Below are 144,179 nucleotides of genomic sequence, written 5' to 3' on the forward strand. Positions count from 1 at the left end.
CTATGGTTAACTACTTTATTGTTCTTTAGTGTTGATATTTCTAAAAACAATTAATAAAATGAATATTTATAAATAAATAAACAAATGTTGCTTTTATAATCATATCACTAGAACAATCATTATCTATGAATTGGGAATAATCAATATATTGATCAGCATTATTTTCAAATCTGTTTTACATCCTGATCCGATATGTTGTTTAGTAAAACAGGATATTTATTTGGAAGAAGAACAGAGCATAACTTGTTTTGGGTATTTGATTAAGTGATCTCTGTATGACAGGCATGAAACATAAAAGAGACCTTTTGTAACACAAAGCAAACATTTTTATTCAATGTGACTAAATGAAGGCCTGACCTTGACCTCAGATGATTTGGTGCGACCCCGAACCACACCAGTTCAAATAGCGCAGACAGTCACTCGTAAATGTCTACAGCTGCATATTGCCAAGCCTGAAAGTGATACAAAATGAACATTCTCAAACGAACAAAGGTTTATTTGTGTATAAATGCCAGTACACACTGTGAGATACTGAAAATGATGAGTTTGTTTTTATCACACAAAAACTAAAGATCGGCATTCAAAACCTCTGAGTACTTGCCATTTCTGCAAGTCACTTGTGATTCGACCTATTCGAAAATCTACAAGTGCCAGATCATTTTGTCTATCCCAAAACCAGCAGCAGTTACTGCCTGTGCTGTGGGAATCAATAGTAGATCTGCAGATGTGGGATAAAAACCTCAAACAAGAAACCAAGGTACTTTTCCTTAATGGCTTTCAGAGAAAATAACTTTCAAAACTGTCACGCAAAGCCTTGGGATGCTCGGGGAAAACCAATAGGTTCATATGCAATAAGAAAACCTAAAAGAACCTGATGCTAGATTAAATCTTTCCTGAGAAAGTGTGTATGTGGTCTGGCATGCATACCTTCAGGAGCTGTTGTACTGTGTAAAAACTTGCAGGACCTCCGCCCACAATACACACTCTTGGACCGGATGTTGAAGGCAAGGCAAGGCAAGGCAAGGCAAGGCAAGGCAAGTTTATTTATATAGCACATTTCGTACACAATGGTAATTCATAATTGAAACATGACAGAAACAATAATTCAGTACATGACTCGTCCTAAATTATATTACATTACACAACAGGGACTGACAGAGCATTCACTTTAAACCACACGCAGTAAATCCTTCCAGACACTGCGAATGGTATTTTTATCAGATGAGCACAGGATGTTTGTCAGGGCTGGATTGGTAATTGGGCATACCGGGTATTTTTCCAGTGGGCCGTTTTTTTGGGCAGGGGACCATCACACAGGGACAGTGAGCAGCCAGTGGCCATTGGTTTGTCTCATTTATTGACAGCGTAAACATCCAATCACAATGCGCTATAGACGGAGCGATGAAGTATTTTGCTCCACCTTTATAAAGATTGCTTCACCCCAACTTCTCACTCAATTGCTTTTCCCACGATTTCACGGCAGCTTTATCAAGAACATGCTTGTTTTGTGGTGAGTGATGCAGGCCAAAAAGGCAAGGAGGAGAAAAGGAAAGTAGTTGAATCTGTAAAGTGCTTGATAGGGACTCGGAACGGAGGAAGGCATCTAACCCATCCTAATGTGTGCTATGAGTGGAGAATACATAAATACTTTTTTAATAAAACGTAAATTCAACCCCCGTGATTTTTTGGCCAAGTCAAGTGTGTTCATAGAGGTTTCCATGGGCCAATGAGAATAAAGCTAGATTTAAATTAAATAAGACCTGATATTTTATTCTTATCCAGAACAAGATGTGATATGAGTGTGATACATAGTCTACATACATACACTACCAGCCAAAATTATTTTTAACAGTAAGAAAGATCCAATAGAAAGATCCAAAGATCAGCAAAAGCTAATAAAAAGCTTTTGTAATATTATACACTATTCCATTTTTTTTTTTTTGGGTTGGGAGGGGGGGTTTGGGGCTTTAATACATTTATTTAGCAAGGATGCTTTAAATTAATCAAAAGTGACAATAAAGACATTTACAATGTTACAAAAAAAATATAAATTCTATTCAGCTTTTTTCAACATAATAATAAATGTTTTTTGAGCAGCAAATCAGAATATTTGAATGATTTCTGAAGGATCATGTGACTGGAGTAGTGATGCAAAAAAATGCAGCTTTGAAATCACAGGAATAAATTACATTTTAAAATATTTTCAAATAGAAAACAGTTATTCTAAATGGTAAAAAATATTTCACAATATTACTGCTTTTGTTTTATTTTGGATCAAATAAATGCAGGCTGGGTGAACAGAAGAGAATTCTTTAAAAAAACATAAAAAATCTTACTGTTCAAAAACTTTATATATATATATATATATATATATATATATATATATATATATATATATATATAATATATATATATATATATATATATATATATATATATATATATATTATATCACATAGGTTTTTATATATATATATATATATATAGAAGTGGAGGTGGGACTCCTTGACCAAAAAATGCCAGGGCTGATTTTTTGTCCCAGTCCAGCCCCGTCTATCAGTCTGTCTATTTATGCAACCAACTATGCTGATTGCATCTGAACCTATTGGTTCTCCCAGAGCCTCCCGAGGCTTTGCATGGCTATTTGAAAAGTTTTTTTTTTTTTTTTTTTTTTATCCATCTAGGCAAATTACAAATTACAGAAATTACACATTTAGGAACAGAAAGTCTAAAATTGTGGTTATTTTATTGCACTTTTATTTGGCTTTTGAATTTCCTGGAGACTGTTAATACAAGTTACATAATCCTCAAAAGCCAAATAACCATCCATCAATACAACACTATGGGATTATGTGTTTATGAGAAATCTTTGATTTGATCCTCAAAAATACTTTGAACCCCACTAATTCCCACCATCACAGGAGCGCTAACACACACACACACACACACACACACACACACACACACACACACACACACACACACACACACACACACACACACACACACACACACACACACACACACGTGTGCACGCATAGTTAAACATCTAAACTTTTACGGCTGTGCTAGACAGAGAAAGTATGTCAGATAGAGATGCAAAACTGTAATGAGTAATGAAAACTTCTTTTGAGGTCTGGTCTGTTTTACAAGAGATGTCTGGGAAGATGTCTGCAAAGAACTGTGTCACAGCGTCAGACAGTAGGTGAAGATTTTCCAGGGTATTTTGCTATATCGGTCTGACAAGACTGAGCAGGATATTCGTGAACTCTTCTACAGTTCATTCTCTAAGGATATTCCAGGGTTTTTTGCAACATTGGCCTGGTGAGTTTGCGCAGGATTTGCCATCAGCTTTAAAGCAATGTAAATTGTCTATATATCACATAGGTTTTTACCAGCTCTTAATAACATAAATAGACCAAAGAAAGGTGTTTTAACACAGATGTGTTGTACTTCTAAATCAAACCACTAAAAATAATTTATGCAAGAATGGTGTGAAACTACTGTTTTATGTTTAAAATAATAAAGGTAACAAATTATCTAACCACTACATATAACAATAATAACTTAAAATCAAAAAAATACACTCCATTCAAACAAAATCCTACTTTAAGAACTTTGTTTTAAAACAATTCACTCTATGCATTTTTGTTCCTCCTCAGTGAATATAGTTATTTTTGTGATTAGAATACTTATATAATATATGCACGATAACGCACAGTGGTGAAGAGTTTACAGCTGAAGGTGTTGATACTGTAATGTGGAGCTATCAAAATTTGCCAAGTTTATAGTAATTTCTTCTATTCTTATATAGTGTTGGAGTATTTTACCAGCATCAGTCTAGCCCCCAAAATCATCCTTCAGGCATGCAGACTCATTTGTACATATGATCAGGAACTAAAACAAAGGTAGTTATTTAATCCTAAGAGGTTGTCAAAAATTTTAAACCATTGCATTAAACCTTACCACAAGCAAGAATGTCTTTTTTCTTCACCAGTTCAATCAGCTGGAGAATTCAAATAACGTCAGCTTTACCCATTTAAAAAGCATTACATCTACAACACAATGAGTCAGAATGATCAGGAAAGATCATAGATATATAAACTTGTAATTCTAACTCAATTCTGACATGCAGTTGCAAGTTATGAAGTCAGAATAAAACTTATAAAAGAATAAAAAAGAATCCCAAATCTGACTTTTAATCCACAATTCTTTTTTCTTTTTTTTTCAGAATTGTGAGATATAAATTTTTATATATTTTAATATTATTAGTGAAATGTGCTCATTTATTTTAAGTTGATTCTCAAAAGTCTGTGATTTTAAGTAAAGCCTGTTTGTATTTGTTTTTGAGTTCATTAAAAAACTGTATACAGCCAAATAGCTCAGATAGGAACAAACTTTACTACACCAGTATTAGCAAACTACTGTTGATTGAATAAAGCATCATGTCTCAAAGTAGTAGTACATGCAATTATCCATAACCATAAGCTTCTGCACAATGGTAACGATATGAACTTCAACGTAACGAAAAATCTTTCAAATGTCAAACATATCTGAACATTAAACATTAATCGATGTTTGCCTTTACTCAAAAACACTTAAAGTAGCACTTAATTTTAAGCTTCATTCATGAATTCTTCATTCATTCCTTGTGTGAATAACAGTCACCGTCAAAATAAAACTGAATGTTTTAAAATGGAGCCAATTCTTCATTCATTCATTCATTCACTTCATTCATTCCAACGAATACTCCGATTAAACGTTCATCCTTTGTGCAACTTTCCACTGTCATTGATCCCTTCATGCTCATCTCAGTGTTTTTATCAGTTTAGCTTTGACTGAAGGCAGTTATATTACACACAGCGACAGGGTCACAAGCGACAAGCCTTTTCGCTATTCTAGTCTTTGTAGCAATCACTAAAAACTCTTAATAAGGAAAAGGTTCAGTTTCATCATTACTCAGTGCTAAAAAAATAAATTTAAAAAATACAATTTGCAAAGCTGGGCTAACCTGATCAAATATATAGATGTTTGTCTTGTGTGGCATGTATACATAGCCATTAAAGGAATTTGACTCGGCGACAAGAGCTTCCAGTGCAGAAGAAAGTGAAAACAAACATGATAGTGCAGACATACATAGAATTACACAGTAAAGATAAAAATAACACTAATATAAGAAAAACTAATATAATATAAAAAAATATTAAATATAAAATATAAAAAAAATATATAAAATATATAAAAAAAAATATAAAAAATAAATAATGCCCTATTTATAGAAATAGAAATATAGAGAAAAACATATAATTTACAGATATGTTATTTACAAGTGTACTGTTTATGTAGTTTACAATATACAGTTTCCAGATACTATGTATAAAAGTGTGAGTTGTGATAAACAGAGTGTACCTTTTAATTTTTTAATTGTTCAGGCTGAGTAGCCTGCATGAAAAAAACTGTGATTATGTCTGGCTGTTCTGGTGGTCTGTGCTCTGTAGCGCCGACCAGAAGGCAACAGTTCAAAGAGAGAGTTGGCTGGGTGTGTGTCGTCCAGAGTGATTTTCTTAGCCCTTTTCCTCAATCTGGAAGTGTAAAGATCTTGGAGTTTGGGCGGGGGAACTAATAATCCTCTCAGCAGGCCTGACTGTCCGTTGTAGTCTCTTGATGTCTGATTTGGCAGCTGAGCTAAACCAGCCAGTTATGGATGTACACAGGACAGACTCAATGGCCAAGTATAACTGTGTGAGCAGCTCCTGTGGCAGGTTGAACTTCCTCAGCTGGCAAAGGAAATACAGCATCCGCTGGGCCTTTTTAACAGTGGAGTCTATGTGAGTATCCCACTTCAGATCCTGTAAGATAGTGGTGCACAGGAACCTGAATGACTCCACTGCAGTCACAGTGCTGTTCATTATGGTGAGTGTGTGTTTTGAGTGTGTTGAGATCCAGGTTGTTAAGACTGCACCAGACAACCAGCTTTTTAACCTCCGGTCTATAATCAGACTCGTCTCCATTGTGGATGAGGTCGATGATGGTTGTGAAATCTGCAGACTTCAGGAGCTTGACAGAGGGGTCTTTTGAGGGGCAGTCATTTATATACAGGGAGAAGAGTAGTGGGGAGACCACACATCCCTGGGGGCACCAGTTCTGATAGTGAGAGTCTTGGATGTGAGTTTGCCCGGCCTCAGCAGCTGCTGCCTGTCTGTCATGAAAATAGTGATCCACTGACAGATGGAGGTGGGCACAGAGAGCTGAGTCATTTTGGCATGATGGTATTGAAGGGCAAACGTAAGTCCACAAATAAGATCCTTGCATAATTCCTAGGTCTGTTGAGATGTTGCAGAATAAAATGTAGTCCCATGTTGACTACATCATCAACAGACCTGTTTGCTCTGTAGGCAAACCGAAGAGGATCCAGCAAGGGTCCAGTGATGCCTTTCAGGTAGGCCAAGACCAGTCTCTCAAATGATTACATAACCACAGACGTGAGAGCAACAGGTCTGTACTCGTTAAGTCCAGTGATGTTGTTTTTTTGGGGACTGGAATGATAGTGGAGCAGCAGGGTACTTCACACAGCTCTAGTGATCTGTTGAAGATCTGTGTAAAGAGTGGGGCCAGTTGGTCAGCAGAGACTTTTATACAGGCAGGTGAAACACCGTCAGGGCCTAAAGCTTCCTTAGGAGCCATTTACATGACAATGTTTTCAGCCAAAAATGGGAAACTTTTTATGCGTTTTGACTGTTCATTTACATGACAACAGCATTTTGGGGACTTTAAAATGCCACTGTTATTGTTTCCTTGTAAACACCAAATAGGGGAATCTTTGAAAATGGCATGTCATGCACGTGCGTAGTACATGTTAGGTATGTAGACAAACATACTCAATAATGGCGGAGTACATGGTACTGTTGTTGATGCTCAAGAGTTTGCTAACGCTTCTTCAGCAAAGTCTGGATTTATCTCACCAATATTACAACCAACAGCGGAGATGCTTTATGCATCATATAATCGTCACTTCCCTACAGGTACTGTTTACTAACACGGTGACAGCTCCAACTACTGAGCCACTCTGATCTTTTTTGTCAGTCTATTTCTGGCCTGGTTGTACAAGATTTTATCCCCACTTCTATAAGCATCCTTTTTGGCATGACAAAGCTGTTTGAGTTTTCCAGTAAACCATGGTTTGTCATTACTGAATGATAAGAATGATCTGGTGGGATGCACATATCCTCACAGAAACTGATTATATGAAGATACAGTCTCTGTGAGCTTGTCCAGTTCGGTGGCAGTAGCTTCAAAAACACTCCAGTCAATACAGTCAAAGCAGGCTTGTAAATCCCACTCTGCTTCATTAGTCCATCTTTTAACAGTCCTTACTACAGCTTTAGCTGATTTCAGTTTCTGCCTGTAGGTCAGTATAAGATGAACCAGGCAGTGATCAGAGAGCAAGTGATATGCATCCTTTATTGTGGTGTAACAGTGATCCAATATATTACTGTCTCTGGTGGGACATGTAATGTGATGTTTATATTTTGGCAGTTCGCGGGAAAGATTTGCTTTGTTAAATATTAGAATTTTACTTTTGGATATTAGAAAAACTGTTCATTACTTCAAAAAAGTCAGAATTGTGCGATTAAAAAAGTCACCTTTTTAACTTTTTGTTTGCTATCCCAAAATATTTTTACTCCATAATTTCATGTAAACTAAATGTGTGGCTTAATGTGGCTTAAATTATATAAAAAATGTTTTCATTAATGCAACTAACAACCCAATCAATCATGCTCACCCATGTTTAACCTTCCTTTTTTTAGCAAATGGAATTTAGTTTATAAATACTGCAAGGCAACAGTTTAACAAAAATAGACAGGTCAGAATTTCCCCCAATCTTTATCATTCCAAACCTGCATAACCTGCATCTCCAGTAGATCTAAAAAGGAGAAGTTCTGGAGAATGTTGCTTTTCCTGTCTATTATGAAAGTCGATGGTGACCAGGGACTTTCAGGTTTCTAAAATAAAAAAATAAAAAAACTGCATAAACAGCATAAAAGTAGTAGGCCTAGACCATACAAGTCACTCCAAGTCTTCTTAAGCCATATGAGGCTTTATGTAGGGAAAAAAAAGTATAGTTACTACCTTGCATCAAGGCAAATTCCATGTATGTGTACACCCACAGTACTTGGCAATAAAGTCAATTCTGTTTCTTTTACAATTCTAAAGACACATGCATTCAGTTAAAGGAGAGACTGATACTTTTCCTGTTCTGGAGTAATGTCTGGTTTAAATGAAGTTTGAGAAAGTCACTGTTTACACAGGAAAGACTGTTGTGGATCCATGTGCATGTGATTTAGAGAAGTTACCTTTTGAATGATTCATATTGTGGCTCAGCACTGATGAGGGGGCAGCTGAGGAAACGAAAGGTAAAAAAAAATGTGTTCTGAGTGAATGACTCTACTAAAAGGTAGGCTGCTTAGCAAATACAGATGGCAGAGTAGCTATCGAATAAAACAAAAAAGCGTAGGCAACAAATTCGAAAATCTGACATCCAGGAAATAATGGCAGCAGTTTTACCACAAATACAGACAAGTGATAGGCTACCACCACAACCACCAATGAAACACAAGCTTATTGCGACAGATTCCCTGACATAACAACACATTCATTGCGACCCATGATGCATCATTTTAAGTTAGAACTTGAACAGCAACAGACAAAAACAATACAGCAAAATAATAAGCTAACTACGACCATCTAGCCCTCTATTAAACATTAAATAATTATTTCACCTTACCTTTAGCTTACTCAGTAGTGCTGCATTCTTAGTTGAACCGCTTGCGCGGAAAGTTTGTGTGTCAGATCAGATGTAACAATTCATAATGCTTTGTGAAACGGACAGTCCTAAATTGTTGCTATAGTAGCATCATATTAATACTAAAACGCCTATGCATTTGGCAACTGGATTTTTTTTTAAATAAACCATTATATTTAATAAATAAAATCAATTTTCACACTCATCTTGAGTGAGGGTGTGGGATGGTCCGAGTGAGGGGGCACTAGCCCTGGGTTTGGGTTAAAACATTAGAACTCTGTTCTTAATCAGACAGCTGTTTTAGTAGACTTAGCTGGGATTTGCTGGCCTTGTCTCAAGATCTGCATCTCAGATGGCCTTGTCTTTCTCTTCTGCAAATGCTCTATATATATATATACAGTATATGCAGCACCATGCACTTTTATTCTAACATATGCAATCACACACTGCACACACGCTAAATAAATATTCAAACATTACTTCACTGACAAGAAAATGGTGTTGTATTTACTTTAAAACAACTTTCACTCAGGGATTGCTGGTAAATAATTAAAAAGAAACTGCAAGTATCTTCAATATCTATCTTGATTGTCATGCTCTACATTCACCTTTGTTGTATAAACAAGAGTAGGTTAGTCACAACTAGATGAGAAAAGTTTGTGAACAAACTTTGAAGTTGGCTTGAAAGAGCCTAGCCTGAAAATTTGAAGCAGTTGTAAAAGCTTGAAGTTTGAAAGATTCGATAGATAAGATGTTGGTAGCATGTTGCTAGTATGATTTAGCACATTGCTAAAATAATTTAACATGTTCCTAACATGTTTTCGCATGATAATATGTTACTAGCATGCTTAGCATGTTGCTATCATGTTGCCAGCATGTTTTAGTACATTGCTAGATTGATTTAGCATGTTGGATAGTCATTAAACTTTGCTAGTGATTGACAGCTTAAACACTCTCTTATTGTACAAAATTGTTGACCCCCTCAATGAAAGTCTATGGGACTTTTCATAGTTTTGATCATCAGTTTAAAGAAAATCACAAGTCCGATCAGTTAGCAAAGATACAGCAATGAGTAAACAATGAGAAATGAGAATATGCATTATCGCCACTGATAATTTTGGGATTTCAGAAACAAAAAAAGCATATGAACAGCTGAAAATCCGCCTCGTTTCAACTAGAAATGCAACATTATTATTGTCTGACTTCCGTTGGAGAGTGACGCAAATACCTGCATGATTGTTTGTTCATCTTTAATTAGTATGTCAATCAAACAAAAGCAATTAAACTGTTGCACGAGACAGAGTCTCTGACTAATGATTTCCCCCAGTTTAAAAAAAAACAATTGAACTACTTTAAATAAAGACTGAGACACTAAATGCCACTGTTTTCTTGTAATATTTAAAAGCGATCAATTATGCTTCAGTAAAAACTGACAGTGGACTCAAACAAACCGAGCAGCTCTGTGCATTATTAACTGGTTTCACCTGCATTTCTGTTGTCTTTATCTAGTGCACTGCAAACATGCATATGTGATGTGAGAATATAATAAGTTGTGTTTGTAATGTAGAGAAGTTGCACTAATATTTATAAATGCTCTACTTCTTGAAATGCTTTTACTTTCCAAATGAGGGCATTTTTCCATCACGTGAACATGTCTGAACCTGTTCAGATAAGCCTGCATCTGCTGCACCTTTAACCTCACCCTGGTATTTGTTCATTATTGTTATTATTGTTTTGAAGTGGATTTAACTGCTCAATTCCAGATTTTATTTTTAAACGGACAATAAATGTTTTATTTAGGGCGTCTCATTCAAAGAAACTCAATGCAAACTCACTCACATGGCAGACAAACAAAGCAGACACATGCCGACATAACGTCCTCAAAAGACATGAGGTTAGATAAACAAATTTCCCTATTGAGTCTAGGTCATGCTTTTATTTTTATATAATGTTGAACTTATGCAGTTGATGGTCATTTTAAAGCATAGATTGCCACTTCATTTCACTTCAATGTAAAGGGTTCACAAGCAAGATTGGCTTATATCAACCAGGTTAAACAATGACTTCAAGATTTGCCTACAAAACACTTCTAAACAAACAATCACTACAAATACACAAAGACTGAGCATGTTTCAGCTTGTTTATGTAGACTGTGTGGGCTATATGTTGAGAAAATACTCAAAAATCATCGAAATATATCTATCACCATGACTCCTAACGGGCTCAGTACATAAAAACACAGTAACAATTATTTTGAAATATGATGATAATGCAATATAAAACAGAATTAAAAAAAAATATATGATTAATTATATTAAATTGTAAATATTTTAAATATGGTGTATTTTACTTATATTTCATTCAATTATTTTTTAATTGTGGAAACTTTTTCTGTGAACACAGGACACTAACATCATTCTTTTTGGGTCTGTTTTTCACACAAAGCAGTTGTTTGACCCAGAAGACTTGGAGTCTTTGTAATTAATAAATTATTCACATACTGTTATGTGTTTTAAATGTGCTGTATGTAATTATTTTGTGAAATAAAATACAAATAATACAATAATATGATTGCATATATTTAGTAAACATGCCAGGTTCACATATTTATTTCTCAGAAAAACAAGGCTACAGCCATTTAATCTACATTTGAAAAATGTGTTCTTTGTCAGAATGTCTGTTTTTGTTTAGGTCTGTGTGACTCACTGCCAATGTACACAATAGGATTTCGACACCCCGGGTTGCCAGTTGGCAGAAACACAGCATATTGCAGTCAAGGAATGCAGCAGACGAACTGGGTCAAAGATTGCAGATTCTGCCCAACCTCGGCATCCATCTAAAATGCTCTAAGACCAGAGGAACATTAAAATACAGTAAATCAACTCATCAACTTACGGTGCATGGCTCATCAGGTACACTAAATCATAAAACACGCTCAAGAAACAATTCACAAAAACAAACAAAAAAAAAAAAGACTCTCGACAATATTTTCAATATTTTCACCGCTAGCTGACAATATTACATCCTGCACCTTTAAAATTAACAAAATATCCAAATATTTTGTATCAAACCAGATGATAAAAAAAGTTGTCAAACATTCATCTTTACAGAGTATGAAAAGTCCCTAATAATTTGTATTATTTTAAAAACTGACAAACAAAATAACATCATGTGTACAAAAATAGTTTGAAGATACAAAAAATGAAAAAAAACACAACAAATCATGAAAATTCCTGAGGTCTGTCAATACATGTTTACACACTGTAGCAGTACAGTACCCTTTCAAAAGGTAATAATATGTACCAGTTAAGTACTAATATGTACACTTTAGGTATTAATATGAAAGCTACTAATATGCAACAAGTAGGTGTAAATAAGGTACCGCCACAGTGACAGCTTGTACCTTTTTCTGAGAGTGCACAAGTTCATTTAATATAAAGCATTTTGATCAAATCAATAGCATTGTGTTTTTACACAGAAATCAATATGAAACAGAACATACAGCTTAAGATAAGAGCACACTCAGTATAGGCCCAGTAACATAGATAGTTATGAGTCCTCTGTAAACACTTTTAACAACACTGCTGTTGGCGACCAGTGCAACAATAAACGTATTCAAAGCCTTGTGACCTGCACTGGATGTGAAACACAACTGCTACACAGTCCTGCGATGTTGTTTAGATGCTCTTTCTGACTATTTACTGTTCTCATCATCTTTTGTGGCAGAATCAGCTATTTTAAAGTCTAAGAGACATATAGACAAAGGTTTGTGGGATTGTAATTCCTATAAATGATTAACATGATGATGAAGATGATTATGGCACCAGCGGTGACAGTGATCTCAGATGTAGTCAGCTTTGCTTCACCTTTGATGAAAAAATAAATAAAAAATAATCTGTAATATCTATAAGAGAATTCTGACTTTTTTATGGCATGGTTGAAATCATAAAAAAACAACATCAGACTCATATATTCATTTTATACTGTATATTTCTACTACAGATAAGATAGAATATGTGTATTAATATCATGATCTATGTACTTTGACTCATGAAATCATTTATGATATGGAGTTAACAAATATGGTGACAAAAGGTTGAAGAGCAGCTTCATGTGTTCCTGTAAGCAATCTGTAACAGTAAACAATAGTAAAATTATAGAATGTGAATATAAGCAATACCTTTCTTAACAGTGTCCACAGTTTTATCTCCACCAGACTCTATAAACAGATTTTCAAAGATCATGAGGTAAAAAAAAAACCCTTTAGTCTGTATAGAAATAATATGATGCATAATAAATACCAGCACCTTGTACGTTCAGAGTGTGGCCTACCTGTTACATTAACAACAACTTAAACAAAGTTTTCCTGTCACAGTTTGCTTGGAAAAAGAATTTAAATTTTGCAGTCATGATTGCAGTTGGATTGTAAACATATGGTCTCTCGTTCACAGGTCTTGTTAGGAAACTCATTTTTGTAGATTATTGTGGTGTTACCCTTAAATATGTAGGATTTAATGCAGCAGTGATCATCTTCCTTACTGTAGTTCAACAAGATGCTGCAAGTGAGAGTTAATTCTTCATGCACAGTTCCAGTCACATCAGCGCAGTTTATGAAGGTACATAAATCTGAAAGATCACAGTTTATCTATTTAATACAGCAGCTACATAACCGTCTAATAATTCATTAAGAATTAAGATATTTGCTGCATCCCAATGTGCCTGCTTATACAACACCATTAAAGTATGTAGTCGCTTAGTGAAGAAAAAATACACTTTTGTTTTTAGTGGAAATACATTTTCCACTGGGCACTGGGAAAAAGCGGGCCTGCCAAAATGGCTAACATGTGACTGTCTGGTGCCAGTTCTAATTGGAGCAGATTGCAGCCCAGCTGAAACAATATTTTAGAGAAAGTGCTCCTGATCTAAAAATTTCCAAAATATTCCTACCATCAGTGGCTTCACAGACAAATGCATATGCCCAAACCAGTACGATCATGTTCACAGCATTTACATCGTCCATGGTTTTGCTTCTACAACAGAAGAATGACATCAATTCTCAAACTTCTTCATTTAATTTAAAAGGCATGAAGACAATAATGCGCTCACCACAAGAACAGCAGAACAGAACTGAAACAATCTGAATTTTAATATTCATTAGATTGGATTAAAAAGCATAATGACACTGCAAAAAATAAATAAATAAATAAAAAAAAATATTCATAATAACAACAACAACAATAAAAGAAAGAAAACAAAGCTAGGAAAATACTGAATTTAAATATAATTAATTCAATAATGAAAAGTATTTAAGATTTATAAAAAAAAAAGAATTGAAAAGTATATTTACATGTATTGTATATCTTGCTTGCTTAACCAAATCTATTAAAAATCAAATGGTAATAAATATAATAATACAAAATGACGAAACTGCTGGTTTGATACGAACTCAAACAATGATAAAACCCTTGTTTTTATTTAACTTTATGTTTTAACTGAGCTGTCAATGATGTGCCACAAAACACACGCAGCATCTTTAGCCTCAGACTAGAGGAAGTGCTCAATATTGCGTCAGGCTTACATATGGTTTCAGTTTTCTTCCATTCTGCTCTTGATCTACTACAGAGGTCTGCCATTAACACATTTAAATGTGTTAATGGTATTTCACATACAACAAAACACTGTGTTCATTTTTACAGTTTTAAAGCATTTTCAGTATGTGAACTGCAACTATGGCAAGAATAATATGGTTAGTACATAAAAAAAATTTTTTTTTATCTCCTATAATGCATGTGCATAAGTCACAAAGGTTAAAATCAGGTGTCTATTGGAAGTGGTTAAAGATTAGTGTATGTAATAAAGGTTACTGTCATGTTGTTAATGTTTAATATAAAAGAATCATTGTGCACTTAACAGATGTACGTCTTCTCTTTGAGCATGTTTTACTCCACACTAATTTCCTAATGTGTGACAGAAGGACATAAACTTAAACTGCTAATCTTTGACTTTCATTTTCCAAATGAAAGCAGGTTCTGTAATTTGGAGAGATTCTCTCTGCACTCCACAACATAATTTCTGATTTATAAAGAGCAGGTGAGCCAGAAGTGAAGTGCAAAACCTGGTAACACTTTAAAACATTGTGGCGGGGTGAAGGAGGACACGACTCGAGGATGAAGGGTAAGTTCCCCGAAGGGTGGATTTTATTAGAGGTCCGGGTAGTGAAATGGCGTTGGCGTGAGGTGGCTTGGTGCTCGGTGCTCGGCTTCCTCGTAAAAGGGGTGCGCTGGTGCAGTGTGGGTCCGTGCTTTCCCCGTGGGTGTTGGGGCTGGCGGTCACACGCTGCTCTCTGCGGGCACAATGAAAGAAAGGGTTAGCCGAGTCTTGCGGAGACATCTCTCCCCTCTGTGTTCGCTTGCCGGGTTTATGAGAGCAGCGTTTGATGGGGCGCAGGTGTGGCCGCTCAGCCCGTGATGAGCAGGTGCAGGTGTGCCTGCTCAGTTTCCAGGGCGACGCTGATGAGAGCTCGGGACACGCGTCACACTCCCCCCCCCTAAGCGTCGTCCTGTTCCTATGGAGAAGCGGGGAGATCTGGGGAGGGTGGGGAGTGGAACCTGACAGACCTGCGAAAGCTGACCATAGCCGGGAGAGTCCGTCAGCGTTGGCGTTGGACGTCCCCGCTCGGTGTTGTACGGTGAAGTTGAAGTCCTGGAGCGCGAGGAACCACCGTGTCACCCTGGCATTCGTCTCCTTGGCTCGGGCCATCCACTGTAGGGGAGCGTGATCTGTTACCAGGGTGAAGTGGCGGCCGAGGAGGTAATACCTGAGCTCCAGGACTGCCCACTTGACGGCCAACGCTTCCCTCTCTACCGTGGCGTATCGTTGTCCCGCAGGGGTCAGCTTTCGGCTTATGAACATCACCGGGTGTTCCTCACCGTCGTGGCCCTGCGATAGGACGGCTCCCAACCCGGTGTCGGATGCATCCGTCTGCAGCAGGAAGGGGCAGTTGAAGTCGGGGGCTCGGAGGACTGGTTCCGTCGTGAGGGCCGCCTTTATCCGGTGGAACGCCGCTTCCGTCTCGGGGGTCCACGGGACCTTCTCCGGCTGCCCCTTCCTGGTCAGGTCTGTCAGGGGAGAAGCTAAGGAGGAGAAGTTAGGGATAAAGCAGCGGTAGTACCCCGCCAACCCCAAAAAGGCCCGTACCTGTGTCTTGGAGGTGGGCCGCGACGCAGAGAGGATAGCTGCCACCTTCTTCTTTTGAGGTTTAATGAGGCCGTGACCCACCTGGCACCCCAAGTACTTCGCTTCGGCGAGGGCCAGATGACACTTCCGGGGGTTGGCGGTCAGGCCAGCCTGGGGTAGTTCCGTCAGCACCCTCCGCAGCCGATCTAGATGGTCCTCCCAAGTCTCCGAATGAATGACGACATCATCGAGGTAGGCCGCCGCATATGCCTGATGCGGCCGAAGGAGGACGTCCATCAAGCGTTGGAAGGTGGCCGGGGCCCCGTGTAGGCCGAAGGGAAGGACCCGGTACTGCCAGTGGCCACTTGGGGTAGAGAAGGCCGTCTTGGGTTTGGTCTGCTCCGTTAAGGGGACCTGCCAGTAGCCCTTGGTAAGGTCGAGAGTGGAGATGAACCGAGCCCTTCCCAAACGGTCCAACAACTCGTCCACACGGGGCATTGGGTACCCGTCAAATTCGGAGACTTCGTTTAGGCGGCGGAAGTCGTTACAGAAGCAGATGGGTGCCGTCGGGCTTCGGAACCATGACGATGGGGCTGGACCATGGGCTGCGCGATGGTTCAATTACCCCTAACCTCAGCATCTCCTGTACCTCGTTCTCGATGGCGTGTCGCCGAGCCTCCGGGACACGGTAGGGCCGCTGCCAGACGATGGTCCCCGGTGGTGTGCGGACGTCGTGTTCTACAACGTGGGTCCGCCCAGGCTGGGGGGAGAACACATCCGGAAACTGACTGACCAGGTGCTGCAGCTCCGACTTCTGGGCGGCGGAGAGTTGAGGATCCATATCAACAACCACGGGAGTCGAGCTGGTGTAGGCCGAGAGGGGGCCCGGTCCCGACCCAGCGCTTCAGCAGATTGACATGGTAAAGCTGATCCTCCTTCCTTCTCCCTGGTTGCCGTACACGGTACGTGACGGGACCGACCTTCTCCGTGACTGTGTAGGGCCCTTGCCAGGTGGCCAAGAACATACAGGCGGCCGTGGGAACCAGCACCAGGACATGGTCTCCTCGCTGGAACTCCCGTGGTTGGGCCGCCCGGTTGTAATGCCGTTGCTGCACCTGTTGTGCCTTGACGAGGTGCTCCCGGACGATGGGCATGACTCTATCGATCCGCTCCCTCATCTCACGCACATGTTCGATGGTGGTCCGGTGTACCGCCGGTTGTTGTTCCCAGGCCTCTCGGGCCACATCGAGCAGACCGCGGGGTCCTCGGCCGAAGAGCAGCTCGAACGGGGTAAAGCCAGTGGAGGCCTGAGGGATCTCCCTAATCCCGAAGAGCACGTAGGGGAGCATCTGGTCCCAGTCCCGCTTATCTTCGGCCGCCACTCGGCGCAACATCTGTTTGAGGGTCTGGTTAAAAGCGCTCGATGAGCCCGTCGGTCGGTCTGGGGGTGGTACACCGTGGTGCGGAGCTGTCGGATCTTCAGGAGGTTACAGACCTCGGCCATCATCCGGGACATGAACGGGGTGCCCTGGTCAGTCAGGATCTGGGAGGGGATGCCGACCCGGCTGAAGAGGAGGAACAGCTCCTGGGCTATGGCCTTCATGGTGGCTTTACGTAGGGGAATGGCCTCAGGGTAGCGGGTGGCATAAACCACGATGACTAGGATGTGTTCATGCCCCCCGGGCGGACTTCGGCAGCGGCCCCACCAAATCCATCCCAATCCGCTCGAAGGGCACCTCTATGATGGGCAGCGGTATCAGTGGGCTGGGGGGAGGGGTCCGAGGCGACGTCTGTTGGCACGTTGGGCAGGCCTGGCAGAATCGTCGGACTTCGGCCTCTAGGCCCGGCCAGTGGAAACGGTCGCGGAGGCACTGGATCTTATTTTGGGCCCCCAGGTGGCCTGCCATCGGATGGCCGTGGGCGATCTCGATTACTGCCTCCGTTTTGCTGTGCGGGACCACCAGCAGGGTTTTTTCCTCCCCCCTCCGCTGGGCGACACAGTAAAGCAGGCCATTGTCCACGATAAAGTGGGGCGTTGGGTGGGGTGCCGGCTGAAGTTCCTTTCCCTCCGCAACCCTCACCCGAGCCCAACAGTGCTTGAGGCGATCGTCCTCGTGCTGCTCCTTGGAGAAACCCCCGGCCCCAGTCACCTGTTGGAACAAATCAAAGTAGAGGTTATGAGAGGGACGGGGTGACTCACCACCCCTGGGGCTGTCGGAGGGCAGCAGCACGGGACGTCGTCGGGCTTTCCTGCCGGGCTTCCGGGTTGGGCGGTTCCCGGCAAGGCTGGCAGGCTGAGTGACGGCGGCGAGTAGGCGGTCGAACCCTGGCCAGTCCCTTCCAAGGAGGACCGGCACTGGCAGATCCCTGACTAGCCCGACGTCTACTGGCCAGGCACCGGTTGGCGCAGCGATGGTAACCCGCCGCGCTGGCACTTCTCGGGTGTCGCCGTGCACACAGGTAATGGGGTCTAGTCTTGGCTTCGGCCCGCGGGGGGTAGGATCGACGTCTTTGACCAGGCTGACGCTGCCAGAGTCCAGAAGAGCGAGAAACGGGCGGCCATTTATTTTCACTTCCGCCCGCGGCGCGTTCTCCGTGTGCACGGCGCAGCCTGCCAGCCAAGGTCGTCCAGGAGAGCGGGGTGCTTCGGTGGGCATGGGCTCATCCTGTGGGCCAGGAACCGCCGGCCTGCTCACCGGTCGCTGGGTGCCCTCCGGCGCGCGCCGCTCCTGGACCACCCTTCGGGGAAACGGCGGCGCTCTCTCCCCTACCTCCCGGTGTTGGGTGGCCTCCGCCAGCTCTATGGCCTCGACGAGTTCATCCACGTTGGCCAGATTCCACATACCGGCTGCCTGACGTAGCGGGCGGGGAAGGGCCCGCAGGAGTCGGTCGACCACAACGCGCTCCGCTACCTGGTGTACGGTGGGACCCCCGGCCAGCAACCAGTGCTGGGCCAGACGGGAGAGGCTAGCGGCTTGAGCCCGGGCCGGCTGCCGCGGGTCGAAGGTCCACTCGTTGAATAGCTGGGCAGCGCTGATCGGAGACAGCCCCATTCGGCCCAGGATCTCCTTCCGTAAGACCTCGTAGGAGGTGCTTTGTTCCGGGGGAAGCGCGAAGTACGCTCGCTGAGCCTCTCCCGTGAGCAGTGGGGCCACAATGCGGGCCCATTCCTCCTCGGGCCACGCCTCCCGCGTGGCCACGGTCTCAAACATCTGGAGATACATCGTTACGTCATCGTGTGTTGTCATCCTGGGTAGTAGCTGCGTTGCCTGGACACGGGGGTCAGGTAGCGGAGTTCGCGGGGCTGTGGCGAAACGGAGCGCGGCCAGCTCACGTTCGGTTTCCCCCTGCCGGGAGGCCATGTGCTCCATGATTTGCTGCTGGCGGATGCTCACCTCGGTGAGGTGCTTCAACAGCTCTTCCATCGTTGGGGGAGGAGCGCCACCTGGGGAACCAGAGAAAATACGTGAGGCAAGGAGCGTGGGAAAAAAAAACAAAACAACAATCCAAACCAGTCCAGTCGTCGAACGCCGTGTGAGGAGGGGTCGTCGGTGTCCTCTTCACTGTCCTGCCCGCATTCTCCACCAGTGTGGCGGGGTGAAGGAGGACACGACTCGAGGATGAAGGGTAAGTTCCCCGAAGGGTGGATTTTATTAGAGGTCCGGGTAGTGAAATGGCGTTGGCGTGAGGTGGCTTGGTGCTCGGTGCTCGGCTTCCTCGTAAAAGGGGTGCGCTGGTGCAGTGTGGGTCCGTGCTTTCCCGTGGGTGTTGGGGCTGGCGGTCACACGCTGCTCTCTGCGGGCACAATGAAAGAAAGGGTTAGCCGAGTCTTGCAGAGACATCTATCCCCTCTGTGTTCGCTTGCCGGGTTTATGAGAGCAGCGTTTGATGGGGCGCAGGTGTGGCCGCTCAGCCCGTGATGAGCAGGTGCAGGTGCACCATCTCAATCTTATCTATATCAGACAAAAGGATACAGCAATACCGAATCAACACAAAACAAATTCAATCAAAAGTGAAAGTTCTGCTATTAATTTTGCCATGAAACAACAGGATACAGCTATACAGCATCTGCACAGTTCATAGTGAATCAGAACAAACAGCATGAAAACACCATAAAGACTTATTTATATGATTCATTTCATTCACGTATATCATCATGGTTTCTCCAGCCCACACACCACACCTATCTGCCAGCACTCTGTCATTCGTTTTATTGTTGTTGCATGAATGGATGATGATGAAATGATGAAACATAACAGAAAAGAGGAAACAGAAGCTCTGCAGCAGTTCAGAGAAATGAAAGAAATGAAGCTAGATCTGAAAAACTAAAAATGAAACTCATTACACAGTTACTGAATCAAATTGAATCAATGAATTGATTTGAACTGAGTCACCATTGTTTACTGTTGTCTTTAAGAGCTGCTTTACAACAGATATGATCTCTGTTTGCATCACTGATTCATTGTTTCCCTGTTTATTATTATTACTATTATTATTATTATTATTATCATCCTTTATTTTACCAGTAATTATCCCATTGAGATATAAATCTCTTCTACCAGGAAGTCCTGGTCAAAATGGCAGCACAGAAAGTTTCAAATACAGATTAGACACACATAAAACAAAAAAATAATAAAAAATATCATCCAACATCATATTAAAAAATTACATACAACACTTGCACAAGTTTCTTCCAGGTAGAACTCCAAAAGATTTCTAAAAATATTTAGAGATGGAATTGTTTCTAACATCATAACACTCTGCATTTCATTCCATAGTCTAGGACCAAAGGAGAAAAAGGCAGGTTTGCCAAACTCAGAGCATACTCTAGGAACAGATAAATGTCATTTGTAAGAGTTTCTAGTGATTTAATTACAAGTATAATATGATGATAAAAGATTACAAATACAAGTTGGCAGTTTACCTTATAATGCTTTGGCAGTAAATAATAACATATGCATTTTTCTCCTTTGGTACAAGGATTACCAACCAACTATTTTGTACAAAGTACAGTGATGGGAACATGAAGATGTATTTGTCACAAATCATATTGCAGCATGATATTTACTATCCAACTTCCTCAGTAAAGACAAGTTTGCATGCATATAAACCACATCACCATAGTCCAACACTGAAAGGAAACAACTTTGGATATTTTTTTTGCTTCAAAAGGAAAGCACTTCTTAATACGAAAAGAAAACCCAATTTAGGTCTGAGCTTTTTTAGAAGATTTTCGATATGAATATTAAAACCCAACCGCTCATCAAGCCATAAACCCAAATATTTATATTTACTCTTTCAATACAGTTCCCTTCCAAGGTTAGAATAGGTGGAACTGTTATTTGGTACGACTATGAGTAAAGACCATATATTTAGTTTTGTTAGCATTTAAAACCAATATCAGTTTTAACAATGGAAATTGCAGAGAAATAAAACAATCCAACAACAAATAAAAATCTAAATAAATACTTCACAACCATAAAAAACAGTGTCAACATCATAAAAAATAATTCATTCCGTGTTTATCTTTTGCCTATAGGTAATTTATATAAAGTGAAAATAAAACAGGAGCTAAAATAGATCCCTGTGGGACTCCTTTATTTATTTTAAATTCTGTAGAAATTACATTTTCAGCTGAGACACACTGCATTCTTTCTGTCAGATAATTATTGAACCAATTTAGACTCATTTACTAAAACCCAAGCAACTGAGTCTCTGCAATAAGATTTTGTGATCTACAGAATCAAATGCTTTAGATAGATCAACAAATAGAGCAGCACAGTACTGTTTATTATCTAGGCATGTAATAATAACATTTGTAGTCAACATAGCAGCCGTAATAGCACTATGACCTGAGCGGAAACCTGATTGAAGTTCATTATATAAAATATATTATTTTCCATTAAAAACTGTTTTACTTGGTCATTAACAGGAATTCAAATACTTTCACAATAACTGATAGCCTTGAAACAGGTCTGGGGGAAGTTGTGGCCTGGTGGTTAGAGAGTTTGACTCTTAACCCTAAGGTTGTGGGTTTGAGTCTCGGGCCGGTAATACCACGACAGAGGTGCCCTTGAGCAAGGCACCAAACCCCCAACTGCTCCCCGGGCACCGCAGCATAAATGGCTGCCCACTGCTCCGGGTGTGTGTTCACAGTGTGTGTGTGTTCACAGTGTGTGTGTGTTCACTGCTGTGTGTGTGTACTTTGGATGAGTTAAATGCAGAGCACGAATTCTGAGTATGGGTCACCATACTTGGTTGTATGTCACGTCACTGTCACTGTAATTGTCTAATTCAAAAGGGTCACCCTCTTTTAACAAAGGGAGAACCATAGCTGATTTTCATGCATGTGGAATTATATTTGAAGTTAAACTTAAATTAAACATAGCAGCAATTGGTTCCGCTACGAAATCTGCCACAACTTTTAAAAAATAAGGCTCTATATGATCTGGCCCTGCTGATTTTTTGTTGTGCTACTAAAATAGGAGTAAAAGTAAAAAGCTGAGTAGGATTACATAAATCAACACTAATTTTTGTTTTATGTTCTGCTAAATTACTAGCATCAGAAGTTAAACCAGCAGTAACAAAATGACTATTAAAGGCATTAACAATATTTTCTTTTCCCTTTATAATTCTTCCCTTAACCTTTAAATATTCAGGCAAACTAGCAGAAGATTTTAGCCCAGAGACTGATTTGGTCAATTTCCAAAATTTATGTTTAAAACATAATCACATTTAGAGTTCTTCACTAATTTTGTACAATTATTTCTTAATGTCCTATAACGTAACCAATCCAAATGGTTATTTGTTTTTTTTGCTGTGGCCCATGCAGCATCTCGCTCTTTAGAAGTGTTTAACTCATTAAACCAGGGATTATCTCTGTCTCTTATGACAGTAAAACTGATAAAACAATCTGTAATGCATAAAGTGCTATAGAAATAAAGATGACTTGACCTGATTCAAACAAACACCTGACCATCATCTCTTTGACTCAAATGGCACAGCAGTGATCGAAAGATTACATTAATGATGGCTTGACTGCATGGCAAAACTATATTTATTTATTATAAAATTATTTTAATTGATCATTTATTTAAATATACTTTAATTGTGCTCATATTTCTTCTTTTGCATATAATATTTATGTGTATTGTTTTTTTTTTATTTTGTTGTTTATATGGTAGTCCTATATTTTCAGTATGGAGGTTTTTTTTAATTTTGTTTATAAATCCTATTTGCCATTATGAAATCATATCATATTATGTTTGCATCAGCCACCTTGCAGTATATTAATTAGCAGGTGCTGAAAAAACTCATATTGATCAGTAAATGCACAATAAACATTTGCAATAAAGTGAAATGAAAATGTCTTTGTTGTGAAATCAGTCCGTGGTTCCTCTGCTATGTTTACACTCGTGGAGGATTTTTGTGGTCTCATATTTCAGAAAACAAATCTCAAAGTTGATTTAAACTGTACAGGTTTACACTAAAATCATTCTACCTCCAAATCTCTTATATATATATATATATATATATATATATATATATATATATATATATATATATATATATATATATATATATATATATATATATATACCTTATAACCCCAAATATCTAAAGATTTCCGGCAGAATAAGATAACTAATGCATACATACATTTGACTCGTTTATCTGCTAGAACTTACCCATAAACAGAGAATCCAGACATTCATCTTTAGAGAGTATCACAAGTCTTTATTCATTTCAATGTTCTTTTTAAAAAAAAATAAGATACTGTACAAAACCACACTGTTCACACTATTATACAATATATAAAAATGGCATTCATGTTAGACATTCCTTGAAAGTCAAAAAAGACAGTTTGAGTTTCGCTGTTTCCTCTTAAAGTTCACAAAGGTTTTTGAGTTCATTAAAGTCATATACTCTGATCAAACAGATCAATAATATGCTGTTATTTCACAGAAATCAATATAAAACAGAAACAACTGTTTAAAACCTACAGCCAGAATTATATATTCAGTAGTCTGAGATATAAGATAGTGTAGAGTTTAGTGGAGTTCAAATAAAGCTTGTGTTTCATGAGCACCACATGAAAAGTCAAAAAAAAAAAAACTTGATGCGATTATATCTCATTTCCTGGACGATTGTTGTCCTCATCATGTCTGACTCTCAAAAACATCCAGTTCTGGCCTCTGCAAAGTTTGGTGAAGTTTGGTTTTGTTCTGCAAATGATCGCCGTCATGATGAGGATGATGATGAAACCAACCACAACCACAGTGAAGACAGTCTCCTTGGATCCAAGACCTGCTGTCTCTGGTGGAGAGGTTCCTGATGCTGTCTCTGGTGGAGAGGTTCCTGATGTTGTCTGTTCACGTCTTGATGAAACTGAAGAAATAATCAATAATTGTATTAGAATATATTAACTTTCTTACCAAGAGTTTTACTATTATTTTCAGGTTTAATGGTCTTTGTTAACAGGTTTAAAACCACTGTTAGTAGAATGAACATAAATGTACATTTGCAAAGATTTACTAAATTATAAGCAAAAATGTAACAGTATGCAGTACCTGCTTCAAGAGTGAAGATTTCAGCTTTTCCCACTCCACAATTTGTTTGCACAAAGAATCTGAATTGTTTTGTCATCGCTGTAGTTGGAGTGTAGCTGCATGTGAAACTGTTTCTCTGTTCACAGGAGTTCACAGGAACATCTCGACGACAGATTGCGGAGTCATTAAAGATCTCAGGGTATTGAAACTTATACTTTGTAATGCAGCATTCAGTAATCTGCAGAGAGACGCTGCAATTGAGAATTACTTCTTTCCCCACAGATCCAGTCACATTCTGACAGCTTACTATGATATCTGAAAAATAACAATGAATATCATAAAATAGAGCAAATGAAAATCTGATTTTAACATATGTCTGCCCATGACAGTCATACAATAAATATACAGTCTTTCATCAGAGAACCTATTCATAAATAAAATCACTGCATTATGTATTTTGTATGTTAGATTTAGAATTTTATCTAGCCATGGGAAAGTCAGATATTTTATAATTAATAATATAATTAATAATACAGCAATCTCTGCAAGCAGCCTCATCCTGAATGTTTCTTTCAATCATGTGCAGCAGATATAATCAGTGCAGAAAACACAAGATCCTGTAGTCATGACTGAAAATGAGAATTTGCACTTATCTGTATGAACACATTGTTTTACTTAAGAGAGCACATTAATGGGCAGGTTTTTTTTTACTGCTCTCTGACCATAAATTGTTCAAACAGTAAATCAGTATTTTAAATCATACTAAGAGTCAAAAGCTCTTAAACTGGGTATTTTTAAGTTTTTAATATTTATGAATGAGATTTGACCATGTTTTCATCATCTCAGATTTCGTCCCTCCTCTAAATTCTCACACACTTTCTATGGAAAAGTTTATTCTCTTACCTTTATCAGCTTGACAGACAGCAGTAAAGATCCAAACCAGAATGAACAGCTGCACAGCAATTACAGCATTCATGGTTGATTCTGCAGTAGGAAAAAATGACAGCCATTTATATCAGAACTGAAACATTCTGACAGTCATACGTCATTTCATGAAGACAGACGCAACATGACACTGTCATTATTTTTACGCCCGGTAGAGGGCACTAAACTTTAAAACGTATATGTATATACTACAAGTCAGAGCTTTACTTCTTCAGTATACCACACTTAAATAATTTGAAAGGTTTCACCCAACATAATAAATCATGCTTTAATTTGGAAGCGCTGAAGGAACACGTGAGTGCAAAATACAACCGCGAACCCACAAGATTTATTACAGTAAAGCACTGAGAGCACACACTAAAGAAACACGTCCATTCATTAAAAATATATCCTACATATATATTAATATATCCTAAAAAATATATAATCTACAGAGCCACTACAGAAATCAAACACCATGATTTATTTTACTTATTTTATTTTATTATTATTTTTTTTTTTCTGTTGCATTATCTTCACTGGCAGAACGCAAATAAATAAATAAATAAATAAATAATTCCGATGAAAACACTGCAACACTAATCAGAAAAAGTCATTAAAAAATAATTCTATATTTATATGAATTTTGAAATATAAAATGTGTAATGAGTGTAGACTTACTTGAAGATTTGCCCGTAGTTGGTTATGGATTATTAAAGGAGATTATTTCCCATTCAGAGAGTTATTGCTCACCCGAGCTCTGTGTGTCTTCACAGTCTGAGTTCACTCCTCTCTGACTTTCTCTGCTGCTCACAAGAGTCTAAATACTGAACCTCTAAACTTTCACTTTCGACATAACACAAAGCTGCTCAGACAGACGCGGTTTGGCAATCGAGAGAAACGGGAGAACTCCGACTTGCAGCAGATTTGGCCCGTTGCTCTGTTCTTTTTTTTTTTTTTTTTTTTGACTTCGCCAAGTATTAAACTGCCAGCACCTGTTAGCAGCAGCACACTACTCATCACTCAAAACACTGTATGCTAAACGACATCATTATTATGTTACATTATCATTATATATGTTACAGTAGTAATTAAACAGACAAATTCACATCATTTTATAATAGGTTTAGAGGGAGTTAGGGCAGACAACAAAACCATTACAAAAAAGTTAATTTTCATAACAACATGTTCAGTATGATTTTAATATAAAGATATTGTAGTGATGTAATCGTTAATGTAGCTAATAATTTTGACATTTAGGCAATTTAGAAAATATCAGGAGAAATGAAGAGACTGAAACAGGGGTGGTTCTAGTATTTCACAAAGATACAAATCACCTTAACAGTGCTTGAAAACTCGATAAAAACTCTATAACTCTATGAAGTAAATATACACGAATACCCAATTAATATACAGAAGTTGCTTCTCTATTTTTCTTTTGTTGTTTGATTAACATTATTAACATAAGAAATGCATATTAAGATATTTCAAATAAAAATGAAATGAAAATATTGAAATGTTGTGGAAACACTTCTTAAAATTGAAATGATTTTTGTAAAACCAGTAGTCAAATGCTGTGTGGCCTCTTAATTTTCTGTGAAATTATAGCCACCTGACTGTGTGAATGTCCATGAATATAAACGGTCAGAGCAGGGGTCAGAAAGTAAAAGTCCTGTCATATGTTTCTTTCACCCATAATCTGAGACAGCTGAGTTCACCAGAGGATTAGTCTTGTGTAGCCAGACTGCGACTGAAGGTCTAGAATTCATAGCAGCTTTCTTTGGCCAAGGCCCGCCCATGAGGCCATTTGACCGACATTAACATTAAGTTTAAATATTTCACATACTTTTGAACCTCCAGTGTTTAGTTGACCCTGATAAGTGCTCATCATCACAGCTGTAAATACTACGGCTTTCTTCTTTCTTGAGGGGGTTTGGCATTACGGCATCTTTGTTCCCGGTGTTCTGAAATACAGTATTCGGTGTCTGAGATTTTCGGTGACGCTGGGCGGAGCATACATGAATATTCATGAGTTTCCTGTTTCGCGTTAAAGTGCCACTGAAAATATTGACTCTTTGGATCACACACGATCGGCAGATTACACACAAACTGTTTTCAGAATAAGCATTATGGTTCAAAGTGTGATGAGATTCCGCAGGTATTTAGGCTACTGTTAATTTGGGCACAATAGTTTGTAGATTGTGTCGTGTGTTATGTTTAATTCAATTATTACAGCTATTAATTTGTTGATGTGCCTGAGGATACTCTTCAACATATGATCCAACAAACATTTTTGTTCATGTACCTAATTTATTTTGACAATCTTGTGTCAAAATGTATCTTTGGTGTTGGTGGCATAATAAAGTTTCAGCTGTGATCATTCTGTGGTGTTTCTTATTGTTTGCTCAGTTGGTAGCCTACATAACATCAACACAACTTTAGTAATAAATTAATGTGACCTTTTTTGTAATATATTTAAATTGTAAACATTCTTAACACAGTGATAAAGACAGCAGGTAAACATGGTGATATGGTAAAAGATAAAGTCATTATGTTGCTATTTTGCATTTTATGAATACAATAAAGACAGCAGGTAATGTTGGTGTTAGTTTTAATCGTAAATGTGTGTATGGAGAAGACATAACATAACTGGCAAAAGGCATATACAGCACACAGTGTTGTGATCATTCATGGGCTATTTATGTACACAACAGTTAATAACTTTTTTTATCATTTTGTTGACCTTTGTTGACCTACATTAAACTCTCAACCTTCATTCAAAATGAAGTAACAGTGATCATAAGATAAATTGTATTTTTATCATTCAGATTGAAAAACAAAATCTATCTAATACCATGGTTACCATATTTATAGATAATAAAATAACATAAAGTCCAATCAGTGTAAATGGTTCAATGGCTAGATGACAGAAACCAGTGGTGCACAATTACATGTAATCACCAATTCAATATAAGACTCATTTATTAGATTTTGCACTATGTTAAAGATAGATGAGGCTAAAATCAAAGCACTGACAGACTTTAAAAGACTTGGAAAGACACCTCAGGGTCTTTCCAGACAAGAAGGACTTAAAGCTTTGTTTTTGAAAGTAAGTAATGTAAAATATATACCTGGATTTAGTGGTTTCACTGGTTGTTTATAATGATTTTTATACTTTTTAGATGAAGCTTTTTACTATATTTAAAAAAAAGAAGGTACTTTGGCAAAAGCGGTCAGCCCAAGAAATTTTTGAAGAGCTCCACAGCAGCCCAATAGGCATTCAAAAAACCCTGGATGCCATAAGTAAGCGCTTTTATTGGCCTGGTATGTCTGTGATTATAAAAAAAAAATGGGTGAGTTTAATATGTGAATCCTTATTCATTTCTATTAGTTCATCAAAACTGATTTTGATAATACATTTTAGGTCAAACACTGTGCCGCTTGTCAGAAAAAGCAATGTTCTCTGAAGAACCCAACATAAAAACATGGTAATTCATGTTTTTATGAAAAACACAAGGAATATTTTATAACCGCAATTTTATATTAAACATTAATGTTTATTAGGTGGCACAGCCTTGGGATATTGTGGGGATGGATTTAGTTGGAAAGCTCAAACCAACAAAAGAAGGCTACCAGTACATCTCTGTCATGATAGATTACTTTACAAAGTGGTGTGAGGCTTTCCCACTGAAAACCAAAAGCGCAGAGGAGGTAACGGCCTGCATAATAAAATTGTTCTACAAATTTGGTGCCCCTAAAAGGCTCCTAACAGATCAAGGCACTGAATTTGTAAATAAGGTTAGTGCTTTGCTTTTTATTTGTCTTTTATTCCATTCATTGTTCTTCATTATTCTCACTAATTTGTACAGTAAATGAGATTTGTGTTGATCTGTACACAGATCAATCTGGGTGTGTGCCAAACTCTGGGCATTAAGAGAAGTCTATGTGCGCCATACCATCCACAAACAAATGGACTGGTTGAGAGACTCAATGGCACAATTCAGAGGTAACACACAGTCCATATTTTTAAAATGAGACCATTTGTATATGGCAATATAATCTTATTAATTTATTAATTTATTTATTTTTCGCTATATAGATGTTTGAGCAAGTTGATAGGAAACAGGCCAAGCTCGGTGGCTGATTATTTGGAGGCCACAATGTTTGGTCTGCGAACCAAAAAGCAGATAACAAACAAATTTTCCCCATACTTTCTGCTATTTGGTCGTGAGGCTAGGTACCCATGTGAGGTACCAGACACCTATGAGGTAGGCACTATAAATTTTCTATAGCAGTATTTTTTTTCCAATGTGTAAGCACAATTTTCTTCTATACTGTAGATCAATGAAAGTGTGGAGGAAATGATTGCAGAGGAGTGCATTTCTGAATGTTTAAACGGCAGGACAGGTTGTACCAAATTGTTCAGGAGAATATTGCACAGGTGCAAAAAAAAATAAGAAAGAGGAAACTTGATCAAGGAGAGGCTGTTGTCATGCAGGTTGAGGACAGAGTCCTGAGGCAAAACAAAAGAAGTCATCAGAAATTAAGAACCCTCATCAGGTAATGGTTTATAAGTTTTATACAAATTTTTCTTTCTTCAATAAAAGGGATTTCATGGATACAAAGGGTTTCAAGGGTGCCACATGGAAGTGTGTCAAATTACCTCACAGCCTACAACCAGATGCCACTTCATGTGGGGTGTTTGTGTGTAAGGTAAGCAGTTGTTTTTTGCAGAAGCACTTCTTCTCGGGGGAGACTTGACCTTCTCATGTGCAGACGCAAACATTGCACAGATGCGTGAAGACCTGAGTCTATGCCTTTTGAATGAATCAGATTTTTCTTCATTATTTTAAAAAGGGATGATGTATTACGCATGGATAAAGAATATAATGTCACCTTGATTACCTTCCACAGAACCTCTGGATAACCTGTGCCTGGCTTGTGGAGAAGAATATCCCCACACACCAGACCAGATAGACACTTGGGTATGTTAGATTATTTATACCCATATATATATATATATATATATATATATATATACGTTTGTGTGTATATGTATGTATGTATGTACAGTACAGGTCAAAAGTTTGGAAACATTACTATGTATGTATGTATGTACAGTACAGGTCAAAAGTTTGGAAACATTACTATTTTTAATGTTTTTGAAACAAGTTTCTTCTGCTCATCAAGCCTGCATTTATTTGATCAAAAATACAGAAAAAAAATGTAATATTGTGATTTATTATTACAACTTAAAATAATTGTTTTATAAATTTATTTTACTTTAAATTATCATTTATTTCTGTGATGCAAAGCTGAATTTTTTAGGATCATTATCACATGATCCTTTAGAAATCATTCTAATATGATGATTCATTATCAAAGTTGAAAACAGTTCTGCTGCTTAATATTTTTTCAGAACATGTGATACTTTTTTAGGATACTTTGATGAATAAAAAGTAAAAAAAAAAAAAAAAAAAAAGCTATGTTTTTAAAATATAAATATTTTGTAATAACAATATACACTACTGGTCAGTAATTTGGGGTCAGTAATTTTTTCTCTTTCTTTTTTTAAAATAAAATCAATACTTTTATTCAGCAAGGATGTGTTAAATTGATAAAAAGTGATAGTAAAGAAAATATATTATTAGAATATATATTATTAGAATTTTTTTTTATTTTGAATAAATGCAGTTCTGTTTAACCTTTTATTCATCAAATATATTAGACAGCAGAAGTGTTTCCAACACTCATAATAAATCAGAATATTAGAATGATTTCTAAATGATCATGTGATAGACTGGATGTTACATGTGACACTGAAGGCTGGAGTAATGATGCTGAAAATTCAGCTTTGCATCACAGGAATATTATTTTTTTAAAGTAATATTCAAATAGAAAACTATTATTTTAAGTTGTAATAATATTTCACAATATTACTGTTTTTTCTGTATTTTTGATCAAATAAATGCAGGCTTGATGAGCATAAGAAACTTTCAAAAACATTAAAAATAGTAATGTTTCCAAACTTTTGGCCTGTACTGTATCTGTGTGTATGTGTGTGTGTGTGTGTCTGTGTATAAAACAGTACATGTGTATTTTAAAGTTGCACTACCATATTCATTCATTCAAATCTGAATTTGTTAAGATTGCATGTGACTCTTGCAATGGCTGGTACCACTGGGACTGCATAACCAGGCCAAGTTTGGAGGCACATTTTATTTGTTTATATGTCAAGGCCCTATTTAAAGTGTTTTACCCCCCACCCCCACCAATATGTCTTGTCCACATACACTTATGTAAAATAAAAACTTAACACCAAATCATTTGATGTCTTTAATGTATTCAACATTATACTTAATTTCTTTACAGTAGTAACTGTGCAAATTATTGTGACCCTGGAGCAAAAAAAGCAGTCTTAAATCGCTGGGGTATATTTTTAGCAAGAGCCACAAAAAAGTGTATGGGTCAAAACAATTTTTTCATTTATGCCAAATCATTAGGAAATTAAGTAAAGATCATGTTCCATAAGATATTTAGCTGTTTATGACAACATGCATTGTTAAAAGCAGTATATAAAGAAAACTGAATTTATTGTATAGACACTTATCGACCCACGAAAGAACCTGCCATTACAAAATCTCTCCTTCATCAAAGGTAAAAAGGTTTTTAATGGATTGCATCACCTCTAAATGCAGTCATTAAACCACGTGTCAAGATATGAATGCAGTTTGCAAAAAAATTCCATCACATTGAACAATACAAGCCTCCACCGTTGAGCCTAGAGGGAGATGTTTCCATGTAGCTTTAGGCTCTGGACTTTCCCTCTAAATAGTTTTGGAATCATTGCTTTGTAATGTGGCAGTAAAAGTACCACTGTTTCTTGTCAACATTTTTCCATTTCATCACCCCATTAGGCTCCAACTCTCTGTGTCATGTGACAGAGAAGCAGTCCAATAGGCTCTATGCACGCGTACTTCAGCGCTTGACACAAGGCTGCTCTTCTGTTTCCAGCTGGAGAGGTTTGAAGCAGAGCAAAACGTGATTTTGACAGAGTCGTCAAATTTTACTCATATATATATATATATATGTATATATATATATATATATATATATATATATATATATATATGTTTATTTTAATATAATAAAGCAAAAAAGGATCAACAATATGAGTGGAGGCTGTTTTGTCTGTTTTTGTGACTAACATTCCTGTAGTATAGCCAAAGAGTATAGAAGACAATATAAGTTATTAGGTATAGCATAGCACTCTACAATCGGCGGAAGTAATCCAGCATCCTTAGATTTCACCGGAAGAACGTCATTTACCGCCATGCATACAGCCTATTAATCAGAGTCAGTGTGGCTTGTTATAGTCTTGAGGCAAACAGGAAAATCTCTGTCCCTGTAAATTGCTTAAACTCTGACGTGGAGGCATGATCTGTGGCGCCAGTGCAGTGCATGAAGTAAATGCCCTGAAAATGACCTACAGTATAGCTAACCATTTAAAAAGTGGTTTGATATTATTCACACAATGCAGAAACATGGGAAGCATAACTGACAAATGAAAGATTTTTAGTTGATTGTATTATTAGGCTAAATTAGGCTTTCTTCTTCCAAATTCAAAACTTAATATGAAATAAATGTAACTACTGCTGTTTTATTAAAATACAATCATTAACTTAACATGGGAAATTTGACATGTTTCATTATAAAAGAAAAAGAGAGGCTGTGCAAACACGGTCCGTGCAGAACATTTTACAAGTGAACCACATATGAAAGACGAGGAGCAAAGTGAAAGAATAAAGAAACTTCAAAGAAACAAAAAGTGAACAAAACACTATTGTTTCTTTCACTTTCAGTTCATAGCATTATATCAGTTTTATCTTCATTTAGAATGACAAACAAGCAGCAATCCTGCACCAAGAGTCATCAAACGACACTCAGTCAACAATAAGATGATATATTCACCTCAGAACAAGACAGATATAATTTCATGTGATCTATATATGATATTCATATTGTTCAAAGTCAGCTGATTTCAACAGGAGCTGCTCTCTGCTGGTAGATGAATGCATTGCTGCAGTTGTATTATATTCAAGACAGGTGAGCAGAGAATGGCTTTTAACATTTCCCACAAATAAACAAATTGTATTCAAAATGGTTTCATTAGCAGCATAAGAATTGCTCATAATAAATACAAATAACAAAATTTGGTTTATTTTCAGACTGAAATTAGACTTTAACAGATTTCCTGATGTGACCCCACTGAATCCCACTGTATGTGTGAATGTTGTGGTTTAGGCATCATGTTTCAAATTATTAATTAATTACAGTGGTAATATCCCGGGAAATTCGGTGTCATCAGGGAAAGAGATCTGCCATTAAATCAGTCCATTTCCTGCCAGAGCAACAGGCTTTCACAGATAAATCTACATCATGTTTAAACAGGAAGGTCTTGTTGACGTCAGCGCTGATCTCCGCTTCTGCCAGGAACGGACTGGGAGTGAAAAACGGCCCTGGATCTTCTCCCAAATAGGCCCACCAAAACTACAAACAGTCACTAGTAACTCACAATATTACAGCATATTATTTCGCAATTATAGCAAATATCATCACAAAACCCATGGTGACCCTGCTGACAAAAACAATAGAAACCATCACAGAAATTATAATGATTTCCACTACAAATACCACTGCAAACCATCAACTTTTAACCATTAAAACCATTAAATAATGGTATAATCTAGTGTGTTTTTTGGGATTAGGATTTAATGGTTTTAACAAAAGCCACCAACAGAAGGCCACCAATTACCAGTAGAGACCAACAGGCACCATTACAGTTTCCATTAGAACCAATACAATTTCATTATAACCAGTAAAACCATTACAAATTATGTAATGGTTTCTATTTTTTTTAGTATATTATTGTATAAACTTAAATATTTAAAATCGATAGAAAAAGAGCAAAATGCAAATTGTATAATATGACAATAATAAGCATAAACCTAGAATCTAGAAACCTGAAACAACAGAATTCTTCAATTTGAGTATTCACATCTCTCTCTCTCTCTCTCTCTCTCTCTGTGTGTGTGTGTGTGTGTCATGTTAATCAGACTCATCTTATAGGCGATTTCATTTACTCTATTAACTCAATAGGCCTATCTCTCGAATGTAACCCATTGTAGAATCGCTGCTGTCTCTTTATGAATTAATGGAAAATTCATGTCAGACAATGCAAAGTAATAAATAGCAGTGACCGTTCGGACTAGGGCTGTCCTGGGATTTTAATATAGTGCTCAGAGGCCATATGCTTTATAGCAGGGATGGGCAACTTTGATAGTGACGAGGGCCTTTAAACCAAGGGACCAGATTACTAATCCACATTCACACAATTTTTACATCGTTTTACTCAATTTCCTTTTTATTGAAGAAAATGAAAGTATGTATGTACAGTTAAGCTAATTCAGAAGGAAAACTTTGTTGTCAGTTGACAGTAATATCACTACAACACATAAACATCTCAATTGCATTGTCTGTAAATTTGCAACAAACAAATGTACAGAGGTCCTATTTTATATTAATGAACATTCTCAAAACAACATAAGAGGACGGTTAAAAAGGGCTTATTAAAAATAAATAAACAGTTATTCCAAATGGTACCATAAAATAACCGGTTAACTGCAGGATCTTTAAAATAAAATTTAAGAGCTTTAAAGACCTTTTAAGACCTGCATTTCACATTTCAGCCTTTAAACAAATTTAAAGAAAAGGGAAGAGTCAAAATAATCAATTACTATATTAAGTTAAACAATTAGGCAATTATTAGTCATTTATTATATTAAATTACATAAATATATCTTAGTGTCTTAATTGTTTAGATTTTTATAATACATTGGCTTAAAACGATTTAACTGAAGACATTTTAAGGACCCACGGAAACCCTAATAACATAGTGCAGTGCATGCATTTGGCAAAAAGCTTTTGTTGACAATGCATTTTACCTTTGGAATTTGAGGCAAGTGCAACTCTGGCGTCCCCGTAGTTTGTGCATGGTGATGTGAAGACGATTTAAATAATAGATTTCCAAACACTCCAAACATATAAGTATCCCCTTGAACTTGGTAAAAATATTATCTGTTTAACATCTTGACTGGAAAATGCTGTTTTCATGGTCAATTTATTATTTGCTAATTTTAGTGAATGTTTACATTAGTGTGCACGTCCTACTACATTGAAATGAATACAGGGAGCGGCTGGAAACTAGCGACCTCTCCTTGTTGGAGATAGTATTAAACTGAAAGCAATCTTTACGTGACTTACATTTAAAATATTTTGAAATTGATCATCCGAGTCTAAAATCATCCAGCGGGCCGTACTAAAAGACATCGCAGTTTCGGTTTCTTACAAGCAAAATATAGATTTAATTTGCGTCCCCTTTTGTCGGCTGTCAACGTCACTTTATGTGACACTTTTTCTTTGATGATGTATCAGCAGGCCGACGGCCGTTTGGACTTCTCCAGAACGTCCAGATGGCCAGTCCGCCCCTGGCTCCTGCCCAGGGTCAGTAGTTTCCCCCACATTCCAGTCTAGACAATAATAGTAGGGTCATGATAATATGTTATATTAAACAATTCTGAGTCAATATTCACCCTATTATTGGAAAGTCCCCAGGAATTAATGGCATCACAGTAGAACTCTATAAACATTTAATTCGTCAGGGAATTCGTCAGGGATGCCCTGTCTCACCATTACGTTTTAATCTTGCATTTGAATTTATGGCTTTATTCTTTAAAAAAAAATTGAAAATAATATAGGCATAGACATTCTTGGTAGAACCTTTAGTATAAGCCAATTTGCAGATGACACTCTTTTATTTCTTAAAAATAAAGAGGTACTTCCATTAGTTATTGAAAAAAAATCTGTTTTCTCAAAGGCATCAGGTCTGAAGAAAACTTAAAAAAATGTGAATTAATGGCGACCCATAATTGTGACTTAGACGATATAGAGGGCATTCCAGTGAAAAAGGAGGTTAAGTATTTAGGGGTCATGATTACTAAAAATGTTGTTAATAGAGAACACTCAAATTTTAACTCTAAAATAGAAAGTATGAAAAAAATCCTTAAATCATTGGTTATCTCGAGACCTATCTATATTGGGTAGAATTCTCTTGACTAAAACTGAGGGAATATCCAAACTTATTTATTTATCTCAAGCTTTGTATACTGCCCCAAGAGTAGTTAAATCGGTGAATTCAATCTTATTTAAATTCATATGGAAAAATAAAACACATTATTTACGTAAATTCCATATGGTGAAAGAGTATGAACATGGAGGTTTGAGAGCCATTGATTTTGAATCTCTTCTTGGTACATTCAGAATAAAATGGCTGAAAGAGTGTTTAACAAAGTCACACTCAATATGGTACCATATTCCTAACCACATTTTTAAAAATATTGGCGGCCTTGATTTTGTGTTGAGATGTGATCTTTTTGGAAAATATCATTTTCCAAAATGTCTATTTTGGAAAATGATATTTACCCATAATTTCCCCCCTCACAACTCCACTCTTTGGAATAATAGGGTTGTAATTATTGATAGAAAATCTCTGTTTGAAAGTGATTGGTATAGCCAAGGTATTATATTTTTGTTTCATGATTTATTAGATGATTATGGCTTTTTCTTATCTTATAATGATTTAATGAATAAATACAGAGTTAGAATTACAATAAAGGGTTATAATAAGGTATGCAATGCTATACCCACTGGATTGTTAAGAATAATCCAAAGAATAATCAGAAAATCTAAAGCAGTTTTTCTGATCTTGAGATGTTGAAACCTCAGTAAAGGACAAAGCTTTTACCCATTATATGGTTTACCCAGTTGCTCCAAAGGTCAAGGAGACTCATTATAAAATTATGTTTAGGCTTTATGTTTAGTGACTTTATACAAAAACAATTTAATTTCGAGGTGGATCCTTGTGGTTTCTGCTCTTCATTTCCTGAAACACTTGATCACCTTTTCTTTTACTGTGAGGTTTCTTCTGAATTTTGGTTTGATATACATAGCTGGTTGTCAGTAAAATTGGAGACCATTCTTCCTATAACCCAACAAGATGTGCTCTTTTTTTTTTTAATGTGATTTAAATTCATCCTTCTCTGATGCTGTAAATTTTGTTTTGTTGATGGGTAAATATCATATCCATACTTGTAAATGGAAAAATGTCAACCCTCCTTAAATATATTTTTATGTGTGTTTGCTAAAATGTTTCAGAGCTTCAAAAAATTTAATAGAAAATCTGAAAAGTTATGCTTCTCTTTGTCAAAACATCTATTATTTAATTTTTTTTTCTCTTTATAATGTATTCATCGACTACAACTTTGGTTTCATCCTTGCTCCTTGTTGTTTTTCTTTTTCTTTTTTTTTCTTTAATGTAAACTCTGTGTTGGTCTCAATGGAAGTGTCTTACATTGTTGGTTACCCTCCTTTTCACACAAATTAAGCAATAAAAAAAAAAAAAAACCTATTATTACAAATAAATAAATAAATAAAATAAGTTGTATACAGTACTTGTCAAAAGATCGATTTTTAAAATGTTTTAAAGTCTCTTTTGCTCACAAATGTTGCTTTTTGATAAAAATACAGAAAAAAATAATATTCTGAAATATTATTACAATTTAAAATACCTGTTATATGTGAATATATTTTAAAATGTAATTTAATGCATATTTGCTGAATAAAATCATTAACATATTATTATTTTTTTTTTACAACATAAAGGAAACAGTTATTTTAATTTGCAATCAAATTTTGAAATTTTACTGTTTTTTTTTTTTTTTTTTTTTTTTTTTTTGGTCACATAAATGCAGCCTTAAAGAGACTTTGTTAAAAACATTTAAAAATCACACATAACCAAAAACTTAAATATTTTTAGAAAACATTACATAAAAAAAAAAAAATTACATATAATAAAGAGAATTTTTGATATAAAAATAATAAAACAATAAGAAAAAAATATAAAAATAGTTTTTTATTCTAAAAATAGGCTTTAACAGGCTTTTTTGAAAATGTTTTTAATGTACAATGTAATTCATCTCTTTGATTTTGTGGGGTGAAATTTGACGTGAACATGTTCCTGACAGGTTTTCTGAGATCCACCCAATGCTTGTTTAATTTCCTTCAACAAACTATTAGTTGCATTTGGAATCAGTTTATTTGCAATGTCGCATTAGTCAGATGCATACCTCAATGAGGACGTGTCATCTGCTCTGGGTGTTCATGGTGTGTGTGTGTTCACTGCTGTGTGTGTGCACTTTGGATGGGTTAAATGCAGAGCACGAATTCTGAGTATTGGTCACCATACTTGGCTGTATGTCACGTCACTTTCACTTCACTTTCATCTAGAAAATAAACCATTACATTACACAAAATGTATGAAACACAAAATCCGAAATGAAACACAGCTTTTCTTTGTTTTTGTACTACTCAGAAAACCCACAGAAAGACCCTTCAGTTTGCATAACATTGCAAAAATAGTATAAAGCAAAGCCATTGTTTTGCAGAAATCAGTTTTCTGTCTTACACTCACATCCACACCTACAATCAAAAAAAACAAACCTACCGAACATTAGACTTCTACAGGAAGCACCAGGATACAATTACTGTTGATACATTAAGTGAGTAATGTATAGACATGAAAGAGCAATTGATTTTCCAGAAGATCTATTCACTAAGGTTTTTTTTAGACAAACACTTACACCAACCATCACTTCCAAAAACATACCCAAATAAATCAACCAGTGGCGCAAAAAGTGGGTATGCGCTATATGCGGCGCATAGGGGCGCCGCACCATGGGGGGCGCCAAAGCGATGGTTAAATTTTTTTTTTTAAATAATAAAAGTTATAAATAAAAAATTTTATATAAATTTTAGAGGACTAACAGGCTAGAGTAGGCGCCGGTGCCCTCATAAGATTCCATCAGAATTTAGACATAGAAGGGTAATATCGCGAGTGGGCGGGGCGCCGTGAGCAGCAGTAACTTTAGTGAGTTGTCGTTGAAACTCGAAAAAGACGGATAAAGCAAAAAAGCTATCGGGGGCTAAAAATAGAAAAAGAAAGAGGGAAAAGGAGATGGCATGTCAGGGGATGCAACAGCAGCTAAATAAGTGGATGGTAAAAAGGCAACAGGTAGGATTTAAAATGTGACGTCTATGTTTGGAGGCTTGCAAATACGTTATTCATGTTAACAGACTAGCTAGCGTTTGCTAAAACTGGGAATGTAGCAGACAGAATATGTAGCTAGCTTAGAATATGCAAAACCGAGGTTGCTGAGCTGAAAACTGAAAAATATGTCTGAAATACGATGGGATCATCGCTCTCACCTCAATGGCTGGGTAAAGTCCCAGCTGCCTATTTGAGGTGATGGCCAACACTCGTACATTACAAGTCCAACCTACTGAGCTTTGTGGTGTGGGCCCAATATAAGGTAGCATTTACAATAAATGACAAGAATCTGGAAAACAACTTTAATATCTCTGGTTTACCGTGGAATCATGCATAGATTTGCTACCAAACTTGGAGGCTTGCAAATATTAATGTTGACTGACAAGTGTTTACTAACTTACTGTAAAATAATGTTGCTGATATCCACATTTAGATTTTGGTTAAACCCTATGGTACCAATCCATTGCATGACATATCTCAATTTTATTAAAGTAAAATAACAACTAGTGAATATAAGGTAGCATGCACAATACATGACTAGAAGCTGGAAAACATTACTTATGCAATAAGGCTGATTTATCATGGAAACAAATAGATTTATTTATTTATTTATTTTTACCATTAGCTGCTCATGTTAGCTCAGCTGTGCTGTCAGACATACAATCAACATCAACATAAACATCTTTAAAGATCTGTGCTATATATATATATAATAATAATAATAATAATAATACACTATATATATATATATGTGTGTTTATGTGTATATATGTGTGTATATGTATGTGTGTGTGTGTGTGTGTGTGTATTATATTATAGGCTTACAGTGGCTGTCTGATATACTTTAAAATAAACATTCATTATTTTAAGTCCATACATGATGATGTATGGACTTAAAAGATAAAATCGCTCCAATCACCACCTCTCTCCTATTAGATACGGGACATATATATAGGTGGCACTACGGCTCGGTAAGTATGCTCAAAAACGGCTCGCAACCCTCCCTCCCTCCCCATTATAAGCATGAGCACATTACTGTGCACCTTCTGGCTGTCGTTTTCTATGTTTCAGATCACTAAGGCTTCCAAATCTTAGCTGGTATGGACCTCACCACTGCGAGTAATGAATGTGAATACTTTGGACACCAGTGGGTATTTATTAAACACTGTACAACTGAAACAGCAGGGCTTTTGTTTGTCCATACATGATGATGTCCATACATGATGATGTCCGGCACACTTATTTATTTAAAAGTGGAGGGGGAGGGGGGGGGGGGGGGTGCGCCAAAATTTTTTGCTGCATACCCCCCATGACATCTGGCTTAAAACTCAGAATATTAACATCAGGTCCAAATACATTGAGTAATGAGTCATGACATCTGGTTTAAAACTCAGATGCTCTGTATAAAAATGAATGGTCGGTGTTTGAGTACGTCAGACCTCCAGTGTATTACCCTCCGCAGAAGAAATACCCTCACGGACAGCCTCTCAGATATCTGGACCACTACAGAGATGGAGCCCAAAACACCTATGGCATTTACAGAGGTGTCAAGTAACGAAGTACAAATACTTTGTTACCTTACTTAAGTCAAAATTTTGGGTATATCGAGCGCAGCGTTAGTTCAGACAGGCCATGGAGGCAAGGCTGTGAACAGCTGATGCGGTCAGCTGTCAAATCGCTCCAATCACCACCTCTCTCCTATTAGATACGGGACATATATATAGGTGGCACTACGGCTCGGTAAGTATGCTCAAAAACGGCTCGCAACCCCTCCCTCCCTCCCCATTATAAGCATGAGCACATTACTGTGCACCTTCTGGCTGTCGTTTTCTATGTTTCAGATCACTAAGGCTTCCAAATCTTAGCTGGTATGGACCTCACCACTGCGAGACACCCATCTTCATAACCAGGCTACAGGTAGACGTATCACTTCCACATCCACATGATTATCATGTTTGTTTTAAAGACTTAATTGTTAGGAATTTCTAAATTCATGGTTCCGGGGGGTTAATGTTAAAGCTCTTGTATGTCAATTATTCTGGGAGTAAGAACCCCCATAAGGAACCATACCGCCAAAGATAAATTGTGTTTAATAAACTCTAGTAAACTTGCCAAAGTGGTTCCTGTCTGAACTATACTTTACTGGAGTAATTACTTTCAGCCGACTTTTTACTTCAACTCCTTACATTTTCATGCAATTATCTGTATTTTCTACTCCTTACATTTTAAAAATAGGTTCGTTACTGCTATTTCATTTCGCCTTGTTTTCATTCCGGCTTGTCATCATTAAAAAAAAAAAAAAAAAAAAAAAAAACAAATAATAAAAAAAAAACCTATCCAGATAAATCGCGCCATCCGGATGTGGTTTGTACACGATCCATCCCACCTGTACACACTGAAAAAAATTATTCATTGAATTTACTACTTAATTTTTTTATGGTAAGTGGTTGCAATCAATTTATTTTAGCTTTATTTAAATAATCTAATTTAGTTGATTAACTTTCAGAAAAATTTTTTATTTTTTTTTTACAATAAAATACACATAAATACCCAGACTTTTGAACGGTAATATACAAACAACAAAAAATAAACTATTTCAGTGCATGACACAAATCACATCACACTCCAGCAAGGACATAGCCAGTGTTGGGTTCGTTTATCAAAATATATATTTCTTAACAGTTATTATTTCTCACTTCTGGCTCATTTATCAAATGGGTGCTTTCTCTTCTTCCTCCGAAAATTAAGCTACTGTAGGTAGTTCGGTAGCGAGACGTTTGAATAAATTAGCGTTTGCGATTGACAATGTTGTGATAAGTAGGCTATACCAACTTTGTAACTCATTTTTTTCCCCTTACATTAGTTTTACTTTTATACTTTAAGTAGTTTTGAAACCAGTACTTTTACACTTTTACTTGAGTAAAAAGCTTGAGTTGATACTTAACTTCTACAAAAGTCTTTTTAAACCCTAGTATCTATACTTCTACTTGAGTAATGAATGTGAATACTTTGGACACCAGTGGGTATTTATTAAACACTGTACAACTGAAACAGCAGGGCTTTTGTTTGTAATAAACTAAAAGTTATCAGCTGTGGTGGTCATCTGTCTTTAAAATTACTTTAGCAAAATTGTGTGGCCAAAAAAGGTCTGTTGTCAGTAGGGAAGTGATGTGTGAAGAACAGCATCAGGAAATCTTTCACCTTCATATGAAATCTTGTTTACACCGAAAAAAAAAAAAAAAAAAAAAAAAAAACTGTAATTGCGAATTTTTTCTTCTCACAATTCAGATTTTTTTTTTCTCTTGGAATTCTGACTTTACACCTTGAAATTCATTTTTTTCTCTCTTTTTTCCCTCTTTTTTCGCAATGGGAAAAAAGGATAATTTCGACCTTTTCCTCACAATTTTGAGTTTTTTTTTTCTTTCTTGCAATTCTGAAAAAAAAAAAAAAAAACTATGAACTTAGATTTAAACTCAGAATGATAAAACTTTAACTTAGAGTTTTTTTCACAATTCCAATTTTAAATAATAATACATTTTATTTATAACGCACTTTTCATCAGAGATCTCAAAGTCCTACAGGTTAAAGAAAAGCTTTGCTAAAAAGAGATGTCTTAAGGCTGCATAAGTATTGTTCATGCTTAGTTCATGTTAACTAATACAGTTAATACAGTTAATTACTGTTACCTAATAAACCTTATTATAAAGTGTTACCATTTTTTATTTCAATCACGACACATTAAAAAAGTTGCGAGGCGCGATGGTCAAAGATTTCCATCCAGCGTCATGTTTACATAGAAAAGCTATTAAAAAAGCTTTGGAAACACATGATCTCTTGACGTAATTTACCAGTGAAGATTGTGAAAGGGGCTGAACTCTTCCTCTGTATATGCGATGAGTTTGGGTTGCTTAATTAACGTTCATCTGGGAAAACTCACTTGATTTTAAATGTAAATCATTTATACCTATAATATAATACATCAACATTTTTCTAAATATGCGATTTATTGTGCATCGCGATTTCATAATTAAAGTTTCTGACTTTGCATGTGGCCAAATATTACAATTAAATGGATTTAAACGTCGTTGGATCACATGAACCATCACCAGGCCATTGGCGCCCTCTGCAGGTATCTGTTATAATACAGGCATATTACATGATGTATTTAATAAAACCATGTACTTGGTTTTGATACTTTATTTGAGGCTAATTATAATTGCCTCATCGTTACTTTATATATAAATATAGTCATATTAAAGCCTTTCTATCCACATAACTAAAAATGAAAAACAAAAAATATCAGACTACTCACTTGTCAAAATAATCAGATTACTTGATTAGCAAAATAATCAATAGTTTAAACCTAGATTAGTTAAAATGTTTCAAAATACAACTGCATTGTTTTACTTTTTGTGATAAGAAGACAAATATTTTGTAATTAGAAAATTTCTTAAATTATTAAAACATTGTCTCATTCTAGTGAACCAAGTATCTGCATTTTGTCTCACCTTGCGTGCTAAGTGTATTGTTACACCTCTAGTGTCTATGAACATGAAAAAACTCCACGTGTATGACATAGCTTTCATTCTTGAGGTCAATCATATATTCATTATAAAAAGAATCAGTTTGAATAAGGAAAGCGATAACTATGCTATAGTATCCTTTCAAATGCTAAAGTTGCCGCAGTCATTGCATTCTTTGCATGTGCTGCACTTTATTTGTACCATTTTGTTTTATTAGTTTGCTAGAATTTGAAAGATAATAACAATACTGATTAATAAGTGAGATATGATTTTAGTCCTTGAAAACCAAAAAAGCAGTGCAAGTCCTTGAAAGTCCTGGAATTTTATTTTGCAGTATCTGTACAAACCCTGTTTAAGTTACCAGTTCTTGGACCATTTTAATGTTTTTGTTGTTGTTTGAACTGAACTGTAGTTTTCTGTTGTAAACTGTCTTTGTATATTTCCTATTTTATATTTAATTTACCATTATTTCTTTTGAGCAAAACAATTTTAGAAATTTCATGTTTTAGATTGTAGGTCAGCTTGTAACCTGTCATAGACAAAGCTAACCAGCAAAACTTGATATCAAAAGTATCCTAAATGTTCCATGTGTTTGCACAATATTGTAGTGAGTAACCTTTCTTGGTATTGCTGTTTCAAATATAATGACAATGGCAGATACGTGACTAGTTAGTTTCGAGGAAAATCATTTCCTTTTTTTGTTTGCCAAATAACCCTGTGTATGTGTCCGCCCCCGCAACTCTCAAGCCCGGAAAGGCTCAGGCTATTTTTTGTTGCTTTAACTGTTAATGCTTTGGTTTCTTCTTGAGGGTAAATGAAAACATTATGGTTTTGAACAACAACAAAAATGCAGATGGAGCGGAAGGGAAAGTCTGCTGCAGCCAGGTTACAGGACAAGTGAGATGCTGCAAAGAAGAGTAACCACATTCCCATGCAGAGCCAGACTGACTGGTACAGAAGACTTCCAACAACAGCACACACATCTGAGCTCAACTATGAGTGCTGAGTCCTAAGAATCTGGAACAAATGTTTCTTTCATAGGGCTTGTATAAGGCAATATTCCACTAGCAAAACACAGCTGGGATTCATTCTGGGGGGCTTTAAATTTCAATAATGGATATCCCAAGTCTAAATTCTTAACACGCTCGAAGTAATGAAGTTTTCAGTTCTGTGTATGTGCAAAACCTGTAGAGCTAAATGCTCTAGCTTACCGTAAGGTGCATTCTGATTGGTTGTCAATGTTTTATAGCTCATCAATTGAAAAAAACAAACAAAAAAAAAACATTTTCTAAAAGTGATTCCAAAGATATCTGCATCCCGCTTATAATAATAATAAGAACGGTGTAGTAATTATCATAGGACAGGTATCTTAAAGTTATTGTCCTTGGTGTGAAAGTAGGCTACTTAATTGTATGAGGGTCCACACATTGCTGGATAGTGTCTTTTAATAGCTGAGGAACAATTAAAATATTGACAGGCAATCGGAATACATCCTACTTTTGATGGACCAGACTTGATAGCGACACCGAAATGTCTGGCTAAGTGAGACAATAAACCCCTTTATTACTCTTCCAGACCTCAAAGAGAAGCTGTCGACCCGCTCCTATGTTATAAAACCTTTCTGGCTCTCTGGAATTGATAGAAGTTTTGATCGAGGACCTTCGTTGTGCCATCTGTTCTGTTAGAAATTGTTCAACTTCTGCTTTATCCTCGGCGTCTTTTGATTCCAAGTCTTTTTCTCTTCTGCTGAAGTATCCTGCTCTCCATGCTATGGGCGGCTCACACAATCTTGGCTGTAATGGCCGGTTATTTTCCGGCTGGAGTTACTCCTCATCACCTACAACCAGATATCTGAGATTATTTTATCATTCCTTTTGTCCGCTTTTGATTCAGTGACTTCAATAGGGCTGTGCACATCTCATTCAATCATAACGTGCTTGAAAATGCCCATGCTTTAGCCCTTAGGTCTGTTCAGACCATTTCTGCAGGTCTGGTGTAAACCACGGTAAAAGGTTTTAGTGGTAAGTTTTACTGTTTCATATTTCAATTATCATTTAAACTGTATTTGATTAGAAAAACTGTTTTCTTCATGATAAAGCACATGAGTGCTGAATCCAGCGGTTTTGTGTATCACTGCACATCACCCTTGGCAAGATAAACAATAATTAATATAATAAAATTTATAAATAAATCAAATAAAGTAAATCAAATAATCAGTATGGCATCATATGCTGCAAATCAGTCTTTTTAAAACTAAAACACAGAAAACAGATGCTGAGAGGTGAGCAGATGTAGGCCTGTGTGTGAGAAAATTTCATATATGGTGTTAAAAAAATAAATGACACAGCGGATGAGAACAGTTCCTATTCTCTGTTTTTATTTGAGCTCCATAAGATGAGGCATGTTACACTGGAACATTCAATTCCCATTTACTGTCACTGTCAGGAACTATTTATTAGTGGAAGGATGGCATTAAATTAATTTACTTCAAAGAGGTAACATATCAATACATACATTGATGGTTGTAATATTTGTATTGTGTGATAACTCTTTTATTACTCGAGGCGTGCTGCATTGTGACTTGTCTACCCCCTTCAGCCATGACTTGTTCACAATGCAGCACGGGAAGCAGACTGAGAGAAATTATATGAAAGAATGTATGAATGAATGAATTCCATGAATGCACAAGGTCTTCAGAAAAGCCTAATAAAACAGTTTATGAGCACCTGCATTGTTTCCAGTGGTTACCATGGAAACTGCTCTATTTCTGCGGTTCCATAAGTAGATACAGGTTTGGAGTTCAGGCGAGTGACTGATGCAGCTGGTGTCTGTGTTCGGCTCAATGGGCTCCATTCACTCAGAGCCAGGCTGGAAGAGAGGAGACTGAAGCGTCTGCTTTCTCTCTCGGGGTTCACAGGAACCTCTAGGGGCCTGAACTTCCTGTCAAAGTCTCTCTCACACACGGGTCGTCTAACGCTGCTCTGATCCTCTTTGTGTGTCTCCCTTCCTCTCTTCCTCTCTCTGTTTAGTCTCCTTCCTTCAGCTCTGATCTGAAACCTAGTGAGCTGCACAACAGAAGAATGTTTTTGGGCATCATGTGCACATGAAAGCTACAAACAATTGACAGTGAAATTATTCTGCCTTATACCTTGTTTAAATAAATCAAAAAAAAAAAAATTAAAATAAAATAAAAATAAAATAAAATAAAACAAATTAAATTAAATTAAATTAAATTAAATTAAATTAAATTAAATTAAATTAAATTAAATTAAATTAAATTAAATTAATTTCATCCCTAAGTTGCCAGGAATGATTATTGATTGCTCAATTGGTTATCTCAGTGTCATCAAGAAGGTAGTATTCATTTAATTTTATATATATTTTTTTTAAAAATATATAAAAACCCTGTACTTGCAAGGTGTATCTAATAAAGTGGCCAGTGAGTGTACACACACACACACACACACACACACACATATATATATGCAGCACGCCAGGGTATATTTATTATGTAATATATAAATACACACACATAAATTATATATTTAGAAAATATTTACATGTATATACATTTATATATTTCTATTCTTATATTTTATATTATATATAAATATATTTAATATATAAAACATAACATATTCTTCTTAAATATATACATGCATGTGTGTGTATTTAATTAAACACGCGATTAATCGTTTGACAACACACATATATTATATTATGTAAACAAAACTATTATACATACATACATACATACATATATATATATATATATATATATATATATATATATATATATATATATATATATATATATATATATATATATATATATACATCATGTAATTAATTTAATTAATTAATTTAATAAAAAAAAAAACATTTTACAGCAGGCCTAATGTAATAAAATGTAGAACAATACAATGTAATAAAATGTAGAAATATATATACACACACACACACACACACACACACACACACACACACACACACACACATATACACATACATATTAAATGTCTTATAGATTACAATACAAATCAAATTAAGACCACAAACTTGTGTCAGTTGTATGAATCCAATGAAGCCTGCAGTAATCATTTCCGTGCAATTAGAAAACACTTTTCCTCAATCAGACAGAACATCTGATAACATCATCATTCTTCTCTATGAGGCATATCTGGACTTTCCAGATTTAAGATGGAGACAAAAATAGAGATCATTGCACAACAAGACTGAAAGAACCATAAAGATCTCCAAAAACATTTGGGCTCAAATTACTAAAACAACTGTGTGTAGCAGAGCCAGTCATAGTTTACTTCACATTCATTATATTCACATTTAACAATGTGTTTAAGAAACATATACATCCAAACAGACCAAAAAATAAAAATAAATAAATAAAAATGTTTATTGGTTAGAGATTTGTTTAGGATCTGCAAATTTTTTCAGATCAACAGTGTTTGAGTCCCAATACAGATAATTTCAAGTCCAGTCCAGACCAGCTGGTCTAAGTAAAATACCTTTTGCAAATAGTTTAATTAAAGGGTCATATGATGCGATTTCAAATTTTCCTTTCTCTTTGGAGTGTTACATGCTCTTGGTGAATAAAGATCTGTGAAGTTGCAAAGACTAAAGTCTCAAATCCAAAGAAATATTCTTTATAAAAGTTAACACTCGTCCACGCCCCCCTGAAACGACTCGTTCTAACACGCCCCCACATATCTACATCAGTATGTGAGAAGATTTGCATAACGCCACCCAGATGTTCACACAAAGAAAGAAGGCGTACCTTTTATTCTCGTTGTAGTATTGTTGTTGCCGCCACCACCATGTCGTATAGACGCTGTGTGTTTCACTGTGAAAGCAAAACTACTTTGTTTGGCCTTCCAAAAGAGGACGATATCCGCTTCGCCATGACTGGGGCTGATCCGTGCTGGTCACTGAGGAAATAAAACTTTGCGCTGTGGATCGCCAAATCGGCTTTCACCGTGGACAAAGTGGATTCCAGGCCGGGGTCGTCACAAGTGGTTGCTGCAAGACCAACGGACGCTCCTTTGTAGGATCTGCCTGCCGCAACGTTCTCAAGCTGCCCACCTCTGCTCACTCAAGCCGACCGTGGTTCACTCTAGACCACGCTCACTCTAGGCCTCCGGCCTCTGCTCACTCAAGGCCGGTGTGTGTTATGCTGTTTCGTTGAGAAAGCAAAACTACTTTGTTTTTGCTTTCCAAAAGAAAACACTACTAGAAATCATGTTTATATCACTTTTATAATGGGTTTTATGTTTATGTCTCGTCGCTCCGGCCGGACAGGGCATCACAATATGTTAAGAGGCATAACATTTCCATCTCATGCTCGAGGCATTCAGCCAATCACAACGCGCTGGATAGCTGGCCAATCACAGCACACCTTGCTTTTCAGAGCGATGAGTCCTTGTGAAAATTGACACGTTTCAGAAGACGGGGCATAGAGGAGAAACAATAATGTACAGTATGTGCAAAACACATTTCATTACACCAAATAAACAAAATACTGTTCTTTTTAGCAGCAACATATGACCCCTTTAATGCAAATCAGAAACTGAATATGACACCAGCGCTTTTTTTTTTCATCTGGAATATGTTTTGATCTCTAAGACACTTAAAATAAATAATGTGGTTTAACTGCTCACATTAAGACAATACCTGATTTAGCAACATATAAACTTAACAAATGTTGACAGAGCCACTTATTCGTAAATTGTGGTCCGTATTCTGTTTAGCACATTTACCTCAAGCTTATTAAGAGCCAATCAGAATGCAGCAGCTCTTTTCCCATCAGCCCCTGCAAAAACCTCCACAGGACTGCGAAAGAAGTTAAAGCCCCAGCATTTCTCAACTTTCTCCTCTCCGCCTTCCTTTACAGTTTTCATCACTAACTCAAAAGACTAGACTGTCAGTCTTTTTCTTGTTCTGTGAAAGTCTAATAAACACACACACACACACACACACACACACACACACACACACACACACACACACACACACACACAAACAAACACTTCAACACCACACACAGACGTGTCAAGGAATTTGGCTAAAGTTGTTGTATTCCTCTTGTTAAGCCACTCCTGAACCACAGACAATGTCAGAGGCGCCTTACCAGTTGCATCTCAATAAAATAGAATGTCGTAAAAAGTTCATTTATTTCAGTACATTTATTTGCACTACTCTACACCAGCGGTTCTCAATTCCAGTCCTCTCACCCCCCCCCCCCCCCCCCCAGCTCTGCATATTTTGGACGTCTCTCTTGGTTAACACACCTGATTCAGATAATCAGCTCATTAGAAGTGAGCTCTGTAAATTGTATTCCCACTGACATGGTCCCTACACAGTGTTCACTGCTCCCTACTCCCCAAGCAGGGGAAATCTGTTGAAGTTTACTTCATTTTGGAACATTCATTCTCGGATTTGTTCTGTGCAATGTCTTCACACATGGACAAGTGACTACATCATATACCTCTGTAAATAAATACAATTTAAATTCATGTCTCGCACACTTCAATGCACTTTGAATGAAACATGTACATTCGCTTCGAACTGGAATCATGGCTGAATATCCTGTAATGTCCACTTTCGCAGAGCACTTACGTTTGATTAGAACAAACGTATGAAGCGATAAGAGAAACATACAAAACGTGCAGAGCAGGGGGCACGAGCACTGGAATTGACAACTGCTGCTCTACACTGTTTAAAACTCACGTTTGAATCATCAGTGGCAATTCCTTTACATATGTAAACGTACTTACAGACTGTGAGTAAGAACAGCCGGCATTGTATTCTTCTCTCCCAGGATCAGGAAACAGTCCTCCATTAAATGTGCTGCACACTAAATATTTGTGTTGATCTGTTCTGGAACAGTGTTGTAAATACAACTTAACCACTTTCTTTTTTTTTTCTAGTTGTGTCCTCTTTTGGAAGGCCAAACAAATTATTTTTGCTTTCACAACAAAACAGCATCTCTACAACATGGCGCCAGCGGCAACAGCAAGAATAACAGTTACACTTTCTTTCTTTGTGTGAACATTTGACTTGTTAGTCTCTTCTGTTCACTGAGGCTGAATTTATTTGATCACAAATACAGTAAAACTGAAATATTGTGAAACAATGCAAATTAAAATAACTTATCTATTTGAATCTATTTTTAAAATGTAATTTATTCCTGTGAGGCAAAGTCAGGCTATCAGCTCTCACACCACAAGTTTCTTTTTTCTCATGCAGTGAAGGATAAACATTGCAGAGCAAACATGCCGATAGATAACATACAGCAAGTTCTTCAGACCAATCAGAAAAATAAACTATTTTTCTCACGCCTGCTTGTAAGCTCTCTGGTTTCATGATAAAATCACAGTACAAATGGCTGGAAATGCTCAGTAGTTAAAGGGGTAGTTGATTGGGATTTCACTTTTTTAACGTTAGTTAGTATGTAATGTTGCATAAACAATATCTGCAAAGTTGCAGCCCTGAAAGTTCAATGCAAATGGAGATATCGTCTTTTAAAATTCTCTACTGTAAGGCTGAAGTCGAACTGTCTGGACTGAGGGACTACTTCTCCCTACGAGAACAAAGGACTTTCCTGATAATTAACATTTGAACACTCTCTTGAACACCCTCCTGCATAAGTAACAGTGCCATCAGAGACGCACCAAACCTAGCAGTTCACACCTCACCATCACACTCCCTCCTCACACTATGTTCCCCATCCTTTCTCCCTCACCCATCCTCCCTCCACTTGGTTTCACTCAGACTGGTCAATAATATAATTTTCTACATTAATGCAAGTGATATTTACAGTCATGTTTGGTGTCATTTGAATTGTCTCAGGGCGACTGGTACAATGGTCTCAACCTTACAAAAGTAGACAAAAAGATAATACAGATCCTAAGAGTCAAGAGATATTTTGATTACTGTAATGGGAGTGCCCTTTCCCAGGGCATTAGAGGAAGTTACCATTAGAGGAAGTTAAATTGATCAGGTTGGTTCTATGGTAATGGTCATGACCTCTGGATATATATATATTCTTACTTTAATTAGGTGTGTACAGATCTATGGGGACTGAATAACATACTTTTAGAAATAAGCAAGCATGGTGCGGCATCTAAAAGTATCAGTCAATTGCCTCTGTCTAATAACCAAGACTGACAAGTTTGTGATTAAGAGATTGTATTCCCGATTTGTGCGAGACTCAAAAGGTTATAGGTTTCCGAATGAACGAGTATAATAATATGAGAGAATAAATAGAATAATCAAATCTCAGAATAATAATAATTAGAGACAGGCAAACAACCAATTTGCCTTTCAACCTAAATTCGAGGTCATACTAAAATGGAGTCAGATTTGAGTTTAACCTAAATTGAATAACTCTACGCGCTGAAAATACCGAACATGCAGGAAACCTTCAGCCAGCACCGGATACCTTCCTTGGACCGAGTGCTTGGACCTTACACTAAAGAGAAAGGAAAAATTGAAACTGCATCATATGACCCCTTTAAAGAGGAATGCAACGGGAAATTAAGTCACTCTATGTACCAGATGACACATCATGCACAGTAAAAACCCCCGGCTCTGCTCAGAGTACATACTGTCCCAATCTACAGAGTGTTAAAGTAACTGTAGGGACTTTGCTATGATAAATTCCCCAGAAAATCAGGTTCTCTTTTGATTTTGCTGTGATGTAATGTTGCTGTTTGAGCATAAACAATATCTGCAAAGTTGCAGCGCTGAAAGTTCAATGCACACGGAGATATTGTCTTTTAAAATTCTGTCAGTTTAATGCCTACAAAAATGGCTGGTAAGGGACTAGAATGAGTTAATTCCCAGGTCCGTTACGTCATGAACCCCTATAAACCCCGCCCCCGGGAACACGCAACAAAGGGGCGAGGCCATGTTGTGCTGCTTTAGAGAAGAGGAAGAGAAAACTAGGGATGCACGTAAAAATCTATTCATATATGAATCACGATTCTGTCTTCTAACGATTTTAATGGATATACAAGTTTCAAAACCAATGTTCTAAAGCAGCGGTTCTCAATCCTGTTCCTCACTTCACCCTGCTCTGCATCTCTCTCTCTCTGTCTCTCTCTCTCTCTCACTCTCCCTCTCTCATTCAGATCGTCAGATCAGCTCCAACAAACTGTTCCATTTATACACTTATTTTCACATAGCAATGAGAATCGTTATACATGGACACGCGTACAGTTGCTGTGCTGCATTAAAGCTTTCATCAGAATAAAAATGTATATTAAAAGCTAACACAAGCAGTAGTATTTACAAACAACAGTGTATCTAAAAGTATGAGACAACAACAAACAAACATACCATTAAGAGCCATGCTTGCACAGGTTCTGTGCGGTCCTCTCATTAATATTCTCTGTGTCTCAATCGGGCTCAAATTGATAAGCATTATAGAGGATGTCAATGTTTACAATACAACCGGAGCACATTCTCAGCTTGAGAGGAGCGGGATGTTCAGACACGCTCTAGAGGCGGTTTAGCGAATCACAACACACTGAGCTGACCAATCTCAGCCCATCGCGTATTTCTGAGAGAGGGGCTTCATAATAATAGGAAATAATCAAGGTGTTTGTCAGAGAAAGGACAGATCAGTGTGGAATAAAGGTAAATTATGTGAAAAATAATGTTTTTTTTTTTTTAAAAAACTAAGCATGAACACATGTTAGACTGCATCCCATAAACACAAATCAAGCCTAGAAAAAAAAAAAAAAAAAAAAAAAAAAAAAAAAAAAACAGTGAACTACCCCTTTAATGCCAGTTATTATTTTCTAAATAAAAAGATTAGGAATGCTTCAACGACAGCCCAACTCAAATGACCTCATTTATAATCATTTTGAGCGTTATATTTTGTGATTTGAGGATGTTTCGAATGAAATTCTGATTTTTGACTGGTATTTCCCATTTCAAAATCCAACAATCTAGCTACATTACTATTTAAAAGTTTTAGATCAGTAAGATTTTTCATGTTTTTAAAAGAAGGCTCTTTTGCACACCAAGGTTGCATTTAGTTGAGTAATATAAAGAGTAATACTGTAAAATATTTTTACAGTTTAAAATAACTGCTTTATTTTTGAATATATTTTAAAATGTTATTTATTACTGTAATCAAACCTAAATTTTGAGCATCATTACTCTTCAGTGTCAAATTTAGTGTCACATTAGTCTTCAGTGCCGCATGATCCTTCAGAAATCATTCTAATATGCTGATTTGCAACTCAAAAACATGTTGAAAACAGTTCTGTACCTTTTTTCAGGATTCTTTGATGAACAAAGTTCAAAAGCACAGCATTTATCCGAAATAGAAAACTTTGAAATGATACTGAAAATTCAGCTTTGCCAACACAGAAATAAATTGCATTTTAAAATAAATTCAAATAGAAAACAATTATTTTAAATTGTAATATTATTTCACAATATTACTGCTTTTTGCTGTATTTTATAAGTTGTTTTCTAAAGTATAAGGGACAGAAATGGAAAGGGCTCTTATCTCAAAACTTTCCGTCTTGTTAGTAAACAAATTCTGTTCATCTCATGTCTCAGACTGACCATCTGTATGAGTTCCTGAAGAGGTAAGCAACATAAACAGTGCTATTCCATTCGGCCTTTTACTCTAATTTTGAAAACTTTTACTTACAAATAAACAACACAATTATCCACTTTACTTCATGAGTGTTTTTTTCTTTATGCATTGTTTTGTTTTTTGTTGTTGTTTTTTTCCCATGCATTTTAAATTTTAATCAACAGGTTCCTCCACTTTGTTTTCCAAGTTCACAACTGTCACTCATGTGGTTTTCATTCACTTCGAGGGAGTGACGCAAGTCATACCTTGATAGTGCATGCGATTTAAAGAGGCCTAAAGTTTCTTTTCAGTTTGGTATAGGATTTCTTTAACAATTTATATTTAACAATATAGCTTAACGAGAAAATTATAAGCAATTTTTTGTTCAAAGTAAAAAAAAAAAAAAAATAGTTTTTGTTTTTCATGTCTCTTTTGATCAATTTAATGCCTTGCTCTCTTACTCTTTCTCTCTCTCTCTTCCTTCGGCTTGCTCCCCTGTTCATATTTTCTTGAAAACGTTACAGATTTATGTCACATACCTATGCACGAACAGCATGTAACACTCCAAAGAGAAAGGAAAATTTGAAATTGCTTCATATAACCTCTTTAAAGGACTCATCGGATGAAAATTTGACTTTTTAAGTGCTATAATTGAATGAATTGAACTCAGAAAACATGAAAAAGAAGAACCCAGTAAGTTTGGTTTCATAAGCCTTTCTCTGCAAGCATGTGAGAAAATGAGCCAGTTAGATTGCTCGCCCATTCTGACGTACTGTAGGAAGGTGTTCTTATTATAATATTACCGGCCAATAATCTGATGCCATGGCAAAAGTTTGTGGAAAACATGCTAACTGTTCTATCGTTGGCTGCAGAGACAAACACAAATCATTATTTAGAGTCCCAGCCTCAGTGGAGATAAGAGAGGAGTGGATTTATTTTATTTTTAGTGGAAATCCGGGAAGGGGGATGGAGTGTGCAGTAACTCATTAACATTTAAAGAGACATACACCAGAACGGGTTGGTGTGACAAGGCAAAAAGGGTGTTGTTTACACAGCTATTGAGTGTTTCTAAGCAAAATGTGTTACAGACATTTCATGAGACCCTAATAAAGCATACCAACTTGTGAAAAATGTATTTGAGCTGCTTCAAAGGCTCCTTAACACCAGATGGGGGGGGGGGGGGTAAAAAAACATTTGTCAGACCCTTTGATCTGGAAACCAAGAACGGTCAGACATAAATTGTTTCACACTGATATTTTCAAATCCTGTGCATTAAAAGCAGTCAGTGTAAGTTATTAAATGACATTATATTAAACATTGCAATGCTTTTATAGTAGCTTTAAGTTTTTATTTCTGGAGCTCAACAGCATCATTCACCATTCATTATCATAACGTACAAGCAGCGCTAACCTCTTAATCTCTTTTTAGGTTTAACGGATGACCGTCAGTGGTTTGGATTGACATGAGACTGTGTTTAAGTGAATAAACCTTTTGCTTTTACTGTTTTTACCTTTCAAAGCTTATGATATGTCAGTGGGCAGCATGTCAGCCCTGGTGTTTGGCAGACTGACCATCTCTCGGAGTTCCTGAAGAGATAAACAGAAATAAACAGTCATATTCTCTATTCCCAATGTCGTGGCCTTACACATTCATTTCGATACCTTTCAATTGCCAAGTGAATAAACCAGTGGAGAGGCTTTCAGCTGAGGCCCACCCAATGAGAAGCTGGTCATTTTCCAAATGGATGTAATTTATTAAATGCTAATAATAATGAACGTCTTAATTCACTATAATTAGTTTAGAAATATTAAACATGAATTTCCACAGTCAATTACAAGCAGTTTCTTAGTTTCCCCTCTTCCTATAGGTGCATACCATACGCTTGTCAAAATGAAGATTGCTCTTCCTGTTAGTTCCACCCACAATGTTATGGTTGTGACGTTAGGATATAATAGTGAAATGCTAGCGTTTGTGGAGATGAATTTGAAAATAGCGAAACAAATATCAATCAGATCAATTATTTAAAAGGTATATATTGAATATCCCAATTGAAACTAAGTCTTAGCACTGAATCCGAACCGTCTAACTTACAGATGAAACCAGAGCACCTGTGGGTTATTATGGATTTATATATATATATATATCGGAAACTTCTGAGCCAAGCGTGTTTGAAGCACCATATTAGCATCAGTACAGTGTTTGATCCACTAAATGGTTGCGTCCTTTGTGGAAAGAAACACATAAACGTTGTGCTAGATACTCTTCTCCACAACAAACTGCATACTTTCTGCTACTAACTGCTCGTTTCTTCACTCCTCGATGTTACTGTCCTTTGAACGCAAACTGGCAGACATTTAATTATGAGATCATCTGCAGTACTGTTGTCTCAGACTGAGGTAATGCTTTACATTAAACTTCTTTTAGTTAGCATTACATAATTAATTCACTAACATTAACAATGAGCAATACATTTGTTACAATGTTTATTATATTTGTTAATGTTAGGTAATAAAAATGCAACTGTTCATTGTTACTTTTGTTAGCTCAGGTACAAATGTTAACAGATACAACTTTTAATTTTTATAATGTATTAGTAAATTTTGAAATTAACATTAATGTTAATCAGTGCTTTAGGAGTATTGTATATTTAATCTTTGTGCTGTATTTTCTGTTGGCTATTTAAATTTAAATAGGATATATATATTTGACATGCAGTTTTCATACTTTACACTTTGTCCACCAAGTTTTAGGCCCACCCACTTAAACTTTTCTGGCCTCGCGCCTGGAATACACTATACAGTTATATTCTAGTTCATGAGGGTTTTTCCATGATGCAAGACATTGTTTTTTTTTCCCCATGGATTTTCCAAATTCCACAACTGTCACTCAAATGGTTTTCATTCATTTTGAGGGAGTGAAACAAGAGGCCCTCGTCGGTATACGATCAAAACCCTTCTCAATTTACTGCTTGCCAATGCTTCTAGTGCATTCTGGGTAATGTCTGTTTCCTGTAGGTAGGCACTAAACAGATACACTGGAAAGGGTGGTTTATTGAGTAAAAAGGACTTCATTACAGAAATTTAACTGATGTTGTCAGCTCACATCAAAGAAATAGTTCACTCAAAAATTAAGATTTGCTAAGAATGTGCAAACAAGTTTGTTTATTCATCAGAACAGATTTGGAGAAATGTAACATCACACATCACTTGCTTAACAATGGATGCTCTGCAGTGAATGGGTGCCGTCAGAATGAGAGTCCAAACAGCTGATAAAAACATTACAATAATCCACAAGTAATTCACACCACTCAGGTCCATCAAAAAACATCTTGAGACGCCATAAGCTGCATGTTTGTAAAAAACAAAAAAACAAATCCATCATTAAGATGTTTTTAACTGCTGCTTAGGTGCTTGAACTGTACAGATTTCTCTCCTGATTCAGACCAGACAAATTTTTCACTAGAGAAAGCAATATTGTGGATAAAAGACTCATATTTTAGCTGGAAGCAGCAGTTTGAAGTTAAAAACATCTTAATGATGGATTTGTTATTTTTTGCTTTTTACAAACATGCAGCTTCTGGCATCTCAAGATGTTTTTTGATGGACCTGAGTGGTGTGAATTACTTGTAGATTATTGTGAAGTTTTTATCAGCTGTTTGGACTTTCATTCTGACGGCACCCATTCACTGCAGAGGATCCATTGGTGAGCAAGTGATGTAATGCTACATTTCTCCAAATCTGATGAAGAAACAAATTCATCAACTTGGATGACCTGAAGGTGAGTATATTTCCAGCAAATTTTTATTTTTGGGTGATCTATCTATTCCTGTCAGCAGGAAGTTTTGAACATTATCTATGAATTTATTAATGCAAAACTCTTCTCTGAACATGATATGAGCCTTCTCTGGAGTCGATTAACGCGTATACGCGTTTTTGGGGTATTTTCTCCTGATAACCCCGAAAAGAACTTAAATTACACTTTCAGTTTTGATCGTACAGATAAGTTGCAATACATCAATCGAATCTGTAAAGGGTCTTACTTTTTTTTTGTATACAGACAATAACAACAAAACTTGTGCACTTATAAAATAAAATGATAACAAACAAGGAGTGCTGGCAGCCTTTGTCTGCGCTGGTCTTTCAAACAAATGGGGTAAAATTACTCAACGAAGAGACATGAGAGAGATATCTCAGTCTACTTTTAAACTAAACAAGTGCTGCTGAAAACAAATATTCTGTGATAAAGTATCCATATGAAAACAACGCGATGTCCGTTTTCACGTCTCGCTTCATTATTTCTAATGCGACCACGCCCCCCGCGCCGAGCCGATGATTCAAATGTTTCACTGAATACGCGCGGCTTTTGAATTGTTCTTCAAGTTTTTAGTTTGCTTCGCGATTAAGACATAAATCATGAGGTGTTGGTTGAGGATTTGATTTGGATTTCCTCAGAAAAAAAGAATGAAGCACTTTTATTCAGCAGAGTTTCATAAACATGAGTAAGTCTCTTTTTATTTCTTTAATACACTGTTGTTACATAACGTGTAAACATTTTACTAGTTAGACTTTTTCATTTTTCCAAACTATAATTCAGTGACTAGTATAATCAAGTGAAATATATGAAGTTTCAATAACAATATACACTACTATACCATTCAAAAGCTTGTAACATAAATGTAAAACAAATGTAACAACTGTTCTTTCAATTTACCCCCCCTAAAAAAATCTAAAAAAAATATTCTCAGCTCTTTGCACCATTATAATAATAACAATAAATGTTTTTTTGTATAAGATGTCTGACATTGTGTGACTGGAGTAATGATGCAAAAAAAATCAGTTTGAAAGTCAGCTTTGATTTTTCCTAATAAACTGTTTAACTGCACTCACAGTGGTTGTGGGATAATTAAATATATTCTAAATAAACTACAAACATAAAATTATATAGATTTATTTTGTCCTCACATTCTTTCTTGTAACTCAAGACACAGCTGACTGAATGGCATTATGCAGCTCATTATGCCTTTGTCTTCTCAGGTGTTGAATTCATGATAGTTGACGCCTATCGCAGACTTTTACCAACAAAAAGTGTCTTAGAAAAAATTAAATCAGTTTTCTGTAAGTGAGTAAACAAGATGATTTTTCACATCATTTAGAAAAAAAAATTCTACAGCTCCAGTTCTCAAAATTGGGGAACCAATTTTCTATATGTGTTTTATTGCCTTTTTTCAAGTGATTTAACATTTTTTAGTTTTTCACTAACCACGCATAACATTTTTTTTTCAAAAAAACACAATCATGTACATACATGCTGCTCACATATTATTATAGCCTAGTTTGTGCTGATTACAGTGAGATTAGACTTTAGCCATTTAGATATTTATAAGAAACTGCAAAAAAGCACAAATCAGGGCATGACAAAACTTCTCCAGGCCCCAAAAATACCCTTAGACTCCAGAGGGTTAACCATATGAGCCTTGTCTTCTGAGTCTAAAGTAAACATAACACAGTAATGATTATTGGTTCAAACATGGGGAAACTTGTTATTCAGTGAGTCAATAAAGTATGTTAGTCCTTCAATTCAAACCATTAACACGTGTTTGAGATTGATTCATGAGTGAAATCAATGTATTTTTTAAAAATAACAAACCAATTAACATCTGGTACATCTTGTATATATCATAAGTCTCTCCAAACTTGATAAAATAAACACAGTGGTCTCAGACCATTAGCATGTCCACAAGTGCCAGAAGTATCAGGCCACATCCAGGGCCACATTTCCCTGTCCAAGATCAAAGCCGTCTCACAGCTGAGATGCAGCTGCAAATTACAGAGGAAAATTACAGTTTACAGATTTGTTTAGAGGTTATTACACACTGAAACATCTGGAGGGATTTAAAGGAAATTACACCTCTTTATTACGGGACAGTCCATTGTACTATCCCACAAAGTCTTTAGCAGAGAAAACAGCGGCTAAATCTTCACCATTGACTGTTTTCCTTCAGCTCCGTAACTCTGGAAAAACAGACTTTGCAGAGAAAGATGATTTGGTTTGGATTCAATATTCATCATTCCTTCTAGACATGTTATAATCATACAGGAGTTTAAAATTAAGCAAAATACAATATAGCTACATCATAGCAATTCGTATTATATGTGTTAACCTTGATTTTTCTTATCAACTCCATAAAACCACAGTCAACTTGAAAAAAAAAAAAAATCCCCATCAAACACCAATTTAACAATAAAAACAACAACATCACAAAAAACTTAAACCAAAAACAATAAAAACACTAATATTGTAAAATACTGTGCATTTATTGCTGTAAAAACTGTGATATTATGACATATATACAATATTAAATAACTGTTTTCTATTTTAATGCATCATAAAATGTTATTTATTCCTGTGATGCAAAGCTGAATTTATCACACATTTATATATCCATCTTGATTTACTTTACAGCACTTTTTTGTCCTTTTTGCATCTTGAGAGAAACCACAGTTTTACTACAAATACCATGCTTAAACTATGGTCTGCAGAGCAAAATAACAGTTAATTTGTGGTTATCATGGTTTAGCTATAGTAACCATGTTTTTTTTTTTTTTCTGGTTTTATTTTTAGTAAACCCTTGGTTAATTTTTGTAAGGGTGAACAGAAATACAGCGATGATAACTATGGTTACTCCTGTCCTTACAGCTCTCTCTCTCTGCCATGTTAATCTATACTCTATGTGACTGTCAGGACACGCCTCTGTCTCCGTAGCACTGGGATTCATCAGATTCACACAGCAGCAGTGGTGATGAGAGAATGTGCTTGAGAAACAGTTTAGAGAGGAGAAATCCATCTACTTATAAAATACTGGTCACAAATTATTGGTCATTTTCTAAATAATAAAAGTATAGCGCATCTACTAATAATTATATAGGAATAAATTGTTTTTTACAGATGCAAATATGTTAGAAATTATGCATCATGATACAAATGCCAACTTTTTTTTAAATCAATGCATCGCATCGTTAACTTTTATGCTGATGCACTGAAGCGAATCGCTGAATTTTATCGTCCCCAATATAAACACACATTATGTAAACACAAACTTTAATTTTGGATGCAATGATTAATTAATTTGTATTTTTGGCCCTCATATAGATTTGACTATGGCAATAAACATTCATATATATATATATATTATGTTAATAACTCATAGCCAATTTTTACTACACAAAAAATCAAAATGAACACCACATTCACTGGAAGTGGGTGCATGATATCATTTCCCCTGATTGTTTTTAATTTTATTTTAATGAGGGAATATATATTACAGATAAGGGTGATAAGAAGCTATTATAATGTCAAATCAGCTTGAGTAAACTTGAAACAGCGTTTGTAAATTACATGCATACAGTACAATACAATATTTGCAATTTGTTAATCCACATGCATTTTTACTACAGTATTATGTTTTAAAATGTGAAAAGTGGCATGTAATTATTTTTATGACAGTGCATATTTATAAACGGCTGAATGATTTCATTCATTCATTGGAGTGGAAATAAATAATTTTGCCAGTTCAGCTGTGGCTTTTGAAGATTAAAAAAAGATTTCTCATAATCACATTATCCCATAATGCTCTCATAGGCACAAATCACAAGGCAAAGAAGGATCATGAAACTAGAAATCACAGTCTTCAGGAAATTCAGTGGCCAAATAGGAAGTGCAACAAAATGACCACAATATTAGACCTTTTGCTCCTAAATGTGCTAAAATCTTCATGTAAACTACCAGCTCTGGTAAGAAAACATTGATCTTCTGTTTATTACAATTAAAACTTGTTGCTCGACACTGGAAAAACACAGAAAGTCCTAATTTTACTGCCTTATTGTTTGGCTCTGGAAAAACATATATGTTTAAGGAAAACCTGAAATCTTTGGAAATTATTTTTGTAGGAATCTGATCCAAACAGTGTGTTTTGTGTGTAACACGATTCACGATTAGTGTTGGGGAAAGTTACTTTAAAAAGTAATGGATTACAATATTGCATTACTCCCTAAAACTTACTTTTTATGGAAATAATGTGTTACATTACTTTTGCATTACTTCTTTTCAACTGATCTTTAATTCATGTAAATGAAAAAGTACTGTGTTACTTTACTAGTTACTTGAAAAAGTAATCTGATTACATAACTCACATTATTTGCTCAACACTGTTCATGCTTTATTATTAGTAGTATATCAATGTTCTGACATATGCATTCTCTGGTTAATTTACTTTATTGTTCTTTAGTGTTGATATTTCTAAAAACAATTAATAAAATGAATATTAATAAATAAATAAACAAATGTTGCTTTTATAATCATATCACTAAAACAATCATTTTCTTTGAATTGTGAATAATTGATATATTGATCAGCATTATTTTCAAATCTGTTTTACGTCCATAATCTGTAATAATGTTGTTTAGTAAAACAGGATATTTCTTTAGAGAAAAGAAAAAAAAACAGCATAACTTTTTTGGGGTATTTGATTGATTAAATGATCTAAACGAAGGCCTGACCTTGACCTCAGGCGCGACCCCGAACCGCACCAGTTCAAATAGCACCAGCAGTCGCTCGTAAATGTCTACAGCTGCATCTTGCCAAGCCTGAAAGTGATACAATGAAGTTAAACTCAAACGAACAACAGGTTATTTGTGTATAAATGCAGTACACACTGTGAGATACTGACAATGATGAATTTGTCTGTATTCCACAAAAACTAAAGATCGGCATTCAAACCCTCTGAGTCACTTGTGATTCGACCAGTTTGAAAGTCTTCAAGTGCCAGATCATTGTGTCTATCCCAAAACCAGTAGCAGTTACTGCCTGTGCTGTGGGAATCAAAAGTAGATGTGGAATAAAAGTAAACCTTAAACAAGATACTTTTCCTGGATGGCTTTCAAAGAAAATAACTTTCAAAACTGTCACGCAAAGCCTTGGGATCCTCGGAGAAAACCAATAGGTTCATATGCAATCAGCATAAAAGAACCTAATGCTAGATGAAATATTTCCTGAGAAAGTGTGTATGTGGTGTGGCATGCATACCTTCAGGAGCTGTTGTGCTGTGTAAAAACTTGCAGGACCTCCGCCCACAATACACACTCTTGGACCGGATGTGGCAACATGACAGAAACAATAATTCAGTACATGACACGTCCTAAATGATATTACATTACACAACAGGGACTGACTGAGCATTCGCTTTACACAACACATAGTTAAATTTTCCAGACACTGGAAATGTGATTTTTATCAGAGGAGAACAGGATGTTTGTTCTATCAGTCTGTCTGTCTGTTTATATAACCAACCTTTGCTGATTGCATCTGAACTTAATGGTTCGCCCAGAGCCTCTCGAGGCTTTGTGTGGTTATTTGGAAAGTTTTATTTTTTTATTTTTATTTTTTTAGCCATCCAGGCAAATTAGACATTACACATTTGGGAACAAAAAGTCTAAAATTGTGGTTATTTTATTGCACTTTTATTTGGCTGTTGAATTTCCTGAAGACTGTGGATTCTAGTTTCATAATCCTTCTTTGTCTTGTGATTTGTGCTTATGAGATCATTATGGGATTATGTGTTTATGAGAAATCTGTGATTTTATCCCATTAAAGCCAATCCATCCATCCAACACCACGTGTCAAAATTTGATTGTAGACTCCTCATAAATTTTTTTTTTTTTTTTTTTGCAACATTAGTCTGGTGAGTTTGCGCAGGATTTGCCGTCAACTTTATAGCAATGTTCAGGACAAGGATAAAGTAAATTGTCATTTCCCCATTATATTTCACATAGGTTTTTACCAGCTGGTAATAACATCAATAGACCAAAGAAAGTTGTTTTAACACAGATGTGTTGTATTTCTAAATCAAACCACTGGAAATCATGTACGCAAGAATGATGTGAAACTACTGTTTTATGTTTAAAATAATAAAGGTACCAAATTACCTAACCACGCTGAGTGTGAATTTTAATGGAAAACATCTTACAGAGGTGTTAGTTTAACAAAAGGGGACTTTAAGAACTTGGTTTTAAACAACCTATCCTCCAACTAATACGCTCGTATAGGTCGTTTGTCCAAATCCCTGAAATACGACCCATCAGAGCGTATACTACAATTGCGCCCCTATCGGCAAAAGGTCGTGTTCATATTAATGTTTTGTACTCTTTTATTTGCACCGTGATTTGCGTTTCGTGTAGCTCAGTTGGTAGATTATTGCGTTATACCTTGATATGCAATCATGCTATCATGGGTTTGATCCCAGAGAATGGACGTGCACGTAAAATGTATATGCTCAAAAAAATCATAATTTAGCATGATTTCTGTGAGGGTTAGGTTTAGGGGGGTGGGGTTAGGTGTGATCATTCGAACGAATAAGCCTCCTAGTAAAATATGTACGAATTACTGTGAGATCAGTGTAAAAAGTCCACACATTGCATTTAAATAAACGTGCGTTTTGATTGGTAATGACGTTATACGTCATTTCATGACGACAGACGCAACGCGATACTGTCATTATTTTTACGCCCGCTAGAGGCCGCTTAACGTTAAAACGTAAAAATAGGTCGTAATAAGGTGCTTGCACAAACTACCAATATATACTAATTTCTTTTAATCACATACTGATAATATATGCATGATAACGCACAGTGGTGAAGAGTTTACAGCCGAAGGTGTTGATAGCATGGAGCTATCAAAATTTGCCAAGTTTATAGTAATTTCTTTTATTCTTATATAGTGTTAGAGTATTTCACCAGCGTCAGTCTAGCCCCCAAAATCATCCTGCAGGGATACAGACTCATTTTTATGTATAGGTACATAGACAGTTACTCATTTATTCCTAAGAGGTTGTCAAAAACTTTAAACCATTGCATTAAACCTTACCACAAATGAGAATGTCTTTTTTCTTCACCAATTCAATCAGCTGGAGAATGCAAATAACATCAGCCTTACTCATTTAAAAAGCATTACGTCTACAACACAATGACTGAGAATGATCAGGAAAGATTTGATGTATCGAATAACCGCCTTTAAGACTAATTTCCTAACCTATATAGCTTGTTTCCACTACTGAATAGAAATTAAAAAATCTCACAATTCTGACTTTAGAAATTGCAGCTGCATGTTATAAAATCAGAATTGCGAGATATAAAATCACAAAAACTAAAGGAAAAAAACTCTCTTGCTTGTGGTATTTTAAGTTGATTCTCAAAAATCTGTGATTTTGAGTAAAGCCTGTTTGTATTTGACTTTGAGATGTATAATTAAAAGACAAGCCAAATAGCTCAATTAGGAATGTGGCTGGCAGTTCGCACGACCCTTTTCAGAGCTTTGCAGTTGCCAGCGGTGCTGTTTCCAAACCAGGCAGTGATGCAGCCCATCAGGATGCTCTCTATAGTGCAAGTGTAGAATGATCTGAGGATGCTGGGGATGTGCCTTCTTCAGCACTGCATCAGTGTGTGTAGACCAGGTGAGATCTTCACTGATGTTAACACCGAGGAACTTGAAGCTGCTTACCCGCTCCACAGGTGTCTTGTCGATGGTGATGGGTGTGTGTTCTCTGCTCTGTCTCCTGAAATCCACCACCATCTCCTTGGTCTTGTCGATGTTGAGTGAGAGGTGGTTCTCCTGACACCATTTAATCAGGGTGCTCACCTCCTCTCTGTAGGCCGTCTCATTGTTGTCGGTGATCAGGCCTATCACCATTGTGTCATCAGCGAATTTGATGATGACGTTGGAGCTGTGTATGGCTGTACAGTCATGTGTGTACAGGGAGTACAGGAGCGGGCTGAGGACACAGCCCTGAGGAGCACCAGTGTTGAGGGTCAGCGGGGATGAAGTGTTGTTGCCCATTCTGACCACCTGGCTTCTGCCTGTTAGGAAGTCCAGGATCCAGCTGCACAGAGATCTGTTTAATCCCAGAGTCTGGAGCTTCGCAACAAGTGTGGCAGGCACTATGGTGTTAAATGCTGAGCTGTAGTCCACAAACAGCATTCTCACATAGGTGTTCTTATTTTCCAGGTGGGAGAGAACAGTGTGTAGGGTGAAAGCAATAGCATCGTCTGTAGAACGTTTGCTACGATATGCAAATTGTAGCGGATCCAGTGAGGCAGGCAGCACAGAGCAGATGTAGTCTCTGACGAGTCTCTCAAAACACTTACTGAAGATGGGTGTGAGAGCAACAGGCCTCCAGTCATTCAAGCATGTGATTTTATTTTTCTTTGGTATGGGCACAATGGTGGATTTTTTTGAAGCACGAGGGAACCACAGACAGAGAGAGGGAGAGGTTGAAAAATGTCTGTAAAAACACCGGCTAGCTGGAATGCGCATGCTCGGAGCACACGGCCTGGGATGCCATCAGGACCCGCTGCCTTGCGGATATTCACCCGTCGGAAGGATCGGGTTACATCCGCGACAGAGACGTAGAGTGCACTCACATCTTCTGCAGCAGCTGCGGGAGCGCTCTCTGTGTGGGCGGTGTTGTGAGCCTCGAAAACGAGCATAAAAGTTATTCAGCTCGTCCGGTAGAGAGGCGGCAATGTTCACAGTAGCTGGTTTGTTCCCTTTAAAGTCTGTGATTTTATTGATTCCCTGCCACATGCCTCTTGCATCGCTGGTGTTGAATTGTTCTTCAACTTTGTTTTTGTATTGTCTTTTTGCGGCTTTGATGGATTTCCTGAGATTGTAACTGGCTTGTTTGCGATCATCAGCGTTTCCGGATTTAAAAGCGGATGTCCGCGCTGACAAGGCTGCTCGAACATCGCTATTAATCCACGGTTTTTGGGTGGGGTAGATGTGGATTTGTTTTTGTCGGCACTACATCTTCTAGACACTTCCTGATGAAACACGTTACAGTTTCTGAGTACGCCTCTATGTCGTCATCAGACGCTGCCCGGAACATGTCCCAGTCCACGTGATCAAAACAATCTTGTAGTATAGCGTCTGATTGGTCCGACCAGCATTGAATTGTCCTGAGGGCGGGTGCTTCCCGTTTCAGTTTCTGCCTATAAGCAGGCAGCAGCAGAATGGAAGAGTGATCCGATTTGCCGAAAGGTGGGCGTGGGAGAGATTTGTAGGCGTCCCGGAAAGGAGAGTAGCAGTGGTCCAGTACACGATCACCACTCGTGTTGATGGTGATGTGTTGAAAATATTTCGGAGCTATTGTTCTGAAGTTGGCTTTGTTAAAGTCCCCCATGACAATAAACGCTGCATCTGGGTACGCGGTTTCCTGCTCACTTATATTCCCATACAGTTCCTTGAGTGCCTGGTCTGTGTTGGCTTGAGGGGGAATGTAAACAGCTGTGATTATGACCACTGTGAATTCCCTCGGTAGCCAGAATGGTCGACACAGAAGCATATGAAATTCCAGATCAGGGGAGCAGAAGGATTTAATAGAGTGTAGGTTCCTTTCATCACACCACGAGTTGTTGATAAAGAAACAAACGCCCCCACCTCTGCTTTTCCCTGTGAGCTCTTTCGTTCTGTCCGAGCGGTGCACGGAGAACCCCGTAAGCTCGATGGCTGAGTCTGGAACCACTGCAGACATCCAGGTTTCTGTGAGGCAAATAATGCAGCAGTCCCTTGTTTCTCGTTGGTATGAGATACGTGCCCGCAGTTCGCAAAGTTTGATGTCCAGTGACTGAACGTTAGCCAGCAAAATGGATGGGAGAGGAGGTCCGAGGGGACGACGTCTGAGTCTGACAAGGACGCCGGCTCTCTTCCCTCTTTTCCGGCGGCATTTCCTCGGTCGCGCTCGCGCAGCCCAGACAAAGGGCTCTGATGCGGTGTCTGTAAACAAAGCGCCGGCGTTCAAGAACTCAAAGTCCGGTTTGTGTTCCGCGACGTATGAACCAATGTGTGACGAGTGGGGCGGGGCCGAGAGCCGTGGGAACGGAGCGAGGCCGGTGGAGTGATTGGGAAATGAGCGACACCTGCTCCACTCACCGGTCTCGAGTCCTTCACTGTCGTCGCTCCTCTTTTGTATCCTCCCGATCTCCTCCGTGGGACTCGAGACCGGTGAGTGGAGCAGGTGTCGCTCAATTCCCAATCACTCCACCGGCCTCGCTCCGTTCCCACGGCTCTCGGCCCCGCCCCACTCGTCACACAATGTTTAGAAGTGTGTGTCTGTCGTAGACAGTTATACAAACAACATCCAACACGTAGAACAACAAAAAAACAAGTAAAACAAATGAAAAACTGCAAAGTTTACTCGAAGCTCGCAACACGGCCGCCATGCTCGGTGCCATCTTGAACTGTAATCTTCTGCACGATGGTAAAAATAGAAACTTCAACGTAACAAAAAATCTTTTAAATGTCAAACATAACTGAACATAAAACATTAATCGGTGTTTGCCTTTACTCAAAAACACATAAAGTAGCACTTAATTTTAATTTTTACTCAGCATATCCAGCCATATGCAAAGCATGCTGGGAACTAACAATCACTGTCAAAATAAAACTGCAAAATGGAGCCAATTCTTAATTCCTATATATATGTATCAGTTCCTCAGTTCAGGCTTAATTCCTCAATTTTATCCCCACTTCTGTAAGCATCCTCTTTGGCATGACGAAGCTGTTTGATTTTTCCAGTAAACCACAGTTTATCATCATGATAAGAATGATCTGGTGAGGATGCACATACCCTCACAGGGACTGATTATTTGAAGATACAGTCTCTGTGAGCTTGTCCAGATCAGTGTCCATATTTTAACAGTCCTTACTACAGGTTTAGCTGATTTCAGTTTCTGCCCGTAGGTCAGCATAAGATGAACCAGGCAGTGATCAGAGAGCAAGTGATATTAACACTTAACCAATATATAACACTGATCCAACACATTACTCTCTTTTTACACTTTATCAGCTCTCTGTAAAATTTCACTTCGCTAAATAAAATAATTCTATTATAAAAACTATAAATTTGCTTTGTCGATATTAGAAAAACTGTTAATCGGTTCACAAGGGGTGTGGAAAACAATTCCTCAACAATTAGAGGAATGCATACGGTTCTTTTCAGTTTCATCTTTAAAAATTGGTTACTTACAATTCTGTGTCAACACAACACTGTCAACATTAGTAGCCTACTGTATTTTTAAATTTGATTCTAGACTTCTTTGCATTAATTTTTTTAAGTTATTTGCTTTCTCCTGTCGTCATCTCTCTCTCTCTTACACTAGCTCATATGTAGCTCCATATTTTATTTTATTTAGATAACTTCCTATTGATTTCTATATGGATTCATAGACTTAGACTTAGACTTAGACTTAGACTTAGAAAACTTTAATGTCCTCAGAGTGGCAATTTGTTATGCAGTACTGACGTAAGTACTCATGTACTTTTGTGTGTGCGCATGTGTGTGTGTTGGTTTGTATATGTGTGTGTAAGATGCTCTGTTTTAGTTCCTCTCAGAATTGTAAATTACAAACAATTAGTACTTTGCGAGTTAACCCAGAAGTCACCGAATTGTGAGAAAAAAGTCAGAATTGTGGGATTAAAAAAGTCACCTTTTTAACTTTTAGTTTGTTATCCCATAGCAAAAGTGGGTTTCCATTTTTACGCAGTTACATTTACACACACACACACACAAAATATTTACTCCATAATTTCATGAAGACTTAAAAGTATACATCATAATGACTTAAATCTTCCTTAAAGGATAAAAAAAAAAAAAAAAATGTTTTTATTAATGCAACTAACAACTCAATCATTCGTGTTCACCCATGTTTAACCTTCCTTTTTTTAGCCAATGGAATTTAGTTTATAAATACTGCAAGGCAAACAGTTTAACAAAACTAGACAGGTCAGAATTTCCCCCAATCTTTATCATTCCAAACCTGCATAACCTGTATCTCCAGTAGCTCTAAAAAGGAGAAGTTCTGGAGAATGTTGTTTTTCCTGTCCATTACAAAAGTCGATGGTGACCAGGGACTTTCAGGTTTCTAAACTACCAAAAAAAAAAAAAAAACACAGCATAAACAGCATAAAAGTAGTAGGCCTAGTCCATGCAAGTCACTCCAAGTCCATATGAGGCTTTAGGGAAAAAAGTATAGTTACTACCTTGCATCAAGGCAAATTCCGTGTGTTTACACCCACTGTCATTGGCAATAAAGACGATTCTGTTTATTTTACACTTCTGAAGACACATGCATTCAATTAAAGGAGAGACTGATACTTTTCCTGTCTACTGAATCTTTCAAACTTCAAGCTTTTACAACTGCTTCAAATTTTCAGGCTAGGCTCTTTCAAGCCAACTTCAAAGTTTGTTCACAAACTTTCCTCATCTAGTTGTGACTAACCTGCTCTTTGTTTATACAATGATAGTGAATTAAGAGCATGACAATCAAGATAGATATTGAAGATACTTGCAGTTTCTTTTTAATTATTTACCAGCAATCCCTGAGTGAAAGTAAATACAACACCATTTTTTTGTCAGTGAAGTTTGAATATTTATTTAGCGTGTGTGTAGTGTGTGATTGCATCTATGCTAGAATAAAAGTGCATGGTGCTGCATATATATATATATATATATATATATATATATATATATATATATATATATATATATATATATATATATATATATATATATATATATATATATATATATATATATATATAGCATTTCCAGAAGTGAAAGACAAGACTATCTGGAAAATACAAGCTGAATAAGCATGACCTCATTTGCCAATAATCAGATTAAAACGTAATGCTTTAGTCGAGCACATACAGATCAGACATGTACACAATGTCCCTAGACACAGTGTTCGGTGTTCTTTGGGTCAAACAGAATCTCACAATGGCCACTTTAAGACAGTCTAAGGCCCCATTTACACTGCATGGTTCAAGTGACCCAATTCCGATTTTTTCCTCTCATGTGGCACAGATCGGATATGACCGGTGAACGTGTAAGCAGGAAAAAAAAAACGCATGGATTCTGATTTTCTCAGATCGGATTCAGGCCTCATTCATATGTGGTAATAAATCGGATATGAATCGGATACGTGCATTTGCGTGTGCCATGTAAGCAGACAAATTGGATATTCCCCAGTAAATGCGAGTCGTACGTCATTAAAAAAGTGACGTCAACTCAGGTGGACACCACCAACTGAGATCACATGATTTATTATAGGCGCGACGGAGGACGAAGGATACACACAGTGGAGCAATGCAGAGGTTTCATGTCTTTTAAGTCCTCTTTTTTCTCCGCCGTACGAGACCAATGTTTTTGATTTTTTTTGTTGACTTTTCAAAATATTGTGGAAAGCAAAACACTGTATAATTTTATATGCATCTGCATCCATTGTATTTTGTGCTGTTTTACTTCCTTTTCCGGGTCAGAATGTCTACGTTTGGTAGTTTCAGCAGTGTATAGTGTAAATGCAAAAATCGGATATGGGTCACTTTTAAAAGATGATGTAAGCGGGTCGTCAAAAAAATCGGATAAAGTCAGAAAATCGGATTTGGGCATCAAGACCTCCACTGTAAATGCAGCCTAAGACATATCTTATTTAACCTCGAACACTCCTTGGCTTCATGACTTGAAACAATGATTTGTGGCTGATGTGGCCAAAGCAGCCGACTATTTATATTCAAAGTGAAGAAGTTTGCGGGAAAGATTTGCTTTGTTAAATATTAGAATTTTGCTTTGTGGATATTAGAAAAACTGTTCATCGGTTCACAAGGGGTGTGGAAAACAATTCCTCAACAATTAGAGGAAGTGAAGAATCTCACAATGGCCACTTTAAGACAGTCTAAGACATCTTATTTAACCTTGGACACTTCCAAAGTAGCCAGCTGGACTTTTTCCCTGGTGTTTTTTTTTCCTCTTCACTACAGCTACTGCAGTGATGCAGATCTTAAGACGTGGCAGCAGATCCCAGTTAAGTCTACTAAAACAGCTGTCTGAGTAAGAACAGAGTTCTAATGTATTATCCCAAACCCAGGGCTAGTGCCCCCTCACTCGGACCACCCCACACCCTCACTCAAGATGAGTGTGAAAATAGATTTTATATATTAAATATAATGGTTCATTTAAAAAAATAATAATAATTCCAGTTGCCAAATGCATAGGCTTTCTAGCATTAATATGATGCTACTATAGCAACAATTTAGGACTGTCCGTTTCACAAAGCATTATGAATTGTTACATCTGACACACAAACTTTCCACGCAAGCGGTTCAACTAAGAATGCAGCATTACTGAGTAAGCTAAAGATATGGTGAAATAATTATTTAATGTTTAATAGAGGGCTAGATGGTCGTAGTTAGCTTATTATTTCGCTGTATTGTTATTGTTTGTTGCTGTTCAAGTTGTTCTAAAAAATTGTTTGAAGATACAAAAAAAAAAAAAAAAAAAACCCCAAAACAAAAAAACAACACAACAAATCATGAAAATTCCTGAGATCTGTCAATACAAGTTTACACACTGTAGCAGTACAGAACCCTCCCAAAAGGTAATAATATGTGCCAGTTAAGTACTAATATGTACACTTTAGGTATTAATATGAAAGCTACTAATATGCAACAAGTAGGTGTAAATAAAGTACCGCCACAGTGACAGCTTGTACCTTTTTTCTGAGAGTGCACAAGTTCACTTAATATAAAGCACTCTGATCAAACAAATCTATAGCATTGTGTTTTTTCACAGAAATCAATATGAAACAGAACATACAGCTTAAGACAAGAGCACACTCAGTATAGGCCCAGTAACATTCATAGTTATGAGTCCTCTGTACACTTTTAACAACACTGCTGTTGGCGACCAGTGCAACAATAAACGTATTCAAAGCCTTGTGACCTGCACTGGATGTGAAACACAACTGCTACACAGTCCTGCGATGTTGTTAAGATGCTCTTTCAGACTATTTACTGTTCTCATCATCTTTTGTGGCAGAATCAGCTGTTTTATAGTCTAAGAGACATATAGACAAAGGTTTGTGGGATTGTAATTCCTATAAATGATTAACATGATGATGGAGATGATTATGGCACCAGCGGTGACAGTGATCTCAGATGTAGTCAGCTTTGCTTCACCTTTGATGTAAAAATAAATAAAAAATAATCTGTAATATCTATAAGAGAATTCTGACTTTTTTATGGCATGGTTGAAATCATAAAAAAAAACATCAGACTCATATATTAATTTTATACTGTATATTTCTGCTACAGATAAGATAGAATATGTGTATTAATATCATGATCTATGTACTTTGACTCATGAAATCATTTATGATATGGAGTTAACAAATATGGTGACAAAAGGTTGAAGAGCAGCTTCATGTGTTCCTGTAAGCAATCTGTAACAGTAAACAATAGTAAAATTATAGAATGTGAATATAAGCAATACCTTTCTTAACAGTGTCCACAGTTTTATCTCCACCAGACTCTGTAAACAGATTTTCAAAGATCATGAGGTCAAAAAAAAAAAAAATCAAAATCAAATTGGATTTAATTCAAAACATACATTGAATCAGGTGTGTCCAAACCTTTAGTCTGTATAGAAATAATATGATGCATAATAAATACCAGCACCTTGTAGGTTCAGAGTGTGGCCTACCTGTTACTTTAACAACAAATTAAACAAAGTTTTCCTGTCACAGTTTGCTTGGAAAAATAATTTAAATTTTGCAGTCATGATTGCAGTTGGATTGTAAACATATGTGGCGTTGGTTTCTCATTCATTATCCTGGTCTCTCATTGTTATCCTTAAAAATGTAGGATTTAATGCAGCAGTGATCATCTTCCTTACTGCAGTTCAACAAGATGCTGCAGTGTGAGAGTGAGAGTTAATTCTTCATGCACAGTTCCAGTCACATTATAAAGTTACATAAATCTGAAAGAATAGCAGTTTCCTGCTATTGAGGACATCCAGAGGAAACGCTGTCTACGTCGAGCTCGCAGCATTCTTAAGGACTCCTCTCACCCTGACCATGGACTGTTTAACCTCCTGCCCTCCGGGAGGCGCTTCAGGAGCCTCCGGACAAGGACCAGCAGATCCAGGAACAGCTTTTTCCCTACAGCTGTCTCCTTACTGAACTCTGCCCTCTGACACACACACACACCATACACACAGACTCCTCCCCCACTTCATCACTACATCTGACCGATTTATTTATTATTTATTTATTTACAACAAGCAAAAACAGCAAACTTGCTATTACTTGCACTACTGTCTGTTCATCCAGGAACACTGAATAACCCATTTGCACACTGAAATATTTTCTATGCACTTTACTTCCATTGCAATAGTGTAAATTGTTCATATGTTCATAGTTCTGCCTATAGTGTACATACACTTCACATATTCCATCTGTATAGTATGTTCATAGTACACCTATCTGTATATCATGCTGATAGTATTTAAAATCTGTAAATTTTGTCCATAATACTTATCTGTATAGTTATTGTACATATTGTAGACCTTGTATATTCTGTACTTACTGCTTATTGCACTTCTGGTTAGATGCTAACTGCATTTCGTTGCCTTGTACCTTACATGTGCAGTGACAATAAAGTTGAATCTAATCTAATCTAATCTAATCTATTTAATACAGCAACTACATAACCGTCTAATAATTCAGTCTAGCAGTTTGCTGCGTCCCAATGAGCCTGCTTATACAACGCCATTAAAGTATGTACTGTCCTAGTGGGGAAAAACTACACTTTTTTTTTAGTGGAAATAAATTTTCCACTGGGCACTGGGAAAAAGCGGTCCTGCCAAAATAGCTTGGCTAACATGTGACTGTCTGGTGCCAGTTCTAATTGGAGCAGATTGCAGCCCAGCTGAAACAATATTTTAGAGAAAGTGCTCCTGATCTAAAAATTTCCAAAATATTCTTACCATTAATGGCTTCACAGACAAATGCATATGCCCAAACCAGTACGATCATGTTCACAGCATTTACATCGTCCATGGTTTTGCTTCTACAACAGAAGAATGACATCAATTCTCAAACTTCTTCATTTAATTTAAAAGGCATGAAGACAATAAGAACAGAAGAACAGAACTGAAACAATCTTAAGTCTAATATTCATTAGATTGGATTAAAAAGCATGATGACACTGCAAATAATAAATAAATAAATAAATAAATAAATAAATAAATAAATAAATAAATAAATAAATAAATAAATAATAACAATAAAATAAAGGAAACAAAGCTAGGAAAATACTGATTTTAAATATAATTAATTCAATAATAAAAAAGTATTTAAGGTTTATAAAAAAAATAGATTTGAAAAGTATATTTACAGGTATTGTATATCTTGCTTGCTTAACAAAATCTATTAAAAATCAAATGGTATTTGCAGTTTCTGCCTGTGTGCAGCTTTTTAAATTGTTTGCTTATTTTTTGATTAGGAAACTGCTAACCTCTAGGTTTGGAAACAGTGATTGTATTATTGGTAGCATTGCACAAGCTAGTCTGCATGACAAGAGACATGACTGAAAGTACTTATGCAAGTACAGACAGACTATGCAGGCATTCAGTGTTTTTAGGATAATAATCAGATGTGATCATGACTATGCTGCCAATAATAAGCCACAAAACACACGCAGCATCTTTAGCCTCAGACTAGAGGAAGTGCTCAATATTGCGTCAGGCTTACATATGGTTTCAGTTTTCTTCCATTCTTCTCTTGTTCTACTACAGAGGTCTGCCATTGACACATTTAAATGTTTTAATGGTTTTTCACATACAACAATACACACTGTTAATTTTTACAGTTTTAAATCGTTTTCAGTATGTGAACTGCAACTACGGCAAGAATAATATGGATTTATTAGTACATAAAAAAAAATACATTTTATCTCCTGTAATGCATGTGTTTAAGTCACAAAGGTTAAAATCAGGTGTCTATTGGAAGTGGTTAAAGATTAGTGTATGTAATAAAGGTTACTGTCATGTTGTTAATGTTTAATATAAGAGAATCATTGTGCACTTAACGGATGTACGTCTTCTCCTTGAGCATGTTTTACTCCACACTAATTTCTTAATGTGTGACACAAGGACATAAACTTAAACTGCTTATCTTTGACTTTCATTTTCTAAATGAAAGCAGGTTCTGTAATTTGGAGAGATTCTCTCTGCACTCCACAGCATGATTTTTGATTTATAAAGAGCAGGTGAGCCAGAAGTGAAGTGAAAAACCTGGTAACACATTAAAACATCAAGACAGTTCAATCAAAAGTGAAAGTTCTGCTATTAATTTTGCCATGAAACAACAGGATAAAGCTATACAGTATCTGCACAGTTCATAGTGAATCAGAACAAACAGCATGAAAACACCATAAAGACTTATTTATATGATTCATTTCATTCACGTATATCATCATGGTTTCTCCAGCCACCACACCACACATATCTGTCAGCACTCTGTCAATCGTTTTATTGTTTTTGCGTGAATGGATGATGATGAAATTACGAAACTTTCCTGGAAAGAGGAAACAGAAGCTCTGCAGCAGTTCAGAGAAATGAAAGGAATGAAGCTAGATCTGAAAAACTAAAAATGAAACTCATTACACAGTTACTGAATCAAACTGAATCAATGAACTGATTTGAGTCCTGGTTGTTTACTGTTGTCTTAAAGAGCTGTTTAGATATAGAGATATAGAGAGATATAAATCTCTTCTACCAGGGAGTCCTGGCCAAAATGGCAGAACAGAAAGTTTCACATACAGATTAGACACACACATAAAACAAAAAATAATAAAAATATCACCCAACATCATATTAAAAAAATACATAAAACACTTTCACTTCCAGGTAGAACTCCAAAAGATTTCTAAAAATATTTAGAGATGGAATTGTTTCTAACATCATAACACTCTGCATTTCATTCCATAGCTTAGGACCAAAGGAGAAAAAGGCAGGTTTGCCAAACTCAGAGCATACTCTAGGAACAGCCAAATGTAATTTGTAAGAGTTTCTAGTGCTATAATTACAAGTATAATATGATAAAAGATTACAAATATAAGATGGCAGTTTACCTTATAATGCTTTGGCAGTAAATAATAACATACGCATTTTTCTCCTTTGGAACAAGGATGACCAACCAACTATTTTGTACAAAGTACAGTGATGGGAACATGAAGATGTATTTGTCACAAATCGTATTGCAGCATGATATTTACTATCCAACTTCCTCAGTAAGGACAAGTTTGTATGCATATAAACCACATCACCATAGTCCAAAACTGAAAGGAAACTACTTTGGATAAATCTTTTTTTTTTTGCTTCAAAAGGAAAGCACTTCTTAATACGAAAAGAAAACCCAATTTAGGTCTGAGCTTTTTTAGAAGATTTTCAATATGAATATTTAAACCCAACCGTTCATCAAGCCATAAACCCAAATATTTATAACTATTTACTCTTTCAATACAGTTCCCTTCCAAGGTTAGAATAGGTGGAACCGTTATTTTGGTACGACTATGAGTAAAGACCATATATTTGATAGCATTTAAAACCAATATCAGTTTAACAATGGAAATTGCAGTGACAGAAAGGAATCTTGTAACAGCTCTATGGCTTGATTCAGACGTGCAACTGTAAATAATTGTGTCATCAGCATATAAATGGATTTTTGCCGTGTTTATCTTTTGACCTATAGGTAATTTATATAAAGTGAAAATAAAACAGGAGCTAAAATAGATTCCTGTGGGACTCCTTTATTTATTTTTAATTCTGTAGACATTAAATTTTTAGCTGAGACACACTGCATTCTTTCTGTCAGATAATTATTGAACCAATTAAGACTCATTTACTAAAACCCAAGCAACTGAGTCTCTGCAATAAGATTTTGTGATCTACAGAATCAAATGCTTTAGATAGATCAACAAATAGAGCAGCACAGTACTGTTTATTATCTAGGCATGTAATAATAACATTTGTAGTCAACATAGCAGCTGTAATAGCACTATGAGCTGAGCAGAAACCTGATTGAAGTTCATTATATAAAATATATTATTTTCCATTAAAAACTGTTTTATTTGGTCATTAACAAGAGATTCAAATAATTTCGCAATAACTGATAGCCTTGAAATAGGTCTGTAATTGTCTAATTCAAAAGGGTCACCGCCTTTTAACAAAGGCAGAACCATAGCTGATTTCCATGCATGTGGAATTATATTTGAAGTTAAACTTAAATTAAACATAGCAGTAACTGGTTCCACTATGAAATCTGCCACAACTTTTAAAAAATAAGGCTCTATATTATAAAGCCCAACAGATATTTTACAACCTAAACTAAAAAAAACTATTAAAACTAATGCTACTAAAAAGTTCTGCTAAATTACAAACATCAGAAGTTAAACCAGCAACAATAATATTACTATTAAAGGCATTAACGATATTTTCTTTTCCCTTTATAATTCTTCCCTTAACCTTTAAATATTCAGGCAAACTTGTCGAAGATTTTAGCCCAGAGACTGATTTGGTCAGTTTCCAAAATTTAGTTTATCATTCAGATTTTCATTTATCATGTTTAAATAATAATCACATTTAAAGTTCTTAACTAATTTTGTACAATTATTTCTTCATGTCCTAAATGGTTATTTGTTTTCTTTGCTGTGGCCCATGCAGCATCTCACTCTTTAATACGAGAAGTGATTCTGTCTCTTATGCCAGTAAAACTGATTTAAAACGATCTGTATTGTATAAAGCACTATAGAAATAAAGATGACTTGACCTGATTCAAACAAACATCTGACTGTCATCACTTTGACTCAAATGGCACAGCAGTGATCGAAAGATTACATTAATGATGGTTTGATTGCATGACAAAACTATATTTATTTATTATAAAATTATTTTAATTTATCATTTATTTAAATATACTTTATTTGTGCTCATATTTATTTTTGCATATAATATTTATGTGTATTGTTTTGTTCTATAGTTTCAGTAAATATGGAGTGTTTTGTTTTTTGGATTTTGATTATAAATCCTATTTGCTATGAAAATATACCATATTATTAATGTTTGCATCAGCCACCTTACAGTATAGATATTAATTAGCAGGTGCAGAAAAAGCTCATATTGATCAGTAAATGCACAATAAACAAAACAATAAAAAAAAAACAAAAAAAAGAAATGAAGATGTTATGTCTTAGTTTCTGTTGTTAAATCAGTCCACGGTTAATCTGCCATGTTTACACTCGAGGAGGATTATTGTGTTCTCATCTGACTCCTTTCCATACACTGAGAGATTTTCTTGACTCTGAATGCTCGACATGTGAAAGCTGTTTGTTTTCATCAGCTGTAGGATCTTCTTGTTCTCTTTCCTGGAACAGTTGTTATTTCTCAGACAGTTACTCCTGTATCTCAAAGAGTATAGACAGTGGGGTTAGCAACAGGTTTGAGTGCATGAACTGATCAAATATAAACCTTTAATACAATCTAAGTTACTTTGAATAAAACCGTCTGCCACAGATCATCTACAAATCATGTTGTACTCACAAACCCATCAGTATTTTAGGTGACCCCACACACCCCTCTCAAAAAACATCCACCCTTCTGTCATCTGGCAGGAAGTACAGAAGCATTCAGGCCCTCACCATCAGACTGTGTGACAGCATCTTGCTTTTCTTCTTGTTTATTCAGTATTCACACATGCACTTTATGTAGCCCTGCAGTCTGTGTAAAATGTTTACATTTCTATTTTAATTCTTTTTAGTGCTTATTTTATTTAGTGCTTACTTTAGCTCTTATTTAACTTTTATTTAGCTTATTTAATATAATTTAATTAGTTTGTGTGTGTATATGTGTTTGGGTAGTCCTATGTTCTGTGTTCTGTCTTAGCACCTTGGGCCTGGAGAAAGTGTTTTGTTTCACTGTATTTCAGAAAACTAATCTCAAGGTTGATTTAAACTGTACAGGTTTACGCTAAAATCATTCTACCTCCAAATCTCTTTTAGTAAAGAAAAACAAAAACTTATAACCCCAAATATTTTAAGATTTCCTGCAGAATAAGATAATAACTTGTAACTTGTCTTACACAAATTATGCATACATACAGTACTCTTCACCCATTTGACTCGTTTATCTGCTAGATAGAACTTGCCCATAAACAGAGGATTCAGACGTTCATCTTTAGAGAGTATCACAAGTCTTTTTTCATTTCATTAAAAAAAAAAAAAAAAAGATATTGTACAAAACCACACCGTTCACACCATTATACAATATATAAAAATGACATTCATGTTAGTGTAACGGGTCCCAGGTAAGGGGAATCCACTCTGCGTTGTGTCGATGTCACTTAATAAAGAAACTTCAGACCTCTCACTGCTTAGCACTGTCTTGATTTTCTGCATAAATGGGGAAATATGTTGAAAACATGAATTTTGCGATCTCTTCATTTAATTAACACCATTTAATGCCTCGACGAACCACGAGACAAACTTCTCTCGGCTCAGAAGTGAACTGAGCGAGCGGTTTCACAAAGGAACATACATTGAGTTAATCTGCTTAGCATAAACTAACATAAGACAAAACAATAACATGAAATTAATAACAAAGATTGCACACAAAACTACAACATACCTGCATAAATGGGGAAATATGTTGAAAACATGAATTTTGTGATCTCTTCATTTAATTAAACACTGGTTGGCAAACAGAGAGTAAATACAGCAGGCTTATATATGCTAATCTCACTCACAATCGCAAACAATCACAATCACAATCATTCACAAATACAATTTCATTATCCCACATACAAGGTATGTTTAACAAAGCCAGAAACAGCTTTAATTCAGAATATATCATCAAATATAAGTAACAATACCATTTAATGCCTCGACGAACCACGAGACAAACTTCTCTCGGCTCAGAAGTGAACAATTTGAGTTTCGCTGTGTTTCCTCTTAAAGTTCACAAAGGTTTGAGTTCATTAAAATCATTTACTCTGATCAAACAGATCAATAATATGCTGTTATTTCACAGAAGTCAATATAAAACAGAAACAAGACTTTTTAAAACCAACAGGCAGAGTTATAAATTCAGTAGTTTGAGATATAAGATAGTGTAGAGTTTAGTGGAGTTCAAATAAAGCTTGTGTGTTTCATGAGCACCACACGAAAAGTCAAACAAAACTCGATGCTATAATATCTCATTTCCTGGACGATTGTTGTCCTCATCATGTCTGACTCTCAAAAACATCCAGTTCTGGCCTCTACAAAGTTTGGTAAAGTTTGGTTTTGTTTTGCAAATGATCACCGTCATGATGATGAGGATGATGATGAAACCACTCACAACCACAGTGAAGACAGTACCCTTGGATCCAAGACCTGCTGTCTCTGGTGGAGAGGATCCTGATGATTCTGAGGAAACTACAGAAGTAATCAATAGTTGTATTAGAATATATTAACTTTCTTACCAAGAGTTTTACTATCATTTTTCAGGTTTAATGGTCTTTGTTAACAGGTTTTAAACCACTGTTAGTAGATTGAACATAAATGTACATTTGCAAAGATTTACTAAATTATAAGCAAAAATGTTACAGTATGTAGTACCTGATGTCTTAACAGTGAATTTTGATAGGTCCTTTCCACACGCTGTTTGCACAAAGAATCTGAATTGTTCTGTCATTGCTGTAGTTGGAGTGTAGCTGCATGTGAAACTGTTTCTCTGTTCACAGGGGTGCACAGGAAAATCTTCACGACAGATTGCGGAGTCATTATTGATATCAGGGTATTGAAACTTATACATTGTAATGCAGCGTTTATGTTTATCGCACTTCAGAGAGACGCTGCAGTTGAGAGTTACTTCTTTCCCCACAAATCCAGTCACATTCTCACAGCTTACAATGATATCTGAAAAATAACAATGCATATCATATAATAGAGCAAATGTAAATCTGATTTTAACATATGTCTGCCCATGACAGTCATACAATAAATATACAGTCTTTCACCAGAGAACCTATTCATAAATAAAATCACTGCATTATGTATTTTTTTTTATCTTAGATTTAGAAAAATTGATCTAGCCATGGGAAAGTCAGATATTTTATTATTTATTATAAATCGTAACTTCAGTATAAATACAAAATTTATTTTCTAAAAGCAGAATAATACAGCAATCTCTGCATGCAGCCTCATCCTGAATGTTTCTTTTAATCATGTGCAGCAGATATAATCAGTGCAATAAGATCCTGTAGTCATGACTGAAAATGAGATTTTGCACTTATCTGTATGAACACATTGTTTTACTTAAGAGAGCACATTATTTTCAACAGCTCTTTTTTACTGCTCTCTGACCATAAATTGTTCAAACAGTAAATCAGTATTTTAAATCATACTAAGAGTCAAAAGCTTTTATACTGGGTATTTTTATGTTTTGAATATTTATGAATCAGATTTGACCATGTTTTCATCATCTCAGATTTAGTCCCTCCTCTAAATTCTCACACACTTTCTATGGAAAAGTTTATTCTCTTACCATCATCAGCTTGACAGACAGCAGTAAAGGTCCAAACCAGAATGAACAGCTGCACAGCATTTACAGCATCCATGATTGATTCTGCAGTAGAAAAAAATGACAGAAATTTGCATCAGAACTGAAACATTTTGACAGTCATACGTCATTGACGGGCATTTCATGACGACAGACGCAAGACGATACTGTCATTATTTTTACGCCCGCTGGAGGGCCCTAAACTTTAAAACGTAAATAGGCTATAGGTCATAATAAAGTGCTTGCACTTGTACGTAGGTCACAGGGTCGTTTTTTGTTGGAGGACAGTCTGATTCTTTTATGCTTCCAAGAAACACCTTCATCTTCTAATGCATCTTTACATTATTTACAGCCTATTTTATCTAATACCCAGACCTAATATAATAATTACAAAATGTTATACTTCAAGTCAGAGAATATGCTTTACTTCTTCAGTAGCTATATCACACTTAAATAATTTGAAAGGTTTCACCCAACATAATAAATCATGCTTTAATTTACAGGCGCTGAAGGAACACGTGAGTGCAAAATACAACCGCGAACCCACGAGATTTATTACAGTAATGCACTGAGAGCACACACTAATGAAACACGTGCGTTCATTATAAATATATCCGCTGAATCCACAGAGCCACGACAGAAATCAAACACCATGATTTACTTTATTACTATTACTTTTTTTTTTTTTTTGCATTATCTTCACTGGCAGAACGCAAAAAATAATAATTCCGATGAAAACACTGCAACACTAATCAGAAAAAGTCATTAAAAAAGAATCCTATATTCATATGCATTTTGAAATATAAAATGTGTAATGAGTGTAAGGCTTACTTGAAGATTTGCCCGTAGTTGGTTATGAATTATTAAAGGAGATTATTTCCCATTCAGAGAGAGTTATTGATCACCCGAGCTCTGCGTGTCTTCACAGTCTGAGTTCACTCCTCTCTGACTCTCTCTGCTGCTCACAAGAGTCTAAATACTGAACCTCTAAACTTTCACTTTCGACATGGCACAAAGCTCCTCAAACAGACGCGGTTTGGCAATCGAGAGAAACGGGAGAACTCCGCCTCGCAGCCGATTTGGCCCGTTGACCTGTTATTGTTTTGACTTCGCCAAGTATTAAACTGCCAGCACCTGTTAGCAGCAGCACACTACTCATCACTCAAAACACTGTATGCTAAAGGACATCATTATTATGTTACATTATCATTATAAATGTTACAGTAGTAATTAGACAAATTCACATAATTGTATAATAGGTTTAGAGGGAGTTAGGGCAGACAACAACAACTATTACAAAAAAGTTAATTTTCGTAAGGGAAAAACAATATTATTATTATTATTATTATTATGCAACAACATGTTCAGTATTATGATTTTAATATAAAGATATTGTAATGATGTAATCGTTAATGTAGCTAATAATTTTGACATTTAGGCAATTTAGAAAATATCAGGAGAAATGAAGAGACTGAAACAAGGGAAATTCAAAAAAAAAAAAATACAAATTACTTTAACAGTGCTTGTGAAAACTCTATAAAAACTTTATTACTCTATGAAGTAAATATACACAAAACCCAATAAAGCTACAGAAGTTACTAAGTTAAGACAAGAGCAGTGAGTGCTTCTCTATTTTTCTTTTGTTGATTGATTAACATTATTAACATAAGAAATACATATTGAGATATTTCAAATAAAAATTAATGTGTTCATCAGTAGTTGATGAAATATTGAAATGTTGTGGAAACACTTCTTAAAACTGAAATGATTTTTGTAAAACCAGTAGTCAAATGCTGTGTGGCCTCTTAATTTTCTGTGCAATTATAGCCACCTGACTGTGTGAATGTACATGAATATAAACGGTCAGAGCAGGGGTCAGAAAGTAAAAGTCCTGTCATATGTTTCTTTCACCCATAATCTGAGACAGCTGAGTTCACCAGAGGATTAGTCTTGTGTAGCCAGACTGCGACTGAAGGTCTGGAATTCATAGCAGCTTTCTTTGGCCAAGGCCCGCCCATGAGGCCATTTGACCGACATGTCAAACAATCAATCACAGATCGTTTCGTTCAGCATCATGTTTCGGGGCATGGAAATGTCACCACAATAACAGACCGGTGTGTAAAATTCTCGGACGTATTTGAAAGATTCTGTGCCGTGAACTTTAAATATTTCACATACTTTTGAAACTCCGGTGTTTAATTGACCCTGATAAGTGCTCATCATCACAGCTGTAAATACTACGGCTTTCTTCTTTCTTGAGGGGGTTTGGCATTAAGGCATCTTTGTTTCCGGACAGAAAAAGGCATTTCTTTCAAGTCACAAGCAAGTCTCAGGTCAGTGGAGGTCAGTGTTTGCTTTAGTTGGGCTCTTGACACTTGACTTCTAGTGTTAGATCTCTTTCTGTAAAAAAGCACGTGGTGTTGTACAGTACAGGAGATATTAGTCATTTATGTTTGATGAGTTAGTCATCATGAGCTGGCCTGATTATGTTCAAAATTACCTTTTTTCATTTTTTTCATTGTATGTTTAAGTTTTGCATTGACAGCCCTGTAAAACAACAGCATGCAAGCAAAGTTTTGCTCTAATAGTTAAAGTGAATTAATTTTTAATCTTTGTAATGCATATAAAAACTTGAAGTCCTGTGTTACTTACACACAGACATCAAGAACCAGCATATGAATCTCAACAATGGTGACAATCAACAAAATGCTTCAAGCTGCAATGCATGCTGGGTAACACCATAGTTAAAAACTCCCATCATGCCCTGTAATATGAAAAATGATTGTCAACATACATTGTTGAGGATCGTATGATAAGTGTTAATGTCTAAAAGCCTGAGCTGATACAGTTTTTTTCTTTTTGTTCAATATTGAAGCATTACAGTGGAATTTGTTTAATATGACTTTTTTGCAGTTCTGTAATAGCTGAAAGGAAGTTAATAAAGCAGAGAGAAACCACTTCATGATGTTCACTCAAACAAGTTATAAGCAGAAAGTGTAAGCTAGACTACTACTTCAAGCTTTTGATTCAGCAATGCACAAATGTTTGCTGTGAAACAATATTGCATTTGCTTAGAAGCAAATTATATTGAATTCCTAAAAGGGTCAAGAGACAAACTAAAGCAAACCTTTACCATAATTAGCGTGGCATCGTGTGTGTTTTTTTTTTTTTCAATTGATTTCATCCAAGGCTGTGGCTTGAACTCTTTAAGGATTTGAGGTGGGTGGAAGAAACATATGGCAGGACTTTTACTTTCTGACCCCTGGACTTCCCTCCTCTGCCAACCGCTGCATCAAAACAACCCAATAGCTGGTGCTGCTTAGAGAGATATATATGTGACCCTGGACCACAAAACCAGTCTTGTGGTGTCTGAAATCTGAAAGCTGAATAAACAAGCTATCCATTGATGTATGGTTTGTTAAGAGTACAATATATGGTCAAGATACAACTCTTTGAAAATCTGGAATCTGAGGGTGCAAAAAAATCAAAATACAGAAAATCACATTTCAAGTTGCCCAAATGAAGTTCTTAGCAATGCATATTACTAATCAAAAATTAAGTTTTGATATAGTTACAGTAGGAAATTTACAAAATATCTTCATGGAACATGATCTTTACTTAATATTCCAATGATTTTTTGCATAAAAGAAAAATCAATAATTTTGAGCTGTTTTTTTGGCAATTGCTACAAATATTCCCCAGTGACTTAAGACTGGTTTTGTGCTCCAGGGTCATATATATATATATATATATATATATATATATATATATATATATATATATATATATATATATATATATATATATATATATATATATATATATATATATATATATATATGTCTCCTGAAGACATATGATGGCTATATTTGATATTCTTGATGCTACGCTCTTTGTTGTCATAAAAAAAAAAGTTGTCAATGTAAACATTATTAAGAAGGCCAATCAAATAAAAAGAAAAAAAAAAGAAAAAGAAAAAAGAAAACGTAAAAGCGGTCCATTTGAATATGCGAAGCTTCAGGTGTCATCTGTGCCCAGTTATTTTACCTGCACAAAAACTAAGTTTTGTTGCTTTATATTACAAACGTATGTTTCTTGTCATATTATTATAATGTTATGTTGTAATTATAAACACACTGGTTTATAGCATAAATAGTTTTAACTGTTTTCTGCACTTTGTTATCGAAAGACTCACACATTCACAGAAATATGCTTACTTCGCCTACATTTTTCATGTAATTCATAATTTAATTTGACCAGACAAGACACATTCTGCCGCTTTGCATCTTTAGTGTATTAGGCTTATGAAAAAAAGTTGATGTGTGCATATTTTAAAATAAAAATATTATTTGCAACTTATTCAAATTCAAGACATGGTTACGGACTTGAATACCTATTAACCTTCTGTACAGGGATCAAAATCAACAATGTTTTAGTGGCTTAATATAAGACCTTTTAATAACTTTAACTAAATTAATAAACCAGACTTAACTAGCTGTATTTACCTTTTTATAGTCATACACATGACCCTCTTCAAAAGGGGTCAAGATAACTTTGTAACTTCCATTTACCTGAACACATTTTTCTTTGAATGGCACATTTTTTAGTAAAGCTGTTTATGACAACATGCATTGTTAAAAGCAGTATATAAAGAAAACTGAATTCATTGGATAAACCCACCCATTTATCCACCCACGAAAGAACCTGCCATTACAAAATCTCTCCATCAAAGGTAAAAAGGTTTTTAATGGATTGCATCACCTCTAAATGCAGTCATTAAACCACGTGTCCAGATATAAATGCAGTTTGCAAAAAAATCCATCACATTGAGCAATACAAGCCTCCACCGTTGAGCCTAGAGTGAGATGTTTCCATGTAGCTTTAGGTTCAGGACTTAACCTCTAAATAGTTTTGGAATCATTGCTTTGTAATGTGGCAGCAAAAGTACCACTGTGTCTTGTCAACATTTTTCCATTTCATCACCCCATTAGGCTCCAACTCTCTGTGTCATGTGACAGAGAAGCAGTCCAATATGCTCTATGCATGCGCACTTCCGCACAAGGCTGCTCTTCTGTTTCCAGCTGGAGAGGTTTGAAGCAGAGCAAAACGTGATTATGGTAGAGTCGTCGAATTTTACTCGGTGTTTGCTGGAGTTGCCCAAATTTACAATCAATGATGTGCGAGGAATTGTAAGGATGTGCAGTACAACGCCACAGAGCAAACTTGAGAAAGGTTTCAAGTTTTATGTGTCTTCTTATCTCTGCAATTATGAAGGTAAATTCAGCTAGCCTGAACTGCCTGAACTGAACTGCTAATAGCTATTATTTTTTATGATCCGTCCAGCAGCAGGTTAATCACGTCAGTATAAATGTTTGACATTTAATGTGTTTGTAATTTTGTCTGAAAGTTTCAGGTAAAAGCAGGGCCACAAATGAGATCTCAGTGAAAGCTCACTGAGGAAAGCAGAGACTCCACACCAACTGAGAGTAGGAGTAGCTTAAAAGTGACGTTCAAAGTTCTGTTTTCATACGTTTAGATGTCATTTATATATGTTTATTTAATATAATAAAGCAAATAAGCATCAACAATATGAGTGGAGGCTTTTTGTCTGTTTTTGTGACTAACATTCCTGTAGTATAGCCAAAGAGTATAGAAGACAATATAAGTTATTAGGTATAGCATAGCACTCTACAATCGGCGGAAGTAATCCAGCATCCTTAGATTTCACCGGAAGAACGTCATTTACCGCCATGCATACATCCTATTAATCAGAGTCAGTGTGGGTTGTTATAGTCTTGAGGCAAACAGGAAAATGTCTGTCGCTGTAAATTGCTTAAACTCTGACGTGGAGGCATGATCTGTGGCACCAGTGCAGTGCATGAAGTAAATGCCCTGAAAATGACCTACAGTATAGCTAACCATTTAAAAAGTGGTTTGATATTATTCACACAATGCAGAAACATGGGAAGCATAACTGACAAATGAAAGATTTTTCATTGATTTTATTATTAGGCTAAATTAGGCTTTCTTCTTCCAAATTCAAAACTTAATATGAAATAAATTTAACTACTGCTGTTTTATTAAAATACAATCATTAACGTAACATGGGAAATTTGACATGTTTCATTATAAAAGAAAAAGAGAGGCTGTGCAAACATGGTCCGTGCAGAACATTTTACAAGTGAACCACATATGAAAGACGAGGAGCAAAGTGAAAGAATAAAGAAACAAAAAGTGAACAAAACACTATTGTTTCCTTCACTTTCAGTTTATAGCATTATATCAGTTTTATCTTCATTTAGAATGACAAACAAGCAGCAATCCTGCAAGAGTCATCAAACGACACTCCACTGAATCCCACTGTATGTGTGAATGTTGTGGTTTAGGCATCATATCATTGTGATTTGGTGTGTTGAATGTGAAGGACTCCAACACTGATATCAGTAAAAAAAAAATTAAAAAAAAATGTGCGCTGCTTGTGCAAATAATCCATAGTTTGTTGTGGATTTAAATAATTGTTGCACACTGGATTGGAAGTATCTAAGTACACGCCCAACACTGTTTGCTTTTCTCAGGTGTGGGATCTTTTTTTACTTTCTTTTTCTCCATTTCTCAGAACAGAAATTTAGAAAACGAATCTCAAGATCTAGAGAATCTCATTCAGTAACTAAAGGCACAGATGAGCTCTGTGCAGCTATTTTTCATCCAGTATCCTGCTCTGACCCATTACACGATGATAAAAACATATATAAAACATAATGTTCCAGATATTCATCTTTAGAGAGTAGCCTATCACAAGTCTTTATTGAGCTCCTTACTTCTTAAATCAGTAAAACACACGTACAAACCTTACTGTTCACACTATTAATAAACTGCATGTGCAGAAAAAGAACTATAAATACACTGATCAAACAGATCTATAATATATCATTATTTCATAGAAATCAATATAAAACAGAAACAGAGTTTTGCAATCGTATTTATATAGTTTAGTAGTTTAAATTTTAACAGATAGTAGAGAAGTTTGCTGGAGCTCAAATAAAGCTTGTGTCTTTCATGAGCACTGTATGATAAGACAAACTAGTTATTGCTATTATATCATATTTTCAGTTTTTGTTCAATCATTAAATCAATCGTCTTCTTCATATCTGACACTCAGAAGAGTCCTGTTCCGGTTGGTGTGTTTTTGTGTCAATCTGTAAATAATGGGCATTATGACGATGATAAAACAGCTTATAACAGCAGCGATGACAGCGATCTTAAATCCACGATCTTCCGGTTTCTTCTGTTCAGATGTTTCTGATATGTCCACAACAGGTTCTTCTGGAAAGATGAGTTTAAGATGTTTTTATGACATGGTTTAAAATCGTAAACTCAACTTCAGCCTATCAGAAAATCTGTTTATGATTTCTTGACAGAATGTTCAAAGATCAGTTTCCTTTTTAAGAGCTTCACTAAAATCACGTGAGAAGAGACTACAGAGCATTTTTCTTTATTCCTAAGTAATCGGGAGCTCAATTATCAATAATTATTATAGAATATAATACCTTTCTTTCCAGGAGCTTCAGTGTCAATTTCACCTTTCATGGGTTCTGTAAACAGATTTTAAACCACTGTTAGTAGACAAAATAAATGTAGCGCTGCAAACACTTGTTGAATTATAAACAACAGTATTATATGCCATACCTGTTATGTTCACAGCAAATCCTCTTCTTTTCACTCCACACTTTGTTTGCATGAAGAATCTGAATTGTTCTGTCATCGCTGTAGTTGGAGTGTAGTGGCATGTGAAACTTCTCTGTTCACAGGAGTTCACAGGAAAATCTTGATGACAGACTGTAGAGTCATTAAAGATCTCAGGGTATTGAAACTTATACTTTATAATGCAGCATTCAGTGATCTGCAGAGAGACACTGCAGGTGAGAGTTACTTCTTTCCCCACAGATCCAGTCACATCATCACAGCTTACTATGACATCTGAAAAATAACAACGTATATCATCATATAATACAGCAAATGAAGAATAATAAAAAATATCTACACAAAGAAACAATTCAGATTTACTACAAAATACTGTGTATTTTTATTTATGTTCTGCATATCTATGTCTATGGACATATATGTTTTTTTCTCATTAACTTGCATTTAGTCCCTCGCCATTCTCACTCACACTTTCTAAGGTAAAGTTTTTTTCTCTTACAATCATCATAACCTTGACAGACAGCGGAGAAGCTCCAAACCACAATGAGCAGTTCCACAACACTTACAGCATTCATTGTTCTGATTCTGCAATACAAAGAATTACAGATATTTCCCTTAGAAATGAAACATAACCGTGGCTAATAAATAAGAAATAGAAATCACAGAGCAGATAAAGAGGACGAATTACTGAAAACTCAGTGTTTTACTGGGATTGAATCAGTTCCTTTAGGAACATTTTACCCAAAATAAAAAATGCTGACATCATTTGAAGATATTCTTCATTCTTAAATGTCTCATATTCTCGCGAGGTTTCACACAACAACTCGTGCTTTAATTAAGATGTGTTGATGGGACTAATGGGTGAAAACAAATATAGCCACGAAACCCAAAATATTCTTACAGTAAAAAGCCCTGAGGCCACGCAATGAAACACACCCGTGTATCAGCTGAATCTACAGCAGCTGCTACAGAAATCAAACGCCACGAAGCGCAAATCTTTCCAATGCATTAATTCTCTTTACCGACTGAATCCAAAAACGAAATATGGAAATATTTTCCAGCAGCGCGTTATGGATTGGTAAATATAAAGGGAATTATTTCGTGTTCAGAGAGAGTTATTCTCACCTGCCCTTTTTGTGTCTTCACTATCTGAGTACATTCCTCTCTGCTGCTAAATCTTCTTCTAAACTTTCACTTTCAACATGGCTCTCAGTCACAGTTATGTTGTTATAAGGTTAACAACATTATAACAATTTTGACCAGTAGTTGGTGCTGTTACTAACCTGCAAATTCCTCTTTCATGTTATGATGATGACAGCTGCCAAATGCTGTTTAAAAGTCAAATATACAGCCGATCAGATTTTTTTTTTTTTTTTTTTGATGTTTTTTTTTTTTTTTGGCACACTCGGTAAATATGATTAAAGGCGGCTTTGATCTTTTTGTTTCATTTATTCATTCAAAAAATCTAAACTTTCAAAAAGTAAAACAAATGAAAGTAGATCAAGAGTCACATTATGAAATAAATGACTTTCTAATACACGTTGGCCACAATTATTGGTACCCCTAAAAATTGCTATGAGCAAAATATCTCTTAAGTATATTGCCATTCATATTAACAATATTAACATATTAACAATTTTTTAGCACACTAGGGGTGACTATGAACATGAAATTATCCAGCCATGGATTTCTCTGTCACATGAATATAAATATGATGAAACATAAAGGTCAAATTTCCAAATTATCCATCACAAGGAGTAAAACCAAAGAATATAGTTCTGATGTGCAGAAAACGATAATTGTGCTTTAGAAGTTGCTGCAAGAAAAGTGCGAAAGCATTGCAAATTCCAATGTCCAGCATCAGCACAATAATTAAGAATTTCCAATCAGTAGAAAACTTATTGGAAGAGGACGTGTGTCTATACTGTCTAAGAGCAAGGTGAGGAGGAGAGTTTGAGTGGCCAAAGACTCTCCAAGGATCACAGCTTGAGAATAGTTGAGAAAATAGTCGAGTCTCAGGGCCAGAAAACCTAAAGAAATTAATCAAAGAGTCCTTACATAACCACATGGGAGGGTTTCAAGAAATAAAATCCTCTGCTTTCATTCAAAAACAACCTCCAGCTTATTCAGCTGCCAGACATTACAGGCATGGGCGGAGTTTGGGAGGGGGCTAAGGGGGGCACTGCCCCCCCAGACCAGAGCCAATTAATGCCTGTCTTGTGCTTTGAAAAATAAAAAAAAAATACAGAATTCATATTTTCTCATTTTATTTGTCCTATCTTAAAATTTTTGTGGATATAATGAGTAAGTTTAGAATTAATTATTTTTAATTACTATATTGAAAAAGAAGCTCATTTTGGCGGACTTCAAAGTATCGCGGTAAGTTACGTGAGTGGACTCTCTTCTCGTTCTGTTCCCGCTTTAGTCTACATGCTAAATGAACAAAATGGACATTCGTCGTTTTTTTTAATAAACCCACTAGTAAAAGTGTGGAGTTTTCTAACTCTGACACTTCAACCATCAATTCCACTGCTGCTACTGACACAGCAACCGAGGCCGCATCTGAGAACAACAAAGCCGGCCTGGGATCCAGCAGAACCGGCGCCACCGTGTCAGTGGAGTGACCCGCTCAACCTGCCGCATCTGGATCTGGATACGCTGACCTCGTGGAGAAAGCTATTGGGCCGAAACAGCCCATACTCCCTGTTTTAGACACTATGCTGGCTGAATTGGACAGGCGATTTTCAACTGAAGCAACGGCCCTGAGTGTGGCATGTGATGCTGTATTCAATTGTGACAAGAACGGCATCGGCCCTTTTTCTAAGCATGTATGTGAGCTTTAAGATTCACCCTCAGCTTGTGACAGCTGAAATGGATCTTGTGAAATGTGCAATCGCATCGCCGATCACCCTTAAAAAACTTCAAGATGAAGTACGGAAGGATAGATATCCAAACTTTTACTGTCTGCTGCAGCTTGCACTCACACTGCCAGTTGGCTCTGCTAAGTCAGAAAGAAGTTTCTCAGTTATGAGAAGAATCAGAAACTGGCTCAGATCTGCAATGGCTCAGGACAGATTCTCAAATCTTTCCCTACTTCATATAGAGAACGACTTGACTGCACATTTATCAGAAGAGAAGATAGTGGACATCTATGCAACTCGGAAAAAGAGGCGGCTTCTTCTGCATTAGGTAAGATATGTTTTTAATGCTTTTCTTTGTATAGCAGTCCTTGTTCATTGTAAACGTATTTTAAATGTAGATGGTATGATATATGAAATATGGTAGCCCATAAAAAAATCTGAGCTCGTGGTCTGCTTGTAGGTGCCCCCCCCCCATGCACAAAAGTGAAACTCCGCCTATGATTACAGGAACTTTCATGGGAAATGTTTCTTTGGTCTAATGAAACTGGACATCTTGTTCCGATGACATCATGAATTCTTTGCCAGTAGATATCCATTGTACTGATAAGGGCTCATTTTCTGTTTGGTAAACAGATTCATTGTTTGTTACTTGGTTTAATGTGCCAAGAACTTTTAATAGCCGAAATGGATTTAAGGCTCTAGGCCTACTCGTCCATGTTATTTATTCTTATCCAAAACAAGATGCGATAATTAGTGTGATACATGGGCTCCATACACACACTACCAGTCAAATTTTTAGAACAGTAAAAAAGATCCAAAGATCAGCATTTATCTGAAATAAAAACCTTTTGTAACATTATACCTTTCCAAAGCTTGGAATCAGTATTTTACTATTATTATTTTTATTTTATTTTTATTTTATTTAATTATTTATTTATTTTTTTTGGGGGGGGGGGTTGTAAAACTTTATTTTTATTTAGCAAGGATGCTTTAAATTGATCAAAAGTGATGATAAAGACATTTATCTTACTTTTTTTGTGTTTTTGTTAGTTTGTCCTGTCTTTAGTTATATTCCTGCAATCAGTTTCACCAGGGATGAATTGCTGGACATTCGGTACCACACATCTCCCGATATATTACCGGTTTCGACTATTCTGATGTTTTGCTGGACATTCTTGTCGGTGGAGCAGCTGCACTGATCACATGCTTCGGGAGGATGCGAAGACGGGGAAAAAAAGCTGGCGCGCTCGTGAGTCATGTGACTCAGAAAACGAGGATTTCGAATGCCGTTGCCTAGCATCCATCTGGCAAATCTCCGCTCTCTACCCAACAAAACGGACAAACTCCTTCTGCTCTCCCGGACAAATAAGGATTTCTCACACTCTGCTGCTCTGTGTTTCACGGAAACTTGGCTGAATGACGCCATAACGGACAGCGCGCTCCATCTGCCGGGCTTTCAGCTGTTCAGAGCGGACCGCGACACAGAATCAACGGGGAAGTCACGCGGCGCCGGGACATGCTTTTACATCAATGAACGGTGGTGTACAGATGTAACAGTGTTAAATAAGATGTGCTGTTCAGATCTAGAAACACCAGTCATTAACTCCAAGCCGTTCTATTCACCATGGGAGTTTCACTCGTTCATATTGGTGAGTGTTTACATTCCTCCACAAGCGCACGTGAGCCTGGCTTTACAGAAACTCGCTGATCAGATCACAGAGACAGAACAACAACACCCGGACTCCATTTTAATCATTCTCTGGGACTTTAATAAAGCCAATCTCTCCCGTGAACTGCCAAAATACAGACAGCATGTTACATGTCCCACAAGAGACAGTAATATATTGGATCACTGTTACGCCACAATAAAGGATGCATATCACTCTGTTCCACGGGACAGCTTTGGGACGTTCTGATCACTGTTTGGTTCATCTTATACTGACCTACAGGCAGAAACTAAAATCAGCTAAACCTGTATTAAGGACTGTAAAAAGATGGACTAATGAAGCAGAGCAGGATTTACAATATTGTTTTAACCTCACTGATTGGAGTGTTTTTGAAGCTGCTGCCACCGATCTGGATGAGGTCACTGAGACTGTAACTTCATATATCAGTTTCTGTGAGGATATGTGTATTCCTACCAGGACTCATCTAACTTACAACAATGACAAACCGTGGTTCACTGCAAAACTCAGACAGCTCCATCAGGCCAAAGAAGATGCTTACGGGAAGGGGGACAATGTCTTGTATAAACAGGCTAAATAAACCCTGGAAAAGGAGATCAAAGTGGCAAAGAGGAATTATTCTGAAAAAATAAGGAATCAGTTCACTTCCAACGACTTAGCATCAGTGTGGAAAATTTTGAAAGAGATCACCAATTACAAGACACCACCCCCCAGCACTGTGGAGAATGAACGACTGGCAGACGATCTGAACGAGTTTTATTGCAGGTTTGAAAGAAGAACACCCATCACCTGCCCTGAACGCCTCTCAACACAACCGTTCACACCATTCACAACTCCTGCAACCCACCCTGAACGCCTCTCCAAACAACCGTTGACGCCATTCACAACTCTTGCTACCCATCCTGTACACCTCTCCAAACAACCGCCCTCACCATTCACACCTCCTGCATCCCCCCTCTCTCCCACACCTGCAATACAGATAAGCGAGGATGCGGTGCGCCAGGTCTTCCGGAAGCAGAAAAGGAAAAAAGCACCAGGCCCAGATTGTGTTACACCAGCTTGTCTGAAATCCTGTGCTGACCAGCTGGCCCACATCTTCACACAGATCTTCAACAGATCACTGGAGCTGTGTGAAGTCCCTTCATGCTTCAAATGCTCCACCATCATCCCCATCCCAAAGAAAACCAAAATTACAGGAATAAAATGACTATGGGCCTATGGCTTTAACGTCTGTGGTCATTAAGTCATTTGAAAAACTTGTGCTGGCCCACCTGAAGGACATCACTGGACCCTTGCTGGATCCTCTTCAGTTTGCCTACAGAGCAAACAGGTCTGTGGACGATGCATTAAACATTGGACTGCATTATTTTCTGCAACACCTAGACAGACCGGGGACTTACGTGAGGATCCTGTTTGTGGACTTCAGCTCGGCCTTTAAAACGATCATCCCAAACCTCCTCCTGCCCAAACTAACTCAGCTCTCCATGCCCACCTCCATCTGTCAGTGGATCAACAGCTTCCTGACAGACAGGCAACAGCTAGTGAGGCTGGGAAAATACACATCCAGCACCCATACAATCAGCACCGGAGCTCCCCAAGGCTGCGTTCTCTCCCCAATGCTCTTCTCCCTGTACACTAACGATTGCACATCTAAGGATCCCTCTGTCAAGCTCCTGAAGTTTGCAGATGACACCACACTCTTCGGCCTCATTCAGGACAGTGAAGAGTCTGCTTATAGACAGGAGGTTAAATTGCTGGCTGTCTGGTGCACTCTCAACAACCTGGAGCTTAACCGCTCAAAACAGTGGAGATGATCGTGGACTTCAGGAGAAACCCCCCTGCTCTACCCCCACTCACTATCATGAACAGCACTGTGGCTGCAGTGGAGTCATTCAGGTTCCTGGGCACCACTATCTCTCAGGACCTGAAGTGGGACATTCACATTGACTCCATTGTGAAAAAGTCCCAGCAGAGGTTGTACTTCCTTCGCCAGCTGAGGAAGTTTAACCTGCCACAGGAGCTGTTGAAACAGTTCTACTCCGCCATCATTGAATCCGTCCTCTGCACTTCAGTAACTGTCTGGTTCAGCTCAGCTTCTAAATCTGACCTCAGAAGACTACAGAGGGTAGTCCGGACTGCTGAGAGAATCATCGGTACAACCCTCCCGTCTATTCAAGAACTGTACTTATCCAGAGTGAGCAAAAGGGCTGGCAAAATCACTCTGGACCCCTCACATCCAGCACACTCCCTGTTTGAACTGTTGCCATCTGGTCAACGCTACAGATCTCTGAGCACCAGAACGACCAGACACAGGAACAGTTTCTTCCCCCAGGCAATCAATATAATGAACACTTGATAATAACTGTGGAACACACTACACTATTTATATTTACAGACACATACACTTATTTATCTAACACACATACTTAGTGTACACTTAAATTTTTTTTGCACATAATATACCTGTACATACATAACTGCTCGTTGTAATATATCTGCCATACAATTGTACATTTGTATATTGTCATTCTTTACCTACTTATTTGTATTTTTTTTTTAAATTCTTTTATTGTGTGTTTTTTGTTCTGTCGCTGTCATTCTGTTGCACTGCGAAGATTCTGTCACGAAAACAAATTCCTCGTATGTGTAAACATACCTGGCAATAAAGCTCATTCTGATTCTGATTCTGATTCAAATCAGAATATTTGAATGATTTCTGAAGGATCATGTGACTGGAGTAATGACGCTAAAAATTCAGCTTTGAAATCGCAGGAATAAATTACATTTTAAAATATTCAAATAGAAAACAGTTATTTTAAATAGTAAAAATATTTCACAATATTACTGCTTTTGCTGTAGGCTATTATGGATCAAATAAATGCAGGATTAGTGAGCAGAAGAAAATGCTTTAAAATTGACAAATTTTACTGTTCAAAAACTTTTGACTGGTATAGTGTGTATATATATAGCCTACAGACACACACACACACACACACACACACACACACACACACACACACACACATATATATACTGTATATATATCGAAGTGGTGGTAGGCAGCCATGGACCAAAAAATGCCAGAGCCTGTTTTTTTGTCCCAGTCCAGCCCTGGCTACTATGCTGGAGTCAAGTTTACAGAATGAACAGTGTTTTCCACAGGATATTGTAGGCCTGCTAACTGAAACTACCTTTTCAGTTAACAAGTGCATCTCATTATAAATCTATTTTAAAATGCTGTAATCATCTGCCCACTAAAATGAACCCAAGTGCAGATGAACCCAAGTGCAGTTTATTTATAAGGTGCAATCCACAGAAGTCCTGACATAATCCAGACAATAAAAAAAGATTTGACTTGACTTGACGAGGTATGAACAGACTTAATTTAAACAGACTTGACTCACCAACAACAGGTACATGCGTTAAATACACGACAAGGTGCAATGGCAAAACAAACAATACAGGTAACATGACAAGAACAAACCAATGGGGAACAAGACACATGACTAAGACAACCAATCAGAACATGACACAATGAACAAGAGGAACCAATAGCATGAAGACAAGAGTGCAAGGGAAGCATGACACTAACTATAAAACAAACTAAAAAATAAACGACATGAAAAGGTAACACTTTATAATAAGGTTGTATTAGTTAACGTTAGTTAATGCATTAGTTAACATAAACTTACAATGAACAACACACCTGTTCAGCATTAATTAATCTTTGTTCATGTTAACTTATTCATATATACTAATGTATTAGTTGATGCATTAGTTAACATGAACTAACAATGAACTAACAATGAACAACTCCTCTGTTCAGGATTACTTAATGTTTTGTTAATGTTAATTTACACATTTACTAATGCATCTCTTCACATTAACAGATTAACCAGTTAATGATGTGGTTAATGCATTAGTTAAAATAAACTAAAAATTAATAACGCATCTGTTCAGCATTACTTAATCTTTGCTCATGTTAACTTATTCATATACTAATGCTTCTCTTCACATTAACAACGTAATTAGTTAACGTTGGTTAATGCATTAGTTACCATGAACTAACAACGAACTATGCCTGTAGACAGCTTTATTTAATAAGCCTTATTTAATTATGCTACATGAAGTATATACACACGTTTATTTAGCAGCTCATACACAATGGATAAACAATACTACCTCATTTGGGAATCGATTTGGGCTATTGGTAAACTTGGAAACTATCTAAACATCAACTGATAATGTTTCTCATGTTTTTAGACTTTATTAACATGACTTACCATTAACTAAGCATTTATTAAGGGAATTTGTGCACCTTATTGTAAAGTGTGTACTAGTGCTACATTAACTAATGTTTAACTAACATTTGTAGACTGTTTATTAAAATGACTCACCATTAATAAAGCATTTTCTACAGGGATTTGTGAAACTTATTGTAAAGTGTGTACTAGTGCTACATTAACTATTGTTTAACTAACATTTGTAGATTGTTTATTAACATGACTTACCATTAACTCAGAATTTTTTAGGGAATTTGTTAACCTTATTGTAAAGTGTGCACTAGTTCAACATTAACTAAATATTAACTAACAAAGCAGTCATTATTGATTTTACTTGACCTTAAATGAGTGAAAGCCATTCATGCATCTTTTACATTTTCAGAAACTTTATTAAGTATTATATTATTACATAACAGTGGTATACATTATATTCATTTATATTATATAATCAATGCATTAAATAAATAAACAAAAAACTCAGAGAAGAAGGTGTTTTCCTAACGTTCCTAACTGGAAGTGAGCAACCATGGTCAGGATGAACAAACAGCTGGTTTTAAAGATGATGAATGTTATTGAAAAGTCTTCCAAGAGGACCATTTCTTTCCCGCTTTACAAGTCAGTTAATCCACTCCATCAGACGTCGTTTTTGTAGGTCCAGTCCGTCCTGTTCCCGCGGGCGATTTAACCAGCGAACCCTGAGAAGAGAACAAATGTGCGCGCGCTCAGTAGATTGTCACGTGGAACGAAGCGATTTCTAACGGAAAACGGAAGCATTAGTATGGAAGGCCAAAAGGGTCAAAAACAGGTGAATTTAACGCGTAAACAACACGTTAAATACGCGTATTTCACGCGTAAACAACACGTATTTCACGCGTTAAATACGTGTCGTTTACGCGTGAAAAGTCAGCGCGTTAAATACGTGTATTTAACGTGTTAAATATGCGTGAAGTACGCGTTAAAAATCAGTTTGAACGGGTCAGTGTCAATGGCTGCTGAGGACTTGGATCAGTTACAGTGAAGGAAAACAATCAATGCGGGTTTAAGACAAACCATTGTAATCAATATATGTCTTTGGAAAACAACGTGAGCTTTTCTTGTGCTTACATTTACAGCTATCACCAGCAGGAGGCGCTTATTATGCATTCAGAAAATCATGCAGGTGATAATATCAATTTAAATGAATTTAAAGACGTAAAGTATTTCAATATGGTATTTTAGAATGTATATAAGTATTTAAGACTTTCAGGACAGGTTTAAGAACTTGATTTGGCTTTCCTGACAGCAGAAATATTCTACTTTACTAAAGTCCTAGGCCACCCTGAAAATTGGTATTAAAGAAATTTATCTGTGAAATGATGTGATTTGTTAAAGCACTTCATAACATGTAAGTTAACATTTTAACATAAAAATACTAAGTAGCTTTTTTTTTTTTTTTTTGTTTTTTTTTTAGAACCACAAACATATAAATTTTATCTGCAAGTAAACTGGATTGTTAATGAGATGCCTAATGTACACTTACCAAACCAATGCAAATTAGGCTTTTTTGATGCCGTGAAACAGATCATGAACTTTCTCTGTCAACTTTGATCTTTAAAGCTAAAACAAACCAAACCCATGCAACAACTCTGTGTTATTGGCAGCAGACCGAGAAACATTATGATTCAAAGTTGTAAGTATAAGTCATAGCCTTTTTTGATTCATTTGGGGGGAAGTCACCAGCATACTCTGTTACACTACTGTATACAGTGACCCTGCTAAGGGCATAGTTCATAGGCTAAGTGCTGGCGTTGAGATATTCTTGATAGGCTACCATATAGAATAAATTAAGCTGTATATGACATAGCAAATTTGTTTTCTTCTGTTTATCTGTTCAGTTTTATATTTTATATTCATCATGTGTATATCTGTTATTATTGTGTGTTTATATTTACTCTGCATTTTCGGTTTCTATAGAAAACTGCACACTAAATACACCCACAACTAAAGACTATATTCAATTTGTGTTAATAACTAATAACTGAGTTGTTGTGGTGACAAATAAACAGGTTAATCCCAAATTTCCAACATCTTTTCACCAAGTCTCTTACCGCACACCCTGTGGCAGGTTTCAAACCTAACCAGCAGTTTTCTCAAATGAGACTGTGCTATTAAAGCTCATTTTTTCAGTTCCCCACTTACTTTACCTTCCTCCAACACTGACAGAACACAGACTCTGACTGAGGCATACTAGTTGATATCAAATCTTGTCATCATACATTCATACAAAATCATCTGCATGATGAAATGTACAGTACACTCTTAAAAATAAAGGTACTTCAGAAGGTTCTTCAAGCGATGCCATAGAAGAACCATTTTTGGTTCCACAAAGAACCATTCAGTCAAAGGTTCTTTAAAAAACCATCTCTTTCTTACATTTTTGGTAATCTGAGGAACCTTCTTCCACCACAAAGAACTTTTTGTGAAACAGAAAGGTTCTTCAGATGTTAAAGCTACTTTATGTAACCATTTAGACAAAAAGGTTCTTCTATGGCATTGTAAAGCAATGTGTTAATATATTCATTACTATTTTAAATCAGAACTTATGTCATTGAAAGCTCAAATGTAAAATAGACCTACAGTACAATAGACTTTCTATTCACAAAACCATCCTCATGTTGTTTTAGCACTGTGAATGATTGCAATATGTGCAGTCTATTATTCTTGTGACTCTACAGAGCAGGGGTGTCAAACTCAGTTCCTGGAGGGCCACTGTCCTGAAGAGTTGATTAGCTGGATCAAGTGTGTTGGAGCTGGTTGGATTGAAACTCTGCAGGACAGTGGCCCTGCAAGAAATATGCTGTGAACTTGTGCTATAGGGAAAGCTTAAACTTATTGTTGACCGGATTAGTGAAACCTGCTTATATAAAAAAAGTGTAAAGTGTTAAATTAGCAATTTAAAAGGGGAGTCAATTCAGTGTCACTTGTCATCTTTCTTAGCTATTTTATTAAAGCCTTCTTTGATGGACAAGATAAATGTATGAAACTGTGAATGTGAATGTATGTCTGTGAACCGCACACAAGTATGTACTGAAAATAAATAAATAAACTGCAACACTATACATTCCATTTACTGTACAGTAGAGGCACCTAAAAGAATGCAAGTATTTCATGCAAGTATCAGGGAAAGCCCACAAATTTGATCTAAATCTCTAAAATTATCAAAAAAATTATTTTAACTGTATAACCATTTTTATAGTAAAACCATAGAAACCACAAATTGATGATGTCCTTGCAGATAGTAGCTACAGTAACTATTATATTAACATTGTTGAATTGAACTAACAGTGCACCTTCCATGCACTCCACAGCCTCAGATAATATTGCACCTGTGACTTTGTTAGTGCTGCAGTATACCTCATGTGCTGCTCATTCCAGACATGTTGATCATTTTATCTGGTACTCCTAAATCCTAACATTCAATTTGCACTAATGTAGTCTACCACTACTAAATATGTGTCAGTTAAAGATATTAACTACTTTTCTAATAGTAAGTAATAGTTAAGCCTGCATTTCAGGCTGGCCCGACTTTTTTACACCTCTAGGGCTGGGCTTCAGGCATATTTTCACATCATAGTTCAGACGCATTCCCGGCCTCGGGCCTGTTTTAGGCTTTTCCTTATTTGTATATTTTAGACATCCATCAATTAGTGATGAAAAAAAATTGCAGTGCTGGTGGAAACAACACAAGACCGTGCTACTGTGACTGTCAAGAGCGGCTTGAATGCACGCAATAGGCTAAAGCTTGCCGCAAAGCCCCAGCAAAAGTAATTACCATGAATGTGTCGGGGGGAAATAGTAAGGAGATATTTTAATTATTTACCAATAAACTAGTGTTTTCTGAGTTGTGACTTTAAAAAACAAAAACTTATATTAACGAACAATAAATGCTCCAAACATTTTTTCTAGATTAACTAAAAAAAACGAAACAAAATATAATCACTTTGCTATTACATACAAAACTGAACTATTTTAATAGCTAAAACAGTATTATAAGTTGTTTTGGGAGAAGGGAAAAAACACAGGATAATACTATACAATTTTTGATAAATACCATATTGTTTCATTGAGGAATGAATCATTCAGGTAGTTTCATTTGTAAATGAAAACACAACAGCTCATTTATCATTTATCTGACAATTATGGCAATAAAGTTTTGACTATATGATTGTATTTATGCCCATGTGTGATGATAAATGAGCTGTCTCATTTACAAATGAAACTACATGAATGATTAATTCTTCAACGAAACACTATAGTAGCCTATTTATAATTATGGTCTATTAATTAGCCGAAATAAAATGAAATATATGTTAAATTTAAACTGCATTACAGCAAAAATTCCAGTCAGCATAATCAAAGCTTGATTTGCATGTCGAGCATTTAAAGTACGCTATTATTTACAAAAGTACTGAGAACGTTAAATAAAGAGATTGAAATGAATAGAAAAGATTAATATAAACGAATATATATATATATATATAACCAATAATAAGAGGATAATATAATAATAATAATAATAATAATAATAATAATAATAATAATAATAATAATAATAATAATAATATACAAATATGACAGGAAAAAGACGATCAGTTAATGGACTTACAAGACTGTAGGGTGGATGAAAATGTTTTCTTGTAGGCCTATTTTATATTATGCACTTTATGTAACATGTATTCATGATAAACGTATTTCGAATCAATGCTGAGAATGGCATGTAATACAGTCCAGTAGCCAAGGTCTATGGTAAATATAATATTTTAATAATTAAATATTTTGTATAATAAATAATATAATAATTTCTTATTTCAAAATAAAGTATCAATTAATAAATCTCTGATAATCCCGGGTTGCTATGGTCACGCAGTTTGTTTACTAATGTGCAAAAAAGGGGCAATCTTATCTTGAATCTTGATAAAAATATTTTTTCATAAAACTGCAATCTAGAAATTTTCTTTGGGCTACACAAGAAAAGGAAAAAAAAAATATAAAGGAAAAAAAGAAAAGAAAAGAAAAGTAAATTGGAGGATCTTAAATGGTGGAAGTGGTAGAATACTTCTGCTGTCAGGAAAGCCAAATCAAGTTCTTATACCTGACCTGAAAGTCTTAAATAATGCATAATAAGCACCGCCTGCTGGTGATAGCTGTAAATGTAAACACAAGAAAAGCTCACGTTGTATTCCAAAGACATATATTTATTACAATGGTTTGTCTTAGACCCGCATTGATTGCTTATCTCCACTGTAACTGATTTACCCACATAAATGTAAAAGCTTTGATGCTAAATTAAGTTTGATCACTGTTAAAACTATAATGTCCACTAATAATTTTATTTACTAAAAAAAACGTTCGTGGAGAAAAACGAGGCAATTTTATTTCTAATATAATATCAAATTTTTCATAAAACTGCAATTTAAATATATTATTTCTATAGGTTATACAAAAAAGACAAAAAAGGACAAAATAAAAAGGCTGAATAAGCTGATCTATAGCATGTTAAATGGTGGTATCCTAGACTATGAATGGTACACCCCCCTAAGCTCACAGAAGTAGTTTGACCCAAGTCCCCAGCAGACAATGACACTGACCCGTTCAAACTGATTTTTAAAGTGTAAATACACGTTAAATACACGTATTTAACGCGCTGAAGTATTTAACGCGTTAAATACGTGTTGTTTACGCGTGAAAAACGCGTATTTAACGTGTTGTTTACGCGTTAAAATTCACGTGTTTTAGAACCTCTGGGCCTTCCATAGTTATGTGAACGGCCCCTAATGCTTCCGTTTTCCGTTAGAAATCGCTTCGTTCCACGTGACGATCTACTGAGCGCGCGCACATTTGTTCTCTTCTCAGGGTTCGGCGGTTACCAGGACTGAACTGACTGGACCTACAAAAACATCGTCTGATGGAGTGGATTAACTGACTTGTAAAACGGGATAGAAATGGTCATCTTGGAAGTCTTTTCAATGACATTCCTCAGCTTTAAAACGCAAAGGTGATCCCTTTGTCCCTCCATTGAAAATGAATGTACGGTATACTGTCCACGTCCAGAAAGGTAATAAAAACATCATCAAAGTAGTCCATGTGACATCAGAGGGTCCGTTACAATTTATTGAAGCATCGAAAATACATTTTGTTCCAAAAATAACAAAAATTATGACTTTATTCCACTTTTTCTTCTCTTCCGGGTCTGTTGTGAACGCGACTGCTGTGACTGTTGACGTACGACGCTGCTGACGTGTTCTCCGGTGTGCCCAATAACAAAGAAAACACGTCAGCAGCATCGTACGTCAGCGGCGTCACTACAATGTTGTGAACGCGCTCACAACAGACCCGGAAGAGAAGAAAAAGCAGAATAAAGTCGTAATTTTTGTTATTTTTGGACCAAAATGTATTTTCGATGCTTCTATAAATTCCAATGGACCCTCTGATGTCACATGGACTACTTTGATGATGTTTTTATTACCTTTCTGGACATGGACAGTATACCGTACATACATTTTCAATGGAGGGACAGAAAGCTCTCAGACTAAATCTAAAATATCTTTAACTGTGTTCTGAAGATGAACGGAGGTCTTACGGGTTTGGAACGACATGAGGGTGAGTCATTAATGACATAATTTTCATTTTTGGCTGAACTAACCCTTTAATGTTGAACTAGTGCACACTTTACAATAAGGTTAACAAATTCCCTCAAAAAATGCTTAGTTAATGGTAAGTCATGTTAATAAACAGTCTACAAATGTAATAAAAACACCAGATAATGTTCAAAAACCTAACAACATAAAACAATAATCATAAATCCCCTTAGTAAATGCTTTGTTAATGGTGAGTCATGTTAATAATGTGTTCCTGTGGCTCAGTGGTAGAGCATTGCATTAGCAGTGCAAAAGGTTGTGGGTTCAATTCCCAGAGAACACACTTGCTGGTAAAAATAAATGTATAGCCTGAATGCACTGTAAGTCGCTTTGGATAAAAGCGTCTGCTAAATGCATAAATGTAAATGTAATAAGCAGTCTACACGTTATTTAATGTTGGACTAGTGCACACTTTACAATAAGTTTCACAAATCCCTGTAGAACATGCTTTATTAATGGTGAGTCATTTTAATAAACAGTCTACAAATGTAAGTTAAACGTTAGTTAATGTAGCACTAGTACACACTTTACAATAATGTTCACAAATTCCCTTAATAAATGCTTAGTTAATGGTAAGTCATGTTAATAAACAAGCTAAAAACATGAGAAACATTATCAGTTGATGTTTAGATAGTTTCCAAGTTTACCAATAGCCCAAATCAATTCCCAAATGAGGTAGTATTGTTTATCCATTGTGTGTTAGCTGCTAAATAAACGTGTGTATATACTTTATGTAGTATAATTAAATAAAGCTTATTAAATAAAGCTGTCTACAGGCATAGTTCGTTGTTAGTTCATGGTAACTAATGCATTAACCAACATTAACTAATTACGTTGTTAATGTGAAGAGAAGCATTAGTATATGAATAAGTTAACATGAGCAAAGATTAAGTAATGCTGAACAGATGCGTTATTATTTTTTAGTTCATTTTAACTAATGCATTAACCACATCATTAACTAGTTAATCTGTTAATGTGAAGAGATGCATTAGTAAATGTGTAAGTTAACATTAACAAAACATTAAGTAATCCTGAACAGTGGAGTTGTTCATTGTTAGTTCATTGTTAGTTCATGTTAACTAATGCATTAACTAGGCTAATACATTAGTATACGAATAAGTTAACATGAACAAAGATTAATCAATGCTGAACAGATGCGTTGTTCATTGTTAGTTTATGTTAACTAATGCATTAACTAACGTTTACTAATACAACCTTATTGTAAAGTGTTACCATTTTTGCATATAAAAAATTACATAATGATATCAGTTTCTAATTATTAATTCATTACAGTGGGAATATCCCGGGAAATTCGGTGTCGTCTGGGGAAGAGATCTGTCATTACATCAGTGCATTTCCTGCCAGAGGAACAGGCCTTCACAGCCTGTTCCTGTGAAAGCCTGTTTAAACAGGAAGGTCCAGTTGATTTCAGCGCTGATCTCCGCTCCTGCACAGGGTCAGTAGTTTCCCCCACAGTCCAGTCTAGACAATAATAGTAGGGTCTTTAAACAATTCTGAGTCAATATTCACACTATTATTATAAAAAAATAATAAAAAAAGAAGTTATATACAGTACTTGTCAAAAGTTTGATTTTTTTGTTTTTAAGTCTCTTTTGCTCACAAATGCTGCTTTTTGATCAAAATACAGAAAAAAAACTAATATTCTAAAAATATTATTACAATTTAAAATACCTGTTTTCTATGTGAATATATTTTAAAATGTAACTTAATGCATATTTGATGAATAAAAGCATTAACTTCTATTTTACAACATATTCAAACAGGAAACAGTTATTTTAATTTGCAATCAAAATGTGAAATTTTACTGTTGTTTGTTTTGTTTTGTTTTTCCACATAAATGCAGCCTTGGAGAAACTGTTAAAAACATTTGAAAACCACATATAACCAAAACTTAAATGTTTTTGCTAGCATTACAGAAATAAGAATGGAGATGGAGCCGAGAGCACCTGTGGTATTTATTAAACACTGTACAACTGAAACAGCAGGGCTTTTGTTTGTAATAAACTAAAAGTTATCAGCTGTGGTCATCTGTCTTTAAAATTGCTTTAGCAAAATTGTGTGGCCAAAAAGGTCTGTTGTCAGTAGTGAAGTGATTCGTGAAGAACAGCATCAGGAAATCTTTCACCTTCATATGAAATCTTGTTTACACCAAAAAAAATTTAAACTGTAATTGTGACTTTTCAGACAACTCAGATTTTTTTTTTCTTGGAATTCTGACTTGACATCTTGAAAATAATTTTTTTTGCTGTGTTTTTTTTTTTTTTTTTTTTGCCATGGGGAAAAAAGGGTAACTTCGACCTTTTTCTCACAATTTGGAGTTTTTTTCTTTCTTTCTTGCAATTCTGAAAAAAAGAACCTCTGAACTTAGATTTAAACTCAGAATGAGTTAATCTCTTTAATTTAGAATTCTGACCTTTTTTCACAATTCCAAGTTTATATGTCGTTTGTTAACATTAGATAATGTATTAACTAACAATGAACAGTACATTTGTTACTGTATGTATTCATCTTTGTCAATGTTAGTTAATGAAAATACAGTCGTTCATTTTTCATGTTAATTCACAGTGCATTAACTAATGCTAACAAATACAACTTTTGATTTTAATGCATTAGTAAATGTTTAAATTAAGATCAATACATGCTGCAGAAGTATTGGTCATGCTTAGTTCATGTTAACTAACTACAGTTAATTACTGTTAACTAATAAACCTTATTGTAAAGTGTTATCATTATTTATTTCAAGCGCGACACATTGAAAAACTTGCGAGGCGCAATGGTCAAACATTTCCATCTAGCGTCATATTTACATTTTAAAAAGCAGCGGAGCTTTGTAAACTCATGATCTCTTAATGGTAATTTAACAGTAAAGACTGAGTTTGGGATGCTTAACGTTCATCTGGGAAAACTCACTTGAATTTATAATGTAAATAGTTTAAACCTATGCGAACACAGCAGCATACATCAAAATTTTTCTAAATATGCAATTTCAAAATAAAAGTTTCTGAATATGCATGTGGCCAAATATTAAAATTTAATGGATTTAAATGTCGTTGAATCACATCACTAGGCCATTGGTGCCCTGCAGGTATTTGTTATAATATAGGCATATTACATTATGTATTTAACTGTGTTGTTCAATAAAAACCATGTACTTGGTTTTGATACTTTATTTGAGGCTAATTATTATTGCCTCATCGTTACTATATATATATATATATATATATATATATATATATATCTTATATATATATATATATATATATATATATATATGTTTCTATATATATATATATATATATATATATATATATATATATATATGTGTATATATATATATATATATATATATATATATATATAAATACAGTCATATTAAAGCCTGCTTTTCCACTTAGTTCTATTTGTATTACTTAAAAAAATCAGATTACTCACTTGTCAGAATAATCTGATTACTTGATTAGCAAAACAATCATTAGTTTAAACCTAGATTAGTTCAAATGTTTCTGCATTGTTTTACTTTTTGTGATTAAAAGACTATTATATTTTGTAATTGGAAAATTTCTTAAAGTATCAAAACATTCTCATTCTAGTGAACCAAGTATCTGCATTTTGTCTCACCTTGTGAGCTAAATATATTGTTACACCCCTAGTGTCTATGAGGATGATAAAACTCATAATTTTCCATGTGTATGACATAGCTTTCATTCTTGAGGTCAATCATACAGTATATTCATGGAAAAAGAATCAGTTTGAATAAGGAAAGTGATAACTTTGCCATAGTATCCTTTCAAATGCTAAAGTTGCCACAGTCATTGCATTCTTTACATGTGCTGCACTTTATTTGTACCATTTTGTTTTATTAGTTTATTAGAATTTGAAAGATAATTACAATATTGATTAATAAATGATATCTGATTTTAGTCCTTGAAAACCAAAAAAGCAGTGCAAGTCCTTGAAAGTCCTGGAATTTTCTTTTGCAGTATCTGTACAAACTCTGTTTAAGTTACCAGTTCTTGGACCATTTTAATGTTTTTGTTGTTGTTTGAACTGAACTGTAGTTTTCTGTTGTAGACTGTCTTTGTATATTTCCTATTTTATATTTAATTTACCATTATTTATTTTGAACAAAACAATTTCAGAAATGTCATGTTTTAGATTGTAGGTCAGCTTGTACCCTGTCATAGATAAAGCTAACCAGCAAAACTTTATATCGTATCCTAAATGTTACATGTGTTTGCACAATATTGTAGTGAGTAACCTTTCTTGGTATTGCTGTTTCAAATATAATGGCAATGGCAGATACATGACTAGTTAGTTTTGAGGAAAAACATTTTCTTTTTTTGTTTGCCAAATAACCCAGTGTTGCTTTAACTGTTAATGCTTTGCTTTCATCCTGGGGGTGAATGAAGAAATTATAGTTTGAACAACAACAAAAATGCTGATGGAGAGGAAGGGAAAGTTTGCTGCAGCCAGATTACAGGAAAAGTGAGATGCTGTAAAGGAGAGTAACCACATTCCCATGCAGAGCCTGACTGACTGGTACAGAAGACTTCCAACAACAGCAAACACATCTGAGCACATTAGGTCTATTGCCAGTTATTGCTGAGGCAATGAATCTGGAACAAATGTTTTTTCATAGGGCTTGTATAAGGCAATATTCCACTAGCAAAACACAACTGGGATTCATTCTGAGGGACTTTAAATTTAATAATGGACATGTCAAGTCTGATTTCTACACACGCTAGAAGCAATGAAGTGTTCAGTTATGTGCAAATGCTCTAGCTTATTGTAAAGTGGATTCTGATTGGTTGTCAATGTTTTATAGTTCATCAATTGAAAAAAAAAAAAATTCTAAAAGTGATTCCAAAGATATCTGCATCACGCTTATAGCTAATAACAAACAGAGCGGTATAGTAATTATCATAGGTATCTTACAGTTATCGTACTTTGTGTGAACGTACTTAATTGCACGGGGGTCCACACCACAACGATAATGACACAGAAAAGACATTGCTGGATAGTGTCTTTTAATAGCTGAGGAACAATTAAAATATTGAAAACATACCACAATAAATACTACTATAAATAAATTCAACATACGAAAAAAAAAAAAAAAAAAAAAAAAAAGTGCAGCACGCTTATAATAAACTGATTTGATATTTTAATACATTGGTGTGAATGCTAATGTAACTTCATAGTTCTAGTACTTGGTGTGAACGACCTTAAAGGGATAGTTCACAAGAAAAGCAGCATGAACATTCAGCCAAATATCATCTTTTCTGTTTCCACAGAGGAAAATAAGTTGGAAACAAGTGAAGTGTGAGTTCATTTTAGGTCGATTTCATTACATCAACAGACTCCCTTTTGTGACGGCATAGTTTTAGTTCAGATAAGCTCTTGGCAGTGCTTCTGTTATCTCTGCAGACGTCACAGGGTTGGATCTCAGGCAATCTTCAGCATCTGGTCCACATCCAGTAGTTTTTCCCTGGGTTTTCCCAGGGATTTGCCTCTTTTCTCCTCCTCTGCATTGTTTTTCCCCTACTGTGAAAAAGCACCGTTCTCACACCTATTGACACACGACTCGATTTGTTTTCACTTTCATTTATTTGTTTGTTTATTTTTTATTAAACAGCTTAGAATCTTGGAACAAAAAACATTCCATGACAAAACATGGCTTTTATTAAAGAGTCATTTAAGTTTTGTTCCAAACCTCCTGTGTTTCAAACCCAGTAACACAATAATCACCCACAGATCCATAAAAATGATGCAACAGCAGAGCAACATGCTTGTGCAAAACAAATGTTTAAAGACAGAATCAGTGGAAAAGCTGCAGAATGAATGTTTTATTAATGCAACAATGTATTAATTTTATTTCATTTTTTATTTTTAATTATTATTATTAATCTATTATAAGTAATTATTATTAATAAACAATACTATTTTTATTTATTAATGTAAACATGCCTTCTACCAACATTTTACTGCTATGTTAGAATAAAAAATCTATTGATGCATTAATGTATTCACTGATGTTTCATTTAATGCATAAATGTCTTTGTTCAGCATGTTAGTGCCATGTTAAAAATACAAAAAAATGTTAAAATAAAAAATAAATTGTATTAATGCCTCAGATCATAATTTTGTGATATTTTTCTTGTAATATTTCTCAGAACTTCCCACAATATTATACTTTTAATCTCCTTTAATCTAATGTCAGAACATTATCCTCAAAACATTATGATTTATTCTTACAATTTTACAAACTTTTCCTTAGAATCTTAGTAATTTATTATTTTAATGTGGCACTACAATGCCATCAGACATACCTGATACTGTTTAAACATACATACTATTTATTTATTTATTTATTTTTTGATATTTAGGAACTTAATCTAATTAAAATGGACTATTGTCAATTTTATCAATATACCCTATCAATATACAGTATAAAAGCATTAAACATGCTTATGAAACACTCTATCGGGAATGATAAGTCCTGTTAGGAGTCTCATTTGCATACTGATATTGTTTTAAATCAGTCATATATTAGGTTGACTTTAGTTAGGATGCTGTGTTTGTGGTGGCTTCTGCTGATGCTGTGAGGAATCATTCATTCTCAAAGTCTTGGGGTTTTGATGCCAGAAGATAAGACTTTATTTTTCAGAGAAAATAAACAGGGGATACTTTTAAAAGACTCCAGAGTATGAAGCCGTATTGCCAGAGTCTCTATGACTAAATTAAAGAGAAGAGGAGAAAGCAGGCAGCATTGTCATGTCCCTTGATGTAAAGCAAAGAAAGAAGACTACATGCCAATTAAATGAACCGAGGCGGAAGGTGAGGTGTAAAGGAGCCGTATCCAAGAGATTAAATTTGACACCATGCCAAATTTTTCTAAAACACAAAACAAATAATCCCACTCAACTCTATCAAAGGCTTTCGCAGCATATAAGGATAAAATGACTTCTGGAGTTCCTGAGAAAGGAGTAAAAAATATTAGGAATCCTCCTTGTATTAAAAAAAGAATGTCTCCCTGGACAAAAACCTGTCTGATCTTGTGAAATTAGAGATGGTGAGACCTTCTGGAGACGAAGGCTCAGAATTTTTGATCAAATTTTAAAGTCAACATTTAACAGGGAAATTGGTCGATAACTTCCACAAAACGTAGGGTTCTTTTCTTTTTTAAGGATGAGGGAAATGGAGGCCTCATTAAGAGATGGTGGGAGATGGCCTACTATAAAGGAGTCATTATACAATGCTGCTAATAAAGGGGTTAGAGAAGATCTTCAGCCAGATTTGCTTCAAGTATATGGGAAAATCCAATGTATTGAAAATATTAAAATTTGCCTGAGAGTTAGACGAGTTCCCAGAAGAATATAAGTTAGTATAACAATCAGCAAAGGCCGCATTGATACCCACCTGATCAGATATCAGCTCCCCGAATGGAGATCTGACACATGGGATCCATCTGGAAGCACTAGAAGCACGTGTTAGACTTGGATGAACAACACCTTAATTAAGACATTAAGTAAGGTGAGTACATCATCGTGATTTATAACACATGATCATGATGTTTTCTTTGTTCACAAAAAACAAGGTCTTTACTATACACTTTGGATATAGCTATGTTTATGGTACATTATTCAAAAAAGCATTATTTCGTGCATGCAAGACTTTTTTTTTAATTATTAAAGGAATATTTAAAAAATCCACATTACCTCATGCATGCATACAGGCTAGAACAGTGTATCAATTAATGTAAGAACTAATGTTTTTTATTGAATATGATATGAGTTATCAAGCATGTTCATTTCTTCTTCATAGTAGGTAAACAGACAGACATTAACATTGGCCAATCACAGCACATAGTATGTGAATTCAATTCGTCATTAAAAAAGTCATTAATTCTGTTAACATCCAAATACAGTAGTCATCATTAACTAAGCATTAACTTCTCATGACTTCATCATGTGTGTGGCACCTCAACTAAAGTGGTAACCAGACCCCAACATTGGCCAATCACAGCACATATCATGTGCATTCTGTTAACATCCAAACACAGTAGCCATCATTAATTAAGCATTAGTTTCTCATGACTTCGTCATGTTTGTGGCCCCTCAACTAATGTGGTGACCAGACCCCAACATTGGCCAATCACAGCACATAGTATGTGAATTCTGTTAACATCCAAATATAGTAGTCATCATTAACTAAGCATTAGTTTCGCATGACTTCATCATGTTTGTGGCCCAAATGAATGAAACATGTACATTCGCTTCAAACTGGAATCATGGCTGAATATCCTGTGATGTCCACTTTCGCAGAGCACTTACGTTTGAATAGAACAAACGTATGAAGCGATAAAAGAAACATACAAAATGTGAAGAGCAGGTGGCACGAGGACTGGAATTGAGAACCACTACTCTACACTGCTCAAAACTCACATCAGTGGCAATTCCTTTACATATGTAATCGTACTTACAGACTGTGAGTCAGAACAGCCGCATTGTAGACTTCTCTCCCAGGGTCAGGTTAACAGTCCTCCATAAAATGGAACACTAAATATTTTGTTTGAACTGTTCTGGAACAGTGTTGTAAATACAACTGAACCACTGATTTCAAGTCGTGTCCTTTTTTGGAGGGCCAGACAAATTATTGCAAATGCAAAATGCACCAAGAGCTTGTAACACTCCAAAGAGAAAGGAAAAATTTAAATTGCATCTTTAAAGAAGAATGCAATGGGGAATGAAGTCACTCTATGTACCAGATGGCACATCATGCACAGCAAAATCCCCAGCTCTGAGTACATACTGTCCCAATCTACAGAGTGTTAAAGTAACTGTAGATTGGGACAATATGTACTCTGAGCAGAGTTAATTTATAAATTAATAAATTTATTAATAGAGTTAATTAATAAATTAACAAAACCATCTGAAGTAAAAAGGGAGGAATTGTAATTGTATTTTTTCAGTTTTTACTTTAACAAATGCACAAAGTTGGATAAAAGTGTTCAAAAGTCTGGAGTTAGTCTCTTCTATTCACCAAGGCTGAATTTATTTAATCACAAATACAGTAAAACTGTAATATTGTAATATTGTGAAAAAAAAAAAAAAAAAAACCTTTTCTATTTGAATCCTACATCTAAAATGTAATTTATTCCCGTGAGGCAAAGTCAGGCTATCAGCTCTCACACCACAAGCTCATTTTTTCTCATGCAGTGAAGGATAAACATTGCAGAGCAAACTTGCCAATAAGATAAGATACAGCAAGTTCTTCAGACCAATCAGAGAAATAAACAATTTAAAGATGGGATTATTCCCACGCATGCTAGTAATCAGTCTGACTACGTTATCACACCCAACAAAGGGGATGAGGCCATGTTGTGCTGCTTTAGAGAAGAGGAAGAGAAAAACAGGGGTGCACTCAAAAATCTGTTCATATACAGGTCCTTCTCAAAAAATTAGCATATTGTGAAAAAGTTCATTATTTTCCATAATGTAATGATAAAAATTAAACTTTCATATAGTTTAGATTCATTGCACACCAACTGAAATATTTCAGGTCTTTTATTGTTTAAATACTGATGATTTTGGCATACAGCTCATGAAAACCCAAAAATTCATATCTCAAAAAATTAGCATATCATGAAAAGGTTCTCTAAACGAGCCATTAACCTAATCATCTGAATCAACTAATTAACTCTAAACACCTGCAAAAGATTCCTGAGGCTTTTAAAAACTCCCAGCCTGGGTCATTACTCAAAACCGCAATCATGGGTAAGACTGCCGACCTGACTGCTGTCCAGAAGGCCATCATTGACACCCTCAAGCGAGAGGGTAAGACACAGAAAGAAATTTCTGAACGAATAGGCTGTTCCCAGAGTGCTGTATCAAGGCACCTCAGTGGGAAGTCTGTGGGAAGGAAAAAGTGTGGCAAAAAAAACGCTGCACAACGAGAAGAGGGTGACCGGACCCTGAGGAAGATTGTGGAGAAGGACCGATTCCAGACCTTGGGGGACCTGCGGAAGCAGTGGACTGAGTCTGGAGTAGAAACATCCAGAGCCACCGTGCACAGGCGTGTGCTTTTGAACCAGAAACAGTGGCAGAAGCGCCTGACCTGGGCTACAGAGAAGCAGCACTGGACTGTTGCTCAGTGGTCCAAAGTACTTTTTTCGGATGAAAGCAAATTTTTGCATGTCATTCGGAAATCAAGGTGCCAGAGTCTGGAGGAAGACTGGGGAGAAGGAAATGCCAAAATGCCTGAAGTCCAGTGTCAAGTACCCACAGTCAGTGATGGTCTGGGGTGCCATGTCAGCTGCTGGTGTTGGTCCACTGTGTTTTATCAAGGGCAGGGTCAATGCAGCTAGCTATCAGGAGATTTTGGGAGCACTTCATGCTTCCATCTGCTGAAAAGCTTTATGGAGATGAAGATTTCGTTTTTCAGCACGACCTGGCACCTGCTCACAGTGCAAAAACCACTGGTAAATGGTTTACTGACCATGGTATTACTGTGCTCAATTGGCCTGCCAACTCTCCTGACCTGAACCCCATAGAGAATCTGTGGGATATTGTGAAGAGAAAGTTGAGAGACGCAAGACCCAACACTCTGGATGAGCTTAAGGCCGCTATCGAAGCATCCTGGGCCTCCATAACACCTCAGCAGTGCCACAGGCTGATTGCCTCCATGCCACGCCGCATTGAAGCAGTCATTTCTGCAAAAGGATTCCCGACCAAGTATTGAGTGCATAACTGAACATAATTATTTGAAGGTTGACTTTTTTTGTATTAAAAAAACACTTTTCTTTTATTGGTCGGATGAAATATGCTAATTTTTTGAGATAGGAATTTTGGGTTTTCATGAGCTGAATGCCAAAATCATCAGTATTAAAACAATAAAAGACCTGAAATATTTCAGTTGGTGTGCAATGAATCTAAAATATATGAAAGTTTAATTTTTATCATTACATTATGGAAAATAATGAACTTTTTCACAATATGCTAATTTTTTGAGAAGGACCTGTAATTTAATTAGTTTGTGTGTGTGTGTGTGTGTTTGGGTAGTCCTATGTTCTGTGTTTTGTCTTAGCACCTTGGGCCTGGAGAAAGTGTTTTGTTTCACTGTATTTCAGAAAACTAATCTAAAGGTTGATTTAAACTGTACAGGTTTACACTACAATCCTTCTACCTTCCAATCTGTTTTATTAAAAAAACTAAACCCCAAAATGTCTAAATATTTAATGAAGAATAAGATAACTTGTAACTTGTCTAAGACAAATAAATAATGCATACATACAGATCAGCTCTTTGTACTCTTCACACATTTGACTCATTTATCTGCTAGAACTTACCCATAAACAGAGGATCCAGACATTCATCTTTAGAGAGTATCACAAGTCTTTATTCATTTCAATGTCCTTTTTTTAAAAAATAAGATACTCTACAAAACCACATAATACACACTATTATACAATAAAAAAAAACATCAATCATATAAAACACTCCAAAAAAATAAAAAAAAAAAGACAGATTTACTCTCACTCCTCCCAAATAAACACAAGGTTTGAGTTCATTAAAGTCATATACTCTGATCAAACAGATCAATAATATGCTGTTATTTCACAGAAATCAATATAAAATAGAAACAAGAGTTTTAAAACCTACAGCCAGAGATATATATTTAGTAGTCTGAGATATAAGATAGTGTAGAGTTTAATGGAGTTCAAATAAAGCTTGTGTTTCATGAGCACCACATGAAAAGTCACAATGAACAAAACTCGATGCTATAATATCTCAATTCCTGGAAGATCGTTGTCCTCATCATGTCTGACTCTCAGTAACATCCAGTTCTGGCATCTACAAAGTTTGGTGAAGTTTTGCAAATGATCGCCATGATGATGATGATGATGATGATGTTGATGAAACCAACCACAACCACAGTGATGACAGTACCCTTGAATCTTGGTGCTGACTCTGATGGGTTTTCTGGGTTCACATGTCTTGAGGAAACTGAAGAAATAATGAATAATTGTATTAAATATATAATAGCTTTCTTACCAAGAGTTTTACTATTATTTTCAGGTTTAATGGTCTTTGTTAACAGGTTTTAAACCACTGTTAGTAGATTGAACATAAATGTACATTTACAAAGATTTACTAAATTAGAAGCAAAAATGTTACAGTATGTAGTACCTGCGTCAAGAGTGAAGATTTCAGCTTTTCCCACTCCACAATTTGTTTGCACAAAGAACCTGAATTGTTCTCTCATCGCTGTAGTTGGAGTGTAGCTGCATGTGAAACTGTTTCTCTGTTCACAGGAGTTCACAAGAACATCTTGACGACAGATTGCGGAGTCATTAAAGATCTCAGGGTATTGAAACTTATACTTTATAATGCAGCATTCAGTGTTCTGCAGAGAGACGCTGCAGGTGAGAGTTACTTTTTTCCCCACAAATCCAGTCACATCATCACAGCTTACAATGACATCTGAAAAATAACAATGAATAGCATATAATAGAGGAAATGAAAAACAACAACAAAAAATATATTATAAAAATGTTATTTTTTGAGATCTCATGAAAATCTGCCCATGACAATCATACAATAAATATAGTCTTTCATTAGAGAACCTATTCATAAATAAAATCACTGTATTATATATTTTGTATGTTACATTTAGAATTTTATCTAGCCATGGGAAAGTCAGATATTTTATCATTTATTAAAACCATAACTGCAGTATAAATAGAAAATGTATTTACTAAAAGCAGATCAATACAGCAATCTCTGCATGCAGCCTTATCCTGAATGTTTCTTTCAATCATGTGCAGCAGATATAATCAGTGCAGAAAACACAAGATCCTGCAGTCATGACTGAAAATGAGATTTTGCACTTATCTGTATGAACACATTGTTTTACTTAAGAGAGCACATTAATGGGCAGGTTTTTTATTTTTATTTTTTTAACTGCTCTCTGACCATAATGGATTTCACTTCCTATTGTGTAAACTGTTCAAACAGTAAATCTGTATTTTGAATCACACTAAGAGTCAAATACTGGGTATTTTAAGAGCCACATGTTTTGTTTATCTATGAAACAGATTTGACCATGTTTTCATCATCTCAGATTTAGTCCCTCCTCTAAATTCTCACACACTTTCTATGGAAAAGTTTATTCTCTTACCATCATCAGCTTGACAGACAGCAGTAAAGGTCCAAACCAGAATGAACAGCTGCACAGCATTTACAGCATTCATGGTTGATTCTGCAGTAGAAAAAAAAAAAAAAAAAAAGATAGACATTTACATCAGAACGGAAACATTCTGACAGCCATACGTCATTTCATGACGACAGACGCAACACAACACTGTCATTATTTTTGTGTTATTTTTTGTGCTAGAGAGCACTAAACTTTAAAACCCTAAATAGGCTATAGGTCGTAATAAGGTGCTTGCACAAAAGACCTACAGGGTCAGTCTGATTCTTTTATGCTTCCAAGAAACACCTACATCTTCTAATGCATATTTACAGAATTTACAGCCTACTTGATCTAATACCAAGACTTAATATAATAATTACACAGTTTAAAAAAAAAAAAAAAAAAAAAAAAAAAATATTTACTTCTTCAGATACCACATTTAAATAATATAAAAGGTTTCACCCAACATAATAAATCATGCTTTAATTTAGAGGCGCTGAAGGAACACGTGAGTGCAAAATACAACCGCGAAATCACAAGATTTATTACAGTAAAGCACTGAGAGCACACACTAATGAAACACGTTCGTTCATTATAAATATATCCGCTGAATCCACAGAGCCACGACAGAAATTAAACACCATGACTTATTTTAGTATTATTGAAGATAATGCAATTCTGTTGCATTATCTTCACTGGGAGAACGTAAAAACAAATAATTCCGATGAAAACACTGCAACATTAATCAGACAAAATCATTTTAAAAGAATTCTATATTCATATGCATTTTGAAATATCTGCAAAATGTGTAGTGTAGACTTACTTGAAGATTTGCCCGTAGTTGGTTATGGATTATTAAAGGAGATTATTTCCCATTCAGAGAGAGTTATTGATCACCCGAGCTCTGTGTGTCTTCACAGTCTGAGTTCACTCCTCTCTGACTCTCTCTGCTGCTCACACGAGACTAAATACTGAACCTCTAAACTTTCACTTTTGACATGACACAAAGCTCCTCAAACAGACGCGGTTTGGCAATCGAGAGAAACGGGAGAACTCCGACTTGCAGCCGATTTGGCCCGTTGCCCTGTTCTTTTTTGACTTCGCCAAGTATTAAACTGCCAGCACCTGTTAGCAGCAGCACACTACTCATCACTCAAAACACTGTATGCTAAAGGACATCATTATTATGTTACATTATCATTATAAATGTTACAGTAGTAATTTAGCAGACAAATTCACATCATTTTAGAATAGGGTTAGAGGGAGTTAGGGCAGACAATAAAACCATTACAAAATGGTTTTCGTAAGTGAAAAACAATATTCCCATGTAATCGTTAATGTAGCTAATCATTTTGACATTTAGGCAGTTTAGAAAATATCAGGAGAAATGAAGAGACTGAAACAAGGGTGGTTGTATTTCACAATGATACAAATTACCGTCTCAGGTTACGAATGTAACCATGGTTCCCTAAATAGGGAACGAGACACTGCGTCCTCTAGGGGTCGCTATGGGGAACACCCCGTCGCGACCATAAAACAAACAACACAAAAAAAAAAAGTCCGAAGCACAACGAGTTGGCCGGCGACAGCCTCTGACGTCACTACCGGTGCGACTATAAAACAGGCACCGGGAAAACACGTCATTCACTTCTTCGTCTGAAGCTTGCGTCCGAAGCATGGCAGGGAGCTAGAGGACGCAGTGTCTCGTTCCCTACTCAGGGAACCATGGTTACATTCGTAACCTGAGACGTTCCCTTTCAAGGGAACTTCGAACTGCGTCCTCTAGGGGTCGCTATGGGGAACAGTATACCCACGCCGCCATGCTGAGTGAAGTGCAGGCCAGAATCATGGCGAACACTAAGTACCAACTCTACCATTTCAATGGGAGTTGCCCCCGGGACGTTTAGACGGCTGTCTGTGACAATACCCCTTACGGCCAAAGGCCTAAGCTACATACCCAACTTAATTGTTAGGGCCTCGGCCCGGTGGTAGAGCTAAAGGCTTGAAATCAGGAAAGATTCCTTTAAAGGGATACGGCTAGGAACCTAGTATTTTATACTAAGTCTTGCCTGTCACACAGGGGCTACAGCTTGCTTCCTCAAAAGCTTGCTGAAGGAGCTGTCTCAACAGATCTCCAGTAGCAACACCCTGTTTAGATAGGTATCCGAGGATACATGGGTGGAGTAGCGCCCAAGATGAACGGGGCTTTTACCAGCTCAAGAAAGGGCACGAATCAACCGCGCGAAGCCCTCACCATATAGGATTTTAGAAAGAACGCAGAGCACTAGCGTGCGAACTTACCACAGTGTGGATTTCAGAAAGTGTGCAAAGACTTCACGTGCACACTTACCATATCATGGATTTTCAAATACTGTTCTAAGGAGGGGCTCTCGTGGCACTCTGATAGAGCAGCTCATAGATGAAATGGTTTTGCATTTCAAATACAGCTGGAGCGCTCTGGGGAAAAAAACAGCGAACTCAATCTCATATGAGAAGAGAACTCCGAATTCAGAGTAGCGCGCTCATAGGCGACCCTTTTTGTAAAAGGGGAGTGCTGCTAAACTACCACGAGAATCGCCCAAATAGCCCCTCATATTGAGGGGAGCAATGCTTGAAGTGTATAAACAAATACATACTGGCTGAATGGAGCCCAATGAACCAAGGTCTAATCATCTCAAGAAAGGGAACGAGGCGGAGCGCGTAACCCTTACCGTACAGGATTTTTAGAAAGTGCGCATAGTCTTGCGTGCACACTTACCACTTACGTGGATTTAGAAAGTGCGCAAAGTGTTCACGTGCACACTGACCACTATGTGGTCTCCAGAAAGTACACAGAGCTTAGCGTGTGTACTTATAGGTTCCTAAGCGTCGCAGAGGCGCTGAACCGCACCGGAGAGGCAAGCTCGTTAATCTTGTACACCTCTGGTGAGGGGAGCATCACCTGAGGCAGTGTATACAGGAAGTCTTCTGTAACTACCACCTCCACTTCCCGCTGGATGCGATAGCACCACTAAGCAGCCAGGAGGCCCCTCAGGGTGACCTGGCTGGACATCCATGAAATTCCCTGCAGTGCTGTCTGATGATCAGCGAGGCTCCAGCAGAAACCTGTGATCTCGGTCGCCTAAACCAGAGCACAAGGCCGGACGGCCGGTGCTGACGAGTGTTTAGTACACGCCGTAACTGCTTAGCACTGTAAAGGAAACTCACAGAGTTTATTAGTAGACACATAACCACCAGCAATTTTTCATAAACATATACAGAAGGGTACATTTTTACTCACCCACCCTGCTGTACTGGAGCCACGCTCAAGGGGAGCCTCCTTTAGTCCGGACCATCAGTAAGGTGGTTACTATGAACATAGAACCAGCCAAAACATCATAGGTCCAGCATAGAAGACTGTTATGTTCGAGAATTTTCCACCTAACCTCGATCAGGTGGAGAGCTGGTGGTTACAGGGGAATTAGGCAGGGGAGGATAAAAAACAGAAATGACCACCCAAAGGGAATGAGTAGCTACCTAGGTATCGCTCTGATTCGGACGAGTACGCTGCCTCGTCTGAATCACATCCCTCAGGTCCTGCTTATGTCCTCGTGACCCACGATTCCTCTTACCCCTACCCGCAGGCGGGGGAGGAGCGCGAGCCACGACACTAGCCTTCTGCGCCCGTCTTTGATCCTCAGACCGAGACGGGCCAGGACCCCTATGTTGTTCGGGCTCGGACCTGGACCTTCGTGGAATGAAGGATTTAAAGGCAGCCCGAGCGCGTCCTTGCCTCCCTGAACTTCTCGACCACCGTCTCGACGGAGGTACAGAAAAGTTCAGAAGGCGAGACCGGAGCATCGAGAAGAAAGCCCCTTTCCTTCCTCCCGATGTCTGCCAGGTTCACCCACAGATGTCTCTCCGTTACCACCATGGCTGCCATAGACCTACCCATGGCGGAGGCAGCCTGCTTGGTAGCACGGAGAGAGAGGTCTGTGGTGCGGCGCAGCTCGGCTACCTGGTCAGCTGAAAGGCCCTCGCCTTTATCCAGGTCCTCCAGCAGATCAGCCTGAAGCACTGCCATTGTGTGCAACGAAGCCACAGCCTGACCTGCTGCTGCGTATGCTCTGCCATTTAAGCGGGATGTATCCTTTAGGGGCTTAGATGGCAAAGAGGGAGGTTTAAGAGAGGATGTTTCCCCCACAGAGAGATAGCTAGCCAGCGTCTCTTCTACAGGGGGCATCTTCTCATAGCCACTTTCGCGCATCCCCTCGATGTTGGCATAACTCGTATGCTGAAACCGATGGATGCGAGAAGAAAACGGCCTCTTCCATTCTTTTTCGATTTCTGTGTGTAACTCAGGCAAAAATGGAAGGCTCACCTGGGCTGGAGGGCTACGGTCAGACAAATAACGCTCGTCGAGGCGACCACGCGGCGTCACTTTGCTGGCACGCTTCCATAGCAAATCCAACTTTGCCGTGGCGCGCTCCATAACCTCTAACAGCTCCGCATACGCAGGGCAGGAAGATTGAGAAGGCTCAGCCTCAGCTTCTTCACCCTCAGACATCTCCCGCTCTTCCTGGGCAGAACCCAGCAGAGCACTAACTTCAGTATCAGAAAGTGTTAATGACAACACATCTTCTTCCTGAAGTTCACTCTCGTCTGCCGCCGAAGAGCGTGAAAGGGAAAGTCCCTCTCTAAACTCCTCAGCGAGATCCACCTGCGATCCCCATGAGCTCATTCTCCTCCGTGCCTCAGCAGCGGCGGGTCCTGAACCGCGGGAAGCAGATGGCTGTCCCTCTTTCCTCGAAAAGAGAGACAGCCGAGAGCAGAGCTTTTTCATAGAAAAACGCTCGCAATGCACGCAAATCGCCCCCTCAAGGACGTCGCGTGAGTGCTCTTCGCCCAAACAAAAGACGCAAAGACTGTGTGTGTCATCAGGTGTCAAATAACGCCAACACGGATGTACACACTGCCTAAACGCCTTGCTAGTGGATGCCATGATAATTACAGAGAAAGATCGCTCTTACCGTGGTCGTTTCTCAGATGCACGCTTCAAACAAAACAGTCAGTGAAGACGAAGAAGAGAATGATGTGTTTTCCCGGTGCCTGTTTTATAGTCGCACCGGTAGTGACGTCAGAGGCTGTCGCCGGCCAACTCGTTGGTGTTTTTTCATTTGTATGCTTCAGACACGGGTCACGACGAAGTGTTCCCCATAGCGACCCCTAGAGGACGCAGTTCGAAGTTCCCTTGAAAGGGAACTTAACAGTGCTTGTGAAAACTATAAAAACTCTATAAAGTGAATATACACAAAACCCAATAAAGCTACAGAAGTTACTTAGTTAAGACAAGAGCAGTGAGTGCTTCTCTATTTTTCTTTTGTTGTTTGATTAACATTATTTACATAAGAAATGCATATTGAGATATTTCAAATAAAAATGTATGTGTTCATCAGTAGTTGATTTTCTGTGCAATTATAGCCACCTGACTGTGTGAATGTCCATGAATATAAACGGTCAGAGCAGGGGTCAGAAAGCAAAAGTCCTGCCATATGTTTCTTCCATCCATAATCTGAGACAGATGATTTCACCAGAGGATGAACAAAGTCATTCCTTTCAAGTCACAAGCAAGTCTCCAGAAAAAATAAAAATATAGAAAACAAATACTGACCATCATGGAGGTCAGTGTTTGCTTTAGTTGGGCACTTGACTTCTTGTGTTAGATCTCTTTCTGTAGAAATGCACGTGGTGTTGTACAGTACATGAGGTGTCATTTATGTATGATGAATTAGTCATCATGAGCTGGCCTGATTATGTTCAAAATTACCAATATTTTTATTGAATAATTTATTAACAAATCAACAACAATCAAAAACTACAGCATGCAAGCAAAGTTTTGCTCTAATGGTTATAATGAATTAATTTTTAATCTTTGTAATGCACATAAAATGTTGAAGTACTGCATTACTTAGACACACAGACATCAAGAACCAGCATATGAATCTCAACAATGGTGACAATCAACAAAATGCTTCATGCTGCAACACATGTTGGGTAATACCATAGTAAAAACTCCCATCATGCCCTGCAATATGAAAAATGTATGTCAACATACATCATTGAGGATCGTATGATAAGTGTTAATGTCTAGAAGCCTGAGCTGATACAGTTCTTTCTTTTTGTTCATTGTTGAAGTATTACAGTGGAATGTTTAATGGTATTTTTTTTTTTTTTTTTGCAGTTCTGTAAAAGCTGAAAGGCAGTTTAAAAAGCAAAGAGAGACACCACTTCATGACGTTCACTCAAATGAGTTAAGCAGAAAGCATAAGCTAAACTACTACTTCAAGCTTTTGATTCAGCAATGCACAAATGTTTGCTTGTGAAACAATATTGCATTTACTTGGAAGCAAATTACATTGAATTCCTAAAAGGCTCAAGAGACAAACTAAAGCAAACCTTTACCATAATTATGGTGGCATCCAGTGTTTTTCTTTTTCTCGAGTTAATTTCATCCAAGGCTGTGGCTGAAGTCAGATGTGGTTCTTGTGTTTCTCTTTTCTTCAACGATGTTGATTGTTAACAGCAGGTGTTCATCACTAATTCACAATCATCATTTAATTAGACACTTAATTATCTCATTAACTTGAACTCTTTAAAAACTTGGGATTTGATTTAGGCTTTATTATGACTTGAAAGGAATGACTTGGTTCCTCCTCTTGTGAAATCATCTGTCTCAGACCATGGTTGGAAAAAACATATGGCAAGACTTTTACTTTCTGACCCGTGGATTTCCCCCTCTGTCACTGGGTCAAAACAACCCAATAGAGCTGGGTTTGTCCCTTTTAAACCCAGCAATTTTTAGAGTGCAGGAGTCATAAGGAGGATTTTATTTACAGATGGTTGAGTCATTATCCAAGACTGTTTAAACTTGTAATTTATAATGCAGCATTTAGTGTGCTGCTTAGAGATGAATGTGTGAAGCTACCGGTGTCATCCGCGTCCAGTTATTTTAACTGCACAACTGTTATAGTATTATAATGTTATGTTGTAATTATAAACACACTGATTTATAGCATAAAAAGGCTTAACCGTTTTCTGCACTTTGTTTTTCATGTAATTCATAATTGAATTCAACCAGACAAGAAACATTCTGCTGCTTTGCATCTTCAGTATATTAGGCTTGTGAAAATAAAGTTGATGTGTGCATATTTTAAAATAAAAATATTATCTGCAACTTATTCAAATTCAAGACATGGTTACGGCCTTGAATACCTATTAACCTTCTGTACAGGGATCAAAATCAATGTTTTAGTGGCTTAATATAAGAACTTTTAATAACTTTAACTAAATTAATATACTAGACTTAACTGGCTGTATTTACCTTTATATAGTCATACACATGACCCTCTTCCAAAGGGGTCAAGATAGCTTTGTATCTTCCATTTACCTGAACACATTTTTTCTTTGAATGGCACATTTTTTAGTAAAGCTGTTTATGACAACATGCATTGTTAAGAGTAGTATATAAAGAAAACTGAATTCATTGGATAAACATTTATCCACCCACAAGAGAACCTGCCATTACAAAATCTTTTCTTCATCAAAGGTAAAAAGGTTTTAAATGGATTAACTCAGTTCTAAATGCACAGTTGTTAAACCACTTAAAAAATTCCATCAAATTGAGCAATACAAGCCTCCACCAGTGAGCCTCAAGGGAGGTGTTTTCAGGTTGCTTTAGGGTCATGACTTTCCCTCTACATTTGCCTATTGTAATCATTGCTTTGAAATCTGCCATCAAAAGTACATCTGTGTCTTGCCAATATTTTTCCATTTCATCACCAAATTAGGCTCCAACTCTCTGCGTCACATGAAAGAGAAGCAGTCCAAGTATAAAAGCTCAGCTGAGCAACAAATAATCATTGAGTCAGTGTGAGTTGTTATAGTCTGAGGCAAACAGGCAAATATCTGTCCCTGTAACTTGCTTAAACTCCCCAAAAGAAGTCAAAAGAAAAAACAAAACGGGTTCAGTTTGCAATACATAGGTATCTTAAGTGTAATATCATTGACAGTCTTGTACATCACTGTATACGTATACGTTATATATATATAACGTAGAGTCTGAATTTGAATTTGATCACTGGGCCTTATTGCTTTGCTTACTCCATATTACTATGAAGGAAAAGTATATTGCTGACTGACTGCGGTCCCAGACTTGTGCGTCTTTCTTCCAAGATCTGCCCAAACACACTGAATGCCCTGATGGCGCACTAGATGTGGGAATGCTCAAAATAAAATGTGTGAATTTTGAGAGGACAGGAAATCTCTCTTTCCCATTTTTTTCAGTGACAAATGAGAATTGTTTCCAAATGTCTGAAATGCCTTGCTTTCCTTTTGTCAAGTAAAGACCAGCTTTAATTTTCTTCTCAACTTCTTGTGTTGACTCCATTTCTACTACACACCAACGTTCCCCGCAGATCTCCTGCGAAATGTTCTGACGGCCCACTCCCGCCCGCAGCAAAGGTAAACCCACCCACTCCCGCGAGATTTGCGTTGGGTCCCGCGGGAGCCCAAACCCAATGCAGCCCTCTACTACAGACCGGAAGTTCAGTAAACTCAAAAAAGCTTTACAGCAAATTAACCTCATTCTTAAGTTGGTTCAACTTTATTTTCTTCTTTTAATTTACAGCTTCAAATCTTGATTTCAAACTTCTTTCACAGATTCCTGTATGGCCTTCACTTTAAAAATCAAACACAGAGATTGCAAACCATACTGTAAACAAAAAAGACTTTTTTTACAGAAAAATATTTATTTGACAATTCTGCCAAGCGACACATTTTGTGTCAACATGAAATGCAAAACTTGGACTTGGATACAGTTCTACTCCAGTCAGCAAAATAAAATAAATAAAATATAAATAAATTAAAACGCAAAAAGAGAGGCAATCTTGAAATGACTTTAAAGTGCTGGAGTAAAACAACACAAATGCTTTTAAAGTGCTAAACAAAATTGTTATACACTGTTATACAGCTACTGAACTAACAGGAAAAAAAAATCAGTACTTGCAGTTTTGATTAGCCATATGAACTGCAGCTACTTAAACTTTAACAATTTGTTTTTGAAGGACTGGACTCTTGCAGAGCACTGGGGGTCAAGGCCGATAAACACTTTCTGAATTTTTTCAAAAGTGTATTTTAGTTCTTAAGAATAGTTAATGTTGAGGGCATAAATCAAGCCAAATAGAAGAGCAACAGCTGTAGGGAGGTCTTGAACCCTTATCCAGCAATACTTGCTCCTCTAGAACTATAGACAGGCACCTTATATTTGTGTTTAAATGAATGGTGGCAACATCATCTTCAAAGACAGTAAAGATCCCCATCTTCATCCATTTTGTGTGAGTGTCTTCTGGGTCTGTGTCCTGCAGCAAAAAAATAACAAAGACAGAATCCAACCACATTTTTAAATTGATTGAATTCTGCTGGACCACAAAGAGTTTTTTAATATTGTTTGGTCATTTTCCATTGTGTTTGCTTGGATATAAAACTTCCTTTTTAATTTAAATTTTATCTTTAATTACTATGAAGGAAAATTATATTGCTGACTAACTGTGGTCCCAGATTTGTGCGTCTTTCTTCCAAGATCTGCCCACACACACTGAATGCCCCTCTGATGGAGCACTAGATGTGGGAATGCTCAAAATAAAATGTGTGAATTTTGAGAGGACAGGAAATCACTCTTTCCCATTTTTTTCAGTGACAAATGAGAATTGTTTCCAGATGTCTGACTTGCCTTGCTTTGCTTTTGTCAAGTAAAGACCAGCTTTAATTTTCTTCTCAACTTCTTGTGTTGACTCCATTTCTACTACACACCAACGTTCCCCGCAGATTTCCTGTGAAATGTTCTGAAATGTTTAATTTTAATTGCTTTGCTTACTCCATATTTCTATGAAGGAAAATTATATTGTTAACTGACTGTGGTCCCAGACTTGTGCGTCTTTCTTACAAGATTCGCCCATACAAATTGAATGCCCCTCTGATGGAGCACTAGATGTGGGAATGCTCAAAATAAAACGTGAATTTTGAGAGGACAGGAAAGCTGCATTTCCTTCCCTTCCCTGACAGGACAGGACAGGACAGGAAATGTTCTTTCCCATTTTTTTCAGTTTCAAATGAGAATTCTTTCCAGATGTCTGACTTGCCTTGCATGCTTTTGTCAAGTAAACAGCAGCTTTAATTTTCTTAGCAGTTTTCTTGTGTTGACTCCATTTCTACTACACACCAACGTTCCCCGCGGATCTCCCGCGAAATGTTCTGACCGCCCACTCCCGCCTGCAGCAAAGGTAAACACACCCACTCCCGCGAGATTTGCGTTGGGTCCCGCGGGAGCCCAAACCCAATGCAGCCCTCTATTTCCAACCTTATATTTGATTCTCATAGTCCAGCTGTGATATATACATGGATACTTTTCAATCAGTGCAGCAGACACAGACTCCAACTCTTGATTGTTTGGGTAAGCTTTGAATGACAACATTGCTCTTGGTACGGTGAGCAGTGTTCCATCTTCTTTAAAATTCCCATTCCCTTTGGGAACTTGGGAATCGGGAAAGGAGATGGCCACTGAGAATTTTCACGCTGTCTCACAAACACAAAGGGGAAGATGGAGAGGACATACTGGCAGTGTCTAAAGAGGAAATCGAGGTCTCTGGTTCTGAGTCTTCAGTTACTTTCAGATTCAATCATCTATGCTAAGCTATGCTAAAAGTGCTATCGCCAGACCCAGAGATGTATTGAATGGATATATGAATGGATTAAAAAACAGTAAAACTCAACTTTTTAACTCTGGGGGAGTTGGAGAATGAGCCCATTTCCAAAAAAGTGGAGTGTTCAAGGGCAACTATTATGCTCATTCACAGGTTACAAATTTTACAATGTTTACATGATTTGACACAAAAATAATTGCTTAATTTGCTAAATTATTACTTGATCAAGTTGGTCTAGGAGGGTCTTCATTTCATCTCCATAGGCTCCACCACGTGATCGGTACAACATAATCATCTTTGATGCGTATTCATCCAAAGAAGACAAAAAGGTACTCTTCAGGTTGGTTTGTGTAATTCTGTAAAACTTGACAAACACACACACAATGAACAGTAAGAATCAAGACTACACAAGTTAATTAATCTGTCTCACATACACAAAGGGGAAACTCTGGTTTGAGCTATCAGATGGAGAGGACATACTGGCAGTGTCTAAAGAGGAAATCGAGGTCTCTGGTTCTGAGTCTTCAGTTACTTTCTGGTGGAAGCTCTGTAATTTTGGTCAAGTTACAAAGTTCATTTCCCGACTCAGGATCCTCAAACTGAATCAGAAAATCATCCTTGATTTCAAGCCTTTCTTGAAGAATTGTTTTTAAGTGTTCAACCAAAGTGAGATTTTCCAAAATATCCAGCCTCCTAATATTATCAGGGGCCAACACAACACAGAGCCGCATATTCTGTAAAACAAAATTCTGACTATGGTTGTTTTTTCATGTCCGCGGGTTGAAGCGACCCCAATACCAATAACGTGATATTTAGCCCCTAAAATGTGAATATTACCAAGGGAACCCTGCTGAAAAACGTACATTTTAACCCCGGGATGCAATTTTTATCGGGGAAAGTTTAGTATTTAGTTTTGAGAAGCAACTGGGCAGGATTTGTTGTGGAAACCTGGCAACCCTGATCTGAACGCACGTGCTGGAGATACAAAACTAAATACATTATCATATATATTGCAATTTGACTCACGAAAATAGCATTCGATTTTTTGCACAGCCCTAATTCTGACTAAGAATAAATCAAGTACATTAAGTATATGACAAAGCTTAATATGTGGTAACATGTAAAATGACTTAAAGGGGGTAGTTCCAAAATTAAAACTGTCATAATTTGCTAAGCCTTGCCAAGTCACATAATGTGTAATTCTGTAAAACTCGGCACAGACCTTAACACACACACACACAGTGAACAGTAAGAATTAAGACTACACAAATTAATTTATCTTTAAATAAATGAATAATCTCAAATACATAAACTCACCTGATCTTCCAAAAATAATGCTGGCCATCAGCCACAACAGGTTCTTCATTAACTATCTCCTTCCTTCTCAGAGAGAACGTCAGATCCATTTTGGAGTCAACAACTGCCATGCTGATATGTTTCTTCTTCATTTCCTCCTGTTGTGCATCTTTTTCCTTTTGTAAGGAATAATCTGTCTGCCCTACTGGGTTGTCCGGGAGGAAGTTTATCTCAAATCTCTTTGCTTTCTTTAAACATCCAGAGCAGCACGCAGAGGGATGGCTGGCGAGTAATAACGGCTGCACACAAATAGATAATCGCTGGCACGTGAGCAAAAGGGAAAACTGCATACTGACCTACATTTTGAGGTAATAACTTCTCTTAGTCACACAGCCTGTTAGGAGCTATAAACACTATTAAAGTGTGAGAATTAACTTGCGCTAGTCTATGGATGCACGCTCAAACGCTGCACATACTAGGCGCTTCAGATCAAAGCCTCAGCGGTCTAACAGTGCTCCTCAATGTCAAAATGACTGAAATGGTCAATCAAATCAAAGTAGGCGGGGTTTACTGTTCAGAGAAGCAGAGCGCGAAGCTCAGTTTAACGTGAAAGAGAGCGAGGTAAGGTGAAGCTGCAAATCATTTAATTATTAGTCAACTTTTAATAATACGTTTTTACGATAGAAATGTTAAATGACCGACAGCTATATCCAGTGATGAGAATTTTTTTTTTTAAATATGGCCATCGTGAGAGATAGAGAGAGAGAGAGAGAGAGAGAGAGAGAGATGTACAGTTTCTGCGTCTGTCTCTCTCTACAAACAATGAAGCGATTTTGCCCCCTTGTTGTTGAGAAATATAATATAGCGATTCAGTATCGATTAATAAAAGTCGCGTGGCAGCACTGACAAGTTTATGAGCTTCTGAATGTTACTTTTTGCACAGCACCATCTCAGATCTCTGGTGTGTGTGTGTGTGTGGTGTGTGTGTTGTGCGCACGCTCATCAATTAAAGCAGCGCATTAACAGTGATTAAACTGAACTGTTTTAATGCATTGGCCTTGTCACACACAACATATGGCACACGTGTATCTGTTATTCACATTTTTTTAAATTAAAAAAAAAACTATTTATTTTAAAATATTCAGAAAACTATTGCATCAAATGTTTTTTTTTTTTTTTTTTTTTTACTCGTATCATTTAAAAATGTGCATGTACGTTTAAATACAGAATACATTTAAAACAGGGGGAGGGCTTTGGGTGGTTGGGGGGTGGTTGGCACAGTGGTTAACCAGAAAAATTAAAAATGGCATGTCATACCAAAAAGGTTGCCGACCCCTGATCTAGAGTCATTGTTCAGTTTTTTTTGGTTCACAGTGACTTCAGAGCAACCTGCCATTCGTAGTTTCTGACGGTAGTTTCCAACCTTATATTTGATGCTCATAGTCCAGCTGTGATAACCCTGTCCTGAGCCTGGGTCCTTTAGACATGGATACTTTTCAATCAGTGCAGCAGCAGACACAGACTCCTACTCTTGATTGTTTGGGTAAGCTTTGAATGAAAAAATTGCCCTGAGCTATGCTGTCCAGGATGTCCATTTTAATTTTTCTGGTACGGTGAGCAGTGTTCCATCTTCTTTCAAAATGGGAATCGAGAAAGGCCACTGAGAATTTTCATGCTGTCTCACAGACACTAAGGGGAAACTCTGGTTTGAGCTATCATTGATGGAGAGTATAGTTCCTAGCCATATCGGCCCATTTTCTGCCAGTATTAGAACACAATGTAAAGTACAGAAGAGTCAAGTTTTTATATAGGAAAAATATCGAAACTCTTTGGTCATTTTTGAACGCGATGCTACTGGTCTACTCAGATTAAATGATCTATGCTAAACTATGCTAAAAGTGCTATCGCCAGACCCGGAAATGTATTGAATGGATATATGAATGGATTAAAAATCAGATGGAGTGAGGGACATACTGGCAGTGTCTAAAGAGGGGAAATCGATGGGGTGTCTGTTTCTGATGTCTTCAGGTACTTTCTGGAGTTATCTCCAGTTCTCTTTCTGAAGAAGAAGTGAAATGATGTGACATACAGCCAAGTATGGTGACCCATACTCAGAATTCATGCTCTGCTTTTAACCCATCCAAAGTGCGCGCACACACACACACAGGGGGGGGGGTTGTTTTTGGGGGTTTGGTGCCTTGCTCAAGGGCACACTAAGTCATGGTATTGCCGACCCGAGACTCGAAACCCACAACCTTAGGTTAAAGTTACAGAGTTTACATTTCCGAACTCAGGATCCTCAAACTGAATCAGGCAAATCATCCTTGATTTCAAGCCTTTCTTGAAGAATTGTTTTTAAGTGTTCAACCGAAGTGAGATTTTCCAAAATATCCAGCCTCCTAATATTATCAGGGGCCAACACAACACGGAGCCGCATATTCTGGTAAAACAAAATTCTGACTAAGAATAAATCAAGTTACATTAAGTATATGGCAAAGCTTAATATGTGTTAACATCTAAAATGACTTAAAGGGGGTAGTTCCAAAATTAAAACTTTCATAATTTGCTAAGCCTTGCCAAGTCTGATTAGACCAGTAGCAACACGTTCAAAAATGAGAAAAAAAAATTTAAAAAATTTTAACTTTTCATTTTCCGCCAGTATTTAGTACCACAATATAACTACAGAAAGAGTCAAGTTTTAAATAGGAAAAATATCGAAAAACTCTTTGGTCATTTTTGAAAGTGATGCTACTGGTCTAATCAGATTCTGCTCCGGGCGTGTGGTCACGGTGTGTGTGTGTGTTCACGCTGTGTGTGTGTGCACTTTGGATGGGTAAAATGGCAGAGCACAAATTGGGGCTGAGTATGGGTCAACATACTGCTGTAGTGTATTTCACTTTCACTTCAATGATCTATGCTAAGCTATGCTAAAAGTGCTATCGCCAGACCCGGAGATGTATTGAATGGATATATGAATGGATTAAAAAACAGTAAAACTCAACTTTTTAACTCTGGGGGAGTTGGAGAATGAGCCCATTTCCAAAAAAGTGGAGTGTTCAAGGGCAACTATTATGCTCATTCACAGGTTACAAATTTTACAATGTTTACATGATTTGACACAAAATAATTGCTTAATTTGCTAAATTATTACTTGATCAAGTTGGTCTAGGAGGGTCTTCATTTCATCTCCATAGGCTCCACCACGTGATCGGTACAACATAATCATCTTTGATGTGTATTCATCCAAAGAAGACAAAAAGGTACTCTTCAGGTTGGTTTGGTGTAATTCTGTAAAACTTGACAAACACACCCACAATGAACAGTAAGAATCAAGACTACACAAGTTAATTAATCTGTCTCACATACACAAAGGGGAAACTCTGGTTTGAGCTATCAGATGGAGAGGACATACTGGCAGTGTCTAAAGAGGAAATCGAGGTCTCTGGTTCTGAGTCTTCAGTTACTTTCTGGTGGAAGCTCTGTAATATTGGTCAAGTGACAAAGTTCATTTCCCGACTCAGGATCCTCAAAACTGAATCAGAAAATCATCCTTGATTTCAAGCCTTTCTTGAAGAATTGTTTTTAAGTGTTCAACCAAAGTGAGATTTTCCAAAATATCCAGCCTCCTAATATTATCAGGGGCCAACACAACACAGAGCCGCATATTCTGTAAAACAAAATTCTGACTATGGTTTGTTTTTTCATGTCCGCGGGTTGAAGCGACCCCAATACCAATAACGTGATATTTAGCCCCTAAAATGTGAATATTACCAAGGGAACCCTGCTGAAAAACGTACATTTTAAAACCCCGGATGCAATTTTTATCGGGGAAAGTTTAGTATTTAGTTTTGAGAAGCAACTGGGCAGGATTTGTTGTGGAAACCTGGCAACCCTGATCTGAACGCACGTGCTGGAGATATACTACTAATTACAGGAGCGTCTTTACTGATGAGATGCGCATGAAAATCGTATTTGATTTTTTGCACAGCCCTAATTCTGACTAAGAATAAATCAAGTACATTAAGTATATGACAAAGCTTAATATGTGGTAACATGTAAAATGACTTAAAGGGGGTAGTTCCAAAATTAAAACTGTCATAATTTGCTAAGCCTTGCCAAGTCACATAATGTGTAATTCTGTAAAACTCGGCACAGACCTTAACACACACACACACACACAGTGAACAGTAAGAATTAAGACTACACAAATTAATTTATCTTTAAATAAATGAATAATCTCAAATACATAAACTCACCTGATCTTCCAAAAACAATGCTGGCCATCAGCCACAACAGGTTCTTCATCAACTATCTCCTTCCTTCTCAGAGAGAACGTCAGATCCATTTTGGAGTCAACAACTGCCATGCTGATATGTTTCTTCTTCATTTCCTCCTGTTGTGCATCTTTTTTTTCCTTTTGTAAGGAATAATCTGTCTGCCCTACTGGGTTGTCCGGGAGGAAGTTTATCTCAAATCTCTTTGCTTTCTTTAAACATCCAGAGCAGGGGTCGGCAACCTACGGCATGGGTGCCAACAGTGGCACGCAGAGGGATAATCGCTGGCACGTGAGCAAAAGGGAAAACTGCATACTGACCTACATTTTGAGGTAATAACTTCTCTTAGTCACACAGCCTGTTAGGAGCTATAAATACTATTAAAGTGTGAGAATTAACTTGCGCTAGTCTATGGATGCACGCTCAAACGCTGCACATACTAGGCGCTTCAGATCAAAGCCTCAGCGGTCTAACAGTGCTCCTCAATGTCAAAATGACTGAAATGGTCAATCAAATCAAAGTAGGCGGGGTTTACTGTTCAGAGAAGCAGAGCGCGAAGCTCAGTTTAACGTGAAAGAGAGCGAGGTAAGGTGAAGCTGCAAATCATTTAATATTAGTCAACTTTTAATAATACGTTTTACGATAGAAATGTTAAATGACCGACAGCTATATCCAGTGATGAGAATTTTTTTTTTTAAATATGGCCATCGTGAGAGAGAGAGAGAGAGAGAGAGAGAGAGAGAGAGAGATGTACATTTTCTGCGTCTGTCTCTCTCTACAAACAATGAAGCGATTTTGCCCCCTTGTTGTTGAGAAATATAATATAGCGATTCAGTATCGATTAATAAAAGTCGCGTGGCAGCACTGACAAGTTTATGAGCTTCTGAATGTTACTTTTTGCACAGCACCATCTCAGATCTCTGTGTGTGTGTGTGTGTGTGTGTGTGTGCGCACGCGCATCAATTAAAGCAGCGCATTAACAGTGATTAAACTGAACTGTTTTAATGCATTGGCCTTGTCACACACACATATGGCACACTGTGTATCTGTTATTCACATTTTTTTAAATTTAAAAAAAAACTATTTATTTAAAATATTCAGAAACTATTTGCATCAAATGTTTTTTTTTTTTTTTTTTTTTACTCGTATCATTTAAAAATGTGTATGTACCGTTTAAATACAGAATACATTTAAACAGGGGGAGGGCTTTGGGTGGTTGGGGGGTGTTGGCACAGTGGTTAACCAGAAAAATTAAAAATGGCATGTCATACCAAAAAGGTTGCCGACCCCTGATCTAGAGTCATTGTTCAGTTTTTTTTTGGTTCACAGTGACTTCAGAGCAACCTGCCATTCGTAGTTTCTGACGGTAGTTTCCAACCTTATATTTGATGCTCATAGTCCAGCTGTGATAACCTGTTCCTGAGCCTGGGTCCTTTAGACATGGATACTTTTCAATCAGTGCAGCAGACACAGACTCCAACTCTTGATTGTTTGGGTAAGCTTTGAATGAAAAAATTGCCTGAGCTATGCTGTCCAGGATGTCCATTTTAATTTTTCTTGGTACGGTGAGCAGTGTTCCATCTTCTTTCAAAATGGGAATCGAGAAAGGCCACTGAGAATTTTCATGCTGTCTCACAGACACTAAGGGGAAACTCTGGTTTGAGCTATCAGATGGAGAGTATAGTTCCTAGCCATATCGGCCATTTTCTGCCAGTATTAGAACACAATGTAAGTACAGAAGAGTCAAGTTTTATATAGGAAAAATATCGAAACTCTTTGGTCATTTTTGAACGCGATGCTACTGGTCTACTCAGATTAAATGATCTATGCTAAACTATGCTAAAAGTGCTATCGCCAGACCCGGAAATGTATTGAATGGATATATGAATGGATTAAAAATCAGATGGAGAGGACATACTGGCAGTGTCTAAAGAGGAAATCGAGGTGTCTGTTTCTGAGTCTTCAGGTACTTTCTGGAGTATCTCCAGTTCTCTTTCTGAAGAAGAAGTGAAATGATGTGACATACAGCCAAGTATGGTGACCCATACTCAGAATTCATGCTCTGCTTTTAACCCATCCAAAGTGCGCGCACACACACACACAGTTGGGGGTTTGGTGCCTTGCTCAAGGGCACCTAAGTCATGGTATTGCCGACCCGAGACTCGAACCCACAACCTTAGGTTAAAGTTACAGAGTTCATTTCCGAACTCAGGATCCTCAAACTGAATCAGAAAATCATCCTTGATTTCAAGCCTTTCTTGAAGAATTGTTTTTAAGTGTTCAACCGAAGTGAGATTTTCCAAAATATCCAGCCTCCTAATATTATCAGGGGCCAACACAACACGGAGCCGCATATTCTGTAAAACAAAATTCTGACTAAGAATAAATCAAGTACATTAAGTATATGGCAAAGCTTAATATGTGTTAACATCTAAAATGACTTAAAGGGGGTAGTTCCAAAATTAAAACTTTCATAATTTGCTAAGCCTTGCCAAGTCTGATTAGACCAGTAGCATCACGTTCAAAAATGAGAAAAATTTTAAAAAATTTTAACTTTTCATTTTCCGCCAGTATTAGTACACAATATAACTACAGAAGAGTCAAGTTTTAAATAGGAAAAATATCGAAACTCTTTGGTCATTTTTGAAAGTGATGCTACTGGTCTAATCAGATTCTGCTCCGGGTGTGTGTTCACGGTGTGTGTGTGTTCACTGCTGTGTGTGTGTGCACTTTGGATGGGTTAAATGCAGAGCACAAATTCTGAGTATGGGTCAACATACTTGGCTGTATGTCACTTTCACTTCAATGATCTATGCTAAGCTATGCTAAAAGTGCTATCGCCAGACCCAGAGATGTATTGAATGGATATATGAATGTATTAAAAAACAGTAAAATTCATCCTTTTAACTCTGGGGGAGTTGGAGAATGAGCCCATTTCCAAAAAAAAAGTGGAGTGTTCAAGGGAAACTATTATGCTCATTAACAGGTTACAAATTTTACAATGTTTACATGATTTGACACAAAATAATTACTTAATTTGCTAAATTATTACTTGATCAAGTTGGTCTAGGAGGGTCTTCATTTCATCTCCATAGGCTCCACCACGTGATCGGTACAACATAATCATCTTTGATGCGTATTCATCCAAAGAAGACAAAAAGGTACTCTTCAGGTTGGTTTGTGTAATTCTGTAAAACTCGGCACAGACCTTAACACACACACACACACACACACACACACACAGTGAACAGTAAGAATTAAGACTACACAAGTTAATTAATCTGTCTCACATACACAAAGGGGAAACTCTGGTTTGAGCTATCAGATGGAGAGGACATACTGCCAGTGTCTAAAGAGGAAATCGAGGTCTCTGGTTCTGAGTCTTCAGTTACTTTCTGGTGGAAGCTCTGTAATATTGGTCAAGTGATAAAGTTCATTTCCGAACTCAGGATCCTCAAACTGAATCAGAAAATCATCCTTGATTTCAAGCCTTTCTTGAAGAATTGTTTTCAAGTGTTCAACCGAAGTGAGATTTTCCAAAATATCCAGCCTCCTAATATTATCAGGGACCAACACAACACGGAGCCGCATATTCTATAAAACAAAATTCTAACTAAGAATAAATCAAGTACATTAAGTATATGACAAAGCTTAATATGTGGTAACATGTAAAATGACTTAAAGGGGGTAGTTCCAAAATTAAAACGTTCATAATTTGCTAAGCCTTGCCAAGTCACATAATTCCAAATGTGTTACTTTCTAATGCAGAAGAAAAGGAAAAAAAAAAAGATTTTTTAGAACGAATATCGCTGTCTGTCTTTTCATCACAACAGCAGTGAATATACTGACTTGCTGAAAGGTTCCAAAAACATTATAAAACTTGGAATATAATGCACAAGTAAAATGAACTACTTTTGAGATATCTGGGTCTTTTTTAATCTTTAAAGTTAGATATATGGCTCTATTGAAAAAAAAAGCAGACTGTCAAATAAACTAAAGGGATAGTTCACCAAAAATGAAAATTCTATCATTAATTACTCACCCTCATGTTGTTTCAAACCCCTAAGACCTTTGTTCACCTTCGGAAGAAAAATTAAGATTTTTTTTTAATAAATCTGAGAGCTCTCTAACCCTGCATAGACAGCAAGGGTCCTACCATATTCAAGGTCCAGAAAGGTACCAAGAACATTGACAAAATAGTCCATGTGACATCAGCGGCTCAACTGTAATTTTATAAAGCAACAAGAATTATTCGTGTTTGCAAAAAAATGAAAATACCTTTATTCGACAGTTCTACAAATCCATTACACCTTAGTGACAACTTAAACATAACCAACAAAAAACCACCTAATACAATCATAACACATAAGTTGAACCACTGATGTCACATGGAACATTTTAATGATGTTCTTGGTACCTTCCTACACTTTGAATGTGGTTGGTAGTGTAGAACTGAATTTGGCAGGCAAATTCAGACGGCCCAATAAACTGCTACCCAACGGTGCCAATTTCAGCATCTGCCGTCTCACTAAATGAAGACAAAAACACACGAAGAACATCTCCAGAACTGCTCTGAGAGTCACTTCATGAGCATTTGACCATTTGATTTGAGCAAAAGCATCATATCATATGCACTGAATTGTAAAGATATTCATGGCAACCCGTCAAAATAAAACCGACTGGTTTTGAAATCTATTTTTCAGTAGAATGTACATAGCCTACTGCTACTACTAAAATGAAACAACATTATTTTTAAGGAATAATCATAATAGTAAATCCCCTTTGTTTGCCAAAAAAAGTTTGCTTAATTTTCAGTAATTAATAAAATAATAAAAGATAAATAAAATTAATGTTTCATGCCTTGATTTGATAACAATAAAAATGTAAATACATACAGAATTTTTGAGGGGAAAAAAATCATTAGGCTTCTTTAAGAAAAAAAAAAAAATTATTATAATAATTAAGTTGTTTTATGCGTGCAAATAATTAGATAGGCTAAAACAGAATTTGGTAACAATGAAAAAATAAAACATTTCATAGGGCCCTAAACATGTAATTTTTGTTAAACTTTTATTCAATTGATATGAAAATGTATAATTTTCATGATTTTAATAAATAAGACTTGCTTTATGATTAATAAACTTTAATTTAACTATTAAAAAGGAATGGAGAAAAATTAAAATGGAAAAACAGAATCCAGAAAAATTCAATAACAGAATTTGGAAATAAATAAAATGGAATTTAGGAAAAAATTAAACTGATTTCATAGGGCCCTATTAGAGTGTGGTAATTTAAAAATTTACTATTACTGTTATTAATATTATTATTATTATTATTATTATTATTATTATTATTATTATTATTATTATTACTACTACTACTATTAGTATGGTTCAGTACTGTATTTTTATTTTTTAAATAAAGCACTGTTTTAGTTTTTGTTCAGTATCCATTTTAAAAACTATCAGTTAATTAATCGGTATCGGCCAGTGTGGTCCAACCTAGCTATCGGTATTGAAAATCCAATACCGGTCGACCTCTACTGCCCACTATGAGTTGATGTGTACTAGATACTCCTCAACAAAAACAGCTTTTTCCAAGACATCCGCTCTGTTCAGCAACACTACAAGAACTTTCAACACTGGGACATACACAAAGCAATGTTGGTGTAGTCTATCAAATCGGTAATCCACAGGATCAATTACTTGAAAATGCTCTTTAAAAAAAGCATTCCATCTGTATTCTGTTGAGAGAGTACCCTTCTTTGCAGTGGCTGTAAAAACAGGATTTGAGCACTTCTGCTGATATCAAGTCAGCAAGCTCTTCTGCCAGTGACTCATCAATGTGACTTTCATACTTTCTTGAAATATCCCTGATCAATTGTTTTGCTGTATACCTAGACAACGAAACAATATCACACATCCAACTTAATATCTCCTGAATTGCACTTTTTGAAACATGCAAAATTGTCTGCATGTAAAGGATCAATGATGCAAGTTTGTGCTCCAGACCCCTATACTCTACAGGCTCTAAATACACGTTTGTTTCATGTTCAGAAGGAACTGCAGGAAAAGTGACATCACTAACATTTGATTCAAGATTCAAGATTTTTATTCACCACATTCACGATTATATAGAGCATATATAACCAGCAGTGAAATGTGAGTCAGGTCCGCTCCATGGACAGTGCAAATATTAAAGAATATAACACAGATGAAAATATACATAAATATAGCTATGAAAGAATGAAATAAAAGTAAACAATAAAAATATAAGAATAAAATATAAAAAAAGATGTATACTGTAGAGTTAAATATAGAATGGAAAATAATGTGCATGAAAGTACACTGTAGTCTTAAATATTAAGATACCCAGGGATGTACAAGAGGCAATGTGCATATGTGCATTATACTGTAGTCTTAAATATTAAGATAAACAGGAATCTACAAGAGGCAAATGTGCAAACAGGTTGACACTGTCAGTATGTCAATGTGAGGTAGAGAATGATGAATAGCTTACTGATAAAGTGAATATAAAGTGGAGTCATGAAGATGTAGGATCCTGATGGCCTGGGGGAAGAAACTCCTCCTAAGTCTCTCAGTTTTTGCCATCATGCTATGGAAGCGCTAACCAGATGGCAGCAAAGTGAAAAGATGTTTACTGGGGTGGATGGAGCCCTTGATGATTTGAACAGCTCTGCTTTTGCAGCGTTTGAGGTAGATGTCCTGCAGAGAGGGGAGAGCAGACCCTGAGATGTGCTCAGCTAAGCGCACAACTCTCTGTTCCCATACCACACTGAAACACACTGAGTCAATACACTTTCTATGGCCCCTGAATAGAAAGTATTCAGGATTGCTGGTGAGACCCTGAATTTCCTCAGCTGTCGCAGATGGTACAGTCTTTGCCTGGCTTTATAAACCTGTGTTTGAATGTGGGTAGTCCAAGTCAGAATATATATTATTAGAATTTTTTTTTTTTTTAATTAATGCAGTTCTTTTTAAACTTTTATTCATCAAATATATTAGACAGCAGAACAGTTTCCAAAACTCATAATAAATCAGAATATTAGAATGATTTCTAAATGATCATGTGATAGACTGGATGTTACATGTGACACTGAAGGCTGGAGTAATGATGCTGAAAATTCAGCTTTGCATCACGGGAATAAATTATTTTTTTAAAGTATATTCAAATAGAAAACTATTATTTTAAGTTGTAATAATATTTCACAATATTACTGTTTTTTCTGTATTTTTGATCAAATAAATGCAGGCTTGATGAGCAGAAGAGACTTCTTTTAAAAACATTAAAAATAGTAATGTTTCCAAACTTTTGGTCTGCACTGTATATATATATATATATATATATATATATATATATATATATATATATATATATATATATATATATATATATATACTGTAATAACCATGCATTTAAATCGCTTTGTTATTTAGTAGAAATTTTAATTACATCTGTCTGTGTCTCACCCACCTTCTTCCTTTTATCTCCACTGGGCACAAACTCTCTGTGTCATGCAACAAAGAATCAGTCCAAGTCAGTCCTCAATTGGCTGATAAATCATATGAGTATGAAGGATCCTCAAATGCAAACTGTGTGTGTTGCTTCATGAGCGCAACCACATTTGTGTTGTGTTCTACTTACTTTCTTTTATATTCAATTTCAATTCAATTTTATTGTCATTGTACATAGGTACAACAAAATTCTGTCTGGTGAGTCTCAGTTACAAACTAAACAAAGGAAGAACAACTTAAATCAATCAACAATAAATAACAAACAACAGTTACCACAAAATTAAGTGCAAATTATGTCATTAGCTTAAGGGTGTGAGCATGGGCGGAGCTTGGGGGGTGGGCTTTGCCCCCCATTGGTTAAAAGATGTTACTAAAAATATTTTTAAAATAAATGATATTCTCAAACTCAAAATAGATATACATATTAATTTAGGTATTATTTTATATTTTAAAAATGTACTATGTAAATAAATCCAATTAAACTTACTAACCCCTCCCTCAATCACGAAGTTGTCACTTGATGACACTGCATCTTGGCAAATTTACTGTAGCCTATGCAATGTCATTCTATGTCCCTTTACTCGTATTAAAAAGTAAACTTAGCCAAATAACTTAAATAAAACCTTTGTTT

The 144,179-nt window shown here is 36.6% G+C and overlaps 2 protein-coding genes across 5 annotated transcripts; both read right to left on the reverse strand.

Annotated features, from left to right (window-relative positions):
* Positions 1-23,695: 23,695 nt before the first annotated feature.
* Positions 23,696-84,436, reverse strand: LOC109047412. 4 transcript variants are annotated; one of them, XM_042768123.1, is made up of 4 exons: positions 84,120-84,410; positions 25,432-25,512; positions 24,550-24,843; positions 23,696-24,367 (listed from the first exon to the last, which is right to left on the reverse strand). In XM_042768123.1, exons 2-4 carry the CDS (start codon positions 25,502-25,504, stop codon positions 24,105-24,107), a joined length of 630 nt encoding a protein of 209 aa, XP_042624057.1. In that variant the 5' UTR covers positions 25,505-25,512; positions 84,120-84,410; the 3' UTR covers positions 23,696-24,104. The 4 variants fall into 4 exon arrangements, with proteins under 4 accessions (XP_042624057.1, XP_042624058.1, XP_018920674.2 ...); XM_042768124.1 differs by lacking the exon at positions 84,120-84,410 and adding an exon at positions 26,206-26,461; XM_019065129.2 differs by lacking the exon at positions 84,120-84,410 and adding an exon at positions 26,134-26,459.
* A 5,981-nt stretch (positions 84,437-90,417) lies between these two features.
* Positions 90,418-120,806, reverse strand: LOC109094041. Its single transcript, XM_042768078.1, has 5 exons — positions 120,531-120,806; positions 119,693-119,773; positions 90,975-91,265; positions 90,836-90,880; positions 90,418-90,611 (listed from the first exon to the last, which is right to left on the reverse strand). Exons 2-5 carry the CDS (start codon positions 119,763-119,765, stop codon positions 90,418-90,420), a joined length of 603 nt encoding a protein of 200 aa, XP_042624012.1. The 5' UTR covers positions 119,766-119,773; positions 120,531-120,806.
* Positions 120,807-144,179: the final 23,373 nt, after the last annotated feature.

This window comes from Cyprinus carpio, chromosome A12 (genome assembly GCF_018340385.1).
Source record: "Cyprinus carpio isolate SPL01 chromosome A12, ASM1834038v1, whole genome shotgun sequence".
Classification (NCBI taxonomy): Eukaryota; Metazoa; Chordata; class Actinopteri; order Cypriniformes; family Cyprinidae; genus Cyprinus; species Cyprinus carpio.

Coding starts and splice junctions, on each gene's coding strand:
- LOC109094041 (XM_042768078.1), bottom strand. CDS start 119,765: ATGAATGCTGTAAATGCTGTGCAGCTGTTCATTCTGGTTTGGACCTTT. Junction 91,266..119,692: donor TGTCTGTCAAGCTGATGATG/GTAAGAGAATAA, acceptor GTTATTTTTCAG/ATGTCATAGTAAGCTGTGAT. Junction 90,612..90,835: donor TGAAGCTCCTGGAAAGAAAG/GTATTATATTCT, acceptor TCATCTTTCCAG/AAGAACCTGTTGTGGACATA.
- LOC109047412 (XM_042768123.1), bottom strand. CDS start 25,504: ATGAATGCTGTAATTGCTGTGCAGCTGTTCATTCTGGTTTGGATCTTT. Junction 24,844..25,431: donor TGTCTGTCAAGCTGATAAAG/GTAAGAGAATAA, acceptor GTTATTTTTCAG/ATATCATAGTAAGCTGTCAG. Junction 24,368..24,549: donor AATCTTCACTCTTGAAGCAG/GTACTGCATACT, acceptor TTATTTCTTCAG/TTTCATCAAGACGTGAACAG.